The 144,179-nt window shown below is 39.9% G+C and overlaps 1 protein-coding gene and 1 non-coding gene across 3 annotated transcripts; one reads left to right on the top strand and one right to left on the bottom strand.

The window, feature by feature from the left end:
- The first annotated feature begins 38,868 nt into the window (after window positions 1–38,868).
- On the top strand, window positions 38,869–38,975 carry LOC148865492 (small nucleolar RNA R71). Its single transcript, XR_016112081.1, has one exon. It is a non-coding gene; the product is annotated as a small nucleolar RNA R71 (small nucleolar RNA).
- A 46,223-nt stretch (window positions 38,976–85,198) lies between these two features.
- On the bottom strand, window positions 85,199–127,489 carry LOC148865491 (protein CYTOSOLIC ABA RECEPTOR KINASE 5-like). Of its 2 annotated transcripts, none has more exons than XM_088976724.1 (8): window positions 127,317–127,489; window positions 126,316–126,493; window positions 113,139–113,392; window positions 112,883–113,009; window positions 104,501–104,774; window positions 86,576–86,708; window positions 86,389–86,475; window positions 85,199–85,531 (listed from the first exon to the last, which is right to left on the bottom strand). In XM_088976724.1, the coding sequence occupies exons 2-8, from the start codon at window positions 126,407–126,409 to the stop codon at window positions 85,400–85,402; spliced, it is 1,101 nt and encodes a 366-aa protein (XP_088832850.1). In that variant the 5' UTR covers window positions 126,410–126,493; window positions 127,317–127,489; the 3' UTR covers window positions 85,199–85,399. The 2 variants fall into 2 exon arrangements, with proteins under 2 accessions (XP_088832850.1, XP_088832849.1); XM_088976723.1 differs by lacking the exon at window positions 127,317–127,489 and adding an exon at window positions 126,919–127,314.
- Window positions 127,490–144,179: the final 16,690 nt, after the last annotated feature.

Genomic DNA, 144,179 nt, shown 5'->3' with positions numbered 1-144,179 from the left:
GTTATGTGTAACTTTCCATTTTTCCCATCAGTCTCCAAGGTCCAGAGCATAACTAGAAAACGTTTTAGGTTTAGTGCTTCAATCAAACACCCACTACATGTGCTTCAGGTCTAACCCTATTAGCTGAGACAAGCTGCTTCAACTTCTTTGACAGCACATCGGTGTCATCCTTGGTAGGATAAACTCCCCAAGTCTATCCAACAGCTGAGAACATTCTAAAATAACATGAGTCTCATAAGTGTCCCAGTTTAAGGGGTAAATTTTACATAATCATAACAATAAAAACATGAAACAATAATGTACTTTTATTCATCTACAACAAGTGTATTTGTACATTAAACTGATTGCAGTTATGGGCATACGCTGTTTAACTGCTCCCGCTTGCACTTAGGTCTAATCGGGTACACTTTCTACCAGTGGCTTAGTCAATGGGTCTGCCACATTCTCCACCGATGCTACCTTTTGAATTTGGATGTCCCCTTTACCAACAATTTCCTTGTAGGTCCAATGTTGTCACACAACAATGGAATGGATGATATGGTAGGATTTCAAATTCTAGGGTGATTTCTTCATCCATACTATATTAGGCAGCATCACTTATGGCTATGTGCTTGGCCTTGGTCATAGACTATTTTTCATACTACTTAGGGTCCCAAAGTATCCAGATATAGACTTTCTATCATCTGGGTCAAGTTGGAAGTCGGCATCAGTATGTCCGACCATCTGTAGTGAACTACCTTTGAAGACAATAGTCTTTAGTCCTCCGAGGTATTTAAGTATGTCTTTCACAACAGTCCAAAGCTCTCATCCTACGTTTGACTAGTATCTACTTACCACACTCACAGCCTGAGCAATATCTAGTCAAGTGCACAACATGGCATATATAATGCTCCCTACGACTGGGGCATAGGGAACCTCTCTCATCCCCTCAATCTCCTCAGGGTTCTTATGTGACATACCTTTGGAGAGAGTGACTTCACACCTAAAAGAAATGAATCCCTTCTTGGAGTTCTCCATGTTGAACCTGTTGACAATCTTGTCAATGTAAGTAGATTGGGATAATCCTATTATCCTTTTTGATCTATCTCTATAGAGTCGAAGTCCCAAGATATAGGAGGCTTCTCCAAGATCTTTCATATAAAATTGTTGTGAAAGCCATACATACCTTCACCATATCCAATATTCCTTCATTATTCCCAATAAGTAGAATGCCATCTACATACAAAATAAAAAATGAAACATTTTCTTCCACTGTCTCTTTATAAACACTGGATTCATCCAAATTTCGCTCAAAGTCAAACTATTTGACTGTAAAGTCAAATCAGAAGTTCTAACTTATGGAATCTTGCTTCAACCCATAAATGGACCTATCCAGTTTGCACACCATATGTTCCTGACCTAAGGTCTAGACACCTAGGTAGGTTGGGCAAAATTTCAAAAATTTCTCTTTCTCCCATCTGGGAATCGCATTCCCTATTTTAGAAAACTACATTTTCAAGGATCAATCTTGAACCAAAATTGGACCAGAACTAAAACCAAAAGAGAGGAGAGGGATATACCTGATACGAAGTAGAAAACCAAAACCTGCTTCCACTAAAGATGACATAGTGTGTAGTAAAACAGGATAAATAGGATGGCTCTTCAGCAAGAATCGAATTCATTAGCAAGAATGGAGTAGAGGGCTGGTGAGCACGACTCCAGATTGCTTCTTCTACCAAGAAGCAATATGAAGAACAATTCTTGATCACTCCCACAAGTGGAGATCGTACTAGGTAGGGGTGGCAAGAACAGGGAAGAACTCTGCAGATTGTTGTGGTGTGTATAACTGAGGAATTCGCCCCCTTTATTTATAGACTTCTCAGGATCACCCTCCTAATCCAATTAGGTGAGAGTTCCTTAATCCAAATCTAATATTTGGAACTAGACTCTTGAATGGACAAGACTTGTCTTATCCTTCAACTAATTCTAATCAGACTATAAATCCTATCTTACCTCCTTTTAATTAACTAACTTAAGTCTAGTTCAAATTGGGCTTTAGGCCCATTAAGGTTATGTGCTCCCTTAACCTCTTAACCTACTACCTAGTTGGCTCTCTTTGTATGGCGTGGGATCCAAACATTGATCTACACACACGGGTTCAGCCTAAACTTTGTTATAAGGCTTGGCTGAATTCACTGTAGGAGACAGTGAACCCATGAGTCCATCACTATGGACTCTTAATGGGCCCAACAATTACACTAAAAGATCATTGGATCCAACCACCTTATTAAAACAAAAAGATTGTGGGTAGATGCAAGATTAGCCCATCAGGTATTACCCTCAATGGTCTTACACTTAACATCTCAGCTCATAATGATCAAACACTGTCCGACAAGAGAGGACCTCTCCCTCGGCTACAAGGAACAGTTTTGCACTCTCTACTCACTTGGATCCCAGGAATTAAAACCATTTGCAAAACATTTTGAAACCATAATATATATATATATATATATATATATATGTGTGTGTGTGTGTATCTCTATATAAATATATTTTGCAAAATCAAATTTCAATGGTTGAAATCAACTGCCGGCAGTTTAGGTTTCCATCAAAAAGAGTGCATCCCCAATCATTCACTTTGTTCAATAAAGGGGCTAATCCTATCACTATGATCACCCTCTTAGATGAATTCTCAGACTATCCCAACATACCCAGGTTTTGACCCCCTCTAAGGATCTCATAGATTGGCACATTAAAGACATCCCAATCCGACACCTAGTGCAGTATCATAATCGAGTCTAGGGGTCAGGTGTAACAATCCAGTTTTGCCCGTCTATCTTCAAGGTCCAAGGCAATTTTGGAATTTTGGTCTGGTTCAAGGTTTCATGAAAACCCACACTGCATGCACCTTAAGTCTCACCCTGGCAACTAAGACAAGCCACTCCAACAAACTTGGTAGCACATCAGTCGGAGTTGCATAGGTGTCTAGTTTAAGTGTATTACATAGAAACACACCACAATAACATGAATCAAATATGTACTTTATTCATTTATAATAAATATCATAATGTACCACACGATGATTGGAGCTAAGGGCACACACTGTATAACAACTCCCACTTGCACTTAGGTCCAATCGGGTAGAAGTCGGAGTCCTAGACTTTCCATGTGTTTCTCAAATACTTTTTGTGTTAGTGGCTTAGTTAATGGATCTACAACATTTTCCACTCATGCTACCTTTTAATATCAATCTCTCATATATCCAGTGTCATCATACAACAATGAAATGGGTGATGTGCTGAATTCCAAATTCCAGAATGAACACCTTCATTCATTGGGTAGCCTCACTTACGGAAATGTGCTCAGTTTGGGTTGTGGACTATTTTTCTTACTACACAGGACACCATCGTAAAGATGTAACCAAATGTAGACATTCTACCATTTGGATCTGACTAGCGGTCGGTACTAGTATACTCGATGATCTATAGTGAACTACCATCGAATACCAGACAAAACTCTTTTTGTCCTTCGATGGCATTTTAGTATGTGTTTCACAGCGGTCCAATGCTCTTGTCCTGGGTTAGACTGGAATCTACTTACCACACTCACAGTTTGAGCAATGTTTGGTCGAGTGTACAGCATGGCGTACATGATGCTCCCTATGGCAGAGGCATAGAGAACTTCCTTCATGCCTTCAATCTCTTCAGGTGTCTTGGGAGACATACCCTTAGAGAGAGTGACTCCGTGTTTGAAAGAAACATTTCCTTTCTTGGAGTTCTCCATACTATATCTTTTGATAATCTTATCAATGTAAGAAGACTGAGATAATCCTATTATCCTCTTTGATCTATCTTTATAGAATCAAAGACCCAATATGTAGGAGGCTTTTCCAAGATCTTTCATGGAGAATTGCTGTGAAAGTCACACTTTCACCATAGTTAGCATTCCTACATCATTTCCAATGAATAGAATGTCATCTACATACAGAACCAAGAACTTAACCTTATCCCTATTGGTCTTCCTGTAAAAATAGGGTTCAACCGGATTTTGCTCAAAGTCAAACTATTTGATGGTAGAGTCAAATCGGATGTTCCAATTCATAGAAGCTTGCTTAGGTCCATATATGGATCGGTTGAGTTTACATACCATGTGTTCCTGACCTGCAGCTATGAAACCTTGCAGTTGCTGCATATAGATATCTTTAGTAAGATCTCCATTCAGGAATGTGATTTTGACATCCATTTGCCAAATCTCGTAGTCATGGTACACTGCTACAACTAGTAGGATCCTAATGGATTTAAGCATGGCCACAGGCAAAAAGCTTACCATCGAGGCCCTTCTTCCTCTTATAGATCCATTTGCAACCAATCGCCTTTACCCCAGGAGGCGGATCTACTAGAGTCTAGACTTCATTGGTCTCCATCGAGTCCATCTTAAATCTCATGGCACCTACCCACTTCAAGGAATCTATGTCCAACATAGCTTCTGAATAAGTCATAGGATCCTCCTCACTGGTCATGGCTTCCACCAAGTAAATTTCTTGGTCATAGTCGTAACGAGCTAGAGTCCTAGAGACATGGGTAGATCTTCTAGGATGGTTATTTTCTGGAGCTGGTGGGACATCTTCCACTACCCCTGGGCTCTCCTCATCAAGAGCAACTTTCTAATGATGATTATCCAAGATGTAATCTTCCTCTAGGAAGTGGACATTTCAACTGTAAAACACTTTTTGCTCTTTTGGATCATAGAACAAGTAACCTACAGAGCCTTTGGGGTAATCTACAAATAGGCAACGGTTGGTCTTAGATTCCAATTTGTCAACACTAATTCTTTTAACATGTGCTGGATAACCCTAAATCTTTAAGTGCCTTACACTTGGTTTCTTATCGGTTCATAGCTCATATGGAGTCTTAGGTTCAATACGTAAATCACAGTCTCTAATGTGAAACCCCAAAAGGATGTAGATAACTCTAGGTGGACGAGAAGTGATCGAACCTTATCTAATAGAGTCCAATTTCTCCTCTCTGACACACTGTTTAATTGTGGTGTAGCAGGAGGAGCCAGTAGTGATACAATCTCATTTTCCCTTAAGCAGTCCTTGAATTCGTAAGAGAGATACTCGCTACCTCGATCTGATCAAAGGGTCTTAATTTCTCTCCCTAACTTTTCTCGACTTCTTGTTTGAACTCTTTGAACTTTTTGAATGATTTAGACTTATGTCTCATTAGGTACACGTAACTATACTGAGAATAGTCATCGGAAAAAGTTATAAATATATGTGCCGGTTACGTGTCCAAACATTCAAGGGACCACATACATCAGTATGTATCAGGTCAAGTGTGCCTGTAGATCTTTCAGACTTTTCCATAAATGGTCACTTTGTCATCTTACCCTGAAGGCAAGGTTCACGGGTTGAAAGATCTTCTATAATTAGAAAATCCAAAGGACCCTCCTTCACCAACCTTGTGATACAGTCTATGTCCATTTAGCCAAGTCAATAATGCCACAGGCACATGGGATTAACCGTGTCACGTGTTCTCTTCTTGGGGATTATTTCTGACGTAGTTTCGGTAATGTTTGTTTCTAGAGAATGATGGAGAACATAGACACCATTCTTAAGTTCTCTGTATGCGAGGAATTTATTATTCCGTTTAATAATAATCACATTACTAAATAAGATTGAATAACCATCCATGCCCAATTTTGGGAATCTCTAAGATTCCCTCTAATCTCAGTGATGGAGATGGTTGTGTCTCTAGAAATGTGGCAAACCATATCGGGTGTATGGAGCCAACTATTTCAGCTGCAAAACCCCACTACCTTCTGTGAAGGATCTCATCCACCCATCTTATGAGCTTTCCCTTTGTCTTTTGTCAGACAAAGTTCATAGCCATTTTAGGTTAAACCTTTCTGTCCAGTAAGTGCTCACCCATCATGTTCGTGAACACCAAGGTACCGTGAGAGAGTCTTCCATTTTAGAATAGTGTTAGACAGTGTATGCCCGTAGCTCCAATCAAATTGATGTGCATTATGACATTTATTGTAAATGAATTAAATACATATTTGATTCATGTTATTGTGGTGTGTTTCCATGTAATACCCTTAAAGTAGACACTTATGAGAGTCATGTTAGTTTAGAATGTTCATAGCCGTTGGATAAGTCTGGGGAGATTTATGGGCTTAAAGCCTATTTTGAACTAGGCTGATTTGATCAGTTAAATAAAGGGTCGGATCTGAGATTAGATTAGCAGATAGGATAGGGTCTTAACCCTATCCACTCAGAGGGTCTACATCTAAATAATATTTAGATCTAGAGACCTCCTAATAAGATTAGGAGAGGGATGATCTAATTAGTAGATAAGATAAGGGTCTATCCTTATCACTTAAAAGGGAATTCAGATCCAAAAATGATTCGGAAGCAACTCCTAATGGGATTAGGAGCTGAACCCTTTAAGGTTATAAAAGGACGAGGGGGCGGCAACCTCTTTGATCATCACATCCTCACTCTCAGAGCAAGAGTTACAAAAGAGAGAACATAGCATCACTGCACTATTTTCTCTTTGCCACCTCCTTCCTTCCACCACTGCCACACTGCCAGTTCGATCTCCTCTTTCAAGCAGGAATGATCAAGATTGGATCTTGATCTCAGCCTTATGAGACTAAAAAGTACCCTATTTTTATCCCCAAATATTCACTCTTTTCCATTAATTTAGCACTTAACTGGACTCATTACTCTTGCATTTCGATTCAGGACAAGCAAGAAGGCAATTGTAAGAAAACAAGGCAATTCAGATGATTTTGCACAATTTTGGCACAATTCGGTAATCTGGGTATAACTCTCAATTCTGGACTCCGATTTGGATAATTCAAGTGGCATCAGAATTGTGAAAGAAAGTCCCACAACTTTTATGTTTTGGGTTTTGATAGACTCGGTCCGCATCGAAGACGAAACTGGGCCCTAAGTCGGAGCAAGTTCGCAGCAAAGCCCATTTCACAGTTGAAGCCCAATTCGCAAAAGAGCTTTGTAGCAGCCCAAGATATTAAAGCAGCCCAACTCGAATTCAAGAGCCTGGAGTCCCATTGTGAATGTAACCTCTAAGAAGAGAGTCTCATTAGATTTAAATTTTAAATGTAATTCTATAAAGATAAGAAGATTGGATTAGATCACTAAATAAGAGATAGGATAGGATTAGTTCAAAATAGATCAGGATTTGAAGTCAATCTCCTAGAAGGAGTTGGAGAGAGCCCTCCTCCTAAAGCTATATAAAGGGGGGGGACTAGCTTTAGGAATCACTCAATCAGTCCAACAATCAAGCACCAAACAACTCAAGCTACCAAGAAGATCAGTTCAGCTTATTGAGAAGCAAAGCCTAGAGGGTTCAAAAATCATGAGCAACTAAGCCTTTTCTTTTCTGGTTCAAGGGGGAGGTTCGATTGTGTCATCTTGAGGTTCTGTATTTAACTCAAGTTTCCTGCTTTTTAATTCAAGTATTCATTGGTTCTTGTGCATATTTTCATTGGATGTTAATGTTAATTAGTCTGACACATTAACTAATATTGATTTTCCTACTACTATCCATGGTTCGGTGATCCGTAATTGTCACGAATAGTGGTACATGTAGCAATTAGGTTAATATCTTTCTAGGTCAATTGTTTGTGATAGCCTTTGACCAATGTATTGACATGTTTTAACCTAAAGGGAATCAATGGAACAAGATTTGATAATTGCAGCTATATCAATTATTGTTATTTTGGTTTAACTGTTTTTACAAAGCTTAATGCTATCACTAATTGATATGGAATGCTATCGTACCCAGTCGATTAGTGATAAGTGTTGACCGAATGCTGGGTTTGGTCATATGATTTAGGAAAACACAAGGTTTTTTATGGCTATCCTAATAAATCTAAGGTTAAATGCTTGAATTGCAAGACTGCCGAAGTCTACCTATGATTAATGACCAATTGACAAACCCAAACCCTTGAATCAGAATTCGGTAAGACTGATTTTTCTTGTTTGATATTGCTATTGCTTTCTTGTTCTTTTAGAATTTTTAATTATTTAATTTTTCCCCTCTATTATATTGCGCATTCAGATATGAAATTATTCCCTAGCTTCAACCTAGTACCACTATTAGTACAAAAATTTTATTGTGGAACTAGCATTAATTTTGAGGGCTTTGACAACCCGTCAAAATTTTGGCGCTATTGCTGGGGAGCTATTTTAATTTATTAGCTTGTTACCTTCTATTGTGTTAACCTCTTCTATTTTATGACTCGTGCTTCTCAACGAGGTGAAGTGGAGTACAACCCCAAAATTGAGAAGACTACCCGTCGTTTAAGGAAGGAGGCGAAGCAAAGGAAGAACCGTTCACCTAAAAGGGTGAATTCTGAATTCGACCTATCAACTTGTGCTCAACCCATCTTCGAAGAGGAAGAAAGGATGGCTGATAGAGAGAGAACACTAAGGGAGTTGACTGCACCGATCATGAACCAACAGCCCCTATGCATAATATATCCCACTCTTGAGGTAGCCTTCGAACTAAAATCTGTTTTGATTCAATTACTTCCTATTTTTCATGGCTTTCCAGGTGAGGACCCTCATAAACATCTCAAGGAATTCCATGTTGTCTGTTCAAGCATGAAACCATAGGGTATGACCGAGGACTAGGTAAAATTAATAGCTTTTCCATTTACTTTACGAGATAAAGCAAAGGATTGGTTATACATTCTTCCTCCCGGTTCGATATGTACATGGGATGAGATGAATAGAATGTTTTTAGATAAATATTTTCCTGCATCCTAAGCTGCAAATATTAGGAAAAAAATCTGTGGAGTTCAGCAATTTGGTGGTGAGACACTATACAAATATTGGGAAAGATTTAAACAACTTGTTGCTAGCTGTCCACACCACCAAATACCCGAATAGCTCTTGATCCAATACTTCTATGAAGGACTCCAACCTATGGATAGAAGTATGGTAGATGCAGCTAGTGGAGGAGCCTTGATAAATAAAACACCCGAAGCGGCTAGGGAATTGATTTCCAACATGGCCGAAAATTCACAATAGTTTGGAGCAAGAACAGATGGCACTACTAGGCGTGTTAATGAGGTAAGTCATGTTAACTTAGAAAATCAAATTTCTGATCTTACTTCTTTGGTTAGACAATTGGTTGCAAGGAAATTGCAAACAGCTAGGGTATGTGGTGTTTGTTCGATTCCTGGGCATCCTACGGATATGTGTCCATCATTGCAGGATGGCTCGATGCAACAAGTTAGTGCCGTAAGAGGATTTCCGGGCCAGCCTCAACGCAAGTATAATCCCTACTCTAATTACTACAATCTGGGGTGGAGGGATCATCCAAATCCAAGCAACGGAAACCAAGGAGGACCACAGAGATATCAGCCCCAAGCTTTCAATAGACAGGCCCCAATTTCAGCACCTATCACAGTGCAAGGCCAACCCTCAAGTTCAAGTATGTCATTAGATGAAAACGTTTAGGCTCTAGCTACTAACACTCAACAATTTCAACAGGAAACAAGAGCCAACATCCAGAACTTGGGGAACCAAATCAGCCAACTTGCTACTTCCATTAGCAAGTTGGAGGAACAAAATTCTAGGAAATTACCATCACAGACGGTAGTTAATCCCAGGGAAAGTGCAAGTGCAGTGGTGCTGAGAAGCGGGAAGGAGTTGCAACCCCAACCTACCTCACCAACCAAGGCAGATAAAGGAGATAAGGAAGAGGAGAGACAAGATTCAAATGAAGGCCCCATTAATGTAATACCCGACCCCCCTCTCCCTAAGATTACTAATGCCATTGTACTACCTTTTCCTAGTAGGTTGGAAAAATCCAAGAAGGAGGAATATGAGCAGGAAGTCTTAGAAACCTTCAGAAAGGTGAAAATCAATATCCCCTTGTTAGATGCTATAAAACAGATCCCAAAGTATGCTAAGTTTCTAAAAGATTTGTGCACTAACAAGAGGAGGCTGTGAATCGATGAGAAGGTAAGAGTTGGAGAAACATGTTGATCCAAGTATGTTCACTTTACCTTGTGTGATTGGAAATAAACAAGTCAAGCATGCCATGCTAGATTTAGGTGCATCCATCAATGCCATGCCATACTTGATTTACTATGCTTTGAGATTAGGTCCCTTAAAGGAAACTAGGGTTGTCATTCAGCTAGCTGATCGTTCTAATGCTTATCCGGAAGGGATTGTTGAGAATGTGTTGGTGCAAGTTAATGATTTAATTTTTCTAGCCGATTTTTACATCCTGAAGATGGAGGAGGACATAGTCACAAGTTCAGCCCCACTTCTATTAGGCAGGCCATTCATGAAAACTTCCAAAACCAAAATAGATGTGGATGAGGGTACCCTCTCCGTTGAGTTCGATGGAGAGATTATTAAATTTAATATCTTTGAAGCTATGAAATATCCAAATGAATGCCATTCTATCTGCTCTATTGACACTGTCTATTCAATTGTATAGGAAGTTTTTGGAGAAGAGGACATGGATGAAGAACTTGAATTCAGTGCACAATTGGACAGGGAGGAGGAGTTCGAGACATCCTATGACACTCCAGAACCGATCCTGGGATAAAAGGTAATCAATTCTAATCTTCCATCATCATTTTCTCACAAAAAATTGTTGCCTTCTATTTTGCAGGCTTCAGAGTTGGGACTAAAGACCTTACCTGATCACCTTAAGTATGCATACATGGGCGAAAAAGAAACACTACCCATGATCATTGCGAAAGGGTTGACTGAAGAACAAGAGGAGTGGCTCATCAAAGTCCTAAAGGAAAATAAGGCGGCAATTGGTTGGACCTTAGCCAACATAAAGGGGGTCAGCCCCTCGATTTGCATACATAGGATCCTTTTAGAAGATGGCACTAAACCAGTTAGAGAACCACAAAGAAAACTCAACCTGGTAATGAAAGAAGTAGTGATGAAAGAAGTACTTAATTTGTTATTGAAGGGATAATCTACCCAATTTCATATAGTAAATGGGTAAGTCCTATACATGTTGTACCCAAGAAAACTAGGATAACCATGGTAAAAAATCAAAATAATGAACTAATCTCAAAGAGGGTACAAAGTAGCTGGCGTATGGTAATTGATTTTTAAAAACTTAATTTGGCCACTCGAAAGGACCACTTTCCCTAACCATTCATCGATCAGATGTTAGAAAAATTAGCAGGTAAGGCCTTCTTTTGTTTTCTCAATGGATTCTTAGGATATTATCAGATAGTTATTGCCTAGGAGGACCAAGAGAAAACAACTTTCACTTGCCCATTTGGTACCTTTGCTTACAGATGGATGCCTTTCGGTCTGTGTAACGCTCCAGGCACTTTTCAAAGATGCATGATAAGTATATTATCTGATTTTATTGAGAAGTGCATTGAAGTGTTCATGGACGATTTTATTGTTTATGGTGATTCATTTGATGACTGCTAAAGTAATTTAAGTAAAATTCTGAATCGATGTGTAGAGACAAATCTTGTTTTGAATTATGAAAAATGCCACTTTATGGTAAAGGAAGGCATTGTGTTGGGACATGTTATTTCGGCTAGAGAAATAGAGGTCGGCAAGGCCAAGATTGATTTAATTGTGAGCTTACCTTACCCTACAAATGTTAGGGAAGTTCGTTCCTTTCTTGGACATGCAAGTTTTTATTGCAAGTTTATCAGAGACTTTTCAAAAATCGCCCTGCCATTGTCCAATGCGTGAATTGCAAGACTGCCGAAGTCTACCTAAGATCGATGGCCAATTGACAAAGTCGAACCCTTGAATCAGAATTCGGTAAGACTGATTTCTCTTGTTTGATATTGCTATTGCTTTCTTGTTCTTTTAGAATTTTTAATTATTTAATTTTCCCACTCTATTATATTGCACATTCGGCTAAGAAATTATTCCCTATCTCCCTGTGGGATTCGACCTAGTACCACTATTACTACAAAAATTTTATTGTGGGACTAGCATTAATTTTGAGGGCTTCGACAACCCATCACAGCCTTTGGAGAAAGGCTGATATGAAGTTATGCTCACAGCCTCCAGCGAATTCTTGAGATGGGTTTGGTTCATTGGACGAACACTGCTGATTTTGCTCCAACATTCACTGTGTCATCTTCAGTGGGACCGGACTTTGGAGTCTTTCTTTGGGCATGAACACCTTTGTTGGGAGATATTTTTTCTCCGTATCAGGTATATCTCTCTCCTGCTTCTGGTTTCAGATCTGGTTCGATTTAGGGTTCAAGATTGATCCTTGAAAATGCAGATTTTCTAAAATAGGGAATGTGATTCCCAGATGAGGGGAGAGTAAATTTTTAAAATTTTTCCCAACCTTCCTATAGAGTCGGCCATCCATATGATGGATCTCTCATTCCTTTAGTGGTATCAGAGCCAGGTTCAAGTCTTGAACCGAATTAAACCAGTTTTGAACCTGCGCAAATGAGTAGAAGGCGTTCTACTCAATTTGCACAGATTAAGGTTTTTTTTTGGAAAAATGTTTCCCAGGTAAAGAACAACTGGTCTGAAATTATTTCTTATAAATCTGAAATTTCATTTAGAATTGTTCTTTATAATTTCTTGATTTATGGGTTGTTCGTACAAGTGGAAATTGAAATCTTTTTTCGGCTCGTGACAATCTATGATTTGCGGTTTCTTGATTTATTTATTACATTTGGTCTATAAATATTTTTTTAGACTAAATGTATAGGATTCGATCTGATATAATATTAATAGAAAATTTTAGGATTTCTATTTTATTATTTTTTTGGATCGAAGATGGTGGCGCAGGAAGGAGATTTCGCAGATGGGAAAATCGCTATCTGCAATTTACAGTTCGTGAAACTACATACTATGATCTAACCTCTGTTTTGTAGGATGGAATGTGCGAACAGCCCTCTTTGAATGATTCTTGTTTTTCTTTAGTCAGTCTTTAATTTTAGATCAGATTCTTGGATTAAATCTTTAATTAAAGATCAAACCCTAGACCCATTCAAACCAGATTGGTCCAAACTGGTTGGACCGAATCTAGGGATCGATCAAGGCTAATGTCAGTCCTAATTTCCCACTGATGGGCCTAAGGATTGATATTTAATTAATAGTTTAATTTGGCCCATCCTGTAAGGCCCAATTTTAAATTGTTAAAACTGCTAAAAGCCCACAATTGCAGACAAGCTATATGGGCTGAACTACTTAACCCTAATTCGGCCCATATACCTAGATAATATAAATTGTTAATGTTATGGACTAAAATTGGCTTTAATTATGGGCTATACAGATATTTAATTGATTAGATCAATTTATTCCTACATGTGATGTATGAATGTGTGATGTGTAATGTTCATGGACAATAAGAATTTGGCCCATGCAGATACGATAGTGGCTCTTGCGCACACCATGGTTGAATGCACATCATTGCCATGGTGCCCCTAAAGATCATTGGTTGATCCCCCTGAGTGGTGGGCCCCACACCTCCTGAAGAGGATACGTGTGGAACCCTAGCCGATTAGGACCCACCGAAATCTAGCTTTATGAAAGTCAGTGGGAGCCACTCTAGTTTGACCTAAACGCTAGGGCGTAAATTTTTGTTCCCTCCAGCAATATGATTGCATGTGATAGGGAGATTCATATGATGAACTCTCTAAAGGCCTTCCATCATTAGCATGAAGATGGGTCCTTTAGTAATGAGGAAACGCACCAAAAAATGGGCTATCCATTTGCTGCTGGATTTGTCTGAGTGTTTCATAAGATGATAGGGGCGTCATAGACCGATGTGGGAGGGCCTTCACCAGAAAATGGAAACTCTCTCACGTACCTTGGCATTCACGAATATGATGGGGGAGCACTCACTTGACAGGAAGGTTTAACCTAAAATGGCTCTGAACCTTGTCTAACAGAGGCCAAAGGGAAAACTCATATGATGAGTGGATATGATCCTTCACAGAAAGGTGGTGGGGTTTGCAGCTAAAATAGTTGGCTCCATGCACCCTATGTGATTTCCCACATTTCTAGAGACAAGTCATTGTCTCCATCACTGAGATAGGAGGGAAATTTCAGAGATGAACAAATGGGAATGGAACATAGATTAAAAGCCTTATCTATGTAGATAACATGAATCAAATTAGGTTGTGGACTGATGTTTGCTCTTTTATCAGAAAATGGAAAATGGACAATTTGCAAAGCTTCTTGATGACAATAAGCTTAAGGGTCCAAACTATGCCGACTGGTACAGTAACCTTATGCTGGTCTTAACCTCTAAAAAATTGGGAGGAGAAAAACTCCCTCACCCGGTGTTACATCATTGCCTCCCTAGACAATTTGATATAGAGGTAGTTCGATCAGATCGAACTAGCCAAGGACATATTGGATAGTTTAAAGACAATGTATGAAGAGCAGAATCATTCTACTTGATAGAAGGTCTTGAAACAGTTCATGACCACACAGATGTCCAAGGGGCAACAAGTCCATGACCATTGTCTTCGGATGATGGGTTACATCAATGAGCTTGAGGCTCTTGGATCCGGGTTGGATCACATGACCCAGATAGACGCCATTTTCAACTCTTTGCCTCCGTCCTTCAATCTGTTCATAATGAACTACAATATGAATTAGTTGAATGTCAGCATTCAGGAACTCAGCAATATGTTCCAGAGAGCCGAAGAACTAATTAAGAAGGATGAGTCCCTAGCCATGCTTGTTGAACCTGGCAAGAAGGGCAAGAAGAGAAGGGCAAAGATAAAGCCCCAGAAAAAGGCCACCAGACCCAAGAAGCAGAGGAAAGACAAGGCATCAGATGCCTTTCATTTTTGTCATTAGGTCGGCCACTGAAAGAGGAACTGTCCTCAATAGTAATTTCGAATCTTGTGTCAAAGAAACCAATTTGTTGGTAGCTTCTACATCCTGGTGTATCGACTCCGAGGCTTCAACTCATGCGTGTAACAAACTGCAGGGTTCAAGGTAAGTAGAAGGCTGAGTGAAGGAGAAGTAACTCTTTACTTGGGGACTTCTACAAGTGTTGCAGCTACGGCCATAGGAACCGTAGATTTAATTTTTAGAGAAAGATCTATTGTACTCAAAGATTGTCTTTTTGTAGAAATTAAGAAGAATTTCGATTTTTGTCTCAAAATTGTGTGTGAATGGTTATTCTGTCTACTTTAGTAATACGATTACTATTAAAATAAACAATAGATTCATCGCATACGAGGAAATGGAGAATGGTCTCTGTGTTTTACATCCTTCTCTAGAAACTAATATAGCCAAAACTATGTCGGATAATATCCCCAAGAAAAGGATCTGTGATAAAATTAATTCCACGTTCCTGTGGCATTATTGACTTGGCCATATTAGTTTTGATCATATCACAAGGTTGGTAAAGGATGGTCATTTGGATTTTCTAACTATAGAAGATCTTCCAACTTGTGAGCATCGCCTTTAGGGTAAGATGATGAAATGGCCATTTAACGGTAGGTCTGAAAGATGGATGGGCAAGCTTGACCTAATCCATATTGATGTATGTGGTCCCCTGAGTGTTAGGACTCATAACCAACACGTGTATTTCATCACATTTACCGATGATTATTCTCGGTATGTTACATGTACCTAATGAGACACAAGTTCGAATCCTTTGAAAAGTTCAAAGAGTTCAGCCAAGAGGTCGAGAAACAATTTGAGAGAGAAATTAAAACCCTTCAATCGGATCGAAGTGGTGAGTATCTCTCTGACGAATTCAGGGACTACTTGAAGGTCAATGGGATAGTATCACAGTTGGCTCCTCTTGCTACACCACAGCTTAAGGGTGTTTCAGAGAGGAGGAATAGGACCTTATTGGATATGGTCCGGTCACTTCTCGTACACTTAGAGTTACCCACATCCTTTTGGTGTTACGCATTAGAAACTATGATATACGTGCTGAATCAGGTTCCAACCAAATCGGTTCCAAATACTCCATATGAACTTTGGACCAGAAAGAAACCAAGTGTCAGACACTTGAAGATTTGGGGTTGTCCTGCGCACGTTAAAAGAACAAGTGCAGACAAATTGGAATCCAAGACCAATCATTGCCTATTTGTAGGCAATCACAAGGGCTATGTCGGTTACCTATTTTATGACCCACGTGAGCAAAAGATCTTCTGTAGTCGAAATGCACAATTCATGGAAAATGATTATATCCTGAACAACCATCGTCAGGAAATAGTTCTTGATGAAGAGAGCTCAGGGTCAATGGGAGGTGTCCCACAGGTTCCAAGTATTGACCAACCTAGAAAATCTACCTGGGTATTCAGGCCACCAATCCACTTTGGCTATGACCAGGATAGTTACCTAGTGGAATCCTAGACTAGTGAGGAGGATCCCGTGACTTATGCCGAAGCTATGTTGGACATAGATTCCCTGAAGTGGGTAGATGCCATGAGAGTTGACATGGACTCGATGGAGACCAACAGAGTCTGGACTCTACTAGATCTGCTCCCCGAGGTAAAAGCAATTGGTTGCAAATGGATCTATAAGAGGAAGAAGGGCCCTGATGGTAAGGTCAATACCTACAAACCTCGTCTGGTGGCAAAAAATTATACTCAGAAAGAAGGCATCGATTATGAGGAAACATTTTTACTCGTGGCCATGCTTAAACCCATTCAGATCCTGCTAGTTGTAGCAGCATACCATGACTACGAGATTTGGCAAATGGATTGAAGGGATAGGATATCCAACACATGGACGCCCAAAGAATGCTGAATAAGGGGGTGAATTTCAAAAATTTCTCCCATCTTTGTAAGGAATCGAATTCCCTATTTTAGAAAAACATATTTTTCAAGGATTAATCTTGAACCATTAACCAAACCAGATCTGAACCCAAAGGAGTAAGAGATGAGATGTACCTGATATAGAGAAATAGTATCTCCCCACGGAGGTGTTCACGCCTAAGAAAGGATCCAAAGTCTGCTCCCACTGAAGATGGCACAGTGCAGGATGGAGTAGAATCAGTAGTGTTCTTCGAAAAGAACTTGACCCTTCACAAGAATCAACAGGATGGCTTGTGAATACAACTCCAATCAATCTTTTCCCCAAAAGATTGGTATCAAGACCAAATCTTGATTACTCCTGTAGAGAGTAGGAGCTCGAAATGCTAGAGGCGGTGGGTGCGGGAAGGAGGCGGCAAGAGACTATTCGCAGGGTGCAGAATTCTCTCTTCTTGTGATTTCAGCTCTGAAGACAAGAATGTGTTGGTTGCATATCAAAAGGCGGCAGCCCCCTCCTCCTTTTATAAATTTAAAAGGGATTAGCTCCTAATCCCATTAGGAGTTACTGATCCAAATCATATTTGTATTAGAAGTCCCTTTAAGTGATAAGGGATAACCCTTATCTTATCTGTGGATCAGGTTAGCCATCTCCTAATCTAATTAGGAGGCTTCCAGATCTAAATCTTATTTAGATCTTGGACTCTCTAAATGGATAGGGTCTAGGCCCAATCCTATCAGCTGATCCATCTCTGAATTCGCCCTTTTTAATTGACTGTTCAAATCAACCTAGTTCGAAATGGGCTTAAGGCACATTTAAGGCTATGTACTCACCAAGCCTTCCAAACTGCTGCCGAGTTGGGCTTCCTTGTATGGCCTGGGATGCAAACATTAATCTACACATCATCCACATGGATTCAGCCCAGCCTTTGTTACAAGGCCTGGCCGAATACATGGTTATGGACAGTGCACCCCCAAAAACCCATCTTATGGGCTCTATGGGCCCAACACTTACCCTAAGTGGTCCCTGGGCCAAGCCACCTTGTAACACCCAGGCACTGTAGGCAGATGCAAGATTAGCCCATCAAGTATTATCCTTAATGGTCTTACACTTAACCTCTCAGCCCATAATGATCACACACTGCCTGACAAGAGAGGACCTCTCCCTCGGCTGCAAGGAACAGTGTTGCACTCTCTGCTTATTGTCAGACAGTTTTGTATGCCCTTAGCTTCAATCAAGATAATGTACTTTATGAGTTTATTGTAAATAAATAAAAGTGCATATTTGATTCATGTTCCCTTGGAATGTTTCTGTGTAATACCCTTAAACTGGACACTTAATGAGATTCGTGTTAGTTTAGAATGTTCACAGCCAGAGGGTCGGTTTGGGGAGACCTATCCTAACAAGGCTGAGACTGTGGTGCCACCAAGTCGGTTGGGGTGGCCTGTCTCAACTGCCAGGGTGAGACCTTAGGCACATATAGTGTGGGATTAATTGAAACTTTGAACTGGACCAGATTTCCAGTTTTGCCCTGGACCTTGAAGATTGATGGGCAAAATTGGAAAGTTACACCTGACCCCTAGACTCGATTATGATACTGCACTAGGTGCCAAATAGGGTTGTCTTTGATATACCAACCAGTGAGATGCTTAGCGGGGGTCAAAACCTGGGTATGTTGGGACAATCTTAGAATTCATCTGAGTGGGTGATCATAGTGACAAGATCAGCCCCTTTGTCAGACAAAGGTAATAATCGGGGGTGCACTCTCACTAGTGAAAACCAAGACTGCCGGTACTCGATTTCAATCGTTGAGATTTGTTTTTGCAAAATATATTTTATATGAGATATGAAAGTATATATATTATGGTTTCAAAATGATTTGCAAAAGGTTTTAATTCCTAGGATAAGCAGAGAGTGCAACACTGTTCCTTGTAGCCGAGGGAGAGGTCCTCTCTTGTCGGGCAGTTTATGATCATTATGGGCTGAGAGGTTAAGTGTAAGACCATTAAGGATAATACCTGATGAGTTAATCTTGCATCTGCCCACAGTCCCTGGGTGTTACAAGGTGGCTTGGCCTAGGGACCACTTAGGGTAAGTGTTGGGCCCATAGAGACCATGAGATGGTTTTCACGGGGTGCACTGTCCATAACAGTGTATTCGGCCAGGCCTTGTAACAAAGGCTCGGCTGAACCCATGTGGCTGATGTGTAGATCAATGTTTGGGTCCCACGCCATACAAGGAAGCCCAACTGGGCAGCAGTTTGGAAGGCTAAGTGAATACATAACCTTGAATGGGCCTTAAGCCCTTTCGAACTGGGCTAATTTGATTAGTCAATTAAAGGGGCGAATTCTGAGATGGATCAGCTGATAGGATTGGGCCCAGACCCTATCCACTTAGAGAGTCCAAGATCTAAATAAGATTTAGATCTGGAAGCCTCCTAATTAGATTAGGAGATAGTTGATCTGATCTGCAGATAAGATAAGAGTTATCCATTATCACTTAAAGGGATTAGCAACTCTTAATGGGATTAGGAGCTGATCCCTTTAAGATTATAAAAGGAAGAGGGGGCGGCAGCCTTTAGACATGCAACCAACACACTCTTGTCTTCAGAGCTGAAATCACAAGAAGAGAGAATTCTGCACCCTGTGAATACTCTCTTGCCGCCTCCTTCCTACAGCTGCCACCTCCAGCAGTTTGATCTCCAGTTCTTGGGAGAAATCAAGATTCGATCTTGACACCAATCTTTTGGAGAAAAGATGGGTTGGAGTTGTATTCACAGACCATCCAGTTGATTCTTGTGAAGGGTCAAGTTCTTTTAGAAGAACACTGTTGATTCTGCTCCACCCTACACTGCGCCATCTTCAGTGGGAGCAGATTTTGGATCCTTCCTTGGGCATGAACACCTTCATTGGGAGATACTGCTTCTCCGTATCAGGTATTATCCCTTCCTACTCCTTTTGGTTCTGATCTGGTTCAGTTTATGGTTCAAGAATGATCCTTGGAAATATGATTTTCTAAATAGGGAATTCGATTCCCAGTTGAAGGGAGAGAAAAATTTTTGAAAATTTCCCCTTATTCCGCAATCTTTGGGCATCCATGTGATGGATATCCTATCCCTTCAGTGGTATCAGAGCCATGGTTCAAATCTTGAACCATTTTATTTCAGATCTGAACCTACGCAAATGGGCAGAAGGCGTTCTACCCAATTTGCGCAGATATGGGTTTTGGGAAATTTGTTCCCAAAATTAATGGGAAAATAATCTGAAATTAATTTTATATAAATCTATTTATTGTTTAGAATATTTCTTTATGATTTTTTTGATTTATGGGCTGTTCGTACAAGAGGAGATCGAATTCTTGGTTTGTGCAGGGAAAACTGCAAGATTTGATCTGATGTAAATAATTTTTCTTTTTAGACTTAATGTATAGGTATTCGATCTGATGTAATCATTAATAGAAATAGGATTTCTATCTATTTTTATTTTGGATCAAAGATGGCGGCGCAAAAAGGGAGATTTCGTAGATGGGACATTCGCTATCTGCGATTTGCAGTTTATGAAATTGCATATTGTGATCTAACCTCTGTTTTGCAGGATGGGTTGTCGAACAGCCCTATTTAACTGATTCTTGATTTTCTTTTATTAGTTCTTTAATTAAATGGTTAATTCGACCCAACCTGTAAAGGCCCAGTTTTAAATAGTTAAAACTGCCAAAATCCCACTTCAAAGTGTAAAGCTATATGGGCCGAACTGGGCAACCCCACTTCAGCCCATATACCTAGATATTGTTAATGGTTAATATTATGGATTTATAATGGGATTCCAATGGGCCTTACAGATAATTAATTGATTAGATCAATTTATTCCTACATGAGATGTATGGTTGTGTGATGTGCTACGTACATGGGCCATAAGTACTTGGCCCATGCTTAATCGACAGTAGCTCTTGCGCACACCATGGCTGAATGCACATCATTGCTATTGTATCCCTTTTGGTCATTGGATGACCTCCCTCAGTGGTGGGCCCCACACCTCATCAAGAGGTTACGTGCGGAACCCTAGCCGATTTAAGGCCCACCAAAATCTGACTTTATGAAAGTCAGTGGGAGCAACTTTGGTTTGACCTAAATCAAACCAGGGCATAATAATTGTTCCCTCCAGCTAATATGAGTGCAAGTGATAGGGAGATTCATACAATGAACTCTCTAAAGGCCTTCCATCATTAGCATGAGGATGTGTCCTTTAGTAATGAGGAAATGCACCAGAAGATGGGCTATCCATTTGCTGTTCGGCTTGTCTAAATGTTTCATAAGATGATAGGGGCGTCATAGACTGATGTGGGAGGGGCTTCACCAGAAAATGGGAACTCTCTCAAGGTACCTTGGCATTCACGAATATGATGCGTAAGCACTCACTGGACAGAAAGATTTACCTGAAAATGGCTTTGAACCTTGTCTGAAAGAGGCCAAAGGGAAAACTCATATGATAAGTGGATAAGATCCTTCACAGAAAGGTGATGGGGTTATGCAGCTAAAACAATTAGCTCCAAGCACCCTATGTGATTTCCCACATTTCTATAGTTAACCCGTAGTCTCCATTCCTGAGAAAGGAGGGAAATCTCAGAGATGAATAAATGGAAATGGATCATAGATTAAAATCCATATCTATGAAATGAATATGAATCAAATTAGGTTGTGGACTGATGTTTGCTCTTTTATCAAAAAATGGCAAATGGATCATTTGCAAAGCTTCTTGATGACAACAAGCTTAAGGGCCCAAACTATGCCGACTGGTACAGGAACCTTATGTTGGTCTTAACCTTTGAAAAGTTGGATAAGGAAGCCAAGAATCCTATCCCGGATTGTCTAAGAGATAGAGCTTTTGAGGCCCGTAGAAGAGAATACCAAGAATGGGACGAGAAAAACCCCCTTGCCCACTGCTATATCATTGCCTCCTTGGACAATCAAATTCAGAAGTAGTTCGATCAGATCAAACTTGCCAAGGACGTATTGGATAGTCTCAAGACAATGTACGAAGAGCAGAATCATTCTACTCGGCAAAAGGTCTTGAAACAGTTCATGACCGCGCAGATATCCGAGAGCCAACAAGTTCACGACCATTGTCTTCGGATGATGGGTTATATCAACGAACTGGAGGCTCTTGGATCTGGGTTGGATCTGGTAACACAGATCGATGCTATTCATAACTCTGCCTCCATCCTTTAATCCATTCATTATGAACTACAACATGAACAAGCTGAATGTCATCTTACAGGAACTCAACAATATGTTGCAGAGGGACAAAGAATTGATTAAAAAAGGATGAGCCCATTGCCATGCTTGTTGAAACTGGCAAATCGGGCAAGAAAAGGAAGGCAAAGAGAAAGCCCCAAAAGAAGGCTGCCAAACCCAAGAAGTAGAAGAAAGACAAAGCATCGGATGCCTGTCACTTCTGCAAGAAGACCGGCCACTGGAAAAGGAACTGTCCTACCTACCTGGAATCCAAGAAAGGTAATTTTGAAACATGTGTTATAGAAACCAATTTATTGGTAGCTTTTGCCTCCTGGTGTATTGACTCCGGGGCTTCAACTCATGCGTGTAACTCACTGCAGGGGTTCAAGGTATGTAGAGGGCTGAGTGAAGAAGTCACACTCTACTTGGGGACTATTGCAACTGTTGCAGTCGCGACCATAGGAACCATGGAGTTAATTTTTAGAGAAAGAATAATTGTACTGAAAGATTGTCTTTATGTACAAAATTTAAGGAGAAATTTGATTTCTGTCTCAAAACTGTGTGCAGATGGTTATTGTATCTTCTTTAGTAATACGATTACTATTAAAAGAAATAACAGATTCATCGCATACAGGAAACTGGAGAATGGTCTCTATGTTCTACATCCTTCTCTAGAAACTAACATAACCAAAACTACGTCGACCGAAATCCCCAAGAAGAGAGCCCATGATACAGTTAATCCCATGTGTCTGTGGCATTACCAACTTGGTCACATCAGTGTTGACCGAATCACAAGGTTGGTAAAGGATGGTCCTTTGGATTGTCTAATTGTGGAAGATCTTCCCACCTGTGAGCCTTGCCTACAAGGCAAGATGACGAAACGGCCATTTAATGGTAAGCCTGAAAGATGTACAGGCACACTTGACCTAATGCATACTGATGTATGTGGTCCCCTGAGTGTTAGGACACGAAATCAACACATGTATTTCATCACCTTCACAGATGATTTCTCACGACATGGTTACGTGTACCTAATGAGAAACAAGCCTGAATCCTTTGAAAAGTTCAAAGAGTTTAGAAAAGAGGTCGAGAAACAATTAGGGAGAGAAATTAAGGCCCTTCGATCAGATCGAGGTGGCGAGTATCTCTCTGACGAATTCAATGACTACTTAAAGGACAATGGGATAGTATCACAATTAGCTCCGCCTGCTACACCACAACTTAACGGTGTTTCAGAGAGGAGGAATAGGAGCTTATTGGATATGTTCCGGTCGCTTCTCATACACTCAGAGTTACCCACATCCTTTTGGGGTTATGCATTAGAGATTGCGATTTACATGCTGAATCGGGTTCCAACCAAATCGGTTTCGAACACTCCATATGAACTTTGGACCAGAAAGAAACCAAGTGTCAGACACTTGAAGATTTGGGGTTTTCTATCATATGTTAAAAGAATGAGTGCAGACAGGTTGGAATTCAAGACTAGTCGTTGTCTATTTGTAGGCCACTCAAAAGGCTCTGTAGGTTACCTATTCTATGACCCATGTGAGCAGAAAGTGTTCTGTAGTCGAAATGCACAATTCTTGGAAACCGATTACATCCTAGACACTCATCATCAGGAAGTTGTTCTTGATGAGGAGAGCTCAGGAGCAATGGGAGATGTCCCACAAGTTCCAGGTAGTGACCAACCCAGAAGATCCACTCGGGTATCCAAGCCATCAGTTCGTTATGGTTATGACCAGAATAGTTACCTGGTGGAAACCTTGACTAGTGAGGAGGATCACGTAACTTACGCGAAAGCTATGTTGGACATAGATTCCCAGAAGTGGGTGGAGGCCATGAGAGTAGAGATGGATGGAATGGAGACCAATGGAGGGCAACGATGGTAGGGTTGAGACCTTCAAAGCTCATCTGGTGGCGAAAGGGAACACTCAGAAAGAGGGCATCGATTATGAGGAAAACTTTTCGCCTATGGCCAAGCTTAAATCCATTAGGATCCTGCTAGTTTTAGCAGCATACCATGATTATGAGATTTGGCAGATGGATGTCAAAACTGCATTCCTAATTGGAGATCTTATTAAAGATATCTATATGTAGCAACCGCAAGGCTTCATTGCTGCAGGTCAGGAAAACATGGTATATAAACTTAATAGATCCATTTATGGTCTTAAGCAAGCTTCTATAAGTTGGAACATCCGTTTTTACTCTGTTGTCAAATTGTTTGACTTTGAGCAGAATCCGGATGAACCCTGTGTCTACAGGAAGTACAGTGGAGATAAGGTTACCTTCTTGGTTCTGTATGTAGATGACATTCAACTCATTGTGAATGATGTAGGAATGTTAACTACTGTGAAAGTATGGCTTTCACAGCCATTCTCCATGAAAGATCTTGGAGAAGCCTCCTATATATTGGGTCTTCGACTCTATAGAGATAGATCAAAGTGGATAATAGGATTATCCAATCTGCTTACATTGACAAAATAGTCAAAAGATATAGCATAGAGAACTCCAAGAAAGGAAATGTTCCTTTCAGGCACGGAGTCACACTCTCCAAGAAGATGTCTCCCAAGACTTCTGAGGAGATTGATGGCATGAAAGATGCTCCCTATGCCTCTATCGTAGGGAGCATCATGTATGACATGCTGTGCACTCATCCTGACATTGCTCAGGCTGGGAGTATGGTAAGTAGATTTCAAGCCAACCCAGGGCAGGAGCACTAGACTGCTGTGAAAAACATACTTAAGTAACTTTGAAGGACAAAAGAGTTTTTTCTAATATTCAATGGTAACTCACTACATATCCAAGGGTATACAGATGTCGATTTTCAGTCAGATCTAGATGATAGAAAGTCTACATCTGGATAAGTTTTCACGATAGGATCATGTGTTGTTTGTTGGAAAAGCAGCAAATAGGGGTTCACTGCAGACTCCACGGTCGAGGCCGAGTACATTGCCGCAAATGAGGCTGCCAAAGAAGACGTGTGGATGATGAAGTTCATTCACATGTTGGGAGTAGTTCCGTCCAGCACATCACCCATCCCATTGTTGTGTGACAACAATGGAGCTATGGCTCAGGCTAAGGAGCCACGATCCCACTTGAAGTCAAAGTACATCAAGAGGAAGTACCATTTACTCTAGGAGATTGTTGGTAGAGGGGACGTCCTAATTCAGAAGGTAGCGTCAGCGAAAAATGTAGCAAACCCATTGACAAAGCCACTATCACAGAAAGTGTTTGAGAAACACGTGGAAAGCATGAGACTCCGGCTAGTACCTGATTGGATCTAAGTGCAAGTGGGAGCTGTTAGACAGTTTTGAATGTCCTTAGCTTCAATCAAGATGATGTACTTTATGAGTTTATAGTAAATGAATAAAAGTGCATATTTGATTCATGTTCCCTTGGTATGTTTCTGTGTAATACCCTTAAACTAGACACTTAATGAGACTCATGTTAGTTTAGAATGTTCACAGCTAGTGGGTCAGTCTGGGGAGACCTATCCTGACAAGGCTGACACTTGGTGCCACCAAGTAGGTTGGGTGGCCTGTCTCAGCTACCAGGGTGAGACCCTAGGCACATACAGTGTAGGATTAATTGAATCTTTGAACTGGATCAGATTTCCAGTATTGCCTTGGACCTTGGAGATTGATGGGCAAAATTGGAAAGTTACACACGACCCCTAGACTCGATTATGATACTGCACTATGTGTCAGATTGGGCTGTCTTTGATATACCAATCAGTGAAATCCTTCGCGGGGGTCAAAACATAGGTATGTTCGGACAGTCTAAGAATTCATCTGAGTGGGTGATCATAGTGACAGGGTCAGCCCCTTTGTCGAACAAAGGTAATGATCGGGGATGCACTCTCACTAGTGGAAACCACGACTGTCGACAACCAATTTCAATCGTTGAGATATAAAAGTTATATTATGGTTTCAAAATGATTTGCAAAAGGTTTTAATTCTCTGGATCCATATATGAAGAGTGCAACACTGTTCCTTGCAGCAGAGGGATAGGTCCTCTCTTGTCGGGTAGTGTATGATCATTATGGGCTGAGAGGTTAAGTGTAAGACCATTGAGGATAATACCTGATGGGTTAATCTTGCATTTGCCCACAGTCCCTGGGAGTTACAAGGTGGCTTGGCCTAGGGACCACTTAGGGTAAGTGTTGGGCCCATAGAGACCATGAGATGGTTTTCAGGGGGTGCACTGTCCGTAACAGTGTATTCGGCCAGGCCTTGTAACAAAGGTTGTGTTGAACCCATATGGCTGATGTGTAGATCAATGTTTGGGTCCCATGCCATACAAGGAAGCCCAACTGGGCAGCAGTTTGGAAGGCTAAGTGAATACATAACCTTAAATGGGCCTTAAGCCCATTCAAACTAGGCTAATTTGATTAGTCAATTAAAGGGGCGAATTCTGAGATGGATCAGCTGATAGGATTGGGCCCAAACCCTATCCACTTAGAGAATCCAAGATCTAAATAAGATTTAGATATGGAAGCCTCCTAATTAGATTAGGAGATGGTCGATCTGATCTGCAGATAAGATAAGGGTTATCCCTTGTCACTTAAAGGGATTAGCAACTCCTAATGGGATTAGGAGCTGATCCCTTTAAGATTATAAAAGGAGGAGGGGGCAGCAGCCTTTAGACATGCAACCAACACACTCTTGTCTTCAGAGCTGAAATCACAAGAAGAGAGAATTCTGCACCCTGCGAATACTCTCTTGCCGCCTCCTTCCTACAGCCGCCGCCTCCAGCAGTTCGATCTCCAGTTCTTGGTAGAAATCAAGATTCGATCTTGATACCAATCTTTTGGAGAAAAGATTGGTTGGAGTTGTATTCACAGACCATCCAGTTGATTCTTGCGAAGGGTCAAGTTCTATTGGAGGAACACTATTGATTTTGCTCCACCCTGCACTACGCCATCTTTAGTGGGAGCAGATTTTGGATCCTTCCTTGGGCGTGAACACCTCCACTGGGAGATACTGCTTCTTTGTATCAGGTATTATCCCTCCCTACTTCTTTTGGTTCTGATCTGGTTCAGTTTATGGTTCAAGAATGATCCTTGAAAGTATGATTTTCTAAATAGGGAATTCGACTCCCAGTTTTAGAGAGAGAAAAAATTATGAAATTCGCCCTCTTATTCCACAATCTTTGGGCGTCCATGTGATGGATATCCTATCACTTCACTTATATGGATCCCGAGAATTAAAACCTTATGCAAATCATTTCGGAACCATAATATATATACTTTTATATCTCAAATAAAGGGGCTGATCCTGTCACTATGATCACCCACTCAGGTGAATTCTCAGACTGTTACAACATACCTAGGTTTTGACCCCCACTAAGGATCTCACTGAATAGTATATCAAAGACAACACAATCTGACACCTAGTGCAGTATCATAATCGAGTCTAGGGGTCGGTGTAACTTTTCAGTTTTGCCCATCAATGTCCAAGGTCCAGGGCAATACTAGAAATCTGGTCCAGTTCAAAGATTCAATTAATCCTACATTGTATATGCCTGGGGTCTCACCTTGGCAGCTGAGACAAGCCACCCCAACTGATTTGGTGGCACCACAGTGTTAGCCTTGTCAGGATAGGTCTCCCCAGACTGACCCACTGGCTATGAACATTCTAAACTAACACGAGTCTCGTTAAGTGTCCAGTTTAAGGGTATTACATACCAAGGAAACATGAATCAAATATGCACTTTTATTCATTTACAATAAACTGATAAAGTACATTATCTTGATTGAAGATAAGGGCACACAAAACTGTCTAACAACTCCCACTTGCACTTAGGTCCAATCAGGTACAAGCTAGAGTCCCATGCTTTCCACGTGTTTCTCAAACACTTTCTGTGATAGTGGCTACGTCAATGAGTCTGATACATTTTCCGTTGATGCTACCTTCCGAATCAGGGCGTCCCCTCTACCAACAATCTCCTGCAGTACATAGTACTTCCTCTTGATGTGCTTCGACTTTGAGTGGGCTCGTGGCTCCTTAGCCTGAGCAATGGCTCCATTGTCGTCCACAACAATGGGATGGGTGATGTGCTGGATGTAACTACTCCCAACTGGTGAACGAACTTCTTCATCCTCACTTGCGACAATGCACTTCTAGCAAACAGCACACGATTCTATCGTGAAAACATATCCAGATGTAGACTTTCTATCATCTGGATCTGAATGGAAATCGGCATCTGTATACCCTTGGATCTATAGTGAGCTACCATTGAATACTAGACAAAACTCTTTTGTCCATTGAAGGTACTTAAGTATGTTTTTCACAGTAGTCCAGTGCTCCTGCCCTGGGTTGGCCTGAAATCTGCTTACTACACTCACTGCTTGAGCAATGTCAGGACGAGTGCACAACATGGCATACATGATGCTTCCTACGACAGAGGCATAGGGAATGTCTTTCATGCCATCAATCTCCTCAGAAGTCTTGGGAGACATCTTCCTGGAGAGAGTGACTCTGTGCCGGAAAATAACATTTCCTTTCCTGGAGTTCTCCATGCTGTATCTTTTGACTATTTTGTCAATGTAAGTAGATTGGGTTAATCCTATTATCCGCTTTGATCTATCTCTATAGAGTCGAAAACCCAGTATATAGGAAGCTTCTCCAAGATCTTTCATGGAGAATTGTTGTAAAAGTCATACTTTCATCATAGTTAACATTCCTACATCATTCCCAATGAGTAGAATATCATCTACATACAGTACCAAGAAGGTAACCTTATCTCCACTGTACTTCCTGTAGACACAGGGTTCATCCGGATTCTGCTCAAAGTCAAACGATTTGACAATAGTCAAAACGGATGTTCCAACTTCTAGAAGCTTTCTTAAATCCATAAATGGATCTATTAAGTTTACATACCATGTTTTCCGGACCTGCAACAATAAAGCCTTGCGGTTGCTGCATATAGATATCTTCAATAAGATCTCCATTCAGGAATGCAATTTTGACATCCATCTGCCAAATCTCATAATCGTGGTATGTTGTTACAGCTAGTAGGATCCTAATGGATTTAAGCATGGCCACTGGTGAAAAGGTTTCCTCATAATCGATGCCCTCTTTCTGAGTGTACCCTTTCGCCACCAGATGAGCTTTGAAGGTCTCAACCCTACCATCGAGGTCCTTCTTGCTCTTGTAAATCCATTTGCAACCGATTGCATTTACCCTAGAGGGTGGATCTACTAGAGTTCAGACTTCATTGATCTCCATTGAGTCCATCTCTGCTCTAATGGCCTCCACCCACTTCTGGGAATCTATGTCCAACATAGCTTCCATGTAAGTCACGGGATCCTCCTCACTAGTCAAGGTTTCCACCAGGAAACTATCCTGGTCATAACCATAATGGGCTGGGGGCCTGGATATCCGAGTGCATCCTCTAGGTTGGTCACTACTTGGAATTTGTGGGACATCTCCCTGCAGTGAGTTACACGCATGAGTTGAAGCCCAGGAGTCAATACACCAATACACAGAAGCTACCAATAAATTGGTTTCTATAACACAAGTTTTGAAATTACCTTTCTTGGATTCCACGTAGGTAGGACAGTTCCTTTTCCAGTGGCGGGTTTTCTTGTAGAAATTACAGACATCCAATTCTTTGTCTTTTTACTACTTCTTATCCTTAGTGGCTTTCTTCTGAGGCTTCTTTGCCTTCCTCTTTCTCTTTCCTGTCTTGCTAGCTTCAACAAGCATAGCTACAGGCTCATCCTTTCTAATCGGTTCTTCGGCTCTTTACAACATATTGTTGAGCTCTTGCAAGTTGACATTCGCCTTATTCACATTATAGTTCATAATGAATGGATTAAAGGAATGAGGCAAAGAATTAATGATAGCATCTATCTGGGTCGCAAGGTCTAGCCCGGATCCAAGAGCCTCCAGTTCGTTGATGTATCCCATCATTCGAAGACAATGGTCGTGAACTTTTTGGCCCTTGGTCATTTGTGTGGTCATGAACTATTTCAAGACATTTTGTCAAGTAGAACGATTCTGCTCTTCATACATAATCCTGAGACTGTCCAATATGTCCTTGGCAAGTTTGATCTAATCAAACTACCTCTATATTGGGTTGTCCAAGGAGGCAATGATGTAACACCGAGCAAGGGAGTTTTTCTCCTCCCATTCCTGATAGTCTCTCCTTCGGGCCTCATAAGCGCTGTCATCCAGACGCTCTGGGGCAGGATTCTTTGCCACTTTGTCTAGCTTTTCATAAGCTAGGACCAGCATAAGGCTCCTGTACCAGTCGATATAGTTTGGGCCCTTAAGCTTGTTGTCATCAAGAAGCTTTGCAAATGATCCGTTTGTCATTTTCTGATAAAAGAGCAAACATCAGTCCATAACCTTATTTGATTCATGTTCATTACATAGCTATGGATTTTAATCTATGTTCCATTTTCATTTATTCATCTTTGAGATTTCCCTCCTTTCTCAGTGACGAAGACTACGGGTTATCTCTGGAAATGTGGGAAATCACATAGGGTGCATGGAGCCAACTGTTTTAGTAGCATAACCCCACCACCTTTCTATGAAGGATCATATCCACTCATCATATGAGTTTTCCCTTTGGCCTCTGTCAGACAAGGTTCAAAGCCGTTATTAAGTAAACCTTTCTGTCCAGTGAGTGCTTACCCATCATATTCATGAACGCCAAGGTACTGTAAGAGAGTTCCCATTTTCTGGTGAAGCCCCTCCCACATTGGTCTATGATGCCCCTATCATCTTATGAAACACTTAGACAAGCCCAACAGCAAATGGATAGCCCATTTTCTGGTGCGTTTCCTCATTATTGAAGGACCCATCCTCATGCTAATGATGGAAGGCCTTTAGAGAGTTCATCATATGAATCTCCCTATCACTTGCACTCATATCAGCTGGAGGGAACTGTTATTACGCCCTAGTTTGATTTTGGTCAAACCACACTGGTCCCACTGACTTTCATAAAGTCAGATTTCGGTGGGCCTTAATTGGCTAGGGTTTCGCATGTAACCTCGCGACGAGGCATGGGGCCCACCACAGAGGGAGGTCATCCAATGACCAAAAGGGACACCATGGCAATGATGTGCATTCAGCCATGGTGTGCGCAAGAGCCACTATCGAATGAGCATGGGCCAAGCACTTATGGCCCATGTACATAGCACATCACACATCCAAACATCTCATGCAGGGATAAATTGATCCAATCAATTAATTATCTGTAAAGCCCATTGGAACCCCGTTTTAAATCCATAATATTAACCATTAATATTATCTAGGTATATGGGCTGAATTAGGGTTACCTAGTTCGGCCCATATAGTTGTATCCTTTGAAGTGGGCTTTTGGCAATTTTAACTATTTAAAACTGGGCCTTTACAGGTTGGGCCGAATTAACCATTTAATTAAATATCAATCCTCAGGCCCATTAGTGAGAAAATTAGGGCTGACTTTCAGCCTTGACTGAACCCTAGATCTGATCCAAACAGTTTGAACCAATCTTGGTTCGAATGGGTCTAGGGTTTGATCTTTAATTAAATCTTTAATTCAAGAAAATAATCTGAAATTAAATAACTGATAAAAGAAAAACAAGAATCAGTTAAACAAGATTGTTCGCATAATCCATCCTACAAAACAGAGGTTAGATCACATATTGCAGTTTCATAAACTGCAAATCGCAGGTAACGAATGTCCCATCTGCGAAATCTCCTTCCATGCGCCGCCATTTTCGATCCAAAAATAAATAGAAATAGAAAACCTAATTTTTATTATAATTATATTAGATCGAATGCCTAATACATTGAGTCTAAAAATAAAAAATTATATACAGACCAAATGTAATAAATAAATCAAGAAACTACAAATCTTGCAGGTTCCCTGCGCAAACCAAGAAATCGATCTCCTCTTGTACAAACAGCCCAAAAATTAAGAAAATCATAAAGAACAGTTCTAAATAATAATGAGATTTATATAAAATTAATTTCGGATTATTCGCCCATTAATTTTGGGAACAAGTTCCCAAAAACCCATATCTGCGCAAATTGGGTAGAACGCCTTCTACCCATTTGCACAAGTTCAGATTTGAAACAAAATGTTCAAGATTGGAACCTAGCTCTGATACCACTGAAGGGATGGGATATCCATCACATGAACGGCCGAAGAATGTAGAATAAGGGGAGGATGTACCTGATACAGAGAAACAGTATCTCCCAATGGAGATGTTCACGCCCAAGGAAGGATCCAAAATCTGCTCCCACTGCAGATGGCGCAGTGCAGGATGGAGCAGAATCAGCAGAGTTCTTTCAAAAGAACTTAACCCTTCGCAAGAATCAATAGAATGGCTTGTGAATACAGCTCCAATCAATCTTTTCCCCAAAAGATTGGTATCAAGATCAAATCCTGATTACTCCTGTAGAGAGTAGGAGATCGAACTGCTGGAGGCGGTGGGTGCAGGAAGGAGGCAGCAAGAGAGTATTCGCAGGGTGCAGAATTCTCTCTTCTTGTGATTTCAGCTCTGAAGACAGGAATATGTTGGTTGCATATCAAAAGGTTGTCGCCCCCTCCTCCTTTTATAAACTTAAAAGGGATCAGATCAACCATCTCCTAATCTAATTATGAGGCTTCCAGATCTAAATCTTATTTACATCTTGGACTCTCTAAGTGGATATGGTCTAGCCCAATCCTATCAGCTGATCCATCTCAGAATTTGCCTCTTTTAATTGACTGATCAAATCAGCCTAGTTCGGAATAGGCTTGAGGCCCATTTAAGGATATGTACTCACTTAGCCTTCCAAATTGCTGCCCAGTTGGGCTTCCTTGTATTGTGTGGGACCCAAACATTGATCTACACATCAGCCACATGGGTTCAGCCCAGCCTTTGTAACAATGCCTAGCCGAATACATGGTTATGGACAGTGCACCCCCAAAAACCCATCTTATGGGCTTTATGGGCCCAACACTTACCCTAAGTGGTCCTAGGGCCAAGCCACCTTGTAACACCCAGGGACTATGGGCAGATGCAAGATTAGCCCATCAGGTATTATCTTCAATGGTCTTACACTTAACCTCTCAGCCCATAATGATCACACACTGCCCGACAAGAGAGGACCTCTCCCTCGGGTGCAAGGAATAGTGTTGCACTCTTTGCTTCTATGGATCCCGGGAATTAAAACCTTATGCAAATCATTTCAAAACTATAATATATATACTTTTATATCTCATATAAAATATATTTTGCAAAACAAATTTCAACGATTGAAATCGGCTGCCGGTAGTCTTGGTTTCCATCAGTGAGAGTGCATCCCTGACCATTATCTTTGTCCGACAAAGGGGCTGATCCTATCACTATGATCACCCACTCAGATGAATTCTCAAACTGTCCCAACATACCCAGGTTTTGACCCTACTAAGGATCTCACTGAATGGTATGACAGCCTAATCCGATACCTAGTGCAGTATCATAATCGAGTCTAGGGGTCGGGTGTAACTTTCTAGTTTTGCCCATCAATCTCTAAGGTCCAGGGCAATACTGGAAATCTGGTCCAGTTCAAAGATTCAATTAATCCTACACTGTATGTGCCTAGGGTCTCACCCTGGCAGCTGAGATAGGCCACCCCAACGGACTTTGTGGCACCACAGTGTCAGCCTTGTCGGGGTAGTCTCCCTAGACCGACCCAATGGCTGTGAACATTCTAAACTAACACAAGTCTCGTTAATTGTCCAGTTTAAGGGTATTACATAGAAACATACCAAGGGAACATGAATCAAATATGCACTTTTATTCATTTACAATAAACTCATAAAGTACATCATCTTGTCTAAAGCTAAGGGCATACAAAATTGTCTAACATAGATGTCTAAACTACGTTCCTGAATGGAGATCTTACTGAAAATATCTATATACAGTAACCGAAAGGTTTCATAGCTGTAGGCCAGGAACACATGGTATGTAAGTTAAATAGATCCATATATGGACTTAAGAAAGTTTCTAGGAATTGGAACATCCGGTTTGACTCTACCATCAAAAAGTTTGACTTTGAGCAGAATCTGGATGAGCCCAGTATTTATAAGAAGTCCAATGGGGATAAGGTTTTGTTCCTGGTTTTGTATATAGACGACATTCTACTCATTGGGAATGACGTAGGAATGTTGACAATGGTGAAAGTATGGCTTTCATAGCACTGGGTCCTTGATAGCTATAATTATAACCTTATCAAGTGCACTAGTTATCAAGTACTATAAAAATATCGTTCCCACTAGGATTTAACAAAATAAGTATTAGAACCACAGTCTTCCCTAATTATTTGGACAATCGAAACTCAGATTTGAGAGAGCAAGAACTATTGAAAATAAAAACTAGAAAAAGAAAATAGAAGCAAGGGTGACCACTAACCGAATATGCAATGGATGAAATAGCTAGGGCTTTTGGTCCACCTAATCCATGTAATGAATATTAATGGATTCGATTAACCAAGATTATTTGTCATTCTCATAAGCTGAGGTCTTTCCAATTTTATTTAATATTCTCTCTTGAGATAAACTAAAACTACGCCCATCAGGTAACCCTTCGATCTCTCGAGTAGAGCTCTCAAGATGGAAGTGCATTGAGTTCAAGGAAAACCATTATATTCAGATGAATCATGTATATATATATCTCTATATACCATTCAATTCACACTATGAACTATTCTGTCGATTATGTGAATTCCTCTCTCGATTCATTCACATAACCCAAATCAATTAAGAGGTGGCCAAGCTCTTAATTGCATTAAGCACAATAATTCATAGACTATATGGAAATCACAATCTTGGATAAATCATAAAGATAAAAATATATTCATTAACCTGGTTAGGCTTTCCATAGCCCTAGCAAGAAACAAATCAGTTCATGATAAAAGAATTAAAGCAAACAAAGGGAAAGAAAGAACTCCTGAATTCGCCCATGGTGCTGAGATCTCCTCTTCTTGTCGCCACCTTCTTCTTGAGGTTTCTTGAATTCTTGATCACCTTCCCCAAGTTTCTTGATTTGTTTTCTCCTCTCTTGATTGATTTCTCCTTTGCTTCTTGATTCAATCCAGAGATTGAGTGATGCCTAAAACTGGTCCGCCCCCCCCCCTTTGTATAGCTTAAAGGGGAGGGGGTGGTCTCCTACTTCCTCTTGAAGTTTATCTTGCAAGAATAGAAAGTCCTAGTCTAATCCTACTCTTATCTCTTTATCTAGTGAACTCAATCCCTTTATCTTTCTAAGATTACATCAAGAGTTTAGATCTGGAAGGACTCTTCTCAGTTTCTTGTTCTTGGATTCGTATTAGACCTCCTCTGCGAATTGGGTTGCTGCCAGGCTTTTCTGCAAGTTGGGCTTTAGCTGTGGATTGGGCCTTCCTATGAATTTTCCCTGACTTTGGTCCTGGATTTAACTTCAATTCAGGCTGAATCTATGAAATCCCAAACACTAAAGTTGTGGATTTTTCTCTAATCTTTTCAGTAAGTCTTGAATCATCCCAATCGGAGTTCGGATACGGGAGTTATGCCCAAATTACTGAACGGTGCTGGAACTGTGAAAAATCATCCGAATTGCCTTTCTTTGCTCCTTATGCCTTCTTTTCATGTCCTGAACCGAAATACAAGAAATATGAGTCTAATTAAGTACTAATTCAGTATAAAAGACATAATATTAGGGGATAAAATATGATAGATTTTATTCTCATCAAATCCCCCCACACTTAATCTCTTGCCTGTCCTCGGGCAAGACAAAACTGAAGCAAAACTAAAACAAGACAAGCTGACTAACTACTAAAATTTTTGGAGGTCATTCTTTGTAGGATGTTTGCCCTCTTGCATGTCTTGATCCAGTATTTAATGATCCTTCCATTCTTTCACTTCTTGTTCCTCTTTAACTTGTCAAAGAATCATCTTAAATCACCAATCCTCATGTTCCCCAGTCAAATCAGCAATCAAGGGGAGCAGGCATTTCGTCGCATGAACAATTTTAGGACTAAAGTAAGCACTCCTTGTTTTCATAATCAAAATGCGGCAAGACTCAAAGTATTCCCTCATAAAAAATATATATTTTTTTTTCAAATAAGTCAAAACAAGGAATGTTATTACTACAGGCTTGCTTATGTATCACATCTCCACCACTAACATGAGTTCATTGCATCAAAAGGTGACAAGGGGTTTGGGATCTAGGGATGAGTGCATTTTATGCTCCATGTCACCCTTTTCTTATGCTTCTAGTGTGAGTGCATTTTATGCACCATCTCACCATTTTCTCATGCTTTTAGTGTGAGTGCATTTTATGCTCCATCTCACACTAAACTTTATTTCTTCTCCTCTTCCCTTTCTCTCTTTTTTTTTCGAAAAAGGGTATCACCATTTTCATACCAATCCTTGAACTCATTACCGTGGTCTCAACATGTCTACTAAAGCAAGTTCTAGAATAATCAACTCATGTTTGATAGTCATAAATCAAATGCTCATAGGGGTCAAATTTGTATTGCATCTTGCTCGTTGATCATTCCAACTACTGAGGTACCTTCCATAGCCAAAAATTTCAACTAGATTTGCTTGCATCCTTTCTTGTATATCTCATCTAAGCACATGATTCATAGTGGTTTGCAATCATTCAAAAACAAGTCTCTAGGGAGCAGAAATTTTGAAAGGAAAGGTTAGAGAGTGATAATCGAAGCATGCTAGAGTCTGAAAAAATTTATCAATCCCTTTAATCCTCCCCCACACTTAAGATATGCATTGTCCTCAATGTATGGAATATGCATAACAAGAACAAGGAGAGAAAGATTTAAGAGGACTTCCCTGAATGCCTTGTTGAGATCCTATAGATGTGACATACGAGAAAAAAAAAACACACTCATAAGAGAGAAAAAACAAACAAACAACTAAACTTAATGGGTTGCCTCCCACAAGCGCTCTTTTTAAGTCATGAGCTTGACTTTCACCTTTCTTTCATGGAGGTTTCAAGGAGAGAATGGACCTATGGTGGATGGGTTGCTTTCCTCTAATGTAATGCTTCAACTACTACCCATTTACCTTGAATGTACTCCCATCATCATTATGCAGTTCAATTGCTCCATGAGCAAATACCCTAGCCACTTCAAAGGGTCCGCTCCACCTGGTTTTTAATTTCTGATGTTTACCCCTCTCATCCTTCATGGGTAGGTTTAAACCTAGAATAGGGGCCTACATAATAGATGTGAGGAGTTTTGTGTGAGATGAAGGTAAACTAATAAAAGATGCATTATGAGATGCAATTTCAAAAGAGTCTAACTCAGAAGTCAAATTTTGCAGTTCTGATTTCAGTACAAACTTCTGCTCCGTTTGTTGCAGTTAATTAAGACTATTGTTAAGTGCAACTTTTAGTGTCTTCTGATTTAGATGTATCTACTTCAGCTGCTCAAACATCAATGCAATCAATTGCATATATTTCATGTTCAATTGTATTGGGACATTTCATGATTTTAAATACATTAAACACCACTTCTTCACCATTGATTCTAAGAGTAAGTAGACCTTCTTTCACATCAATTAAAGCATTACCCGTAGCAAGAAAAGGTCTCCCAAAAATCAGAGGCATTGTCTTATCTTCCTCCATATCCAACACAATGAAATTAGCAAGAATAATAAAATTGCCCACTTTGACTAAAACATCTTCTACTATTCCCCTAGTATATTTAATGCCTCTATTAGCTAATTGTAGGGTAATAGTAGTAGGTGTTAGTTCTTGCAATCCATGTTTTTCAAAAATAGAATAAGGCATTAGATTTATACTTGCACCTAAATTACATAAAGCTTTTTCAAATTCAGTTTTCCCTATGGTGCAAGGTAGAGAAAAACTCCCTGGATCTTGAAGCTTTGGGGGCAATTTATTTTGGAGGATGGCTGAGCACTCTTCATTCAAATTTACCATCTCACATTCTATCCATTTTCTTTTATTTGACATCACCTCCTTCAAGAATTTGGCATATTTCGGCATCTGTGACAATACATCAAGAAGGGGAAAGTTAATATGTATTTTTTTGAAAACTTCTAAAAATTTCTCAAATTGTCTATCTAAGTTAGCTTTCAAAATTCTTCCAGGGTAAGGGATAGGGAGTTTAATTGCATCTAAGTTCAGTTTAGGTGTACTTCCCTCATCCTCCTTTTGCATATCGGCCACATCAGCTTTCTTGTCTTCTTTTTGGATTTTGCCAACCGTCTTCCCACTTCTTAAAGCTATGGCATTCACTTGCTCTCTAGGATTCTTCTCTGTGTTGTTGGGTAGCCATCCCTCTTTTCTTTCCGGCAGCATGCTTACAATCTGTTCCACTTAAACTTCTAAGTTCTTAATCGATGTTTCATGGCTTTGGAATTTTGCTTCAGCAGTATTGATGAACTTAGAAATCATCTCCTCCAAATTACTCTTTTTTTCTTGTAGGGGCAGCTGTGGTTGGAATCCCATGGGTGCCTTTTGCTGATTGTTGCTCCAGGAAAAGTTTGGATGATTCCTCCACCCTGGGTTGTATGTATTTGAGTAGCGATTGAAATTCGGCCTGCCAACATGAGAGATAAAATTAGCATTCTCATGGGAAATAAAAGGACTGCTGAATTGACAATCAGAATTTATTTGTCCTATTTGACCACATGAATTGTATGAGATGCTAGATGATGTATTAATGGTTGCAATATTAAAAGTATCAAGTTTCTTATTCAGATTAGCAATTTGCACAGATAAGGCTACAAAGGAATCGATGTGGTGTATTCCCCTCTGATTGGTTCGGTCATTGCCCCATTGGTAGTTGTTCGACACCATCTCCTCTACTAGGTCATAAGCTTCCTCCGGTGTTTTTCTCATGATTGTGCCACCTGCAGCTGCATAAATAATAGATTGATTAGAGAGAGTAATACCAATATAGAAAGTCTGAATTTGATGCCAAGTTGGTATCCATGGTGAGGACACTTCCTAAGCATCTCCTTGAATCGTTCCCATGCTTCATACAAGGATTCCCTCTCAAATTGAGCAAAAGTAGTAATATCATTAATTAATTTTTCTATTTTGGAGGGGGAAATATTTAGCCAAAAATTTCTAGGTTAGATCATTCCAAGTGGTGATACTTTCAGCAAGGAGTGAGTTAAGCCAATGTTTAGCTCTATCGTGCAACGAAAAAGGAAATAATCTAAGCCTAATAGCATCATCACTAACTCCATTATGTTTAAATGTATCACATATTTCTAAGAAGTTAACAATGTGTGCATTAGGGTCATCACTTGGTAACCCACTAAACTGAATACTTGTCTGAATCATTTGAATTATTGCAGACTTGATTTCAAAATTGTTGGCCTGAATTGTGGGCTAGCAAATGCTGGAAGTCACCCCATCAACGTTTGTAAAAGCGTAGTCCAAGAGTGTGTGATTTCCTTCTGCCATCTCTCCTTCAATCTCTATTGCTGGTTCACCAATAACAACCTCTTCTCTCGCTTTACCTTTGTTGGCCCTTTGCAACAAGCGAATGGTCCTCTCAATTTCTGGTTTGAATTCTGCTAGTCCCTCTCTTCTAGTGTGTGTCATGCACTAGTAAATCTGAACAAAGCAAGAATTTGAACCAACAAAAAAAAGGTAAACAAAATAAAATAATAAAAACAGAAATAAAAAAATCCAAATTAATCAAGGTTAACAAGTTCTAATATTACTTTAGGATTAAATCCCCGACAACGGCGTCAAAAACTTGATAACTATAATTATAACCCTAGCAAGTGCACTAGTTATCAAGTAGCATAAAAATATCATTCCCATGAGGATTTAACAAAATAAGTATTAGAACCACAGCCTTTCTTAATTATTTGAACAATCGAAATTCAGATTTGAGAGAGCAAGAACTACTAAAAATAAAAACTAGAAAAAAAAATAGAAGCAAGGGTGATCACTAACCGAATATGCAATGGATGAAATAGCTAGGGCTTTTGGTCCACCTAATCCATGTGATGAATATTAATGGATTCGATTAACCAAGATTATTTGTCATTCCCATAACCTGAGGTCTTTCCAATTTTATTTAATATTCTCTCTCTTGATATACTAAAACTACACCCATCAGGTAACCCTTCGATCTCTCGAGTAGAGCTCCAAAGATGGAAGTGCATTGAGTCCAAGGAAAACCATTCTATTCAGATGAATCATGTATATATATCTCTATATACCATTCAATTCACACTATGAACTATTCAGTCGATTGTGTGAATTCCTATCTTGATTCATTCACATAACCCAAATCAATTAAGAGGTTGCCAAGCTCTTGATTGCATTAAGCACAATAATTCATAGACCATATGAAAATCACAATCTTGGATAAATCATAAAGATAGAAATATATTCATTAACCTGGTTAGGTTTTCCACAGGCCTAGCAAGAAACAAATCAGTTCATGATAAAAGAATTAAAGCAAACAAAGGGAAAGAAAGAACTCTTGAATTCGCCCATGGTGTTGAGATTTCCTCTTCTTGTCGCCACCTTCTTCTTGAGGTTTATTGAATTCTTAATCACCTTCCCTAAGTTTCTTGATTTGTTTTCTCCTCTCTTGATTGATTGCTCCTTTGCTTCTTGATTCAATCCAGAGATTGAGTAAAGCTGGTCCCCCCCCCCCCTTTATATAGCTTAAAGGGGAGGGGGTCTCCTACTTTCTCTTGAAGTTTATCTTGCAAGAATAGAAAGTCCTAGTCTAGTGAACTCAATCCCTTTATCTTTCTAAGATTACATCAAGAATAGATATGGAAGGACTCTTCTTAGTTTCTTGTTCTTGGATTCGTATTAGACCTCCTCTGCGAATTGGGCTGCTGCCAGGCTTTTCTGCAAGTTGGGCTTCAGCTACGGATTGGGCCTTCTTGCGAATTTTCCATAACTTTGTTCCCAGATTTGACTTTGATTCAGGCCGAATATGTGAAAGCCCAAAGCATGAAAGTTGTGGCTTTTTCCCTTATCTTTCCAGAGGGTCTTGAATCAGCCCAATCAGTGTTCAGATACGCGAGTTAGGCTTAAATTACTGAATAGAGCCAGAACTGTGAAAAATCATCCGAATTGCCTTTCTTTGCTCTAGATGCCTTCTTTTCATGTCCTGAACCGAAAAACAAGAAATATGAGTCTAATTAAGTACTATGTCAGTATAAAAGACAGAATATTAGGGGATAAAATATGATAGATTTTATTCTCATTAGTCTTTGACTCTATAGAGATAGATCGAAGCGGGCAATAGGATTATCCCAATCTGCTTACATTGACAAAATTGTCAAGAGATACAACATGGAGATTGAGGGCATGAAGGACATTCCCTATGCCTCAACCATAAGAAGCATCATGTTTTCCATGCTGTGCACTCATCCTGACATTGCTCGGGCAGTGAGTGGGATAAGCATATTCTAGGCCAACCCAGGGCAGGAGCACTGGACAGTTGTAAAAAATATACTTAAGTACCTTCGAAGGACAAAAGAGTTTTGTCTAGTATTCGATGATATGCCAATCAGTGACATCCTTAGTGGGGGTCAAAACCTGGGTATGTTGGGATAGTTCGAGAATTCATCTGAGTGGGTGATCATAGTGGCAGGATCAGCCCCTTTGTCGGACAAAGGTAATGATCAGGGATGCACTCTTTTTGATGGAAACCAAGACTGCCGACAACCAATTTCAATCGTTGAAATTTATTTTGCAAAATATATTTTATATACGGATATAAATATATATTTATTATGGTTTCAAAATATTTGCAAAAGGTTTTAATTCCCGAGATACATGTGAGTAGAGAGTGCAGCACTGTTCCTTGCAGCCGAGGGAGAGGTCCTCTCTTGTCGGGCAGTGCATGATCATTATGGGCTGAGAGGTTAAGTGTAAGACCATTGAGGGTAATACCTGATGGGCTAATCTTGCAACTGCCCACAGTCCCTAGGCTTTTATAAGGTGGCTTGGCCCAAGGACTACTTAGTGTAAGTGTTGGGCGCATTAGGAGCCCATGTGATGGGCTCAGTGGGTGCATTATTCATAACAGTGTATTCAGCCAAGCCTTGTAATAGAGGCTGGGCTGAACCCTTGTGACTGATGTGTATATTAATGTTTGGGTCCCACGCCATACAAAGAAGCCCAACTAGGCAGCAGTTTGGAAGCATACTGAGCACTAAGACCTCATGGGCCTAAAGCTCATTTTGAGCTGGGCTGATTTGATCAGTTAAATAAAGAGGCGGATCTGAGATTAGATTAGCAGATAGGATAAGATCTTAACCCTATCCACTTAGAGGGTCTTAGATCTAGAAACCTACTAATATGATTAGGAGAAGGCTGATCTAATATGCAGATAAGATAAGGGTCTGATCTTATCACTTAAAGGGAATTAAGATCCAAATATGATTTGGATCAACAACTCCTAATGGGATTAGGAGCTGATCCCTTTAAGGTTATAAAAGGATGAGGGGGCGGCAGCCTCTTTGATTATCACATCCTCACTCTCAGAGCAAGAGTTACAGAAGAGAGAACATAGCATCACTGCGCTATTTTCACTTTGCCGCCTCCTTCCTGACGCTGCCGCCACACTACCAGTTTGATCTTCTCTTTCAAACAAGAATGATCAAGATTGGATCATGATATCAGCCTTTGGAGAAAGGCTGATCTGAAGTTGTGCTCACAGCCTCCAGCGAATTCTTGTGAAGGGTTCAGTTCGTTGGACGAACACTGCTAATTCTGCTCCAACATTCACTGTGTCATCTTCAATGGGAGCGGTCTTTGGAGTCTTTCTTTGGGCGTGAACACCTTTGTTGGGAGATATTGTTTCTCCATATTAGGTATATCTCTCTCCTGCTTCTAGTTTCAGATCTGGTTCGATTTAGGGTTCAAGATTGATCCTTGAAAATGCAGGTTTTCTAAAATAGGGAATGTGATTCCCAGATGAGGGGAGAGGAAATTTTTGAAATTTCACCCGACCTTCCTGTAGGGTTCGGCCATCCATATGATGGATCTCTCATTCCTTCAGACAGGCCCTTCCCACATCAATCTATGATGCCCCTATCATCTTATGAAGCAATCCAGCCAACTGCATTAGCAGATGAATAGCCCAATTTTATGGTGCATATCCACCCACCAATATAACCAACCTTCATACTAATGATGGAAGGCCTTTAGAGAATTTATCATATGAAATTCCCTATCATATGTACTTATATTTACTAGATGGAATAAAAAAGATAATTCCCTAGGTCTGATTTAGGTCAAACCAAAGTGGCTCCCACTGACTTTCAAAAAGCCAGATTCAAAGTGGGTGCAAAACGACTAAGGTTCTGGGGTGTTTCTCTTGCGGAGAAACTAAAGTGGGCACCATTGAGAAAGGGAGATCATCCAATGATCTTTAAGGGCACCATGGCAATGATGTGCATTCAGCCATGGTATTCAAAAGAGCCATTATTGAATCAGTATGGGCCAAGTGCTTATGGCCCATGTTTGTAGCACATCATACATCCATCCATCACATGCATGAAATCCATAATTGATCCAATCAAATAAATAACTATAAAACCCATAAATAAAGCCCATTTAATTTCTTAATATTACCAATTAATATTATCTAGGTATATGGGCTGAGCTGCAAAAGGCAGCTTGGCCCATATAGCATTTATGCTAAATTGGGCTAAAGCAGCCTTAACATATTAAAACTGGATTTTACAGATGTGGGCCAAATTGAATCTTGCAATTAACCATCAATCCCTTGACCCATATAGGAAAATTTAGGGTAGAGAATAGCCCCCATCGAACCATAGATTCGGTCCAATTAGTTTTGTCCAATCTGGTTCGAATGGGTCTAGGGTTTGATGTTCAATTCAAGATTCAATTCAAGAAGATGATCTGAAATTAAACAACTGATAGATGGAATTCAAGAATAAGTAATCAAACAAAAAGGGGGTTGTTCGCAAGGCTGCAACCCTGCAAAACAAAGAACAATTTGCAGTATGCAATTTCCAAAACTACAAATCATAGATCGTTGAACCTGAATCTGTGAAATTCTCTCCTTTGTGTTTTTAGCTTCATCTTCAAATTAAATAAAAATAGAAAACCTAATTTTTCTATTAATATTAAATCATATTTGAATTTCTACACATTCTGTCTAAAATTAAAAAAAATAAAACTAATTACAGACCAAAAATGAATAGAAGAAGTCACAGATTTCTTGCGCCAATAAAAGAATTCAATCTCCACCATACAAACAGCCCAAAATCCAACAAAAATATATAGAACAGTTCTAAATATAAATAGGTTTAATAAAGATTTAATTTTAGATCATTCGCCCAAAAATTGGGAACAGATTTCCTAGAAAAAATGTAAACTGTGCAAATCGGGTAGAACACATTCTGCCCATTTGCGTAGATCCAGATCTAGATTAATTCGGTTCAAGATTTCAGCCAAGCTCTAATACCACTGAAGGGATGAGATATCCATCATATGGGTGGCCGAACCCTGTAGGAAGGTTGGGCAAAATTTCAAAAATTTCTCTCTCCCATGTACTAATCGCATTACCTATTTTAGAAAACTGCATTTTCAATGATCAATCCTAAACCCTATGATTTATGTGCTGAATCAGGTTCCAACTATGCGATTTATGTGCTGAATTGGTTCCAATCAAATCGGTTCCGAATACTCCATATCAACTTTGGACCGGAAAGAAACCAAGTGTCAGACACTTGAAGATTTGGGGTTGTCCAGCACACGTTAAAAGAATGAGTGTAGACAAGTTGGAATCCAAGAACAGTCATTGCCTATTTATAGACTACCCAAAATGCTCTGTGGGTTATCTATTCTATGACCCAAGTGAGCAGAAAGTGTTTTGCAGTTGAAATGCACAATTCTAGGAAATAGATTACATCCTGAACACCCATCGTGAGGAAATAGTTCTTGATGAGGAGAGCTCAGGACCAGTGGGAGATGTCCCACAAGTTCCAGGTAGGAACCAACCTAGAAGATCCACTCGGGTATCCAGGCCACCAGTCCATTATGGTTATGACCAGGATCTTGACTAGTGAGGAGGATCCCAGGACTTACGCGGAAGCTATGTTGGACATAGATTCCCAGAAGTGGGTGAAGGCCATAAGAGCTGAGATAGACTCAATGGAGACCAATGGAGTCTGGACTCTAGTATATCCACCCTCCAGGCTTAAAGCAATCGGTTGCAAATGGATTTACAAGAGGAAAAAAGGCCTCGATGGTAGAGTTGAGACCTTCAAAGCTCGTCTGGTGGCGAAAGGATACAATCAGAAAGAGGGCATCGATTATGAGGAAACCTTTTTGCCTGTGGCCATGCTTAAATCCATTAGGATCCTACTATCTGTAGCAGCATACCAGGATTATGAGATTTGGCAAATGGATGTCAAAACTGCATTCCTGAATGGAGATCTTCTTGAAGATATCTACATGCAGCAGCCGCAAGGCTTCATTGCTGCTAGTCAGGAAAACATGGTATGTAAACTAAATAGATCCATTTATGGACTTAAGAAAGCTTCTAGAAGTTGGAACATCCGTTTTGACTCTGTTGTCAAATCGTTTGACTTCAAGCAGAATCCGGATGAACCCTGTGTTTACAGGAAGTACAATGGAGATAAGGTTACCTTCTTGTGTCTGTATATAAATGGCATTCTACTTATTGGGAATGATGTAGGAATATTGACTACGGTGAAAGTATAGCTTTCACAACAATTCTCCATGAAAGATCTTAGAGAAGCCTCCTATATGCTGGGTCTTCGACTCTATAGAGATAGATTGAAGCAGACAATAGGATAGTCTCAATCTGCTTACATTGACAAAATAGTCAAAAGATATAGCATGGAGAACTCCAAGAAAGAAAATGTTCCTTTCAGGCACGGAGTCACTCTCTCCAAGAAGATATCTCCCAAGAACTCTAAGGAGATTGAAGGCATGAAGGACATTCCCTATGCCTCTGCCGTAGGGAGCATCATGTATGCCATGCTGTGCACTCGCCCTAACATTGCTAAGGCAGTGAGTGTGGTATGCAGATCCAGGCCAACCCAGGGCAGGAGCATTGGATTGCTGTGAAAAACATACTTAAGTACCTTCAAAGGACAAAAGGGTTTTGTCTGGTATTCGATGGTAATTCGCTATAGATCCAAGGGTATACTGATGTTGATTTTCAGTCAGATCCAGATGATAGAAAGTCTACATCTGGATATGTTTTCACGATATGATTGTGTGTTGTTTGCTGGAAAAGCAACAAACAGGGGTCCACTACAAACTCCATGATCGAGGCCGAGTACATTGCTGCAAGCAAGGCTGCCAAAGAAGCTGTGTGGATGAAGAAGTTCATTCACAAGTAGGAAGTAGTTCCATCCAGCACATCACCCATCCCATTGTTGTGTGACAACAATGGAGCCATTGCTCAGGTAAAGGAGCCACGAGCCCACTCGAAGTCAAAGCACATCGAGAGGAAGTATCACGTACTGTGGGAGATTGTTGGTAGAGGGGATGTCCTGATTCAGAAGGTAGCGTCAGTGGAAAATGTAGCAGACCTATTAACGAAGCCACTATCACAGAAAGTGTTTGAGAAACACGTGGAAAGCATTTGACTCCGGCTTGTACCTGATTGGACCTAAGTGCAAGTGGGAGCTGTTAGACAAATTTGTATGCCTTTAGCTTCAATTAGAATGATGTACATTATGAGTTTATTGTAAATGAATAAAAGTACATATTTGGTTCATGTTCCCTTGGTATGTTTCTGTGTAATACCCTTGAACTGGACACATAATGAGACTCGTGTTAGTTTAGAATGTTCACAGCCAGTGGGTCGGTCTGGGGAAACCTATCCTGGTAAGGCTGACACTGATGTACCGCCAAGTTGGTTGGGGTGGTTTGTCTTAGCTGCCAGGGTGAGACCCTAGGCACATGTAGTGTAGGATCAATTGAATCTTTCAACTGGACCAGATTTCCAGTATTGCCCTGGGCCTTGGAGATTAATGGGCAAAACTAGAAAGTTACACCCGACCTCTAGACTCGATTATGATACTGCACTAGGTGTCAGATTGGGTTGTCTTTGATGTACCCATCAGTGAGATCCTTAGCAGGGGTCAAAACCTGGGTATGTTGGGACAGTCTGAGAATCCATCTAAGTGGGTGATCATAGTGACAGGATCAGCCCCTTTGTCGGACAAAGGTAATGATCGGGAATGCACTCTTTCTGATGGAAACCAAGATTGCCAGCAGTCGATTTCAATCATTGAGATTTGTCTTGCAAAATATATTTTATATGAGATATAAAAGTATATATATTATGGTTTCTTAAATATTTTCAAAAGGTTTTAATTCCCGGGATCCATATGAGTAGAGAGTGCAACACTATTCCTTGCAGCCAAGGGAGAGGTCATCTCTTGTCGGGCAGTGTTTGATCATTATGGGCTGAGAGGTTGAGTGTAAGACCACTGAGGGTAATACCTGATGGGCTAATCTTGCATCTGCTCACAGTCCCTGGGTGTTACAAGGTGGCTTAGCCCAGGGACCACTTAGGGTAAGTGTTGGGCCCATAGAGCCCATCTAATGGGTTTCAAGGGGTGCACTGTCCATAGCAGTGTATTCGGCCGAGCCTTGTAACAAAGGCTGGGCCGAACCCATGTGGCTGATGTGTAGATCAATGTTTGGGTCCCACTCCATACAAGGAAGCCCAACTGGGCAGCAGTTTGGATGGTTTAGTGAGCACACAACCTTAATGAGCATGAAGCCCATTTTGAACTGGGCTGATTTGATCAGTTTAAATGAGGGGTGGATCTGAGATTAAATTAGTTGATAGGATTGAGCCTTGACCCTATCCACTTAGATATTTCAAGATCTAAATCTTATTTAGATCCAGGAGCCTCCTAATAGGATTAGGAGAGGACTGATCTAATCCACAGATAAGATAAGGGTTTATCCTTATCACCTAAAGAGATGTCTGACCCAAATGTGATTTGGATCAGCAACTCCTAATTGAATTAGGAGTTGATCCTTTAGGGTTACAAGAAAAAGAAGGGGGTGGCAGCCTTTAGAAACAATAACAGAAAACACATCACCAAGTTTTTCTAGTCTTCAGAGTTCAAATCACAGAAGAAAGATTTCTGCAATCTCTGCGAAATTCTTTCTTGCCGCCTCCTTCCTACTGCCGCCAGAACTCTAGTTCGATCTCCAACTTTGTAGGAGAAATCAAGATTCGATCTTAATAGCAACCCTTTGGGAAAGGACTGATTGGAAGTAGTGCTCATGGGCATCCAGCGATTCTTACGAAGGATCAGGTTCTTGGAGAATGCTGTTGATTCTGCTCCATCCTACATTGCGTCATCTTCATTTGGAGCAGTCTTTGGATCCTTCCTTGGGTGTGAACACCTCCATTGAGAGATAATATTTCTCTGTATCGGGTATACCTCTCTCCTACTCTTTTTGGTTCAGATCTGGTTCAGTTTATGGTTCAAGATTGATCCTTGAAAATATGATTTTCTAAATAGGGAATGTGATTCCCAGTTGAAAGGGAGAGAAAAATTTTGTAATTCGCCCACCTTATTCCACAAGATTTGGGCGTCCATATGATAGATCTCTCATCCCTTCAGTGGTATCAGAGCCATGGTTCAAATCTTGAACCAATTTGTTTCAGATCTGAACCTGCGCAAATGGACAGAAGGCGTTCTACCCGATTTGCGCAAATAAGGGTTTTGAGAAATTTGTTTCCAAAATTTATGGGTGAATAATCTGAAATTATTTTTACATAAATCTGATAATTGTTTAGAATTGTTCTTTATGATTTTCTTGATTTATGGGTTGTTCGTACAAGAGAAGATTGAATTCTTGATTTGCGTAGGGAACCTGCGATTTTGTAGTTTATGGATTATTTGGTCTGTAAAATAATTTTTTTTAATTTTAGACTGAATGCATAGGTATTCGATCTGATGTAATTATTAATAGAAATTAGGATTTCTATTTATTTTATTTTGGATCAAAGATGGTGGCGCAGAGAAGGAGATTTCACAGATGGGAGAGTCGCAATCTGCGATTTGTAGTTTATGAAACTGCAAACTGTGATCTAACCTCTATTTTGTAGGATGGATTGTGCGAACAACCCGGGTTGACTGATTATTGTTTTTCTTTTATCAGTTATTAATTTCAGATTATTTTCTTGAATTAAATATTTAATTAAAGATCAAACCCTAGACTCATTCGAACCAAGATTGGTTCAAATAGTTTGGACCGAATCTAGGGTTTGATCATGGCTGAATGTCAGCCCTAATTTTTCCCACTAATGGGCTAGAAGATTGATAATTAATTAAATACTTAATTCGGCCCAACCTGTAAAGGCCCAGTTTTAAGTTGTTAAAACCGCTAAAAGCCCACTCTACAGATAAAGTTATATGGGTCGAACCCATAAACCCTAATTCCGCCCATATACCTAGATAATAATAATGGTTAATATTATGGATTTAAAAATGGGCTTCAAATGGGCTTTACAAATAATTAATTGATTGGATCAATTTATCCTTGCATGTGATGTATGGATGTGCGATGTGCTACATACATGGGCCATAAGTACTTGGCCCATGCTCAATCGACAATGGCATTTGCGCACACCATGGCTGAGTGCACATCATTGCCGTGGTGTCCCTTTTGGTCATTGAATTACCTCCCTGTGTGGTGGGCCCCACACCTCATGGAGAGGTTACGTGCAGACCCTAGGCAATTTGGGCCCACTGAAATCTGACTTCATGAAAGTCAGTGAGAGCAACTTGGGTTCGACCTAGATCAAACTAGGGCGCAATTTATTGTTCCCTCCAACTAATATGAGTGCATGTGATAGGGAGATTCATATGATGAAGTCTCTAAAGGCCTTCCATCATTAGCATGAGGATGGGTCCTTCAGTAAAGAGGAAACGCACCAGAAAATGGGCTATTCATTTGCTATTGGGCTTGTCTAAGTGTTTCATAAGATGATAGGGGCGTCATAGACCGATATGGGAGGGGCTTCACTAGAAAATGGGAACTCTCTCACGGTACCATGGTGTTCATGAATGTGATGGGTAAGTACTCACTGGACAGAAAGGTTTACCTGAAAATGGCTCTGAACCTTGTTTGACAGAGGCCAAAGAGAATACTCATATGATGAGTGGATATGATCCTTCACAGAATGGTGAATGTGTTATGCAGCTGAAACATTTGGCTCCATGCACCCTATGTGATTTCCCACATTTCCAGAGACAACTTGCAGTCTCCGTCACTGAGAAAGGAGAGAAATCTCAGAGATGAATAAATGGGAATGGAACATAAATTAAAATCCATATCTATGTAATGAACATGAATCAACTTAGGTTGTGAACTGATATTTGCTCTTTTATCAGAAAATGGCAAACAGAGAATTTGCAAAGCTGCTTGATGACAACAAGCTAAAGGGCCCAAACTATGCCGACTGCTATAGGAAACTTATATTGGTCTTAACCTTTGAAAAGTTGGACAAGGTAACCAAGAATCCTACCCCAGATCATTCGGGAGATAGGGCTTCTGAGGCCCAGAGAAGAGAATACCAAGAATGGGAGGAGAAAAACTCCCTTGCCCGCTGCTACATCATTGCCTTCTTGGACAACCGAATACAGAGGCAGTTCGATCAAATCGAACTTGCCAATGACGTATTGGACAGTCTCAAAACAATGTACGAAGAGTAGAATCGTTCTACTTGGCAGAAGGTCTTGAAACAGTTCATGACTGCGCAGATGTCCAAGGGCCAACAAGTTCATGACCATTGTCTTCGGATGATGGGATATATCAATGAACTAGAGGCTCTTGGATCTAGGCTAGATCTGGTAACACAGATCAATGCTATTCTCAAATCCTTGCCTTCATCCTTTAATCCATTCATAATGAATTACAACATGAACAAGCTGAATGTCAGCTTGCAGGAACTCAACAATATGTTGTAGAGGGCCGAAGAATTGATTAAAAAGGATGAGCCCATTACCATGCTTGTTAAAATTGGCAAATCGGGCAAGAAAAGGAAGGCAAAGAGAAAGCCCCAGAAGAAGGCTACCAAACCCAAGAAGCAGAGGAAGGACAAGGCATCGGATGCCTATCACTACAACAAGAAGACCGACCACTGGAAAAGGAACTGTCCTGCCTACCTGGAATCCAAGAAAGGTAATTTTGAAACTTGTGTTATATAAACCAATTTATTGGTTGCTTTTGCATCATAGTGTATTGACTCCGGGGCTTCAACTAATGCATGTAACTCACTGTACCCAGATGTTTACTCTGTCATCTTTAGTAATACGATGACTATTAAAAGAAATAACAGATTCATCGCATACGGTGAACTGGAGAACAGTCTCTATGTTCTACATCCATCTCTACAAACTAACATAACCAAAACTACGTCGGTTGAAATCCCCAAGAAAAGAGCCCATGATACAGTTAATCCCACGTACCTATGGCATTACCGACTTGGCCACATCGGTATTGACTGAATCACAAGGTTGGTAAAGGATGGTCCTTTGGATTTTCTAACAGTAGAAGATCTTCCCACTTGTGAGCCTTGCCAATAAGGTAAAATGATGAAACAGTCATTTAATAGTAAGCCTGAAAGATGTACAAGCACACTTAACCTTATACATACTGATGTATGTGGTCCTCTGAGTGTTAGGACACGGAATTAACACATGTATTTCATCACCTTTATAGATGATTTCTCACGATATGGTTACGTGTACCTAATGAGACAAAAGTCTGAATCCTTTGAAAAGTTCAAAGAGTTTAGACAAGAAGTCGAGAAGCAGTTGGGTTGAGAAATTAAAGCCCTTCGATCAGATCGAGGTGGGGAGTATCTCTCTGACGAATTCAGGGACTACTTAAAGGACAATGGGAGAGTATCACAATTGACTCCTCCTACTACAACACAATTGGGCTTTATGCCCATTAAGTATATGCGCTCACTTAAACTCTTAACCTGCTGCCTAGTTGGCTTTCTTTGTATGGCATGGGACCCAAACATTGATCTACACATCAGCCACATGGGTTCAGCCTATCCTTTACAAGGCCTAGCCGAATTCATTGTAGGAGACAGCGAACCCCTGAGTCCATCACTATGGGCTCTTAATGGGCCCAACACTTACACTAAATGGCCCTTGGGTCCAGCCACCTTATGAAAACCCAAGGACTGTGGAAAGATGCAAGATTATCCCATCAGGTATTACCCTCAATGATCTTACACTTAACCTCTCATCCCATAATGATCAAATACTGCCCGACAAGAGAGGGCCTCTCCCTCGGTTGCAAGGAACAGTGTTGCACTCTCTACTCACATTGATCCCGAGAATTAAAACCTTTTGCAAAACATTTTGAAACCATAATATATATATATATATATATATATGTATATCTTTATATAAATATATTTTGCAAAAAAAATTCAACAGTTGAAATCAACTGCCGGCAATTTAGGTTTCCATCAGAGAGAGTGCATCCCCAATCATTCACTTTGTTTGACAAAAGGGTTGATCTTGTCACTATGATCACCCACTCAGATGAATTCTTATACTGTCCTAACATACCCAGGTTTTGACCCCCTCTAAGGATCTCACTAATTGGCACATCAATGACAGCCCAATCCGACACCTAGTGAAATATCATAATCGAGTCTAGGGGTCAGGTGTAACATTCTAGTTTTTCCCATCTATCTCCAAGGTCCAAGGCGATACTGGAATTTTGCTCTGGTTTAGGGTTTCAAGAAAAACCCACACTGCGCGTACCTCAGGTCTCACCCTGGTAGCTATGACATGACACCCTAACCAACTTGGTGATACATCTATGTCAGTCTTGGCTGGATAAATCTCCCCATATCTATCCAATGGCTGTGAAGATTCTAAACTAACACGAGTCTTATATGTGTCCAATTTTAGGGTATTACATAGAAACACACGATAATAACATAAATCAAATATGTACTTTATTCATTTATAATAAATGTCATAATATACCTCATGTTGAATGGATCTAAGGGCATACACTGCCTAACAAACACCTTTTGTTCTCTTGGGTGTTATCTAGAACCTGTGGTTTGTCTCCCACTACTCCTGAAAAATCTTTATCTAAAACAATTTCCTGACGATGATCGTTAAAGATATACTCTTCTTCCAAGAAATAGGCATTTCAACTAACAAACATCTTTTGTTCTCTTGAGTCATGGAAAAGATACCCTATAGAGTCCTTATACTACTCCTAAAAAATCTTTATCGAAAACAATTTCCAGATGATGATCGTTCAAGATATACTTTTCTTCCAAGAAGTAGACATTTCAACTAACAAACATCTTTTGTTCTCTTGGGTCGTAGAAAAGATACCCTATAGAGTCCTTATGGTAGCCTATAAATAGGCAACAACTACTTTTGGATTCAAATTTGTCTGCACTTGTTCTTTTAATGTGTGTTAGACAACCCAAAATTTTCAAGTGTCTTACACTTGGTTTCTTAGCGACCCATAACTCATAAAGAGTCTTAGGAATCGATTTGGTTGGAATCCAGTTCAGCACATATATTGTATTATCCAATGCATGTCCCTAAAAGGATATGGGTAGTTCTGAATAGACGATGAGTGATTGGACCACATCTAATAGAGTCTGATTTCTTCTCTCTGATACAACATTTAATTGGGGTGTTGTAGGAGGAGACAACTCTAATATAACCCTATTGTCCTTTAAGTAGTCTCCAAATTCATCAGAGATGCACCTCCTCAATCTGATCAAAGGGTTATGATGTGTCTTTCCAACTATTGCTCGACTGCTTGTCTAAACTCTTTGAACTTTTCAAATAACTCAAACTTGTCTCATTAGGTACGCGTAACCATACCAAGAATAATCATCGGTGAAATTTATGAAATAACAATGTTGGTTTCATGTCCTAACATTCATGGAACCACATACATTTGTATGTATCAGGTTAAGTGTGTCTGTAGATGTTTCAGGCTTACCTATAAATGGTTGTTTTGTCATCTAATAGCTATAAATATATAACCCTAGCAAGTGCACTAGTTATCAAATAGTATAAAAATATCGTTCCCATGGGGATTTAACAAAATAAGTATTAGAATCACAGTCTTCCCTAATTATTTGGATAGTTGAAATTTAGATTTGAGGAAACAAGAACTACTGAAATTAAAAACTAGAAAAAGAAAATAGAAGCAAGGGTGATCGCCAATCGAATTATGCAAATGATGGAATCGCTAGGACTTTAGGTCCACCTAACCAATGTAATGAATATTGATGGGTCCAATTATCCAAGATTAATTGTTATTCCCATAAGCTGAGATTTTCACAAATTTATTTAATATTCTCTCTCAAGATATACTAAACCTACTCCCATCAGGTGACCCTTCGATCTCTCGAGTAGAGCTCTCAAGATGGAAGTGCATTAAGTCCAAGAAAACCATTAAATTCAGATGAATCATGTATATATATCTCTATATACCATTCAATTCACACTATAAATTATTCTAACAATTATGTGAATTCCTCTCTCAATTCATTCACATAACCCAAATCAATTAAGAGGTGGCCAAGCTCTTAATTGCATTAAGCACAATAATTCATAGACTATATGAAAATCACAATCTTGAATTATTCTAACAATTATGTGAATTCCTCTCTCAATTCATTCACATAACCCAAATCAATTAAGAGGTGGCCAAGCTCTTAATTGCATTAAGCACAATAATTCATAGACTATATGAAAATCACAATCTTGGATAAATAAAAAAAATAAAAATATATTCATTAACATGGTTAGGCTTTCCATAGCCCTAGCAAGAAACAAATCAGTTCATAATGGAAGAATTAAAACAAACAAAGGGGATGAAAGAACTCTTGAATTCGCCCATGGTGCTGAGATCTCTTCTTGAAGTTTCTTGAATTCTTGAACCTTTCTTGAACCCTTCTTGACTAATTGCTCCTTGCTCCTTGATTCAAATCAGAAGTTGAATGATTGAATGATTCAGTGATCAAGTCCTCCCTAAAGCTGGTCCACCCCCTCCTTTATATTGGTTAAAGGAGAGGGGGTGGTCTCCTAATTTCTCTTGAAGTTGATCTTCACAAGAAATAAAAAGTCCTATCCTAATTCTAATCTTATCTCTTTATCTCTTGAACTCAATCCCTTTTTCACTCTAAGATTATATTAAGAATTTGGATCTAGAAGGATTCTTCTTAGTTTCTTGTTCTTGGATTCGTAATAGACCTCCTCTGCGAATTGGGCTTCAGCCAGGCTTTTTTACGAGTTGAGCTTCAGCTGCGGACTGGGCCTCCCTGTGAATTTTCTGCAACTTCGGGACCGGAATTGACTTCAATGTAGGCCGAATCTATGAAAGCCCAAAACATAAAAGTTGTGGATTTTTCTCTTATCTTTCCAGTGGATCTTAAATCAGCCCAATCTGAAATCGGATACGCGAGTTAGGCTCAGATTACTGAACGGTGTCGAAACTGTAAAAAACCATCCGATTTGTCTTTCTTTGCTCCAGATGCTTTCTTTCATGCCCTGAACAGAAATATGAGTCCAATTAGAAATATGATAAATTCTACTCTCATTATCATCTTTCTTTGGAGGCAAGGCTCACAAGTTGGTAGATCTTCTACAATTAGAAAATCTAGAGAACCATCATTCACCAATCTTGTGATATGTTCTATATTGATATGGCCAAGTCGATAATGCCACAAGCATATGGAATTAACTGTATCACGTGTTTTTTCTTAGGGATGAGTTCCAACATAGTTTCGATTATATTTTTTCCAAAGAAGGACAAGGGACATAGAGACCATTCACAAGTTCTCCATAAGTAAGGAATTTGTTATTCAATTTAATTGTAATCTTATCACTAAATAAAATAGAATAACCATCCTTACATAACTTAGAAACTGAAATCAAATTTTTTCTAAGTAATGATACATAAAGATAACCTTTTAATGTTATAATTCCTTCTTTGAAAATTAAATCTATTGTTCCTATAGCAATAGCTACAATTGTTACAGAAGTCCCCAAGTAAAGCACCGCCTCGCTGTCATTCAGCCTTCTGCTTTCCTTGAACCCCTACAATGTGTTACATGCATGAGTGGAAGCCCCAGAGTCAATACACCAGAATGCAAAAATGACCAACATATTGATCTCTATGACAAGAGATTCAAAATTAACTTCTTTGTTCTTATGGGATTCTAGATACTGGGGACAATTCCTCTTTCAGTTCCCAGTTTGCTTGTAGAAGTGACATTCATCTGATGATTTGTCCCTCTTTTGCTTTTCCAGATTTCCTGCCTTCTTATGAGACATCTTCTTACCCTTCCTCTTTTTCTTGATAGATTTGCCACCTTCAATAATCATGGTTACCAGCTTGTCCTTATTTATCAGTTCATTAGCCCTTTGCAATATATTGCTAAGCTCTTGCAAGCAAACCTTTAGCTTGGCAGGATAAACTCCCCAAGTCTATCCAATGGTTGAGAATATTCTAAACTAACATGAGTCTCATAAGCATCTAGTTTAAGGGGTAATTTCATAGAAACATAACAATGACAACATGAAATAATAATGTACTTTTATTCATTTATAATAAATGTATATGTACATCAAACTAATTAGAGCTAAGGGCATACAGTATCTAGCATCCCCAACCCCAAATGATGCTACGATTGATGTAGGGGCACGTGGCACGGCTGGTGCAGGTGGAAAGGTAGCAGGAGGCACCCCCGCTGATCTAGGTCTCTTCACTACCAGACAACTACCTTCCCTTTATTCAACCATGGGGTGCTTCCCCTTTCGAATCACACCCATGGACTCCTCTCACAGTGACCTGGGTTGGGGGCTGATTGGTTGCTGCTCTTCATTCTTTACATGACCCTATGGTGGAACCATGACGTGATGTGAGTGGGGGTCTGTTCCCATGAACATCTGTAAACCCCTGAACAAGGCATAGATATAGGCGAAATGGAGGGACTTGCAACTCTAGACAGGGAGCCGTGAACATCCTAAGAATGCCAAGTCATGGTGTCGGGTCCAAAAGACATCTTCTCCCGAAGACCACATGATCTGGGCCCCTATGTCGTCATAGCCAAATTGCTAGAGGACCCTGTATAGATGGTAAACAGCTAATTGGTCTTTACCGGTGCGATCAAGGTACACAATGATATCGGGCCAGAGTATAAGTTGCGCCATGCCCACAATGGGATGCTTGACTTCCATAGTGCACTGCTGGTCACCATCTTTCGAAACATTAATGCCAACACAAAATGGCATGGCATGCTGAACAAGGTGGATGCATGGTCTCCACATGAAACCCTCGATGGATGATAGCCTAAATTCAACTTCATTCACTCTGAAGTCCTTCTGCCTTGTCACACAAAGAAGTCGCTTTCCATGACAAACCCCAAATGTATGGTCTTCAGTCTCATCCCCGTTCAAAGTTGTGATGCTGACTCGCATTGGTGAAAAGGAACAGAGTGTCACGCTCAAGTCTAGATTCCCGCACATGAACATGAACAAGAAAGGACTAAAAACGTAGCTGATAAGACTCTTGAGGCTCGGACCCATTGTCCGATGAACGGTGTCATCTATTTGTCTGAACAAAGATCCCAGAAACATTGACACAAGTGGAAGTTGATGGCCTCTGACAGCCAATACAACTAGAGGAATCAGAATTGTATGTAGGCCATAATCAGGTAATCTAGGAAAAAGGGAAGCGAAATGCTATATATAAAATAAAGGCGGCGAGGTGACATTAGCTCTCACCCCTGTACAGCATTACATCCCCCGTACCATTAGACTCAAACCAGTAGGCAACCCATGCTTCGAAAGGCATCTTGTTAGACAGATTGATATGCCCTAAGTTCCAATCAGTTTTGATGTACTTTTAACTTTTTGTGTAAATAAATAAAGTACATGTTTGATTCATGTTGTGTGGTACATTTCTGTGTAAGACCCTTAAACTAGACACTTAGTGAGACTCGTCTTAGTTTAGAACATTCACAGCCATTGGATAAGTCTAGGGAGATTTATCCTGCCAAGGTTGACACTGGTGTACTACCAAGTGTTGGGGTGGCTTGTCTCAACCGCCAGGGTAAGACCCAAGGAACATGCAGTGTAGGATTATTTGAATCCTTGAACCGGACCAGATTTCCAGTTTGCCCTGGACCTTGGAGATTGATGGGAAAATTGGAAAGTTACACCTGACACCTAGACTCGATTATGATACTACACTAGGTGTAAGATTGGACTGTCTTTGATATGCCAATCAGCAAGATCTTTAGCGAGGGTCAAAACTTGGGTATGTTGGGATAATCTGAGAATTCATCTGAGTGGGTGATCATAGTGACAGGATCAGCCCCTTTGTTGGACAAAGGTAATGATCGGGGATGCACTCTCTCTGATGGAAACCAAACTGCTAGTAGTTTATTTCAATCGTTGGAATTTTCTTTTGTAAATTTTATATATATGATATATATACTTATACAAATTCAAAATGTTTGCAAATGGTTTTAATTCCTGGGATCCATGTGAGCAGAGAGTGCAGCACTGTTCCTTGCAGCCGAGGGAGAGGTTCTCTCTTGTCGGGCAGTGTTTGATCATTATGGGCTTAAAGGTTAAGTGTAAGGCCATTGAGGGTTGCACCTGGGCTAACCTTGCATCTGCGCACAGTCCTTGGGTTTTTATAAGATGGCTTGGCCTAGGGACCACTTACTGTAAGTTTTGGGCCCATAGAGTCCATGTTATGGGCTCAAGGGGTTCACTGGGCTTTCCATTGAATTTGGCTAGGCCTTGTAACAAAGGCTAGACCGAACCCGTGTGGTTGATGTGTAGATCAATGCTTGGGTCCCACGCCATACAAAGAAGCCCAACTAGGCAGCAATTTGGAAACTTATTGAGCACTGATTACTTATTGGGCCTAAAGACCATTTTGACCTAGGCTGATATGATCACCCACTTAAGGGGCGTATCTGGGATTAGGGTTAGCTAAAGGATTAGGGTTTTAACCCTATCCAATCTTGGAGACAAAATTCAAATGTGATTTGAATCTGGAAACCTCCTGATAAGATCAGGAGCGAGCTAACCTAATCTGTAAATAGGATTAAGATTATCCCCAATACAGATACTGATTTGGATTGGGATAACTCCTAATAGGATTAGGAGATTTCTTAATCACTAAGAAAGGAGGAAACCCAAATCTTGAATTACAAGAATTCGACCTAGGGTTTCGCAGTAACAGCTGCTGCAATCTGAGATAGGATCTCATCTTCCAAAGCTAAAATCTGAATCCACGCCACTTTCAACCATAGGAACTGAAGGGATGAGAGATCCATCCCATGGATGCCCAAAGATTGTGGAATAAGGGGTGAATTTCAAAAATTTTTATCTCCCTTCAACTGGGAATCACATTCCCTATTTAGAAAGTCATATTTTCAAGGATCATTCTTGAATATTAAACTAAACCAGATTTGAACCAAAAGGAATAGGAGAGAATTATACATGATACGAAGAAGTAATATCTCCCAACAAAGGTGTTCACGCCCAAGGAAGGATCCAAAGACTGCTCCCACTGAAAATGGCGCAGTGCAGGATGGAGCAGAATCAGCAGTGTTCTTCTCCAAGAACTCTGTCCTTCGCAAGAATCAGTAGAATGGTACATGAGCACAGCTTCCTTTCAATCATTTCTCAAAGAACTGATGTCAAAATCCAATCTTGACTTCTCCCACAACTGGAGATCGAACTGGAAAACAGGGCGGCAAAACAGGGAGGCGACAAGAGAGTATTCGCAGGGTGCAGAATTCTCTCTTCTTGATTTCAGCACTAAAGAAGATCTGATGTATATCTCCTAAAGGCTGCCGCCTCCTCCTTTTTGTTAACTTAAAAGATCAGCTCCTAATTCCATTAGGGGCTGCTTATCCAAATCAAATTTGGATCAGCCTTCTCTTCTAGTGATAAGGATAAACCCTTATCTTATCTGCAGATTAGATTAGCTTTCTCCTAATCCCATTAGGAGGTTTCTAGATCTGAATCACATTCAGATATAGACTCTTTGAGTGGATAGGATTAAGACACAATCCTATCTGTTAATCCATCTCAGAATTTGCCCCTTTAATTAACTAAATAAATAGCCCAGTTCGAAATGGGCTTTAGGCCCATTAAGCTTATGTGCTCACTTAACCTTCCTAACTGCTGCCCAGTTGGGCTTCCTTGTATGGCGTGGGACCCAAGCATTGATCTACACATCAGCCACACGGGTTTGGCCCAGCCTTTGTTACAAGCCCTGGTCAAATACATTGTTAAAGACAGTGCACCCCCTGAAACCCATCAAATGGGCTCTATGGGCCCAACACTTACCCTAAATGGTCCCTGGGCCAAGCCACCTTATAACACCCAGGGACTGTGGGCAGATGCAAGATTAGCCCATCAGGTATTATCCTCAATGGTCTTACACTTAACCTCGCAACCCTTAATGATCATACACTGCCTGACAAGAGAGGACCTCTCCCTCGACTGCAAGGAACAGTGTTGCACTCTCCACGTATATGGATCCCGGGAATTAAAACCTTTTTGCAAACATTTTAGAAACCATAATATATATACTTTTATATCTCATATAAAATATACTTTGCAAAACAAATCTCAACGGTTGAAATCGGTTGTCGGCAGTCTTGGTTTCCAACAGTGAGAGTGCATCCCCGATCATTACCTTTGTCCGACAAAGGGGCTGATCCTGTCACTATGATCACCCACTCAGATGAATTCTCGGATTGTCCCAACGTACCCAGGTTTTGACCCCCGCTAAGGATCTCACTGATTGGTACATCAAAGACAGCCCGAGTCGACACCTAGTGCAGTATCATAATCGAGTCTAGGGGTCAGATGTAACTTTCCAGTTTTTCCCATCAATCTCCAAGGTCCAGGGAAATACTGAAAATCTGGTCCAGTTCAAAGATTCAATTAGTCCCACACTATATGTGCCTAGGGTCTCACCCTGGTAGCTGAGACAAGCCACTCCAACCGACTTGGTGGCACCACAATGTCAGCCTTGTCAGGATAGGTCTCCCCAGACCGACCCACTGGCTGTGAACATTCTAAACTAACACGAGTCTCATTAAGTGTCCAATTTAAGGGTATTACACAGAAACATACCAAGGGAACATGAATCAAATATCCACTTTTATTCATTTACAATAAACTCATAAAGTACATCAATTTTGATTGAAACTAAGGGCATACAAAACTGTCTAACAACTCCCACTTGCACTTAGGTCCAATCAGGTACTATCTGGAGTCCCATGCTTTCCACGTGTTTCTCAAACACTTTCTGTGATAGTGGCTTTGTCAATGGGTCTGCTACATTTTCCGCTGACGCTACCTTCTGAATCAGGACGTCCCCTCTACCAACAATCTCCCACAGTACGTGGTACTTCCTCTCGATTTGCTTCGACTTCGAGTGGGCTCGTGGCTCCTTAGCCTGAGCAATGGCTCCATTATTGTCACACAACAATGGGATGGGTGATGTGTCGGATGGAACTACTCCCAACTCCTGAATGAACTTCTTCATCCACACGACTTCTTTGGCAGCCACACTTGCGGCAATGTACTCGGCCTCGGTCGTGGAGTCTGCAGTGGACCCTTGTTTGCTGCTTTTCCAGCAAACAACACACGATCCTATCATGAAAACATATCCAAATGTAGACTTTCTATCATCTGGGTCTGACTAGAAATCGGCATCTGTATACCCTTCGATCTATAGTGAGCTACCGTCGAATACTAGACAAAACTCTTTTGTCCTTCGAAGGTACTTAAGTATGTTTTTCACATCAGTCCAATGCTCCTGCCCTGGGTTGGCCTGAAATCTGCTTACTACACTCACTACCTGAGCTATGTCTTCTTGACCTGCAGCAATGAAACCTTGCAGCTACTGCAAATAGATATCTTCAGTAAGATCTCCATTCAGGAATGCAGTTTTGACATCCATTTGCCAAATCTCATAATCATGGTATGCTGCTACAGCTAGCAAGATCCTAATGGATTTAAGCATGGCCACAGGCGAAAAAGTTTCCTCATAATCGATGCCCTCTTTCTGAGTGTACCCTTTCGCCACAAAACGAGCCTTGAAGGTCTCAACCATACCATCGGGGCCCTTCTTCCTCTTGTAAATCCATTTGCAACTGATTGCTTTTACCCCGAAGGGCGGATCAACTAAAGTCCAGACTCCATTGGTCTCCATTGAGTCCATCTCTGCACTCATGGCCTCCACCCACTTCTGGGAATCTATGTCCAACATAGCTTCTGTGTAATTCACGCAATCCTCCTCACTAGTCAAGGTTTCCACCAAGTAACTATCCTGGTCATAACCATAATGGACTAGTGGCCTGGATACCCGAGCGGATCTTCTAGGTTGGTCACTACCTGGAACTTGTGGGACATCTCCCACTGCTCCTGAACTCTCCTCATCAAGAACAACTTCCTGACGATGGGTTTCCAAGATATAGTCGGTTTCCAAGAATTGCGCATTACGACTGCAGAACACTTTCTGCTCACTTGGGTCATAGAATAGGTAACCTATAGAGCCTTTTGGGTAGCCTACAAATAGGCAATGGCTGGTCTTGGATTCCAACTTGTCTGCACTCGTTCTTTTAACGTGTGCTAGACAACCCCAAATCTTCAAGTGTCTGACACTTGGTTTCTTTTCGGTCCAAAGTTCATATGGAGTATTCGGAACCGATTTGGTTGGAACCCGATTCAGTACATAAATCGCAGTCTCTAATGCGTAACCCCAAAAGGATGTGGGTAAATCTGAGTGAATGAGAAGCGACCGGACCATATCCAATAAGGTCCTATTCCTCCTCTCTGAAACACCGTTAAGTTGTGGGGTAGCAGGAGGAGCTAATTGTGACACTATCCCATTGTCCTTTAAGTAGTCCCTGAATTCATCAGAGAGATACTCGCCACCTCGATCTGATCGAAGGGCCTTAATTTCTCTCCCTAACTGTTTCTCGGCCTTTTGTCTAAACTCTTTGAACTTTTCAAAGGATTCAGACTTGTGTCTCATTAGGTACACATAACCGTATCGTGAAAAATCATCTGTGAAGGTGATGAAATACACGTGTTGATTTCGTGTCCTAACACTCAGGGGACCACATACATCAATATGTATTAGGTCAAATGTGCATGTACATCTTTCAGGCTTACCATTAAATGGTCGTTTCATCATCTTGCCTTGTAGGCAAGGCTCACAAGTGGAAAGATCTTCTATAGTTAGAAAATCCAAAGGACCATCCTTTACCAACCTTGTGATTCGGTCAACACCGATGTGGCCAAGTCGATAATGCCACAGACACATGGGATTAACTGTATCACGAGCTCTCTTCTTGGGGATTTCAACCGACGTAGTTTTGGTTATGTTAGTTTCTAGAGAAGGATGTAGAACATAGAGACCGTTCTCCAGTTCCTCGTATGCGATGAATCTGTTGTTTCTTTTAATAGTAATTGTATTACTAAAGTAGACAGAATAACCATCTGCACACAGTTTTGAGACAGAAATCAAATTTCTCCTTAAATTTTGCACATAAAGACAGTCTTTCAGTACAATTGTTCCTTCTCTAAAAATTAACTCCATGGTTCCTAAGGTCGCGGCTGCAACAGTTGCAGTAGTCCCCAAGTAGAATGTGACGTCTCCTTCACTCAGCCTTCTGCTAACCTTGAACCCCTGCAGTGAGTTACATGCATGAGTTGAAGCCCCAGAGTCAATACACCAGGACACCGAAGATACCAACAAATTGGTTTCTATAACACAAGTTTTGAAGTTACGTTTCTTGGATTCCAGGTAGGTAGGACAGCTCCTTTTCCAGTGGCCGGTCTTCTTGCAGAAGTGACAGGCATCCGATGCTTTGTCTTTCTTTTGCTTCTTGCTCTTAGTGGCTTTCTTCTGAGGCTTCTTTGCCTTCCGCTTTCTCTTGCCTGTCTTGCCAGCTTCAACAAGCATGGCTATAGGCTCATCCTTTCTAATCAGTTCTTCAGCTCTTTGCAACATATTGTTGAGCTCTTGTAAGCTGACATTCAGCTTGTTCATGTTGTAGTTCATGATGAACGGATTAAAGGAAGGAGGCAAAGAGTTAAGGATAGCATCTATCTGGGTTGCAAGGTCCAACCCGGATCCAAGAGCCTCCAGTTCGTTGATGTATCCCATCATTCGAAGACAATGGTCATGAACTTGTTGACCCTTGGACATTTGTGCGGTCATGAGCTGTTTCAAGACCTTTTGTCGAGTAGAACGATTCTACTCTTCATACATTGCCCTAAGACTGTCCAATATGTCTTTGGCAAGTTCGATCTGATCGAACTGCCTCTGTATTGGGTTGTCTGAGGAGGCAATGATGTAACACCGGGCAAGGGAGTTTTTCTCCTCCCATTCTTGATAGTCTCAACTTCAGACCTCAGAAGCCCTATCACCCGGACGCTCCGAGGCAGGATTCTTTACCACTTTGTCCAGCTTTTCAGAAGATAGGACCAGCATAAGGTTCCTGTACCAGTCAGCATAGTTTGGGCCCTTCAACTTGTTGTCATCAAGCAGTTTTGCAAAAGATTCGCTTGCCATTTTCTGATAAAAGAGCAAACATCAGTCCACAACCTAATTTGATTCATGTTCGTTTCATAGATATGGATTTTAATCTACGATCCATTTCCATTTATTCGTCTCTGAGATTTCCCTCCTTTCTCAGTGACGGAGACTACGGGTTGTCTCTGGAAATGTGGGAAATCACATAGGTTGCATGGAGCCAACTGTTTTAGTTGCATAACCCCACCACCTTTCTGTGAAAGATCATATCCACTCATCATATGAGTTTTCCCTTTGGCCTCTGTCAGACAAGGTTCAGAGCCGTTTTTAAGTAAACATTTCTGTCCAGTGAGTGCTTACCCATCATATTCGTGAACGCCAAGGTACCGTGAGAGAGTTCCCATTTTCTGGTGAAGCTCCTCCCACATCGGTCTATGACACCCTTATCATCTTATGAAACACTCAGACAAGCCCAACAGCAAATGGATAGCCCATTTTCTGGTGCGTTTCCTCATTACTGAAGGACCCATCCTCATGCTAATGATGGAAGGCCTTTAGAGAGTTCATCATATGAATCCCCCTATGACATGCACTCATATTAGCTATCGAAAACAAGTTTACGCCCTAGTTTGATTTAGGTCAAACCAAAGTGGCTCCCACTGACTTTCATAAAGCTAGATTTCGGTGGGCCTTGAATCGGCTAGGGTTCCGCACGTAACCTCTTGATGAGGTGTGGGGCCCACCACTGAGGTAAGTCATTTAATGACCAAAAGGGACACCATGGCAATGATGTGCATTCAGCCATGGTGTGCGCAAGAGCCACTGTTGAATGAGCATGGGCCAAGTACTTATGGCCCATGTACGCAGCACATCACACATCCATACATCTCATGCAGGGATAAATTGATCCAATCAATTAATTATCTGTAAGGCTCATTGGAAGCCCGTTAAAATTCCATAATATTAACCATTAATATTATCTAGGTATATGGGCTGAATTAGGGTTACGCAGTTCGGCCCATATAGCTTTATCCTTTAAAATGGGCTTTTGCAGTTTTAACTATTTAAAACTGGGCCTTTATAGGCTAGGCCAAATTAACCATTTAATTAAATATCAATCCTTAGGCCCATTAGTGGGAAATTTGGGCTGACTTTCAGCCTTGATTAAACCCTAGAATTGGTCCAAACAGTTTGAACCAATCTCGGTTCGAATGGGTCTAGGGTTTGATTTTTAATTAAATCCTTAGTTCAAGAAAATAATCTAAAATTAAATACTGATAAAAGAAAAAAAAACAAGAACCAGTCAATCAGGGCTGTTCGCACAATCCTTCCTGCAAAACAGAGGTTAGATCACAGAATGCAGTTTCACAAACTGCAAATCACAGATAGTGTTTCTCTCATCTGCGAAATCTCCTTTTCCGCGCCGCCATCTTCGATCCAAAATAAAAAAGAAATAGAAATCCTATTTCTATTAATAATTACATCAGATCGAATACCTATACATTCAGTCTAGAAAATTAAAAAAAAAAATTATCTACAGACCCAAAATAATTCAAGAACTGCAAAATCGCAGGTTCCCTGCGCAAACCAAGAATTCGATCTCCTCTTGTACGAACAGCCCATGAATCGAGAAAATTATAAAGAACAATTCTAAATAATAATCAAATTTATTTAAAATTAATTTCAGATTATTTGCCCATCTGTTTTGGGAACAAGTTTCCCAAAAACCATATCTGCGCAAATTGGGTAGAACGCCTTCTCCCTAATTGCGCAGGTTCAGATCTGAAACAGAATGGTTCAAGATTTGAACCTGGCTCTGATACCACTGAAGGGATGAGAGATCCATCCCATGGATTCCCAAAGATTGCGGAATAAGGGGCGAATTTCAAAAATTTTTCTCTCCCTTCAACTGGGAATCACATTCCCTATTTAGAAAATCATATTTTCAAGGATCATTCTTGAAACTTAAACTGAACCAGATCTGAACCAAAAGGAATAGGAGAGAATTATACCTGATACAGAGAAGTAATATCTCCCAACGAAGGTGTTCACGCCCAAGGAAGGATCCAAAGACTGCTCCCACTGAAGATGGCGCAGTGTAGGATGGAGCAGAGTGAGTAGTGTTCTTCCCCAAGAACTCTGTCCTTCGCAAGAATCAGTAGAATGGTATGTGAGCACAGCTTCCTTTCAATCCTTTCTCAAAGAACTGATGTTAAGATCCAATCTTGACTTCTCCCACAACTGGAGATCAAACTAGAAAACAGGGCGGCAAGAACAGGGAGGCAGCAAGAGAGTATTCGCAGGGTGCAGAATTCTCTCTTCTTGATTTCAGCACTAAAGAGGATCTGATGTACATCTCCTAAAGGCTGCCACCCCCTCCTTCTTTTTGTTAACTTAAAAGATCAGCTCCTAATTCCATTAGGAGCTGCTTATCCAAATCATATTTGGATCAGCCTTCTCTTCTAGTGATAAGGATAAACCCTTATCTTATCTGCAGATTAGATTAGCTTTCTCATAATCCCATTAGGAGGTTTCTAGATCTGAATCACATTCAGATCTGGACTCTCTGAGTGGATAGGATTAAGACCCTATCCTATCTGCAAATCCATCTCAGAATTCACCCCTTTAATTAACTAAATAAATAGCCCAGTTTGAAATGGGCTTTAGGCCCATTAAGCTTATGTGCTCACTTAACCTTCCTAACTGCTGCCCAATTGGGCTTCCTTGTATGGCATGGGACCCAAGCATTGATCTACACATCAGCCACATGGGTTCGGCCCAGCCTTTGTTACAAGGCCTGGTCGAATACACTGTTAAAGACAGTGCACCCCCTGAAACCCATCGAATGGGCTCTATGGGCCCAACACTTACCCTAAGTGGTCCCTGGGCCAAGCCACCTTGTAAGACCCAGGGACTATGGGCAGATGCAAGATTAGCCCATCAGGTATTATCCTCAATGGTCTTACACTTAACCTCTCAACCCTTAATGATCATACACTGCCCGACAAGAGAGGACCTCTCCCTCGACTGCAAGGAACAGTGTTGCACTCTCCACGTATATGGATCCCGGGAATTAAATCCTTTTTGCAAACATTTTAGAAACCATAATATATATACTTTTATATCTCATATAAAATATACTTTTCAAAACAAATCTCAACGGTTGAAATCGGTTGCCGGCAGTCTTGGTTTCCAACAGTGAGAGTGGATCCCCGATCATTAACTTTGTCCGATAACGGGGCAGATCCTGTCACTATGATCACCCACTCAGATGAATTCTCGGATTATCCCAACGTACCCAGGTTTTGACCCCCGCTAAGGATCTCACTGATTGGTACATCAAAGACAGCCCGATTCGACACCTAGTGCAGTATCATAATCGAGTCTAGCGGTCGGGTGTAACTTTCTAGTTTTGCCCATCAATCTCCAAGGTCCAGGGCAATACTGGAAATCTGGTCCAACGGATTCTTGTGAAGAGTTTGGTACGTAGGACGTACACTGCTAGTTCTGCCCCACCATCATTGTGTCATCTTCAGCAGGAGTAGATCTTGGATCTTTCTTTGGGCGTGAACACCAACGTTGGAAGATTTTGATTCTCCATATCAGTTATAACCCTTCCCTTGATCTTTGGTTCAGATCTGGTTTGGTATGGTTCGAGTAGGTCCTTGAATAATTGGTTCTAAAATAAGGGAATACGATTCCCAATTGATTAAAGGGAGAAGAATTTTTTAAATTCGCCCACCTATTCCGCAGCTCTCTTGGCATCCATACGATGGATTTCTGCCTCCTTTCAGTGGTATCAGAGCCATAGGTTTGAATCTTGAACCAAGAAATCAAATCTGAACCTACGCAATTCAGTAGAAGTTGTTCTATCCGGGTATTGCACAGACTGCATTTTTATTTCAAGAAATTGTTTCTTGTATGGGCGATTGATCTAAAATTAATTTTCATAAAATCTGAAATTTAATTTAGAATTGTTCTCATTTTATTTCTGATTTAATGGATTGTTCGTACATGGAGTTCGAAGATCAGATTTGGCGCAAAATGTCTGCGCATTTGTTATTTGCAGTTTCTTTTCATTTTGGCCTATAAAATAATTTTTTTTTTTATTTTTCTAGACTGAATGTATAGGATTCAATCAAGAATGTAATTAATTAATAGAAACAGGATTTCTATTTTTTTAATTTTCTTGATTGAGAAGACGACGGCACTAGAGGTTTGCAAATGAAGAGTTCGCTATCTGCGTTTTTGCAGTTTGGGAAACTGCAACCCTAATTACTGACCTCTGTTTTGCAGGTTGTACGAACAGTCCAGATCTATTTTTGATTGTCAAAATTTGGAATTTTAATTTCAGATCTTTCATTGAATTGTTTCTTGAATTAAAAATTGTTTTGGATTGTTTTGGACCAGATTGGACCAAAACTGTTTGGACAAAATCTAGGGTTCAAAAGGGGCTGTATTCAGTCCTGTTATTTCCCACATCCAAGTCTGAAATCAATTTTTAATTGGAAAAACCAATTCGGCCAACCTGTAAAGCCTAGTTTTAAGGCGTTAGAACTGCAAAAGCCCAGTTTTACATAAAAGCTATATGGGCCGAACTGCTAACAGCGATTCAGCCCATATACCTAGATGATATTAATGGTTAATATTATGGACATTAAATGGGCTGATTAATGGGCTTTACAGTGGTTAATGAAAGAATGGTAGGATTCATCTTATGGACGCCAAAAAGATTGCGGAATGGGTGGGCGAATTTTAAAAATTTTCCTACCATCTCCCAACTGGAAATCATATTCCCTAAATTTAGAATACAATATTCAAGGATCATACTTGAACCATAATCAAACCAGATCTGAACCAAAAAGAAAAGGGAGGATTATACCTGATTCGGAGAAATAGTATCTCCCAAAGTTGGTGTTCATGCCCAAAGAGAACACCAAGATCCGCTCTTGTTGAAGATGACACAACTGTAGGTGGAATGGAACCAGCAGAGTGCGTCCTACGCACTGGATCCTTCTCAAGAACCCTCTGGAAACTCTGAGCACCAAAACTTTTACAGTCTTTTCTGCAAGACTGATGTCAAGAATTGAATTCTTGATTTCTTTCTTCTGCAAAGATCAAATCTTGCAAGAAGGAATGGTGGCGGCTGGAGGAGAACTCCTAGGACGAAGATTGCTGAATTTTCTTCTCTTCTCTCCAGAGTGTGTATGAGATCTTGTCTCAATTCGCAGGATATTTTCTTGCTTGAACCCCTGGTTCGAAAATCTCTTTTTCTCTGTTTGGGTTTCTCCTCTTTTCTCTTGATTAAGAAACCTCGTAATTAGGAGTTATCTCAATCCAAATCAGTATTTGGATAGGGGATTATCTTAATCCTATATGCAGATTAAGTTAGCTTACTCCTGATCGTATCAGTAGGTTACCATATTCAAATCTGAATTGAATTTGGTCTCCCAAAGTGGATAAGGTTAAAGGCCCTATCCTTTTGCTAACATTAATCTCATATCCACCCCATAGATGGCTGATCATATCAGCCCAGCTCGAAATGGGCTTTTGGCCCATTCAGTGTTCAATGCTTAACTAGTTTCCGATCTACTGCCCAGTTGGGCTTCTTTGTATGGCATGGGACCCAAGCATTAATCTACACACTAGCCACATGGGTTCGGTCCAGCCTTTATTACAAGGCCCAACCGAATTTACTGAAAAGCTCAATGAACCCCTGAGCCTATCACATGGACCCTATGGGCCCAACACTTACATTAAGTGGTCCTTGGGCCAAGCCATCTTATAAAAACCTAGGGACTGTGGGTAGGTGCAAGATTAGCCCATCAGGTACTATCCTAAATGGTCTTACACTTAACCTATCAGCCCTTAATGATCAAGCACTGCCCGACAAGAGAGGACCTCTCCCTCGGCTGCAAGGAACAGTGTCGCACTCTCCACTCACATGGATCCCGGGAATTAAAACCATTTTAAAACATTTTGTAACCATACAAATATATATATGTATATATTAATTTTGCAAAACATAATTCCAATGATTGAAATCAACTGCCAGCAGTTTGGTTTCCATCAGAGAGAGTGCATTCCCAATCATTACCTTTGTCCAACAAAGGGGCTGATCCTGTCACTATGATCTCCCACTCAGATGAATTCTCAGACTGTCCCAACATACCCAGGTTTTGATCCCCGCTAAGGATCTCATTGTTTGGCATATCAAAGATAGCCCGATCCGACACCTAGTGAAGTGTCATAATCAAGTCTAGGTGTCAGGTATAACTTTCCAGTTTTGCACATCTGTCTCCAAGGTCCAGGGCAATACTAGAAATCTGGTCTAGTCCAAGGATTCGAGTAATCCCATACTGCATGTGCCTTGGGTCTTACCCTAGTGGCCGAGACAGGCCATCCCAACACTTGGTGGCACACCAGTATCAGCCTTGGCAGGATAAATCTCCCCAAACTTATCCAATGGCTGTGAACATTTAAAACTAACACGAGTCTCTATAAGTGTCCAGTTTTAGGGTTTTATACAGAATTATACCAAACAACATGAATCAAACATGCACTTTATTTATTTATACTAAATAACAAAAGTACACCAAATCGGATTGAAGCTAAGGGCATACAAAACTATCTAACAGCTTCCACTTGCACTTAGGTTCAATCTGGTACAAGTCGGAGTCCCATACATTCCACGTGTTTCTCAAACACCTTCTATGTCAGTGGCTTAGTCAATGGGTCTGCCACATTATCCGTTGATGCTACCTTCTAAATTAGGATGTCCCCTCTACCAACGATCTCTCGTAGTACGTGGTAGGTCTCAATCCTGCCATCGGAGCCCTTCTTTCTGAGTATAACCTTTTGCCACCAAACGAGCTTTGTAGGTCTCAATCCTGCCATCGGAGCCCTTCTTCCGCTTGTAGATCCATTTGCAACCAATTGCTTTTACCCTGGAGGGTGGATCTACTAGAGTCCAGACCCCATTGGTCTCCATCGAGTCCATTTCATCTCTCATGGCCCCCACCCACTTCGGGGAATCTATGTCTAACATAGCTTCTGCATAATTTATGGGATCCTCCTCACCAGTCAAGGCTTCCACCAGGTAACTATCCTGGCCATAACCATATCGGACTGGTGGCCTGGATACCCGAGTGGACCTTCTAGGTTGGTCACTCCCTAGAACTTGTGGGACATCTCCCACTGCTCCTGAGCTCTCCTCATCAAGAACTATTTCCTGATGATAGGTGTCCAGGATGTATTCGATTTCTAAGAATTGGGTGTTTCGACTGCAGAACACTTTCTGCTCACTTGGGTCATAGAATAGATAACCCACCGAATCTTTTGGGTAGCCTATAAATAGGCAACGACTGGTTTTGGATTCTAACTTGTCCACGCTTGTTCTTTGAACGTGTGTAGGACAACCCCAAATCTTCAAGTGTCTTACACTTGGCTTCCTTGCAGTCCATAGTTCATATGGAGTTTTCAGAACCGATTTGGTTGGAACCCGATTTAGTACGTAGATAGCAGTCTTTAATGCTTATCCCTAGAAGGATGTGGGTAATTCTGAGCATACGAGAAGTGACCAGACCTTGTCCAACAATGTCCTATTCCTCCTCTATGAAACACCGTTGAGTTGAGGTGTGGCAGGAGGAGCTAATTATGACACTATCCCGTTGTCCTTTAAGTAGTCCCATAATTCGTCAGAGAGATACTCGCTACCTCAATCTGATCGAAGAGCCTTAATTTCTCTCCCTAACTGTTTCTCTACTTCCTGTCTAAACTCTTTGAACTTTTCAAAGGATTCAGACTTGTGTCTCATTTGGTACACGTAACCATATCGTGAAAAATCATCTGTAAAGGTGATGAAATACACGTGTTGATTTCATGTCCTAACACTAAGGGAACCACATACATCAGTATGTATTAGGTCAAGTGTGCCTCAGATCTTTCAAGCTTACCGTCAAATGGCCGCTTAGTCATCTTACCTTGAAGGGAGGCTCACAAGTGGGAAGATTTTCTATGGTTAGAAAATCCAAAGGACCATCCTTTACTAGCCTTGTGATTCGGTCAACACCAATATGGCCAATGCAGTTTCACAAATTGCATATCGCAGAAATCGATTTCTCCATCTGCAAATCTCCAGCGCCGCCTTCTTCCTTCTTCTTTAATCAAGAAAATAAAAGAAACAGAAATCCTATTTTTATTAATTAATTAATTACATTCTTGATCAAATCCTATACATTCAGTCAAGAAAATAAAAAAAAAATTATTTACAGCCGAATTAAATAAAATAAAGAAAAAGGGTGCGCAGACCATCTGCGCCAAATCTGCACTGCATTCTCTAGGTTTGAACAGCCCATTAAAACAAAATAAACAAAGAATAGTTCTAAATAAATTTTGGATTTAACAAAAATTAATTTCAAATCTATCGCCCTTAACAAGAAACGATTTCTTGAAATAAAGAAAACAATATGCACAAATCTTGGCAGAACAACTTTTGTCCATCTGCGCAGGTTCAGATCTGATTTTCTTTTGGTTCATGATTTGAACCTATGGCTCTGATACCACTGAAAGAATGGTAGGATCCATCTTATGGATGCCAAAAAGATTGCAAAATGGGTGGGCAAATTTCAAAAATTTTCCTACCTTCTCACAATTGGGAATCGTATTCCCTAAATTTAGAATACAATATTCAAGGATCCTACTTGAACCATAATCGAACCAGATCTGAACCAAAAAGAAAAGGGAGGATTATACATGATCCAAAGAAACAGTATCTCCCAAAGTTGGTGTTCTTGCCCAAAAAGGACACCAAGATCCGCTCCAGCTAAAAATGACACAGCTGTAGGTGGAACGGAACCAGTAGAGTGCATCCTACGCACTGGGATCCATCTCAAGAACCCTCTGCAAACTCTGAGCACCAAAACTTTTACATTCTTTTCTACAAGACTGATGTCAAGAATTGATTTCTTGATTTCTTTCTTCTAAAAGATCAAATGTTGCAAGAAGGAATGGCGGCGGCTGGAGGAGAACTCCTAGGACGAAGATGGCTGAATTTTTTCCTCTTCTCTCTAGAGTGTGTATGAGATCTTATCTCAATTCGCAGGATGCTTTCTTGCTTGAACCCTTGGTTCAAAAATCTCTTTTTCTCTGTTTGGGTTTCTTCTGTTTCTCTTGCTTAAGAAACCTCCTAATTAGGAGTTATCCCAATCCAAATCTGTATTTGGATAGGGGATTATCTTAATCCTATCTGCATATTAAGTTAGCTTACTCTCGATCTTATCAATAGGTTACCAGATTCAAATCTGATTTGAATTTGGTCCCCAGAGTGGATAAGGTTAAAGGCCCAATCCTTTTGCTAACCTTAATCTCAGATCCGCCCCTTAGATGGGTGATCATATCAGCCCAACTCGAAATGGGCTTTTGGCCCATTTAGTGTTCAATGCTTAACTAGTTTCCAATCTGCTGCCCAGTTGGGCTTCTTTGTTTGGCATGGGACCCAAGCATTGATCTACACACCAGCCACAAGGGTTTGGCCCAGCCGTTATTACAAGGCCCAACCGAATTCACTGAAAAGCTCAGTGAGCCCCTAAGCCCATCACATGGACCATATGGGCCCAACACTTACATTAAGTGGTCCCTGGGCCAAGCCATCTTATAAAAACCTAGGGACTATGGGTAGGTGCAAGATTAGCCCATCAGGTACTATCCTAAATGGTCTTATACTTAACCTCTCAGCCCTTAATGATCAAGCACTGCCCGACAAGAGAGGACCTCTCTCTCGGCTGCAAGGAATAGTGCCGCACTCTCCACTCACATGGATCCCGAGAATTAAAACCATTTGCAAACATTTTGAAACCGTACAAATATATATAGATATGTATATATTAATTTTGCAAAACAAATTTCCAACGATTGAAATCAACTGTCGGCAATTTGGTTTCCATCATAGAGAGTGCATCCTCGATCATTACCTTTGTCCGACAAAGGGGCTGATCCTGTCACTTGATCACCCACTCAGATGAATTCTTAGACTGTCCCAACATACCCAGGTTTTGATCCCCGCTAAGGATCTCACTGATTGGCATATCAAGGACAGCCCGATCCGACACCTAGTGAAGTGTCATAGTCCAGTCTAGGGGTTAGGTGTAACTTTCTAGTTTTGCCCATCTATCTCCACGGTCCAGGGCAATACTGAAAATCTGGTCCAGTCCAAGGATTCGAGTTATCCCATACTACATGTGCCTTGGGTCTTACCCTGGTGGCCGAGACAGGCCATCCCAACACTTGGTGGCAAACCAGTATCTGCCTTGGCAGGATAAATCTCCCTAGACTAATCCAATGGCTGTGAACATTTAAAATTAACACGAGTCTCTCTATAACTGTCCAGTTTTAGGGTCTTATACAGAATTATACCAAACCACATGAATCAAACATGCACTTTATTTATTTACACTAAATAACAAAACTACATCAAATCGGATTGAAGCTAAGGGCATACAAAACTTTCTAACAGTTAATTGATTGGATCATTTCTTCAATTTCATGTGATGTGTGGATGTTTGATGTACTGCGACCATGGGCCATAAACACTTGGCCCGTGATGATACGTTAGTGGCTCTTGCACACGCCATGGCTGAATGCACATCATTGCCATGGTGTCCCATACGGTCATTGGATGACCCCTTCCTTTCATGGTGGGACCCATAACCCTGAAAAGGGACGCGTGCGGAAACCCTAGCTGAATTGGGCCACCTCAAATCTGACTTTATGAAAGTCAATGGGAGCCACTTTGGTTTGACCTAAATTAGCTAGGGCATAAAATTTTGTTCCCTCTAGCAAATATGTGTGCGTGTGATAGGGAGATTCATGTGATGAACTCTCTAAAGGCCTTCTGTCATTAGCACGATGATGGGTCCTTCAGTAATGAGGAAACGCACCATAAAATTGAGCTATCCATTTGTTGTTGGGTCTGTCAGAGTCTTTCATAAGATGATAGGGGCGTCATAGATCGATGTGGGAGGGGCTTCACCAGAAAATGGAAACTCTCTCATGGTACCATGGCGTAACCTGAATATGATGGGTGAGCACTCACTAGAAAAAAAGGTTTATCTGAAAATGGCTCTGAACCTTGTCTGGTAGAGGCCAAAGGGAAACTCATGCGATGAGTGGATATGAACCGTCACAGAAAGGTGGTGGGGTTATGCAGCTGAAACAGTTGGTTCCACGCACCCTATGTGATTTCCCACATTTCCAGAGACATTTTTTGTCATCTCCATCACTGAAATAGGAGGGAAATCTCAAAAATGAACAAATGGAAATGGAACATAGATTAAAAGCCATATCTATGTAGGTAACATGAATCAAACTAAGGTTGTGGACTAATGTTTTGTTGTTTTATGAGAAAATGGCAAATGGACAATTTTCTAAGTTGCATGATGATAACAAGCTTAAGGACCCAAACTATGCCGATAGGTATATAAACCTTATGCTGGTCTTAACTTCTGAGAAGTTGGATAAGGTAGTTAAAAAAGCCTACCCCGGAGCGTTCGGGTGATAGGGCTTCTGATGCCCGAAGGGAGGAATTCCAAGATTGGGAGGATAAAAACTCCCTAGCCCGTTGCTATGTCATTTCCTCCCTAGACAATCCAATATAGAGGCAGTTCGATCAGATCAAACTAGCCAAGGACATATTGGATAGTTTAAAGATGATGTACGAAGAGCACAATCCTTCTACTCGGTAGAAGGTCTTGAAGTTGTTCATGACCACATAGATGTCCAAGGGGCAGAAAGTTCATGAACATTGTCTTTGGATGATGGGCTACATCAACGAACTTGAAGCCCTTGGATCCGGGCTAGATCTTGCCACGCAAGTGGATACCATCTTTAATTCTCTGCCTCCTTCCTTTAATCCGTTCATAATGAACTACAATATGAACAAGCTGAATGTTAGCGTTCAGGAACTCATCAATATGTTGTAGAGGGCCGAGGATTTGATAAAAAAAGGATGAGCTTGTGGCTATGCTTGTTGAAGCTAGCAAATTGGGCAAGAAAAAAAGGAGGCAAAGAAGCCTCAGAAGAAAACTGTCAAACCTAAGAAGCTGAAGAAAGACAAGGCATCCGATGCCTGTCACTTCTGCAAGCAGGCAGGCCACTGGAAGATAAACTGTCCCGCCTACCTGGAATCTAAGAAAGGTAACTTCGAAACTTGTGTCATAGAAACTAATTTGTTAGTCACTTTTGTGTCCTAGTGTCCGGGGCTTCAACTCATGCGTGTAATTCACTATAGGGGTTCAAAGTTAGTAGAAGGCTAAGTGAAGGGGAAGTGACGCTCTTCTTGGGAACAACTGCAAGTTTTGTAGCTAGGGCAACAAGAAACATATAATTAGTTTTTAGAGAAGGAATTCTTGTACTTAAAGATTGTCTTTATGTACAAAACATAAGAAGAAATTTGATTTCTGTTTCTAAACTGTGTGCTTATGGATATACTGTTTATTTTAGTAATATGATTACTTGTTAGACAGTTTTGTATGCCCTTAGCTCCAATCATTTTTTATGTACTTTTGACTTTTTGTGTAATTAAACAAAGTACATGTTTGATTCATGTTGTGTGGTATATTTCTGTGTAAGACCCTTAAACTGGATACTTAATGAGACTCGTGTTAGTTTAGAACCTTCACAGTCGTTGGATAAGTTGGGGGAGATTTATCCTACCAAGGCTGACACTGGTGTGCTGCCAAGTGTTGGGGTGGCTTGTCTCTGCCGCCAGGGTGAGACCCAAGGCACATGTAGTGTAGGATTACTTGAATCCTTGAATCGGACCAGATTTCCAGTATTGTCCTGGACCTTGGAGATTGATGGGAAAAACTATAAAGTTACACTTGACCCCTAGACTTGATTATGATACTGCACTAGGTGTCAGATTAGGCTGTCTTTGATATGCCAATCAGTGAGATCCTTAGCGGGGGTCAGAACCTGGTATGTTGGGACAGTCTGAGAATTCATCTAAGTGGATGATCATAGTGACAGGATCAGTCCCTTTGTCAGACAAAGGTAATGATTGGGGATGCACTCTCTCTTATGGAAACCAAACTGCCAGTAGTTGATTTCAATCATTGGAATTTTGTTTTGCAAATTTTATACATATGATATATACTTATACGGTTTCAAAACGTTTGCAAATGGTTTTAATTCTTGGGATCCATGTGAGCAGAGAGTGCAAAACTGTTCCTTGCAGCCGAGGGAGAGTTCCTCTCTTGCCGGGCAGTGTTTGATAATTATGGGCTGAGAGGTTAAGTGTAAGGCCATTTTGGGTTGCACCTGATGAGCTAATCTTGCATCTGCCCACAGTCCCTGGGTTTTTATAAGATGGCTTGGCCCAGGGACCACTTAGTGTAAGTGTTGGGCCCATAGAGTCCATGTGATGGGCTCAAGGGGTTCACTGGGCTCTCTAGTGAATTCGGCTCGGCCTTGTAACAAAGGCTGGGCCGAACCCATGTGGCTGACGTGTAGATCAATGCTTGGGTCCCACGCCATACAAAGAAGCCCAACTGGGCAGTAGTTTGGAAACTTATTGAGCATTGATTACTTATTGGGCCTAAAGCCCATTTCAACCTGGGCTGATATGATCACCCACTTAAGGGGCATATATGGGATTAGGGTTAGCTAAAGGATTAGGGTTTTAACCCTATCCACTCTTGGAGACCAAATTCAAATGTGATTTCAATCCGGTAACCTCCTGATAAGATCAGGAGTGGGCTGAACTAATCTGTAGATAGGATTAAGATTATCCCTTATCCAGATACTGATTTGGATTGGGATAACTCCTAATAGGATTAGGAGATTTCTTAATCACTAAGATAGGGGGAAACCCTAATCTTGAATTACAAGAATTCAACCTAGGGTTTTGCAGTAACAGCTTCTACAATCTAAGATAGGATCCCATCTTCCTAAGGTTGAAACCCCCACCAATGTGTAATGCAGATAAGGCAACAATGTCCTCAATGGCGATCATGAACTCACCGAACACACCCATGAATGTGTAGGTATGGCAGCACCAATGCTCCAAAAGGGGTTTCACATATTTTACCCCCTCTTTACTAGGAAGGTCCATGAAGCAATCTGCAAAATGCCAAAATCTGGAATCCCACAAAAGACAACAGTACATGGGGTTTTCTAAGATGTAACGTGCCTAACTAGAATAGCTATTAGGTGATTTCGAGCTAATAGGCAAGGGGCTGAGAAGAACCCAAATGAATTATCCTTCACACTCGTAAGACTTAATCAAAATGAAAGTGATTACGGGACCCAACACACAAAAATCAATACACACCACTAACCTCTTCTTACATCGATTCCCTACAAACCTCAAGGTAGGTCTATGGGCAGAATGCTTATCAGTAAGTTCCCACTTACCAATAAACAGGGGGGCTAATGTAGGTACATTGTGATCAATCAAGCCGTCAAAAGCAAAAGACACCAAACCGATGCCACTTGAATGTTTGCAATGAGTTCATCACTCATCGGTTACTTGTGATGAGCTTATAACTCATCGAACGCCTGCAATGAACATATGACTTATCGCACAATCGTGATAAACTTGTACTTGACACAAGTCAAGATAAACTTTAGCTAATGTAAGCCCATGATAAAGTTTAGATGCGCACAGTTCTACAATAAACTTTGAATGTGCATGGTTCTGCAATGAACTTCGAATACGCGTGGTTTTGCGATGAACTCGAGACCATTACAGAACTGCAAGTTACTGTGAACCAGAGTTAAATAATTGTTACACGTACTAAAGGGATGAGAGATTCATTATATGGATGGCTGAACCCTGCAGGTAGGTTGGGCAAATTTTCAAAAATTTCTCTCTCCCATATGGGAATCACATTCCCTGTTTTAGAAAACTACATTTTCAATGATCAATCTTAAACCCTAAATCAGACCAGATATAAAACCAAAAGGTAGGAGAGGGATATACCTGATACAGAGTAGCAGTAACTCCCAACAAAGGTGTTCACACCCAAGGAAAACGCCAAAGACTGCTCCCACTGAAGATGACACAGGGTAGGGTGGAGCAGAATCAGTAGGTGGTTCTTCAGCAAGAACCATACTCTTCAGCAAGAATTCAATAGAGGGTGAGTTAGCATGACTTCATATCAGTTTTTCTCCAAAAACAGATATTAAGAACGTTTCTTGATCGCTCCTACAAGTAGAGATTGAACAGGCTATGGTGGCAGCAATAGGAGAAGGCAAGAGCAGAAGATGGTGTCAATCCAATTGGAGTTGTCTTCTCTCTTGAATGTGTAATCTGATTGGGGTGAATTGGGGTTTGCCCTCCTCCTCTATTTATAGCCTTAAAGAGAGGTTCTCCTAATCCCATTAGGAGTTTCCTCATCCAAATCTTGTATTTGGATCTATACTCTCTTTAAGAGATAAGGATAAACCCTTATCTTATCTGCAGATAAAGATCAGCCCTCCTAATCTAATTAAGAGTTTCCTGATCCAAATCTCTATTTGGATCTAGACTCTCTGAGTGGATAGGTATAACTCCTTATCCTATCTGCTGATTTAAATCCCAGAACCGCCCCTCTTTAATTAATCAAATTAAACCAATTCGAATTGGGCTTTAGGCCCATTAAATCCATGTTCTCACTTATCCTCCAAACTACTGCCTAGTTGGGTATCCTTGTATGGTGTGGGACTCAAACATTGATCTACACATCAGCCACATGGGTTCAGCCCAGCCTCTGTTACAAGGCCTGGCTGAATTCACTATAGGAGATAGTGAACCCCTGAGTCCATCACCATGGGCTCTTAATGGGCCCAACATTTACACTAAATGGTCCTTGGGTCAAGCCACCTTATAAAAACCCAAGGACTGTGGGTAGATGCAAGATTAGCCCATCAGGTATTACCCTCAATGGTCTTTACACTTAACCTCTCAGCCCATAATGATCAAACACTGCCTGACAAGAGAGGACCTCTCCCTCGACTGCAAGGAACAGTGTTGCACTCTCTACTCACATGGATCCCGGGAATTAAAACCTTTTTGCAAACATTTTGAAAACATAAATATATATATATATATATATATGTATACCCTTATATAAATATATTTTGCAAAACAAATTTCAACGGCTTAAATCAATTGCCGACAGTTTTGGTTTCCATCAGAGAAAATGCATCCCCGATCATTCACTTTGTCCAACAAAGGAGCTGATTCTGTCACTATGATCACCCACTTAGATGAATTTTTGGACTGTCCCAACATACCCAGGTTTTGACCCCCTCTAAGGATCTCACTGATCGGCATATCAAAGATAGCCCAATCTCACACCTAGTGCAGTATCATAATCGAGTCTAGGGGTCAGGTGTAATATTCCAGTTTTGCCCATCTATCTCCAAGGTCCAGGGCATTACTGAAATTTTGGTCTTGTTCAGGGTTTCAAGAAAACCCACACTGCATGTACCTCAGGTCTCACCATAGCAACTGAGACAAGCCACCCCAACTAACTTAGCGGCACATCAGTGTCAGCCTTGGCAGGATAAATCACTCCAGATCTATCCAACAGCTGTGAAGATTCTAAATTAATCTCATATGTGTCTAGTTTAAGGGTATTACACAGAAACACACCACAATAACATTAATCAAATATGTACTTTATTAATTTACAATAAATGTCATAATGTACATCATTCTGATTGGAGCTAAGGGCATACACTATCTAACACGTACAACTTTAGGATTACGCGAGTGACAATGTGCCATGTAGGTTTAGTAAAATACAACTATTGGATGATGATGTCACCAGTGCCACGTCGATTAAGTGGGTCACAAGAGGTAGCGCACGCGGATTTTGAGAATCCTCAAATGAAACGAAAGTCAGCCATTGAGAGATCTCGTAAGACATGTGGCGAAACCCTAGCAGTGCCCCTTAATGACCGACAACGGAACTAATATTCCCTTTCCTAATGAGAGTCAAATTCTTTTAACGCCTTCCTTTTGGGACCTTAGGATCCCACCTTATAAATGGAAGCCCTCCTCACAACGATTCATTCAATCATCGATTCATCTAATCATTGGATCATCCGATCATTTTACTCAGCTATCTCATCACTCCCATTTGCCCTAGTTTTCTAGTTGATTCCTTACCTCTGGTCTTCCTTTGTCTTTCAAGGAGACCACTGCCACATAGCCTAACCACAACACTTACAAAAGGTAGATAGGCTTTTTATAGCTGAGCAAAGAATCCCAATCTAAGTTACTTAGAGGTGTTCTTACATCAAATCCTTCCAATTTTAGGGTTTCAAAATCGACTAACCTCTCCTCCTGTATGTCATAGGTTGAGAAGGTATCTTGATATTTTGATTCTCCTTCTCTATATATAAATAAAAACCCTCTTTGATCATATCTTCTGCAGGGATGATCACCCAAGCTTCTTCACTTCTTTTACCCCTCTTTGTCTTGCTTGATTGTTTCCAAGCAGTCGACTAAAATGACTTGGCAGTCGATTGATAAGCATCTTCTAGTCGACTATCTTGCTCTGGTTAGTCGACTATAGGTATTAACCAAGTATTCTTGGTGTTTCCCAACGATTTTTTTCTTATGTAGGTCACTTGAGTTTCCTTTAGGATCCATTTAACTATAGCCTTATCTGGGTTCCTTTTAAAATAATAAAAATGAGCACTATGATTCTTTCTAAAACAGTAGGAACGTATTGCCTTGGTTAAGGTTAAGGCTCTTACCATCTTATTATCTTGACGACAAAAGTAACCTAAGCTTCTCAGCAGTAGATCCGCAAGTAATTTTTCTTGTACTTGGACACTAATTATAGTCATGACTTAGATCCTTGACTTACTTTGTCTAGGTTTTTGTTGGAGAGACTAGACCCATGGTTCACTATATCGTCTGATTGGTTTATCATATGTGAGGGACATTGACAATAGTTTTCTTAGGCCTTCTACTCTTTTCTTGACATAAACCCATTTGACTAGTAAGGAATTCCAATTCTTTTCTGTTGACTTTATGCTTAACAATTTTCTAATCTTTGCTCTTCTAGAAACAATCTTATCAATATCCATTAAAGGGATTTTTCCATTCTTAAAAATAATTCAAATTTTCTTCAACATGCTAGAAAGCTTACCAAAGATAGCAATAGTTATTTAAGCCTTTAAATGGTCAAATTTCTTTAAAGTAGTCGACTACTAAATTTTTTATAGTTGTCTATTAGATGAAGGAATCTTTTTTTTCTCCCATTAACTAGTTCCTCCTATTGATATCAACTTAAACTCTGTCTATCCAAGTTAGTCAACTATGCATTTTTGGATAGTTGACTACTTCTCTTAAACAAGGCATTTTTATGCCCTGATTGTTACAAGTAGTCAACTATGCCTTTTGGGGTAATTGACTATGTCTCTCTGTCTTCTCTTTCACAATTAGTTGACTATATATGTTTTGGTAGTTGATATGTCTTATAGTTCGGCGTATCATGTTTCAGTTGACACAGTAGAGCCTGGGCAATCATGATTACAAATAACCAAACACTTAAACCTTAGAAATTGTTAGACAGGTGACTCCAATAGTGTCTCGTCCAGCAGAGGTTGTTGCTAAATCTATTCTTTAACCACTACTTTTCTTGGCGGCATCTTCTTCTCAAGACGAAATTTCAACTGGAGATTCTTCATGTAAAGTAGTGGTGGTCGTGTTCTTGGCTCTGAAGTTGAGAAGGAGACTAAAGATTATGGTTCGGTCAAGAAAACATGGGGCAGAAGATTGATCCCTTTTCCCATAAAAATGAACTCTATTTATAAAAGGGGAGAAGGGCTTATAAGTGAATGGAATGAGGGATTCCGAGATATTCCTAAGGTGGTTAATGGCTCAAATGCCTAGGTTAATTCGATGGATAGGCACCAGATCATAGGGTGGGGACCAGTTATTAGCCTGTGCAGACTACAATTACCACTTCCTCTACAATCTTACGTGTTGTGTGTAGGGCATTTATGTAGATCTCACATGCATGTACAACATCTCTATCTTTTGTAGGCTTTACTTTTATATCACAGCTTTGCCTTGGTCGAGGACCATGGTTTATTATATATGAGGATGATGATCATGATTAGCTTTCATTGTGTGACCGCGATTATCCTATGATAGATTAATTGCAATAGCATAACCATGGTTATTATCCTGTGATAATATAATCATGATGGTGACCGTGGTGATTCCGTGATGGTATGATTGCGATATATACGTCCCTCCCACACTCGGAGAAATTCTTTCTTCAAAACTCCAACTAAGTACACTACCACCCACCCCTAAGAGAGCTTCTCTATGCTTTTTTCTTTTCTTCTTTTACCCATTCAACGCCTCAAATCCCCCCTATTCAAAGAGTGGGGAAGTCTAAAACTTTCCAATTGAGAATAATTTTGAATCTAAACCATTCTTTATAAAGGTCCAAGCTAAATTCAAACCCTAAACACATTTCACTTGAATTTGCAACTTTTAGTTCTAAACCCTTGAAATTTTGTGTAGTGCAATTGTAACTACTTTTGAACCATTTTAGAACATTACACGTTTCTAGTGAGTTCAAATCAACCCCCCCCCCCCCCCACAGTACATCCCCACCGTGTATTAAAAACATCTCTTGATGATGACATCATCATTTCTGGTATTACCATTGGGAGATGTTCCCAATACACAGCAGGGATGTGCTGTGAGATGTTGTGGGGGACAATCTTGTACAGGCTGATTTGATCTCGTTTCTAGTGTGCTAAATTTTGAATCTCTATCAATAATGGTCGAGGATCCTGAAATTTTGGAGAAGAATAACAAATGTGCAAGTCTCACTCCTAATTCATGTTCACGTTATTTTCTCCACGGGCAATGCCAACAGAAGCAAAGCGTGAGAATCTAAAAGCTCAAGGTTGGCATTTGTCAAAAATGAAAGTTCAAGGAACGAAGTATCATTACCATAATACCATCAAAATATAGTGACAATTGTAATTTATCCAATTAAGAATAGATCATTAAAATCAATATTTTAAAAATACTAATCAAATAATGATATATCAAATCCATTTGCAACATTTATACCAAATTTGATTTTTAACTTTTTATTAATTTATAAAAATAAGAATAAGTCTTCTATAATCTCATGCATCTAATTTTACTTTAAATTAATTTATATTTTTATAACTATTAATTAATAATTTAATTTAAATATATAAAAACATATTAATGGCTTTTATGCGTGTAATAATTTGTAAAATTCTATATAACGTTTTTGACTCTTGATTGATACATTATATCCAAGTGCTGAAGTGCATATGAGAGGCAAGGTTCAAAATATTGATACGTCGGTAGGGGTGTATCGGGCAATAGATACTCATTTTTATTGCTTTTTTTTTTCACAACCAGTTAAGGTGAGGGAGGGGGTGGTTTAGGGCTCCTCTACCCCCTGAACCAGTCAGACCTCCAATACACCCACTGTAGGGGGCATATGAGAGGGTCCCGACGTGTCGATACTTTGAATCTTGATGAGATGCTGATATATTAAGCGCTAAGCAGTTAAAGTGGTTAGCCCATATAGTCGTCAATCGTGACGAACCAATCACATAAAGCAGAGAGCGATAAAAAAGAAAGAAGAATATTGACAACCCTCCCATACAGGCTGGCAACCAAACATATTGGCAATCTGCAAGAACCCACCCGATCTTTACCCATTCATCTTCGAGCAAACAAATAAAATAATAGTATTAGTAATACATACAAAGGCAACCTTGGCTAATAGGCCAGAGAATAACGAAACCACACTACACAATGACACAAGACGCAGAATTTCAACATGCGCAATAGAAAACAACCCGATGCCAGCTTCCCTGAATCTTAATTCTCAGGTGCTGGTGCTGGTGCAGGAGACTTTTGTGTGAGAAGTGGCTGGAGAGCCTTGACGACTATACTCATGTTTGGTCGGAACTCGGCCTCATACTGCACACACAAGGCTGCCACAGCAGCAAGCTGGATCAACAAAAATAACCATCACATGTCAGTTATTTCGAATTGTAAAGACTCCTAATAGTACTTAAATCATACATAAATGCATGCCTTGCCAGCTTCTATCAACGCTTCACATGTGTGGAAGATCATTATGTTGCACATTCCAAGGGGCATCACAGCCAGTGGGATGACATTAAACATCCAACCAAGAGTACACGTGCAGTTTTAAATGACTAAGGAGGTGTTCGACAACATGATTGATTTTGTTTTGAAAACAAAACTGCCACATTAGTAAAATTATATTGTTTTTGTTGATGTGGCAGTTACTTTTGTTTTCAAAAATAAAACCAAGGTTGTCAAAAAACACTACTCTAAATGTGTTCATTTTGGAAGGAATGATGTCACAAACACTCCACAATCTCCGCTCAACAATTGGAAGCAGGAAGATACTCCTCGATTTCATATCTCTAATGTGGACCATATCATTTAATGACCAAATCCCAGAGTTAACAAATAAGTTACTTCTCCAACTCAATGGTGGTACACAGTTTACGAAACTCGATGCCTTGGGGTCAATTGGTCAAATATATAATTGGACATGAAAATTCTATCCACTGGAATGAGGTAAAGATCTTGCTCTGTCTGAATGTAATATATACATTCAGACATTGAAACAGATTAATCGACACTTCTAAGAGGAGATCCTTGGTTGCACGGAATTCCCTGTATATCTGTGTCATTAGCTATGCAATGGAATTATTCCAGAGATATTGATTAGTTGATTTTAAAGTCTACCAACGTCTACCTATTGGTTACAACATTATTGTAGTAGTTTCTGTACATGTCAGAAATACAAACTATGAGAGAGAGAGAGAGACCTTAGCAACCCCTTTTGGAGGATATTCACCCTTTAACTTTGGATCCACACATTGTTTAACCTTGTCCTCACTTAGTCTTGGAGTTGCCTGGTCAAAAAAGTTCTATTCAGTTCAACATTAAATGGTTCTAATTTCAAAAATATTTTATTCATGCATAGTAATGTTTTGACAAAATTAGAGTACTCACCCAGGTGACAAGAGATTGCTGCCCACGAGGCATTGTATGATCAACAGGTTTTCTACCAGTAAGAAGTTCCAGAAGGACGACACCAAAGCTATATACATCACTCTTCTGTGTCAACTGACCCGTCATTGCATATCTGCATTAGGAATCAGGGTTTGCACATCTTGTCATCAGCAAAGGTTTTCTAAATAAGCAAAAGTAATTTTTTATGAAAAATAAACAAAAGCAATTTATATTAAAGAAATTGAGAGATAGACCAGAGGAGGCCACTGCTTAGTGTGATGGTAAAAGCTCAAGCAGCCAAGAATGAGAATTGCTTGTTTGAGACTCAACACGCAAAATACCAGAGGTTAGGTCTTATATTAAAGAAATTAAGAGATAGACCAGAGCAGGCCACTGCTTAGTGTGATGGTAAAAGCTCAAGCAGCCAAGAATGAAAATTGCATGTTTGAGACTCAACACACAAAATACCAGAGGTTAGGTCTTTTATCTAGTCCACCTCCCAAGACTCCAGATAACTGGGGCCAAATTTTGGCAGCCTTTTAAATTAAAAGGCAGATTAGAAGACTGAGAAACACCGCCAGTATAAGCTTGTCTTCCATCATCAATCCCAAGCGCAGATAAAGGAGGGTTACATCAGGTTGGTAGCCGGCACTAAAACTTTTGCCAAACTTTCTTGATCATGGATCCTGAAGTGTATTTTTTGTGCTCAAGTTAGAGCGTTCTCTGAAAATGACGGGTCGGTTTAAACATGAATCCTGTTTAACCATTCTTTTGTTTAGTGCCACATCCATTAGCTTCTTTACCCACCCCCACCTAGAAGGATGTGGGAACCCTTGCCTACTTAACACCACTACTTGGTGTTGTGGCAAGTTGCTTCCAGGGACCATTTAACCGATTATACTATCATTAGAACCAAAGATAGATCTCCAAAGGAGCTACTTGTGAAATCCATAAACAGGATAGATGATACAAGATTGGGGGGGGGGGGGGGGGGGGGTTGATAAAATGAAGTAATTTTATTAGAAAGTGGATAAAATCAGGTACAACTGTGCAAGTCTCATGGAGAGGTGCGACCTCCAACATCATCAACCAGCATCTTTTCGATCTAGTTTTTCAAGAAACACATGGCAGAATAAAAGCTTACTCATTTTACAATAAAGGAAGATATAATCTCAAGGAGACTAGGTAAAATTTTCTAGTAGGAGGCCATATTTGTAAATTGTGATATAAATTGAGTCTGAACTTCCGTTTCCATTATTGGATCAGGATAATAGGACACCACATGATATTTTTTATAACAGACACTTACATCTATGAGTCTGAACTTCCATTTCCATTATGGAATCAGAACAATCCTGCCAGCACGCATAAATAGACCCAACAATTACATATTTATCTATAAGATACCACATAGTAGTTTTATATTTTTTTATTTTATGATAATAATAGTATTACAATAAATTATTCATTTTGTGGGTTTATTATACTAGTTTCTTTTATTATTTTTTATTTGTTTGGGTTCAATTGACACACAATTTAGTGACAATCTTGAACACTTTTAAAACCTAAACCAATAAGAAAGGAAGAGATTGAAGATTTTATCCAATTGACAAATAAAAGCACACATAAAATATCATGTTTTAATGAGGTTCATGGTTGTTTCATGAGGACCATTGTAATTATTGCTTAAAGATTAATGCTTATTGGTATGAAGCATAGGAAACTACCCTAGGATTTATATTTTTTTATTTTAAAAAATCAACACCTAGGTGACAAGGCAACAAGTCGCCCTCTGTTGCCCAACTTCAACTTGCCACCTCGAAAACTACAATTGTACGTATGCTACAGGGCTGTCAATGGAGTCTGTAAATCTGTAACTCAATTCAATTCCAACTCCATTATTCAGATTCCAGTGGGATTTTTATATAATTGGAATCATATGGAGCAAACGAAGCCCAATTATTACTGCACTTCAATCTAATAACAATCCAAATCCAATTAAATTATATATACTCATGGTTCCCAAACCATCTTTGACTCAGACAGCCAGACCATTTGGCCTGGAAACCATCCAGGCAACCGATTACATTTCACCCCTGAACCATTCCTTTGCCAAAAACTGTTGACTTGGTCAGTGACCCACAGACCCAACTGGTCGAACTGTCAACCCATTCAGCCTAGGCAACGTCTTTTCTGTTTTATTTAATTATTTTTATTTTTTTTCACATTGCTACAGGTTGTCTGTTCAGACTGGATGGTCGAATTGCTGGCCCGAAAACCGGTGGCAAAACAGTTCCAGTTCTGGGTTGGTTTTTAAAACCATGTATGTTTATTATTTATAACTAAATAATATATGCTTATTATTTATAATTAAAACAGGTAAAAGGGTACACTTTCCCATTACATCGTTACCATGTGTCCCTGTTAGAAAGATTAGAATGTCCAACTGCCTAAACCCTAAACCCTTTTCATTGTTCTGCCTTTTACCTCAGCGCCTCTGCCGACTACTGCTCTGCATATCAAAATTGAAGATTCAAAGTTCTAAAGCTGACAGCTCAAGTGCTCAACAGCCAAGCCTCAACCTATTGCCATGGGGATAAAGTTGGTTCACAAAGAGCTCATTCATGGAATGTGTGCCTTGTAGGAATTCTGGTAGGATATACTTTCTGGAGGAATAACAGTATGAAGTAAAATTATGTTGCAGTAAAATTTATTAGGAATAACAATATTAAATGATAGCAAATCCAGATGGAGATATTAGAGTGACTCAGGCTCCTGGATCATAGTCTGGTTGGTCGTTTATTTAACTCCGATCCAGACGTGGAGAAGATTGAAGATTGGGCTGCTGCTGCTGAGTGGCAACATGGGAAGCCTTTTTAGGTCAGACGTCTGAATACTGGCTTCTTTTTGTTCACTTTCATAAGCGTGGAGGCAAACAATGTCCTAAGGAGTGAACAAAATAAGTTTCGCTATCCTGACCTCAGAATTGGAAGGTCAAATCCTTTAGTTGGAGTAATCAGGGATATGGGTCCTTTAAACATGGTGTGGATTACTGTCTGGGATCCCTTTGAATGTGTGGAGTCTTCAAACCTTCAAGGCTATAGGAGATGCTTGGGGAAGATTTAGATTTGTTGATCCTAGAACAATCTCATGGAGGAATTTGATTGTTGCTCATATTTTAATCAAAACTGATGAAATCCACCTTGTCCCAACACCCCTGTCCCTTTGATTCGCTGGTGAAAGTTTCAACTTAAGACTGGTCATAGAAGGTTCATACCCAGTAAGATGGACTGAAAATATGAAGAGGTGGAGTGTGGAGGCTAAGGTCTGTCTGCTATCTGGTGGTTTTGGAGGGAAGACACAGTCAGGTCAAAGGGGAAGGGTGCGAGGTTGGAGACAAGGGCATTTTTGGAAGTAAAAACTTTAATGGTTTGGTTGGGGATGTTACCTTTGGGTACATCGAGATTAATGATCGAAGAGTCCCAAAAAGTGTTGAAAGTGGAAGGGCCCGTGTGAATTCAAGTGATGAGGCATTTACGAAGACAAATGGGGCTATTAAGGGTTGCCCTTTATTAGAAGGCAACAGTGATAGGGGGAAGGATAGTCCTCTGGGACACGAGGAAGATGAAAAAAGGGAGAGGGTTGGGGCGGTTAAAGAAAAGGTGGGTTTTGGAACTTCAGAAGACGAGGAGGCGTCTTGGACTGGAGGTAGTGATGGAAGGCCGAACGTAGTTCATGTCTGGAGAGTCAGGCTCCTTGACAGAGACAAAGTGATATCTAAGAAGCATTATTGCAGGTTAAGGGTTTTGAACAAGAGAAAACTCAAACATAGTTGAAGATCTGGGCTTACAGTTCAATTTCAGAATACTGGTAAGTGGATCTTGAATATAATTGCTAAGGCTGCTTGTGAAGATTTCAAGAACAGAGCTCAATATGGTAGTTACAAGAATAATTTCGATCCAAAGGAATTTAGTGGTGGAAGAAAGGAGACAAGATGGTCAGTAGACAGGTAAATTTATTTCTTTCGGTGATTTCGTTGTCAAGCTATCTCCTAATTCATCTCAACCATGGAGAATGGATATGGAGGATCAAAACGCTGGCTGTTTAGAAGGCCAGAAGAAGGGAAGGGAGGGGGGCTTGGAGGAAGCAGTAATGGAGTTTGACATAAAAAAAAAAGCAGTAATGGAGTCAGAAAGGTGGGAAGGAGAGGGCAAGGAAGTAATGTTAGGAAAGAATGGTTAGGAAGGAGGCAACAACAAGAGACCAAATGCAAATTGTTGTGCTGACTGCTGAGGATTCAAAAGAGACTTTGAACAAGGACGGGGAAACTGTTTCATTAGCAGAGTGCAAGGAGTTCCAAAAGCTTGAAGTTGCAATTGGGAGGATTGGGGTCGATCTAGGTCAGAGAAGAAACGAGAACAAGGAAGGAGGCATTTAACCTCTAGAAGAGATGAAGAAAGCCAGAGAGACAAACAAGCTTCATTTTGTCCACGTAATGAAGGATTTTCAAGGCTAAAAAACAGGTTTATTGAGGCAGGTCCTTCCAATAAATATAAGAGAGTCTACAAGAGGAAGAGACTAAAAGATGTAGATTAAAAAAAGAAAAAGGGTGATGAAAGGAGGGGGGAAGAGTTTCAAGCTACAGCAGGGGAGAAAACACCGACTCCAGCAAAGGGAAGGTCTGGAGTTTAGGCTAGGGTCAGGGAATAAGGAGGGGGGTAGAGTTAGTGAGAGTTGTTTCACTTTGTGTCAACTAGCTGGAGAGGAGAAGAGAGATAAAGTGGAGATTAAGAGCTGGTTGACAGGGAGGTTAAAATTGGCAAGAGCTTAGGTTTATTTTTCAGGGGAGGTGAGGAGCTCGCTACAGAGCTTTTGAAGTACTTGAAAAGAGCAAAAGGGAAGAGAGAATGAAGAAGTTGGTAAGGAAGGAGGAAAGGTCTGGGATGAGAACGACGACGACAGATATGATGAGACATTTAAAGCCGAAGACTAGATGTTTTTGCAGTGGGGGGTCTTTGTTTTCATCGTGTTTGATTGTGTCTTTGTTGTCCCTTCTGTAGCTGGTTTTGAGTGTTATCTTAGCACTCATGTCTGGTTGTAATCAGTTTTCATTTCTTTCAATAAAATTTTATTTTTAATCTTCAAAAAAACTAGTGAAGCTGCCACCGTTCCCATTCTGCATTTCAATGCCTGCTGATGCTGACTGCTGAAGAATTTACAAGAGAAGTCATTAGAGAAGTGAGTAAAATATTGGGGATTTGTTTCATAGGGGGTGAGGAGTTTGCAAGAAAAGTCTTGAGAAGTTGAAGAAAATGACTGCCACTTTTGAAGGAAGAAAGTTTCAGAGGTAGGAGACAAGGTGGTCAGGTGGTGGGAACTGAAGACTTTACCTTTTGTTCTTCTGTGGGCATAGGAAGAACTGTAATCGAGTGGAGTGAGTTCTAATTTCAGAAAGTAGGGGAGGGGGATTTGTGTTTTTGTTCTATGAGGTTGCATTTGGGGTTTCTTTTCTTTTCTCTTTGGGGTGATTTCTTATCACCTTCCTTTGTAATCCTTCTTTCTTTCTAATGAATTTTCTTTTTCATTTATTTTCAAAAAATTTATCTGTTATGTTTTCTTATTAGGTTTCTATGTTCGTATATAGTATTGATGTATGTTGTCTTTTGTTTTTCTGTTTGATTTGAAACAGTACAAATCCAGATTCTGGATTAGCATGGCAATCTAATAATGTTTATTTTGAAGGGTGACAATTGGCATGAATTTCTTATCTTAAAATGAGCAACTGTTCCTTAGAATTGGCCATTATATATTGATTTGGGCCATAAAATTAACTAAGGAAGTCTTCTGACTTCCTGAGTTTTATAATCTATTTCCTTGTAGTAGATCAAAGCCTATCCAAGCCAAACCATCAATAGGAGATGAATTAAATCCGATAGCACAGTGGATCCAACAGATTTGAATTCAAATCTACATGTCACAAATTTGATTGGATTTTTGAATCGGATTCGGATGTTCAATGTGTATATCAAATAGAACTTGGATTTCGTAAATCCAATCCAATTACAGCTTATTCCTCATTATGTCTGTCTATTGTTTCTTGCCCCTGGCAAGGTTGTATTTTCTTCAGACCATCAAATAATGCTTGGAATGATTGGTGTTAAAATATTGGGGTTAAAAATGCAAAAACTTGGGATTGTGCTTTTTGTAGAATGCCAAGTAAAATGCCAAAACATGATTCGTGTAGCCAACCAAAACAGTTGGGATTCTGCTTTTTGTTCAATAGAGAAGAACTGCCATAACAGACATTTTCCTCCATATATGGCCTAACTTCACTGCCTTACTAAGATCATTCTTCTGGTGCATAGTGGCATTAAAGAGAGGATTGGGGAAAATGCAATGAGTTTGGTTATTAGTTAGGGATCAAGTAACTCAACAGCCTAACAAACAATATGACCATTGTTAGAACATTTATGGGAACTGGGAACATCAGATTTTATAGTTAAGATGGGTCTTCATCAGGTTGAGAAGGTCCCATGGTGCATGTTATGTTTTAAATGATGGTTTATGAAGCATTTAATAGAAAATTAAGTTAAAAAAATGCATTAAAATCAAAAGCTTTCAAAATAAGTGTAACTAATAAATATATGATATGTAAATTTAATAATAATAGGAATGCAAATCAGGGTACACTTAGGATTGGAGACCAAGAGATAACTTAATGTAACCTTTTTCCAGTACCTTGGTTCAATAATTCATAGCATGGACGAGATTGAGGAGAATTCTGGACATAAAATTAGAGTAGGAAGGACAAAATAGAGGGATGCATCCAGAGTTTTATGTGATAGGTGAATACCACTTGGATTAAAAGGAAAATCTATAAAACAGTATTGGGCAGTCAAGAAACATTGCAAAAATGGGTGACGAATAAATGCATATGCTGATGGAAAAACTAGAAGGATAAAATAAAAAAATCAAGTCATTTGAAAGAACCTAATAGTATCTCCAATAGGTGATAAAATGAGAGAAAATAGACTAAGATGGTTTGGTCATGTGCGTAGAAGACCATCAACAGCACTTGTAGGAAGAAGTGATTTGTTGAAAGTAGAAGGGGGCAGAACGGCTAGCGGTAAACCAAAAAGGACATTGGTAGAACTATAGTCAGAAATTATTCGAGTGCCAAACAATTTAACAATGGATATGGAATTAAACAGAACGGATTGGTGAAGAGGATTCATGTATTGGCCCCATATAGTTGGGATAAGGCTTGGAGGATGAAGATGTAGCCAACCCCAGACAGTTGGAATAATTCTTTGTTGAGTAGAGAGAAAAGCTGTCGTAACAGGTATTTTCCACCATATATGGCTCTGCTTCACTGCCTTACTAAGATCATTTTTTGGGTACATATGGAATTAAAGAGAACAAAAATTTGTAAAACAAATGAAAAACAAAAAAGAAAAATGCACATGCCTATCCCCAAAACTTTTTTTTTTGGTAGACTCTATCCCCAAAACCTCTTATTGTCCTGGTTCATTCATGAATTTCAGATTGGTTATAAAAACTGTGTGGAGGTGCCTAGCAAACACCCATATGATGAAAAATTGTATGATTAAATTAACTTGTAATTAAATAGAATAATAAAAATGGTTCCCCTTATAAAATACAAAATACATATCAATCTTCTCAAATATGGGATATATTATTTGATAGGTTTCTCAGAGAAAGGATATTAGTAAGTTCATTTACCAATATTTGTTTAATCACCAAAGCATATGTGAAAGGGACAGACTTCAAACATACCACAGCCAATAATAACCACCATTTGTCAGGAACTATATTTCCACCAAGCATACAATACATGATTAAAGAATGCTATCTGATTAGGATTGGAGGAGCACTAGTCCACTTTTCACAGAGTCAGCAGAAAGGCTTACGAGTGGATATTCCTAAAGAAGGTTTCCAAGGGAAACCCACTGAAAGGTTTCTTCTAAGTTGAGAAAAAGAGGTAGTTGATGAGACTAGAAAATGCCAGTAAAACAAAATGGAAATGGGTTATGTAGAAGTCAATAAAACTCAAATCCCCCAAGGGTCTTCATAGAAACAGAGAGATTAGGATAACCTAATCATTTGCTAGTACTCCAGTAGTTCCCTAGCTGTTCATGTGACTCATCTACTTCTTGTCCTAGAGAACTAAAGTTCTAGTTTACGACATTCTGTCAATTTAAAGTCTTCTTAGATTAAACAATGGATATGGATAAAATACGAAGTAGGTAAGTACCTTTAGAGGTGAAAGCATTGGCTTAATTTCATGATTTGATAATACAAGAGAAAATGGCTGTCTATACATTCAGAAGTAACAAGCCAGAGGCTCCCAAGTACATAACAATCTCTAGCAGTTGCTTAGCTGCTTCAACATACTCCTTGACCAATAATCCAAAGCAAAAAAACATGATTAACTTCCTTTGTAATCTGAAGCCTTCATAAACTACAGAATCATCATCATTCGCCAATCTATTCTATTTAAAAGCCATATCCACTGTTAAATGATTAGTGCTTAAATCATTTCTTACTACTTCTACCCACATCTTTTTTAGTCTACCCTGAGCTCTTCTAGCCCCTTGATGTGTAACAAATCTCTTCTTCTAACCGATGCAGTTGGTGGTCTTCTATGCACACTCCCAAACCATCTTAGTCTACTCTCTCTCGTTTTATCACCCATTGGAGCTACTCCTAGGTTCTTATGGATAACTTCATTCCTAATCCTATCATTTCTAGTTTTTCCACTCATCCATCTTAGCATTCACATTTCTGCCACATTCATTTTCTGGACATATTGTTTCTTGACTGCCCAACACTCTGCTCCATACTGATGAGAATAAGATTTTCTATTTTGTCATCGATGAGAATAAGAATAAGAATAATAGAATTGCTTTTGGAATAGGTTCAAGTTCCTTTTCTTTTTGCCTTATTCTTTATTTTCTACTTGATATGTTGATAAATTTCAAAATTTCAACTTTGCAAGTGTCAAGACAGAATGCTGACTTGGGAATGGTTCTCTTTTGTTGATTTGTATCTTGTAGTCAAGGTGACGCCTAGGCGAGCACCTAGGCATGTAGCTGCTTTTTGGGTCTTGCCTCGCCCAAACGCCATATTATGTATCTATAACATGTTGTAATTTTTTCATATTTAATATTTTTTATATTTTAAGTCTATAATATAAATATAGACATGATGCACCGAATCAATATTTTTATTTCTTTCATATTATAATAATTTTTTTATTAATTTCTTATCTTTTTAAGATTTATGATAGATAAAATATTCGAAGATGAGTTCTAAGAGATATAGATATGGTATTCAAAAACGAGTTCAAGAGATATCCTCGTCAAGTTCCAAGTTGTATGTCTTTGAAGAAGGCAAATCAATCACAGAAAGTATACTTTTCGTTCTTCTTCTTCTGGAACAAAAAACAGGGGCTTCGCCCCTTCTTTTTTCTTGTTTTGAAACAAAAACAAGGGCTCCGTCCCTTCTTTTTTCCTCCTCCTCTCCTTCTTCTTCTGCTGCTGCTGCTGCTAGAACAAAAAACAGGGGTTCCACCCCTTTTTTTTCTTTTTTTGGAGCAAAAACAGGGGCTCAGCCCCTTCTTCTTTCCTCCTCCTCCTCCTCCTCCTCCTCTCTTCTTCTTCTGGAACAAAAAATACGGGTCTGTTTCTTTTTCTGGAAGAAAGATAAGGGCTCTGCTCTTCTGTATTTCCATTTCAACGGCAAAAATTGGGGTTCATCCCATTTTTATTTTATTTTTCTTTTAGACATTAAGCAATGCCTAGGCGACCAGGCAACTAAGCGCTCCCCTGTCGCCTAGGATCGCCTTGGTGCCTTGAAAACTATGGATGCAGGTTGAAACTTCCTCAAGATGTGGTAAGCCTTTTTAATGCTAACTTCCAAAGACAGCCAAGAAAGGGGAATGATCATGCAAGCCACATGAGCAACCATAGTATGGAGTTTGTGACATCTACAACACTAGACCCACCATCCAAGAGGATTGGACTCCACCAGCTCACAACAGAGTCAAGCTAAACTTTGGTGGAAGCTGAAGTCATAATCCTGGACTTCGGGAATTGGAGGGGCACTTAGGAATTATGGTGGAGGAATATTGGCACTACATTCAAGCCCAATTAGTATAGGTAACCCCTTGAGGGCAGAAATTTGGCCCTCTTGTAAGGTTTGAGACATGCAGCAACTCGATATCAGGCAATTTTTGCTGGAAGGAGACTCTAAACTGGTTGTAGGCTGAAGGCATACAAACAGTCTGGGATTGTGGAGCTACAGATAAGCTAAGGGAGGTGAGATGTTTAGCAAGGGAGATGGAAGTCATTGTAAGATGGGCTAGAAGAAGCAAATAGTTTGGCAGATACCTTAGCCAAACATGGGGCTAACAGGGAGCAATTGTTTTCGGCAGTGCTGTAATAATATTGATATAAAACTTGAGGTATTTATACCCCTATGCATAGGATGCTTGGATATGTGTAATTGCCTTCATTTATCTTATTAGTACAATTCACTGTTTCTAATTATTAAAAAAAAAAAGAAAAACACAAAATGTTGACTTCATGATTTTCTAAGACTTGCCAAAACTGCATTTTTTTGATAAATGAGAGTAGCTTTATTAATTCAAATAAAGAAAATACAATCAGCCTAGGAAGAGGCACGAGATGTTACCTCCCCCGAGGACTGAATCATATACACTTGCAAAGAGACCGGGCCGAATGGGCCCTAGTATCTTTTCTTGTAGTATGTTTTTTATTTATCTGTTAGCTAATGGGCCTATCTTAATGGGCCAGTTATTTCTTTTTTTCTAGTCCTCTTTATGTTACTGCCTAGCTGGTCGCCCACTTAAGGGTATACTTGTAATTATGCTAAGGTTGAAGTTTAGTAAAAGGATTAGAGAAGGAGGGAGGAAGAGATATTCGAACTCTTCTTCTTCCTCTTCTTTTCTCCATCTTCTTTCTTTTGTGCTGCTGTTCTCTTCTTTTCTTACATCAGTTTTAGAGGACTGATTTACATCTTAGTATCAGAGCAGGTTTCTTTCTTCCTTCTTTTCTTTCTATTTTCCCATACACCCTTCGATTAAGAGAGTGTATGGAGAGATAGCTTCTCTATAGTTCAGAGGATCTTTTGCCTAGTTGGTAGAGGATTTGGAGAGTTTAAATCTGGCTGGAAATTGCCAAGAAGTGGTGTTGTACTGTTTCTGCCCAAAACCCTAGCCGATTAGGGATTTTCGAAGTTACAGGTAAAAGTGAAGCTTTGGGTGTGGCGCTCTGTGCTTGGGAGGTGCCTCCTGACTTCTAAAAGAGGGTGGTTCAGTTTTGGAAGAGGTTGGGAAGCTCTGGTAGGAGCGGCTGCATCTTCTCTCTTCCTCCCCAACAACCGGACGTAGTGAAACCCTAGTTTTCAAGTATCTGGGTACTAGTTTCACTTCAAGTAAGTTTATAAAGACCAAATTTCTGTTTTTTTATTTTCATTTGATTAATGGAGCAATACGGAAGTGAGTTCAAGCAGGTGCTAGTTTCCGGGCTTGGCTCGGTAGATTCCGTTTTGACTAGTGTTACCACAGTTAAGCTAGATGGGGCAAATTATCTTGCTTGGGCACAGTCTATAAGGATTTATGTCTATAGTAGAGGAAAATTAGGGTATCTCACAGGCAGGGAGCAATTGTTTTCAGCTGCATTGTAATAATATTGATATAAAACCTAAGGTATTTATACCCCTATGCATAGGATGCTCGGATGTGTAATTGCCTTCATTTATTTTATTAGTACAATTCACTATTTCTAATTATTAAAAGAAAAGAAAAACACAAAATGTTGACTTGATTTTCTAAGACTTTCCAAAACTGCATTTTTTTATAAATGAGAGTAGTTTTACTAATTCAAATAAAGAAAATACAATCAGCCTACGAAGAGGCACGAGATGTTACCTCCCCCGAGGACTGAATCATATACACTAAACATGCCCAAGCCTGAAACACAAATTACAAAGTAGCCCAAAACAGATCTCCCCTTGACACCCCTTGCTTGGCCAGAGAATCAGCCATTGCATTTGCTGATCTGCTGACCCACTGAAACCTGGCAGTCATATTTCTTGTCATCCATTTAACTTTCTTTAACAGGTCCCCATAGCCCCAGCAAGTTGTATCTGGGCTATTCAGCCAGCCCACTACTACCTTGGAATCCCCTTCTACTAACGTTCACTCCAATTTGACTAGCCATTTGTATACCTTGTACGCTGCTGGTAACTCTGTCCTTATAGAATCACCTTCACCCACTGCTCTCAAACCTAGAGGGTCGAGGTCCTTACCTAAAGGGCTCCTGTCCTAGGCCAATGGGGCAATGGTCAAATATGACTCTAGTTAGAGCCCTTGTTATCAAGTCTGCCCACTTATTTTCCCAGCTTTCATTGAAAAGGAACCTATCTAATTTGGAGCAGGTTTGTGTCTCCTGAAAGTTGGACCAAGTATAGAGAGCTTGCAGCAATGGGAGTTCCTTTAACTCATAGTTATTAATAAAGTTGTTGAATCTCCGTATGCTGGTTGTAATGACCTGTTGGGGGTTATTTGATTCATTCGTAAATCGAATTACATTGAAATCTCCCCCCAAGCACCACGGATCATCCCAAAGCCCTTGAATCCCATAAAGTTCTTTCCAAAATTCATTCTTTTCTCTGTAATTGCTTGGTCCATACACATTAGTTAGAGCCCAAGTAAATCCATCCTCTACCATCTTGAATTTTAACAACACTGAAAAATTACTTACTAGCTCCTCCAAAACCTCCACCACATCCTCTCTCCAAAAGGTAGCAATTCCCCCCGAAGCCCCCCAAGAAGGTGCTGAAACACAACTTATTCCTCTAGCTTTCCAGATGCTTCTTGCCCATCTTCTATCAATATCAGCTAATTTGGTCTCCTATAGCATCACTATATCCGGCCTTTCCCTTCTAAGGAGGTCCTTAATCAGCCTTCTTTTCCTAGACTCCCCAACCCCCTCACATTCCAACTGATGGCTTTCATGGAGATAAGAGATTTGGCATCCCCTTCTGAGATCAGGCATCTACTTAGAGGCTTTCCTTCTCTCCCCTCTTCCACTGAATTCCAAATTTTCTTCTATATCTGATAATCAACATTTCCACTTCTGATCTCTTCTTCCTCCTTTGGTTATTAATTGTTCCAGATCTGCTTAAGGCTGCTTTTGTTTTATTTTGCCTTTCCGGAATTCCTTGGTTTTCCTCCAAAGATTCCTCTGCTTGAGAGCACAAATCTGTCCCCAAATCCTCTCTAAATCCTCCTACATCTTTCCCATAATTGATTCATCCCCTGCTTTTTTCCTTCTTTGAACCCCTACTTTTACTAAACCTTCTTGAACCTCATACTTCCCTACCTCTTCCTCTTTTCTCATTATACTCCTCCAAAAACATACAAATCCGATCCTAGATTTTCTCTAACTCCTCTTCGTGTGATTCTCTTACCCTTCCCACTTCCTCTTGTTCTTTGCCCTCCTTGTCCCCAAGTACTTTCCATCCATCGTTGCTGCATCAAGTTGAGCTGCAAAAGTACCTGTTCCAGGCAGGAAACCCACACCAGTACCAGAAAACAAATTGACAATATTACCTGAATGGTTGTGGAAAGAGTTCAACGACTCTTGAGGAGCAACACGAAGGGGCAAGGTCGTGGCTAATCCTTCCAAAAGAGATGACTGTGTTGATGTGGGTTTAGATGTCTGCATTTAGATGTTGTCCCCTGGTTGATGGCTCTGTGATCGGTGACAAAGGTAAGTCCTGCTCTTCTATCAGTGTCGTGCCGCTCTAGCGAACTGGGAGCAAATTTAAGAACTGGTGTCCCCTGCCTCTCCTCTATAATAGCTGCGGTAAACCCCAATTCCTTAGGTAATGGGGGAAATTGAGAGTGCTTTTTCTGGACTGAATCTGATAAATCCAAAATATCGTTTTGCAAAAAAAGCAGCTCTGTGTGAAGGCTCTCATCGGCACTGGGCGATTTGGCTTTTTCAGTTCCACACTTCCAATACTTGAAGAGCATTCAGACTCTGATTTTGAGCTACTTTCTTCCTCCGTCGCACAGACCTCAAGTGTGTCCATAATATTCTAGTTTACTGTCGCCGGAATGAGGGAACACCCTGTCTCCACTGTCAACAGGTGCTTCTTGAACCTTGGATTGCGCCATTCCAGGGAGTAGCCTTTTTTCTTCTTGCTCAAAACCCATGCCCAGTTCAGATTACTACGGCTAACTTTCTCTCCTGCGGGCGGTGGATGAGATTTACTCGAGGGGGACGATGATAGACCATCTTTTTGGTCCACCATCTCCCTATTCCCTTTGGTCATGTGTCTACTTAAGTTGGTGCGTGGCTCTTTAAAGCCTGGGCCCACACTATTTAACACAGCAGGCCCATTCACAAGAATAGACCCATTACTTATTGATGGGCCTGGGCCCAGCCCCCCAACCTCTTTACCAGTCACGTGTTACTTAAAACAACATGTGACTGGCCTTGGTTCAATGGACCAGAATGAACCGGCTCACAAAACCGGCTTCACACCTGAACCCTTGCCGACCTTTGTTCAATTTCTTTTGAAATTTGAACTTCTGGCGCAAGTCTGCCTCGAATTAATCCTCCTGTCACCGACTGAACATAGGACCTGCCATCCCTCAGCCCACTCTGCCATGCAGACTTTCCCCAAGTGGTTAAATTATTCTCTTTTTTCTCTTTTTTCCTGGTTACCTCAGATGACTTAGCCTCTTTTGTAGTGACTATTCTGCCTTGCAAACCAAGCAACCAGGCCTGTTCTGCCCCTTCATCTTCCTCCCTTCTTCCCTCCTTCCATAGCTGGGGTTCAATGGAGGTAGCAAGCCAAACGGGGTATACTAAACCCCCTAAAACAACCTCTATCTTCCTTGGAATGTCACTGGGTTTAACACCACCTAACATCACTGGCAACTGAATGGAGATCACAATCAAAAACACCTTCTAGTTTTGCATCACAGGTTACAGCTATTGACTGTAATACTTCCTCCTTCCAGAGATTGAAAGGGTAACCCAAGCAATCTGACTATTACATTGTCTTCAATCTCAAGACATTTGGTATTAGAGAGAGGACACCTGTTCGAGACTGTGGCAATACCAGCCTCTGAGTGAATGCTTAAAGCTGAAATCTCTACTTCGTCTTCACCCAGATCTATCAAGGCTTTACAAGATTCATAAGGAGTAATCACCATCGGCTTTTGCAGGTTTAATTCTTTGAGTATCACCTGAGCAATACCTCTCCAATCCTTTGGTGGACCTGAAGTTTCCACCACAAATTTCTTCCCCCAATCCACTTTTTCTACTGTTGTTACCAGTTTACTTTTTTTTTCCTTTTTCTGCAATCATCCATTTCCTATCAATGGGTTTTTCCTCTCTCTTTTGTTTACCCCCTTTCTTTTCCTTTGCTATACAGCCTCTACTTGTTTTGTTTTCAGCTGCCGAGTAAAGTCACTCAGTACCTATGCCACTACCTTCCATCCGTTACCCTTCTACTTTCTGGGAAGCAAACCAACTGCTTCTTTCTTCCTCCAAAGAATTCCTGCAGAGTTATGTAGCATCCTTTTGCATTCTTTTTGCATTCCAACTCATACCTCTCCAATCCTTTGGTGGACCCGAAGTTTCCACCACAAATTTCTTCCCCCAATCCACTTTTTCTACTGTTGTTACCAGTTTACTTTTTTTTTCCTTTTTCTGCAATCATCCATTTCCTATCAATGGGTTTTTCCTCTCTCTTTTGTTTACCCCCTTTCTTTTCCTTTGCTATACAGCCTCTACTTGTTTTGTTTTCAGCTGCCGAGTAAAGTCACTCAGTACCTATGCCACTACCTTCCATCCGTTACCCTTCTACTTTCTGGGAAGCAAACCAACTGCTTCTTTCTTCCTCCAAAGAATTCCTGCAGAGTTATGTAGCATCCTTTTGCATTCTTTTTGCATTCCAACTCATAACTCTTTCTTCCATCAAGGTTGAACTCGTAAAGTTCATTTGTTTACCTTTAGAACTTGCTTCTGAAACAAAACTTCTGCATCCATTCGATCACTTCAAGACCTTCCAACAGTATTGTAGCTTTCTTTGCCTCCCTAACCTTCAAACTCTGCTGGCCTCTGATCCTTTTCTCTTCAAATATGGGATCTTTTGCTTCAATCTTCATCACTTTCCTCCATCTTGCAACTTCTTTTTGCATTCTTTTTGCATTCCAACTCATAACTCTTTCTTCCATCAAGGTTGAACTCGTAAAGTTCGTTTGTTTACCTTTAGAACTTGCTTCTGAAACAAAACTTCTGCATCCATTCGATCACTTCAAGACCTTCCAACAGTATTGTAGCTTTCTTTGCCTCCCTAACCTTCAAACTCTGCTGGCCTCTGATCCTTCTCTCTTCAAATATGGGATCTTTTGCTTCAATCTACATCACTTTCCTCCATCTTGCAACTTCTACAAACCTATTCTCCATCTTCTCTTTGCCAAAACTGCATTGACCAATCAAGAGTATCAAATAGAAGGCCCCAAGAAATCCTAACATAACACAGCTAGAAGATCTGCACTTTTCCATCATCTTCTGGCTAATCCAAAAACATTGGACTACCAATTTTCATCAATTACACAACCCAAAGTCTTGACAAAAAGGCCATTACCCAATGTTGGTCCCAGCTATCTGGGGCCTAGGGAGGAGTGGACTGGATATGGACTTAAACTTAGGTATTTTTCACACAAAGTGGCCAACTATAGTTGAATTCACGTTCTCATGCTTGTCAACCCAACATTTTACCATTACACCAAGCAATGGCCCTGACCCAAAGTCTTGATGAACAGTATAAATCATTTCTAAAAACTAAGATGATAAAAATTGAAAGCTAGTCAAGTCATCAATCAAGGCTAGACAATATATCAAGCACAGACCATTCTGAAACCTAAAGGTAGGACAAGCTTCAGAAAGCAATGCAGTTGGAAAATTATGTTTGGAAGTGGGAAAGCTAGGAGTCATTAGAACAAGCTTTTGTGCTTTTCCTACCACAATCAAAATAGACAGTATCAAACAGACTTGCTTTCTGAAGGGCATTCCTGAAAACAGAAAGGATAGCTAAACAACAAAAGCTGCTTTTTCTGCAAAGGAGCTTTTATGCTACATAAACATAGTCTACTACCTAGTGATGTCTTACAAACCGAGAAATTTTCACTTTCTCCTTCCTACCCACAGAATAAAAGTTCTTCCTAATAAGCTTACCTTTTCCCTAACAAGGAGAAAAACAGAATAAGTAAACCCTACTACTATAATTCATACCAATGGATGAAAAAGGATTGACTACTTTTATAAAGAAAAAAACATTTTTCTGCTTCAAAGCAAAAGCCTACCAATTGCCCCTACATAACTGCATATCAAGTTAAATATAGTACTTGTAACAGAAACATTTCTTCATTAAGTTATATTTTGGACTCTTTCCTCAGAACCATGATTCTTGAACATGGAATCTTCATTTTTCTAAAACTTACAACAGAGCAGGTACTAGGCAAATTTCAAAAAAAAAAAAACACTTATTTCACCTAATAGGCATTGATGATTTAGGCCATATAATAGGTTAAACATGGTCAATTAATTGCTGGCCACTAAATTTGGTATACTTAGGTTGCAAGCATCAGCTAAAATATCCAGTGGTTTCATCAAAGTGATATTGTATTAACATACCCCAATAGCATTAACAGGGGAACCCGTCTTATTGTGTCAAACATAAAAGCAAAAACACATAACCATGAAATCTACGGAATTGGACCATGAAAAATAGCCAACTTATTCACCAAGTTTAGCAAAATATGAAATGAAGGTAAACAAATTTTAGCAGCATTACTCTGGTGCATGATAACCAAAGGTCCCCAAAACTCGAGTAGAATGAAGACGAGCAGCCATATCAGGAGCCTGATTTGAAAGGTTAAAGTCAGCAATTTTGGCCTTGAAGTCTTCAAATAGGAGCACATTGCTTGATCTGATATCCCGGTGTATAATAGAGGGTTGACCTTTCTCATGTAAATACTCTAGTCCCCTAGCTGCATCAACAGCAATTCTAACTCGCTGCATCCAATCAAGCACAGGACCTGGCTGTGCACCTTGAACTCCTTTTCTACCTATAGTTTCAAAGAAATTTTTTAATGGTAATGAAAAAGAAATTTTTCAACCAGGTAGCATCAAGAAAATAAAAATAAGCTTTCAATTTTCTATTCAATCAATTAGGAATAAACTCGCCCTCAGAATATGGTACTGTTAAAATAATGTCTTCATAGGGTTATTTTGGTCTTTTTCCCTCTCTTTCTTAGTTCCATTTTATCTTTGTTCTCATATTACAGTTTCAGGGGTATTACTGTAATTTGTCATCTTATTATGAATACAACATATAGGGGTGGCAGTTGGGTCGAGAGAGAGACTGTTTTCCCTATTCTCTTAGTCTCCCTCTTTATTCTTTGTCTTCTCTATCACTTCTCATTCTAGAATCATACCAGAAGGTTTTCCCTTCATTTATCTAACTAAATACAGGACTAATAACATGGTATCAGAGCCTGGTTGATCGAGTTTCCTGATTTCATCAGTAAAGGACGCCTGGAACTGGTTCGGCTCAGGTTTTCTACTAATAAGAGAAGAAAGGAGGGGGTAAACCTAAAACTGATTACCCAGAAGGTTAGAAGGCTTCCATGCCTCAAGTTGCATGGTTGGTTGGTTGTTTGATAGTGTTTTAGACTCCCTCTATTCGGCACTTCGAAGAGCGACTGTGAATGTGAAGTTTGGTTGATCATTGTTTGTGTTTGGTGGGTTGTTTTCTGTGAACCGTGAGGTTGGTTGACTCGTAGAAGTTCTTGTGCTGATGTTCCAGTTTTAGGGGTTGTGGCTATGCTGTTGAAGTTTCTGAACCTGTAGTTAAGTTGGTTGAGTACTGTTGTTAAGTCTGAAAGGTGTTTGTCTTGGGAGAGTGTTGCAGAAATAACTGATGACAACTTCTAGTAGTGAAACCAAAACAAGTGTGACAGTACAACCTGATTTCATGGCTGTACAGATGACATCAGTCAAACTCAATGGTACAAACTATGTACCATGGGCGAAGTAGGCTGAGGTAAATTTGACAGCCAGAGGAAAGTTTAAACATATTAAAGAAAATAAACCAGACCCAGGAGCTGAAGGGTATAATTATTGGATCCAGAAGAATGCGCAGATTATGACATGTCTTTGGAACAGTATGGAACCTCATATCAGTGTGAACCTGATACTGCGAAAGAAATTTGGGAACATGCTAAGCAGTTTTATTCAGGACAGACAATGTAACTAGAATCTATCAATTGTATCAGGAGCATTTTCAGCTACGGCAAGGTCATAGGAGTGTGGAAGAGTACCATGCCTCCTTGAAGAGTCTACGTCCGATTGATCTCAAAGTGTAGAAACACCAGAGAGATCAGTTGGATGTGGTGCATTTTCTTTTTAGATTGAGGTCTGAATTTGAATCAGTGTGTGCCCAAATTTTAGGTAGCAATGATCAATGATTTAAAAGGCACGCCTAGGCCCATAGGCAAGGCGCATTTTTGGGTATGCACCTAGCCCAGGTCCTAGGCACACCCCTTTCAAAAGGCGCCCAATGCACCTTGCACCTCAGCCCAGGCGTGCGCCTTTTTAAAATATTGTGCTTTTTGCTTTTTTTTAGCCTAACGGCTGGGCCAAGGGCTCCGCCCACACCCCTCAAGGCAAGCCCGAACAAATCCATGTTAGGGTCTTAAATTCTTATTTCTCACAAAAAATAATGATTTTATAATTTTAATTGCCTTAAAGATATTTTATTGGAATGAATGAATGAACAACATTAGCAAATAGGGGGTTCTACTCCGCTCCGGTTCCTCGCTCACCGAAGCTCTGATTGCTAGTGTTGTCCAATCATTCATTCCAATAAAATATCTTCTTAAAAGGCAATTAAAGTTATAAAATCACTATTTTTATGTGAGAAGTAAGAATTTAAGACCCTAACATGGACTTGTTCAGGCTTGCCTCGATGGGGCATGGTACAAAGACAACTCATAGAATCAAGAATGCAATATGTTTTACATCACATTAGCTACTTCAAGTAATGCAATTGAGGAAAAAAAAAGAGATTGTGGATTTTACATGCTTAAAAATGCTTTATATGTTTGCTTTTATTTTTAAATTTTTATTTGAATACGCTTTACATATGTATTTTAATTTTAGAAAATAAGTTTTTTAAAACATTTATTTTAAAATTTAAGTTTATATTTTATATTAACATTATATTTAATACTTTTGAATTTTTTGCATTTTTTAATTTTCTAACATTTTTTTTATTTTTTAGCATTTTTTGTAATTTTGTGCCTTGCTTCAAAAAGGCACGCACCTCACCTTGCGCCTTGTGCTTTTAAAACACTAGCAATGATGCACCTACACTATCAGAAGTTTTTTTTCCAAAGTAAGAATGGTTACAAGTCCACATACAAATAGTTCTTCAACATTAGAGAAGTCTGCCCTAGATACAACCAAAGGCAGTAGGGTTGGCTCATGGTATAAGTAGTTATCCTAGAGGTGGTAAACATGGTATGAGAGGAGGTCACAGTGGTGGTAGAGATGGGCATTTTAGAGGTCATGGTGTCGGTGTTGGTGGTCAAGGTATGATCAAAGAATGTAGCTATTGTGGACGAGAAGGACATACTGTGAACTTTTGTTATGATCTCTACATGGCCCACCATCTACTTGGGTTAATTATGTTGTTGTAGGAGATAGTGATACTACAAGCGATGACCATATTGTTTTAGGGACTGAGAAGGAGAAGAAAATGGTTTCTATCACTCGTGAACAGTATGAAAAACTCAGTTTGTCTTCTTCTTCTTCATCTGGTAATACTGCAACTCTCGCAAAGTCAAGTACAACATGTCTTGTTTCCTCTTCTAAACCATATATTATTGATTCTGGGGCCTCAGATCACATGACCGGGTCCTCAAAATTATTTGTATCTTTATCCCCTCCCTCTACTACCCAATCGATTACCCTGTTGATGGTACTACCTCTCTTGTTTCTGGTACCCGTGAGGCCGTGACGTTACTTTATATTCTGATTTCTCTTTGTCGTTGGTTCTATATGTTCCTAAATTTCCCTTTAGTCTTATGCCAATTAGTAAGTTGACAAAATCCTTCAATTGCCCCATATCATTCTTTCCATCTTAATGCATTTTTCGGGATCTCAAGACGAGAAAGATGATTGGTGGCAGGCATGAAGTTGGAGGATTGTATTATTTAGATGGTGGTGGATCACATCATCACAAACAGCTCTTCATTCTTCCATTACACCATTGCAATGGCACTGTCAAATGGGTATCCCTCTCTTCCAACTCTCAAGAGTCTTATTCCAAATGTCATGTCTATTCATGAGTTACAATGTGAATTTTGTCAGCTAAGTAAACATCATCATGTCTCTTTTATTCCAAGGGAATCTTCTAGAGTCTCAAGTCCTTTTGAACTTGTTCATTCAGATGTTTGGGGTCCTTGACCAATTGAGTCTTACAATTGTTTTAAATACTTTATTTCCTTTGTTGATGATTTTTCAAGGATGACTTGGATTTATTTAATTAAATCTCGCATTGAAGTGTTTGATACATTTCTCTCCTTTTATGATGAAATTAAGAATCAATTTGGTATCTCCATTAAATATTTTCAATCTGCTAATGCAAAAGAATATTTCCAACTCCCATTTCGTATGTTCTTTGAATCTCATGGCATAATACATCAATCGTCCTACTCCTCTACTCCACAACAAAATAGAGTAGTTGAGAGGAATAATAGACATTTACTTGACACTACTTGGGCACTTTTGATTAAAATGTTAGTTCCAAAAACATATTGGACTGATGTTCTTCTTGCTTTCTCATTAATTGTATGCCACCATCTTCCATGTTACGTGGTTCCTCTCCCTTCTCTATTGTCTTTCCTTCTCAATCTCTATTCTCTTTACCCCCTACGTCTTTGGGTGTATTTGTTTTGTTCATCGCCCGGGTCTGGGTTTGGATAAGTTAGATGACTTGTCCCCTTAAATGTGTCTTTTTGGGGTACTCTCGGACCTAGAAAGGGTACAAGTGCTACAATCCTCTTCATCGCTCCTTTGTTCTTCCTAATGTGACCTTTGAAAATGTCCCTTTCTTCTCATCAACAGAGTCTACTTCTCTTGACCCCTTATCTCCACCTGCTCTTCCCTTACCAATGGAGGTGTCTGTGATATATCCTGTTGTTCAAGAGTCAATGTTGAAAGGGATGAGAGATCCATCACATGGACGCCCAAAAATTGCGGAATAAGGGGCGAATTTCAAAAATTTTTCTCTCCCTTCAACTGGGAATCACATTCCCTATTTAGAAAATCATATTTTCAAGGATAAATCTTGAACCTTAAACTGAACCAGATCTGAACCAAAAGGAATGGGAGAGAATAATACCTGATACAGAGAAGTAATATCTCCCAACGAAGGTGTTCACACCCAAGGAAGGATCCAAAGACTACTCCCACTGAAAATGGCGCAGTGCAGGATGGAGCAGAATCAGCAGTGTTCTTCCCCAAAAACTTTGTCCTTCGCAAGAAACAATAGAATGAAACGTGAGCACAGCTTCCTTTTCAATCCTTTCTCAAAAAACTGATGTCAAGATTCAATTTTGACTTCTCCGACAACTGGAGATCGAACTGGCAAAACAGGGCGACAAGAGTAGGGAGGCGGCAAGAGAGTATTCGCAGGCTGCAGAATTCTCTCTTCTTGATTTCAGCACTAAAGAGGATCTGATGTGTTTCTTGTTGGTTTCTCTCAAGGCTGCCGCCCCCTCCTTTTTTTTGTTAACTTAAAAGATCAGCTCCTAATCCCATTAGGAGGTGCTTATCCAAATCATATTTGGATCAGCCTTCTCTTCTAGTGATAAGGATAAACCCTTATCTTATTTGCAGATTAGATTAGCTTTATCCTAATCCCATTAGGAGGTTTCTAGATCTAAATCACATTCAGATCTGGACTCTCTGAGTGGATAGGATTAAGACCCTATCCTATCTGCTAATCCATCTCAGAATTCGCCCCTTTAATTAACTAAATTAATAGCCCAGTTCGAAATGGGCTTTAGGCCCATTAAGCTTATGTGCTCACTCAACCTTCCTAATTGCTGCCCAGTTGGGCTTCCTTGTATGGCGTGGGACCCAAGCATTAATCTACACATCAGCCACATGGGTTCGGCCCAGCCTTTGTTACAAGGCCTGGTCGAATACACTGTTAAAGACAGTGCACCCCCTGAAACCCATCAAATGGGCTCTATGGGCCCAACACTTACCCTAAGTGGTCCCTGGGCCAAGCCACCTTGTAACACCCAGGGATTGTGGGCAGATGCAAGATTAGCCCATCAGATATTATCCTCAATGGTCTTACACTTAACCTCTCAGCCCTTAATGATCATACACTGCCCGACAAGAGAGGACCTCTCCCTCGGCTGCAAGGAACAGTGTTGCACTCTCCACTTATATGGATCCCGGGAATTAAAACCTTTTGCAAACATTTTAGAAACCATAATATATATACTTTTATATCTCATATAAAATATACTTTGCAAAACAAATCTCAACGGTTGAAATCGGCTGCCAGCAATCTTGGTTTCCAACAGTGAGAGTGCATCCCCGATCATTACCTTTGTCCGACAAAGGGGCTGATCCTGTCACTATGATCACCCACTCAGATGAATTCTCGGATTGTCCCAACATACCCAGGTTTTGACCCCCGCTAAGGATCTCACTGATTGGTACATCAAAGACACCCCGATCCGACACCTAGTGCAATATTATAATCGAGTCTAGGGGTCGGGTGTAACTTTCCAGTTTTGCCCATCAATCTCCAAGGTCCAGGGCAATACTGGAAATCAGGTTCAGTTCAAAGATTCAATTAATCCCACACTGTATGTGCCTGGGGTCTCACCCCGGTAGTTGAGACAAGCCACCTCCACTGACTTGATGGCACCACAGTGTCAGCCTTGTCAGGATAGGTCTCCCCAGACCGATCCACTGGCTGTGAACTTTCTAAACTAACACGAGTCTCAATAAGTGTCCAGTTTAAGGGTATTACACGGAAACATACCAAGGGAACATGAATCAAATATGCACTTTTATTCATTTACAATAAACTCATAAAGTACATCAATTTTGATTGAAGCTAAGGGCATACAAAACTGTCTAACAAATGTGACCATTGATCCATCAGGTGTATGCACACAATCCTCGTAGTATTGTGTTTCAACCTTCTCTAGCTCAGCCTCAACAATCATCGTCTCCTCCGCCAACGGATCCGTCTCATTTAGAGCCATTGCGCTTTGCAAAGGGAAGCATGCTTGTACTAAACATCCTATCTCTCATTATGTTTCATTTTCCCATTTATCTCCATCCTATCAGAATTTTGTATCTCTTCTCTCCTCTGTGTTTGTTCTTAGATCCCTTCATGATGTTCTCCTCTCTCCAGAATGGAAGAGGGCCACGGATGAGAAATTTCATGCTCTTCAATTTAATCATACTTGGGACCTTACACTGCTAAACATCTTGTAGATGATAGTGTGGGGAGATACAAAACACGATTAGTAGACAAGTATACACAGACCTATGTAGTTGATTACACTGATACTTTTTCACATGTGGCTAAAATGGGTTTAGTTTGTATGCTTATTTCTTTGGTTACACACGTTGATTGGCCATTATTTCAATTGGATATTAAAAATGCATTCCTCCAAGATGACCTAGAAGAGGAAGTGTATATGGAGCAACCTCCGGGGTATGTTGCTCAGGGGAGGAATGAAAGTTGTGCCGGTTGAAGAAAGCAAGTTATGGGTTGAAGCAATCTCCGAGGGCTTGGTTTGGGAGATTCAGTACTACGGTTCAGCAATTTGGAATGACACAATGTATAGTTGATCATTCAGTGTCCAATAGAGATACTACCTCTAGGAAGATTGTGTTGGCAGTCTATGTTGATGACATCATTATTAAGGAAGCGATGAGTATGGCATTAAAAAGCTCAAATAGTTCTTACAAAGTCAGTCCAAACTAAGGACTTGGGGCACTTGAAATATTTTCTGGGCATAGAAGTAGTACGGTCATAGTAGGGAATCTCTCCCTCACAAAGAAAGTGTGTGCTTGACTTGTCGGAGGAAACTGGTCTATAAAGGGGCAAAGCCAGTGGATACCCCTATAGATCCAAATGTGAAGATGTCCAAAAGTGAGAGAGAAACCCTAGTTGATCCTGGACGGTACAATGGAGTAATTGGAAAACTCATTTATTAAACCATCACAAGACCAGACATTTCCTTCAGTGTTGGATTATTGAGCCAACTAAATCCATTGGGAATGTATTGTTAGAGTTCTACGCTATTTGAAGGGTGCTCCACGTAAAGGGTTGTTGTATAAGAAAGGGAGAGAACTTTGCTTGGTAGGATACACAGATGTTAATTGAGTAGGGTTAGTTACTAACAAGAAATGAACCGATTACTGCACGTTTTTGGCAGGGAATTTGATTACTTGGAAAAGCAAGAAGAAAAATGTGGTAGCCATGAGTAGTGCTGAGGCTGAGTACAGAGCCATGGCCCACACTACATGGGAGTTGGTGTGGTTGAAACAACTGTTATAGAAAATGGGAATATCAGTCACAACTCCCATTAAACTATTTTGTAACAACCAGGCAGCCATTCATATATCCTCTAATCCAATGTATCATGAGTGAACTAAACATATAGAGGTGGATTGTCACTTTGTAAGAGAGAAGGTGGTTAGTGGGGAAAGTATTACCCCATATGTGAAGTCTAACGATCAACTAGCTAACCTATTTACCAAAGGCTTGAGTGGTGCTCGGATGAAATACATTTGTAACAAGTTGGAGCTATATGATATATATGCTCCAACTAGAGGGGGAGTGTTAAAATATAGTGTCTTCGTAAGCTTGTTTTGGTCTTTTTCCCTCTCTTTCTCAGTTCTGTATTATCTTTGTTCTCATATTACAGTTTCAGGGGTATTACTGTAATTTTTCATCTTATTATGAATATAACATATAGGGGCGGCAGTTGGGTCTCTTGAGAGAGACTGTTTTCCCTATTCTCTTTGTCTCCCTCTTCTCTTCTTCTCTATCACTTCTCATTCTAGAATCATACCAGAAGGTTTTCCCTTTACTTATCTAACTAAATACAGGACTGATAACATGTACCATGCAGAATGTCATGTAAAGAACCCATGGTTGCAAACTCATACGCTAAAACACGTTGATTCCCTTCCACACAGTAACCCAGTAACTCAATGAGATTGTCATGCTTCAGTCTTGACACCATTGAAACCTACATTTGGGATGACAAATATAGTCAGACATGATAGAAAAAGAAAAAATGGGAAAAATAAAGGCAAAACTTATTTTGTTCATTAAAGAGATAGAGAACATACGTTGTTCTCTACAAATCCATACGCACCTGTGTCAGAAAATCAACATTGGATTCAGGTTCAGATGAAACATCAAGTTTCTTTACAGCCACAGTTTGTCCACTGTTTAAAGTTGCATAATATACTCTACCATACGATCCTTCACCAATCAAAGATTTTGATCCAAAATTGTCAGTCTTTTCTTTTAGATCATCCAAAGATAATGCAGGAACCTCAATAGGTGGTGGTGCTTTTTGCACTTCAGTCTTGGATGGAGCAGACACCTTTGAGCTTTTATGGTTACCTGAAATGCAATACAAGTATTGATTTCATATAGTAACAAGAATACAAGTATAAAACATGATCTCAATTGAGCAACTAGGAAGATATATGGAATCCAGGTAAAAACAACCATCGCATTGTAGATCTGACAATTAAATGTTTCCATTTAAATTTATATGTCAACTAAGAACATGAGTTTCTATCTGTTGGAGGATCTGTTCAACATAAATAAATATTTCAAATTCCTAAGCTAAATGTTGAAACTCCAAACTTTCTAATTATTGGTAATTCTCAACATAAGAAATTACTATATTTCTGCCCATCTAGATATTCTCCATGCCTTCAAACCACATGAAAGAAACTAAAGAGCTTAAAATCTGCATTGCCAAAACCTTCCAATTATGCATTAACCTCAAGAAAACTCTAATAAATACATACTTACATACATACATATATATATATATAGATAGATAGATAGATAGATAGATAGATAGATAGTATATCTATGTTTAATTTTTGGATAAGTTTGTAAAAAATCATAAATGATCTCAGGATTTACCATATGATTCACGACTCAATTTGGTTCAACTTTCTCTACAACTTACAATACAATTACAATTTTTAGAACATTGTACCTAAGACAATGTCATTGGTACCTAGAATGGGAAGATACCATATCAAAATGGAAAAGGTTAGAAAACAACACTAATGCTCAATAGATTAGATACATGGAAACCATGGAGAAAAGGAAGAAACAAGACCCAAATCTCCATCATGAAAAGATGTTCTTCATATTGACCTCCCAAGGAATGATAGGGTAGAGTAGCTCAAGCCAAGCCAAGCTCAAGTAGCTCGTTAGTATTGATGCAAGTTCAAGAAGGAAACTTGAAACTTGATCAAGCTCAAGAAAAGTTTTGAGCTCTGACTTTTTGAGTCAAGTTGAGCTCAAGTAGCCAATACTCAACTAGGCTCTGCTCAATTACACACTTAGACAGACAGACAGACAAAGGGAGGGAGGGAGAGAGGGAGAGAAAGAGAGAGAGAGAGAGAGAGAGAGAGAGAGAGAGAGAGAGAGATTTACACCACTTAAAGGAAGGCCTAGAATCACTTTAGGGTTTACGGAAATCACTCGCCATAAGCACAATACCAAAAAATACTCTAATGTCATTCACCAAGCTTTCTAAGGAAAACAAAACTCACAATACAAAATTACCACTAGGGAGAGAGAGAAAGAGAGAGAGAGAGAGAGAGAGATTTACACCATTTAAAGGAAGGCCTAGAATCACTTTAGGGTTTATGGAAATCACTCGTCATAAGCACAATACCAAAAAAATATTCTAATGTCATTCACCAAGCTTTTGAACCAAGGAAAACAAAACTCACAATACAAAATTACCACTGTCATACTTTGGTACAAAGCAATATCAATACAACTAAACTACATAGCTAATTACTATAAAATTTTAAACACAACTAAACTATAATTATAACTATATAACTATATAAGAAGAAGAAGAAGAAGAAGAAGAAGAAGAAGCTTTATTAGACAAACCAATACAACAGATTATAGATAAATTGTGATATAACCAAAAGATATTGGACAGCCCGGTAGAAATGTTATCAAGGTCTTTCAACGGGAGTGGTCATCCAGAGGCATTGCACTTACCAAAGCCAATCTCAATCTTTTCCACATAGAAGTCAATGTTAAGAATGTGGAAGAGAGAACCCATCTCTTGCAATTGTGTTTGCTTGGGTGCTTCAATTGGAAAGAAAGGGTGGAGGGTTTGCAAGAATGGGCTAACAAAGTTTAGTTACGCCCTTAAGGAGTTGGGGTGAGGTGCATCAATTTGGTGAAATGGTTGTTCATCTTACTTTGTTAAGAATGTGGAAGAGAGAACCCATCTCTTGCAATTGTGTTTGCTTGGGTGCTTCAATTGGAAAGAAAGGGTGGAGGGTTTGCAAGAATGGGGTAACAAAGTTTAGTTATGCCCTCAAGGAGTTGGGGTGAGGTGCATCAATTTGGTGAAATGGTTGTTCATCTTACTTTGTTAAGAATGTGGAAGAGAGAACCCATCTCTTGCAATTGTGTTTGCTTGGGTGCTTCAATTGGAAAGAAAGGGTGGAGGGTTTGCAAGAATGGGTTAACAAAGTTTAGTACGCCCTCAAGGAGTTGGGTGAGGTGCATCAATTTGGCGAAATGGTTGTTCATCTTACCTTCTAAAGAAGGCATACAAAGAGTCTTGAACACTAGATCCCAAAGCTTTAAAAGGGCTTTATTACATTTGGAACCTTGGTCTGCATTCTCTGGGGTGTGACAAAAATCCTATGATATCCTTTGTATTTGTCTAGATTATTATTTATGGGCTCCCATAGCATCTAAATAATATCAGGCTCACACGAAGAATTTGAGACCTCTGTGAGGGTTACCTAGAGATAAACAGCTCAAAGGAATACACTCCATGAAGTGCATCCAATGAGTTGGTGCTCCCCCTTTCGGTGAACATTGTGGTTGGGGATGAGATGTTCATGGTTACCGTGTGAACAAAATTAAAGCCAAAGAGGATGAAGGTCCGGGCAGATTTCCAAGAAACCATAAAGGTTGACTAGAGGTAGGGATGTTCATTATACAGTCCAGACTACCAACCAAACCAAACTGAAAGTGGGGGCTCAAGTCTGAACTTAGAAACAGTTTGGTTCAGTTTGGAATAATTTCATATTTCAGTTTACAGTTCCAATTCGATTTCTGACTTTTAAAAATCAAACCAAACCGTAAACCAAAATATATATAATAATAATAATAAAATATAGGGCAAAAGACTTAAAGCTCCCTTCACATTTCCAGTAAATTTTGGAACCCCCTGTTTCTTTTGAAAATAGACTACAACCTCTCTTATTGGGTGACGTCATCAGACAGAGACCTCCCCTTCATTAACAATCCATTTGCAAGTGAAATCATGGGCAGGTAAAATTTTATAAAAACATAATTTTGCCCCTACCCAACACCGAAACCACAATCGTGATTCAGCAAGCTCATATGGTATTTGTGTTGTCTTTTTTTCTCAATTATATGAGTGATATCTGATTTTAGTTTTCAGCAAAAACCCAAGAATGTTTCTTGCGAGTCAAGATATGCAAGTAAAACAACAACTTTAGCAGCTTTAACAAAAGGATATTTTCAATAAGTATGGCTTCGAAAGAAAGATTGATCAAGATGCATTGATGTCTCTGCAAGACAAAAGAGAACCACCCCAAGTGGTGCCAATCCACTTCATAACTGATGAATTTTTTTGAAGAAGAAGAAGAAGAAGAATCAAGAGAAAAAAAATATTGATAGAAAAGGAAAAAGTACAGCAATAGGTGATAAGATATCACCAAAGCTAACTGAGCAACCCCACAAAAGCCTAAAACAACCATAGAAAACTCCCATGAAAAGCCCAAACAATACTTAGAGAAAGATCACAAAATACAACCCAGCCTGAAAATGGAAAACACCCGACACACAACCAAAGCTACAATCCTTTCCTGAGGTATACCTCAGTCTTCGTCTGTAAGTGTCCCAAAACTTGCTCCCCTGAGTATTAGCATTGTTTTTCCCTTTCTCTTCCCTTTTCCTTCTTTCAAAATTCTCAAAAGCCTTCCTGGCAAATTCCTTGCCACCCCAGAAAAACAGGCCCAAGCTTGTCCCCACCATTACCTCTCTGTCGACTAATTTTTTGATAGTCACATCACTTGAGTCTTTTCCATCACCATCATTCTCCTGTCTCCTGCGACAGCTGGGTTCCATTAGTATCAGAATCAATCACTCATCTTGGTTCTCAGGAAAATTTTCCTGCTCCGTGGGAGCCTGTGACTGGTTTTGCACCTTCTCCCCCCTCTGCTCATTATTGGGAACTCCATTACTTCATAACTGATGAGTTATGGGAAGTAGTTTGCAACGATTTACCTCTCTCCAGTTTTAAAAATCTGATGGTCTTTCTTTGGATGACTCAAGAGCTTCCTCCATTAAACCAATAGGTAGGAACTGAAACCTAGAAGTTGAAGAATCAAGAATTTTGTGTTGTTTGTTCTTAAGTAGAAATTACAACTTTATTTCTTTTCAGGTGAAGTGCCTTCAAGATGATATATTTTGGAAATCAAGCATGACTTGAAGTAAACCATAGATAGCTTGATTCAATGAAGGGAGAATTTCACAAGCCATATTGTCCCATTTCTTACCTGACTTTTAGTTTCAGCAGTTTTATTTGAAAATTTGAAGAGTGATGAAGGGCAAAAACATCTTTTGAAGGATCCTGTCAAATATAATGGCATATTGTTCTAACAAAGGACGTTTAAGTCCTATAAAAAAAGATTAGAGGGGGTATATCTATCACATACTTAAAGGGAGATTAAGTCTTTTACCCTAATATATATATATAACCCCCTCTGACTCTTAACTCTCAAAACAATCTCCTGACCAAACTTCCAAACTCTCAAATAAGAACCCTAGACTCTCAAGCTCGAACCCTAAAGGCATTTAGGATTTCTCACCTCTTCGGACTTCAACTCTCGCTCCATCAACCCAACACCACCGTTGACTCACCAACTCTCCCTCTTTCTCTCCAATTCTCCCTCCAGCATCATTGAACCCAGGCATAGACTCCAGCTCAATTTGAGGTAATGACTAACAAGCTACTTGCTTTTCTTTCATCTCTAATTGCTCTTCTTTTACTTTTTTTCTCACTGTTTTCCTCTCAGATCTATCTTATTTTGCACCTTGTTTAATTTTTCCTCTTTGTTTTCTTGGAGCATTCTCAGAAGTCTCCACCTAGTCATTTTATTTTCCCCATTTTTCTTCGTTGTTTTTTGGCCTTTTTTGGAGGGTTAAGATTTCATGGAGTTAAGCACCAATATATACCAAACCTACCAGCCACAGATTTCAAAAACAGAACCCTCCCTAAATTACATTTATATACCTGGATTTATGCAGATCCATTTGGTAAGACATTGTATTCTGAAGCTTGCATATTGGGTTAATGAGTTGCCATTTCTGTGTTCTAAAGCTTGAAATTCTGACATGCTTAATTTTTTTTTGTTGGTAGTTCCTGACTATCGTCCAAATCTCTATTGAAATTGTGCTTCTTGAGAATATTTTTGTTCTAGGAGAAGGTTGGAGTTCTAGTATAGTATTAAAATTCTACACTAGATATCATCTGAGTACTGAGTTCTAAGTTCTAGTGTAGTATTGAAATTGTGCTTTTGAGTTCTAAATTCTTTGTTTTTAGAACTTGTAGCATCACCACAATTGAATAAAATTTCCTTGACGCATTCCTTACCAAAACCTTTCTTCTTCCTTCTCTCAAACCCCTAACATTCCAAGATAAAGTCTCATTTTCATTTTCAACTACTTCCACCACCCATCCTCTCTTTTCTTCCAACAACCGCATCACTCTTCAACCAAATCCTCATCCCTCCCTTCCCCTTCCTCCCATACCTCGGCCCCCTCCATTTTCAACTTCCACCACACATTCCTCAGGGAATTTTCTCTTCCACCTATTCCCCTGCCTCTTCTTCTGCTCTGATTCCCCTCTCCTCCCGTTATTGGTGTCTTCCACCATCGCTGAAGGAACTAAAAGATTCAAACCCACCTCAGTGTTCAATCGAGCAACTATCTCCATAGTTCTTGAACCAGAAGATGCTCACCGTTCTTCGCTTTGCCGCTACAAAGGCCTCTTGGTTATCTCTTCCTCGCTCCATAACCATGACTTCTTCACTCAGGTCACTTCTTCCATTGTCAATCAGAGATTCCAGAATCTGGAAAACAAGTGGTGAACAGTTCTGAATTAGTGAAACATCTTCTCATCCTTGGTTAGACTTATGCGGATGAATGACCACTTCCTCTTCAAGCTCCTGCATTCCTACCAGCTGCCAGACTTCTTTACGCAAGCAAGTATTCCCGGATTCTTTGGTTTCTCCTCCCTTGAATGCTACAATCTTTCTTCCACCTTCATATCTCGTTAACCGCCAATCCATTCATCCTTCAAAATTCCTACGGACCCCAACCTTGCTTTTCCAAAAATACCCTTTAAAACCTGTAACCTCTCGTGACAGTTCCTTCTTCTGTATCCCTTACTTAGTATCTTAAAAATGATTGGCCCCACTCCATACTTTACTCTCAGAGTTGAACATTGCCACCTATACTTTATCTCCTCCACCTACCCTTCTGACTTATGAGCTTCTACCTCCTTGCTGCACACTCCTAACACCTGTTCTCCCACCCGTCCAATTGATCTTGTACCCTCCATGTGTCCCTCTATTACTTTCAAGCTTGCCACCTCACCTTCTCCTTCCTCCTCCCTCTTCTCTCAACTTTTCAACTTCCTATCAAGGATTAAGTATTGGTACCAGGTATTGTATCGAAACAGTTCAGATATGGATACTGATACATTTTGGAAATGCATGGATACGCACATAAGATATCAAAACACTTGGATACGCTAGGAAATTCATACAAATCACATGAATACATTAATGGCACTAAATCTAAAGCTGAATTGCCTGTGAATAAAGTATAAACAAATGGGAAATGCACGCTTTAATAGGTTATATGAAGCAAGGTCGAAAGTATCAAAACACCCCAATACAGCGCAAGGGGTGTATCAGTACTTCGAACCTTGTGCCCATCTTTTATTTTTTTTTTTTCAAAAATAAGTCAAGGGTAGGTTTTAGGCTCCTCTACCCCCTAAAATAGGTCAAATCCTAAAAACCCCCTTATTTAGCGTATTAGTGGGTCATCGATATGATAATATGATATGTATCAGCTAATACAAGCCAACAAATAACGAAATTTTGAACCCTGATATGATGATATGTACTTTTATATAAATAATAACTCTTTTTTAAATAATAAATATGTTTTCATTGTTAACATATAATTGTTTTATTTTACATATAATTGTAAAATAAACATATAAATCATTTAAGGTAGATAAAATAAAATATTTTTATAATTCTCATTTTTTATTAAATTTTTTGGGGAAAATAAATCATTATTTCAGTTTTATAATTATAATTTTCAATTTTTATTAATTTTGTTGGGAAAACTTATATGTTTAGTATTTTTATATAAATAATAACTCTACTTTTTCAAATAATAAATTTGTTTTCATTTTTAACATATAGTTTATATGTAAAATAAAACAAATAAATCATTTAAGATAGATAAAACATAAGAAACCTCCCAGCCATAAGCAGCTTATCATCTCCTTCAAAAACATCATCCTGCCCGTACCCTTCCTCATCCCACTCCTTTCCATCTCTTCCTGCTATGATCTTCTTCAAACCCTCTTCCATCTTACTCCTTTCAAATGCTTCAAAAGCCCATCTAGAAAACTCCTCTCCTCCCCAAAAAAACAAACCTAAGTCCTTGCCAACCCTAACATCTCTTTTGGCCAACTTTTCAATCTCCACTCCCCCCCCCCCTCTCCTTCACACTAATTGGCTGAACCTCAGTTATGTTCTTATCCAAGTCCTTACCACCTTCGTCCATCTTTTCCTCTGACCCTAATCCTACCTCCACTCCTTCCTCATCAGAAGATAACCATTGCGTCTTCCCCTCCTTTAACACTTGTTGTTTGACCCCTCCACCCATTCCTTTTCAACCCTCTTCTCCAAACCTTTGAACTCCACCCCATTCTTCTTGTATACTATCTTAAATCTGTTTGTAGGGCCAACACCAATCAGGCCATCCTGTAATCATGAAAAGACTTTAGAAACATGAAAAATATGGGCCTTACCTGAGTCTCTAACTTTCTTCAACACCTCTAATGAATCATCAACCCCTTCTTTGTTCACAGCAATCCTTCTTCGTCCTGTTTCAACTCTAAGCCTACCAACAAGAATTTCCAACTTCAGAAACTCCTCATGAAGTGCTAGTAAATCTCTCTCTCCTTTTTCGCTCACAGCCTCTACTAGTAAGTTCTCTTCCAAACTCTTGTTTCCACACCTCTTAAAAATCTCTCCTCCTATCCTTCCTTCCTTCACATTACCTACCTCCTTTCAACTCCCTCCTCTTGTTCCCCCAAGCATACCTCCTTTCTCTCTCACTTTCTTCTACTAACCAATCAACCCAGAGCAAGCAAAGCCAACCTCCCCTCTTGAGAACCAAAAGAAATTAACTTACCTACCTACCAGAAGCAATAAGTCCTTTCGTTTCCAACCTCTTGTCTTCTTTTCCCTTGAAGTAGACTGAACCTTGCAAATATCAGAGTTCCAATGGGCTTCAAAGTAGCTCAAGTAGTCTCATCCTTCAAGCAAACGATCTTCAAAACCACAGACTCCCTCAAATTCTTCTAAACTTTCCCAAAGGCTCCCCTCCCCTTTTTCACTCTTAAAAAACTGCTCCAACCCCTTAGTTTCTTGTCCCTTTTCTTAGGATAGTGGACCCCACATAATTTCCTCTCAACATTAGAAGACTTAAGCTCTTCACCAACCCCTTTCAAAGAAGAGTGGACTCCACTTCTAATTGCAATAGAGACTGAGCTTCCATCTTCAAGAAATAAACTGGCTCGATCCCCCATGCTCGACATCCCAAACTCTTTCCTAAGGAGCTCTCCCTCCACTTGTTAGTTGCCCTCTGTACCACCTTAAGAACCTCAACCACTTATAACCCTTTTGTCCCCACTCTCCCCCTCCTATCCTTTTATCTTCTCTACCTCTTGTGACACAACCATTGTTGACTTTACCAAATTGCCCCCATCTCCTTCCTCAAACTAACCTTTCAACTTCTCCATCCCCTCAACCATCATTCCGCTAACCACCCCTGCCATGGGAACCACCTGCTCGACCACAGGTCAAAGTACCTCTTTGTTCACTCTCCACCTTCAACACCCACTCAGCTGCCTCTCTGCTCTGAAACATAAACAACAGAAGTCCCCTGACTAGCTTTTGAATAGCCAAAATCTTCTCCTTCCCCTATTCGATTTCTGCCAACACCAGACCTTTTCAACCTCTAGTTCTGCTCCAACAAATCTCCCAATCAGACAAGCTTCCAACTTTCCCAATCTTTCAAATGTCTTTCCATCATCAGCCCCAGATACTAAAACATGGTTCTCGGACTGCATTCTCATTTCAGTAATTACAGAAATCACTCACCATAATTAGCATAAGCTCAAGAAAATTCAATAACTTTTGTAAACTATATGTTGACAAAGATGAATTTTGGTTCCAAGTGAGGAGTTGGATGAAGGTTTGTGCCACTACCCCTAGATCCTCTATCTTAATTAATGGGATAGCCAAAGGACAACTCAAGAATTCAAGAGGACTAAGGCAGGTCAACCCACTATCACTTTTACTTATCCTTATTGTTATGGAAGGCTTTAGTAAAATGGCAGCTAGAGATTCAGAAATAGGCTGCATAGAAGGTTTTGAGGTTAGAAGCAATGGCACAAAGATTGCTCTTCTGCAATTTGCAGATGATACACTCTACTTCTGCAATGCATCCTTGGAGAAGGTGAGCAATTTGAAATTCTTACCCTACTGGTTTGAGGTGGTCTTGGATTTGAGAGTTAAATCTGTCCAAGAGTGAAATGATGGCAACTGGGGATATCACAAATATGTAGGAATTGGCTTATGTTTTGGGATGTAAGGTGTGAAGCCTCCCGCCAAGTATGGGTCTCTGCCTCTTGGTGCAAAGTGCACATCAAAATCCATTTGCAACCCCATTCTAGAAAGAATGGATTTGAAGCTAGCTTCTTGAAAGGCACACTACCTCTCTAAAGGAGGCAAGGTTACTGTAATTAAGAGTGTCTTGGCTAGTCTCCCAGCATAATTGCATGTCAATTTTCTCAGTTCCTTCTAAAGTAGCATGTAAAATTGAGCAGAAAATGAGAAATTTTGGAAGGAATGCAAAGATTCAGCCAATTATCATCTGGTCAACTGGGATCAGATTTGCAAACCAATATCCCAAGGAAGTTTGGGAGTAAGGATTAAGGAATGTTAAGCAGTTTAATGTCGCTCTACTGGGCAGGTGTTTTGGAGGTTCTCTACGGAACCCAATAATCTGTGTAGAAAAATTATAGCAGAACAGTATGTTTTAGGAAGCAATGGGTGGGATGCAGAGTAATCTCAAATGTCTTATGGTTGTGGCATCTGAAAAGGGATCTCTAGACTTCTCAACAAGTTCAGTGAAGGAATTAATTTCAAGGTTGGAGATGGGAGAAGGCTGTACTTCTGGATGGACCCATGGTGTGGGGACGGAATATTAAAACATATGCTCTCCGCTTTGTTTAATTCAGCTGAAAACATAATGGCCAAAGTAGCTGATTCTTTTTGGTAGAGAACAACAGGATTATATGGACTCCCTCGTTCAAAAGCAGTTTTAATGACTGGGAAGCGGGTATGGTGGCTGAGCTTCTTGCTGTCCTCCATAATCAGCAATTAAGCCTGCAAAACCAATATTCTAGATTCTGGAAGTGGATGGGGAGTTTACAGTGAAATCTTTCTACAAAGGCCTGGTGGGGAAGACAGAAAATTATTTCCCAAGCAAAGCTATTTGGGGACAGCTGCTCCTTCAAAAAGTAAAGTTCTTTCTTTGGGTGGTAACTTCAGAAAAATGCCTTACTGCTGTTTGCTTTAATGTCAGTGAAAGAGAGGTTGAGACTTCAATGTCCCAGATGGGCCCTGTGTGCTTTGTAACAGAGAGATTGAGACTTCAAATAACCTGCTCCTTCACTGCTGTTTCAGTGCTTCTGTATGGAATCTTCATAGCTTTAAAGCTCCAGGTGCTGTCCCAGGTCAATGAAAGAGTTGTTAGAAACTTGGCAGGTCTTGGGTAGTCCAGGAAAGGCAAAGTTGTTCAGCAACTGTTCCAGTAGCAATTATATGGGCTTTATGACATGAGAAAAATAGAAGAATCTTTGAACAGAAGTCAATTTCTAAGGCAAGGGTGATCAATGTGGTAGTAGAGGAATTGAAGAATTGGATTTCTATACACAATGTATTTAAGAATAATATACTTCTTTTTTGAGGGTGGACTTTTTTGGGAATCCCCAGTAAGCTATACATGTGCAGCATCTCATTGAACAGAGGACCATGCTTCGGTTTTAGTACAATACATTACACTTTACCATTCTCATTCTTTTAAACGCCCTTCCTATCTAAGTTCACAAAAATACACAAAGTTCAAAACATTTCAGTTTTGACTTGTTTGCACCCATCTCCCGGGGCTGGGGAAAAAACTTATTCTCAAGGATCTAACCTAACTGTCTCAAGTAGTAAAACAAACCACAGTCAAAGAAATTCCTAAAGTTGCTTCAACACATTTCAACCATAGACTAGGATACCTTACACATAAGCCATAAGGGATTCAAGCTGATCTCGTCTTCAAATTACAGACACCTCCTTCTTTTCAAGCCTAAAACATCATCCTCCATAATTTTTCAACTAAATGATTAGTAACATCAAACTCTTGCCCACTTAAATTGTGGATGCACTTTTTTTTCTGTCTAACATTTTGCTAACTTATTTGCTAGCCTTATACTATTTTATGAAATTTTTTGTAGCCTAAGTGGCTCTCCCATCACATAGGTAATTAGGTAATATGGATGCACCTCTTCATTTCGCCCATTCCACTCTAACTCTAGAGGCAATATCGTCCATTCGTCCTCAATTTCTTGTTATGGATTACCAAACCAAGGTACCCTGATTTAACAAAAGAGATTGCATTGAGATATCTCACGGAGTATAATCCTAATTGCATTGCACCCTGATTTATACACCGTTTTTATTAAATATATACATTACATATTCTATTTTAGTCCTATTTATTTAAAACCTCTTCTTTCTAAGGTATTTATCCATAAATCTAATTTTTTCATTTAATGATTCCTTAATTTCATCAATTGATACTAATGTTATCAGCAAACAATTGAACCTCCTCCTAAATAAGCTTAGTTAGTCAATTCATCCATGACTGCCGAAAACAAACAAGGGCTAAACGATGAGCCTTAGGCAGATTCTCATAATTGATTTTAATCTTATGTGTTCCAACTTCCAAAGCACCAAAAGGAAGGAGACTGCCAAGTTAACCAGCCAGGTCCATTTTCTAAAACTTCTTTTAACATTTAAAAAACACTGGTCATTCCCAACTCAATTTTCAGGAAACATACCATTCCAAATACAAGGGAATAATGCATCATCAATTATATTATAAAAAATGTTACCATTATATTCAAAAGAAAAAGTAGAATAAAAATTGACAAGCAATATTACTTAAATAAAGTAATAAACCAAATGTGATGACAGTACATAAAAGCCTAAAAAGAATTGAACATAATAAATTTACCATGTATAAACTACAAGCCCAAGGGGAAACAAAGAGCTTTTAACATAGATACGGGACAGCTGCAGTCTATGGCAGTATATAACATTAATTGAGAAAAGGACCAAAAAAAGCAAGGCTACATTTGTTTGTGGTGTAAAACTCTATCGATGTAAAAGTACATCAATGGAGTTCAACACCGATCAGTTTAAAAGTTGTGAAATGTTGTACTTTGAAAATTGTGATTATCAATGTAAATATTACATCAATTTTTTCGATGTTGTGTTTACACTGATTATCGATGTAAAACTCTATGATGAGTGGAGTTTTACATTGATTTACAATGCAAAACTACACTCCATCCAAACACCAACAAATATGGACCGAGAGTGGTGTTTTACACCAATCCTTATTTACACCACTAACAAACGCTGACAAATACAGACGGCAGTGGAGTTTTACACCGCAAACAAACGCAGCCTAACTGAATCAGAAAACAACAGAGTTTTTTTCCCCATTTAACAAACTAACAAAAAAAATTAAGATGATTCTAGGCCACTCAGTAAATAACACTACTTTAAGTTTGACTTTGAAAATAATAAATAAGAAGCAACAGACCAAGAGAGTTTATTCATGGACCAATAGCCTACCATCGGTATGATTCCTCGGGCTTTTCAGGAGCTCAGTTTCATTTGATTGATAAGTTTCCTCCACGTGACAAGTACAACAAAGCCAACGACGCATCCTTCCTTTCCTTCTCAGATCAATATTCTGCTTGTTACACTGACTCTCCAGACATTCAGGGAAAGAAGAAGAAGGCACCTGTGCCTGCATAACCAAAGCGAAGTTCATAATTTAACTCATTAATGGTATGTCAAACACTACTTCTACATAATCTCATATTTTTTAGCTTCAGTTGGCAACTAAAAACATATTAAGAAGAACTTTTGACAACTGGTATTAAAATGCTTTAAATAACATACAAAAACATTAACATGTCAAAAACTTCTATGAAATCGCCTAACAGAGAAAAAAAAATCGATTGTGCAGAGGTTATCAAAAACTTGCGGTAGTAGTGCAAATGCAAGAAAATAAAAAATAAAAAATATGTTGTCTTATAAATTTGATATAAAACCAACAGTTTCTAAATCCCAACTGGATTATGAAATGTCCATGAAATGTAATTAACAGACGCTTTAACCATTTAGAAACCCATAAATTTTGGGAAAGTATTATAATCCTTCAAATCTCACCAACATATTGCGCCCCTGAACCCCGTTTTCCATCGCAAGACAGAAGCAGTCGGAAAAGTTACAAGGAAAGAACAAAAGATGAATATAAATCAACACCAAAAACACCAGATGTGTTCAGAATTGCCAGTTGCAACTGATTAATTGAAAGAATCAAATTTAATTAAGAATTCCCAAAATATAGACCCAAAAGGGTTTGAAAGAATAATTGGATTCTAATGGGTTTCTGAAGAAATGGGCAATCAGGGAATCACAAGAGATGAAATGATTCCCTCTAAAACAACGCCAAAGTGGAACAAATAACAAAGCAAAATAAGATGGAATCAAACTGAAAATAACTTTAAAATCAAACAACAAAGCGAGGGAATTAAAAAAAGGGAGAAAAAGGAGGAAGAGCCTACCTGTTTTTGTCGGGTGGGTTTCTGTTGAGACGTTTCTTGGTGGGATCCAAAATAGGGAAAAACAGGTAAGTATAAAAGGATAAGGAGACAGAAAGGCAACGAGAGGAAGGTGGGTGGGCGTGGGTCGAACGGTGCCTCTTAGGAATCGGGATCTGCTCCTCACTTAGCACCTCACAGCCTCATCCACCAGTATAAAATAAATAATAATAATAATACCAAAAAATAACAAAATTAAAATAATAATAATAATAATAACAATAATAATAGTATTAATAATGTAGGTATATAGTGTAAAAGATACTAAATTGGTATCACATGGACGCTCGTGATGAGTTCATAACTCACACATCACCGGTTTGCAATGAGCTTATAATTCATCAAGGGTTCACGATGAACTTGCACTTGACACAAGTTGGGACAAACTTTGGCCAATGTGAATCTGCGATGAAGGTTAGACGCACATGATTCTACGATAAACTTCGGACACGTGCGGTTCTGCAATAAACCTCAGATGTGCATAAGTTTTGCGATAAACCTCAGGTGTGCATGAGTTATGCAATGAACTTCAGTCATGCGTGGTTTTACAATGAACCCAAGACCCTCTGCAAAACCACGGATCACCATAAACCGGGCTTAACCATCGATCACCCATGCAACATAAGTCACATCCGCGGTAAGGAGCCATGTAGCCTTAGTGAGAATGCCCCTACCAGATAATGATGTCACCAACACCACGCCGGTTAAGTAGGTCAAGAAAGGAAGTGGCACACGTGGATTATGGGAATTCTCGGACGAAATGAAAGTTAGTCCTTGAGAGATCTCATAAGACACATGGTGAAACACTAGCAGTGCTCCTTAATGGCTGACAACGGATCTAATATTCCCTTTCCTAATAGGAATCAAACTCTTTCAACACCTTCCTTTCGGGGACCTCGGGGTCTCTCCTTATATATGAGAGTCCATCCCATGACGAGATCATCATTAGAATCACTTGATCTTCCTACCCTATTCTCTCATTAGTTCTGTTTACCCTAATCTCTAATTCTTCAACCTACCTCTGGTCTTCCTTCATCCTTCAAAGAGACCCTTGTACGTAGCCATACCACCCACCTACATTAGAATCTCTAGTTAGTCATTGATCATGAAGGATGGTGGCCCGCATAATCAACCTTTCACCAATCCTTGAAGGGCATAGCAACATCCTGGAGGATACCAACACAGAGGTTCGAAAACCAGTATGAGACAAAAAAAGCCGACCAGATTGACATTGAAATCCTCTCGAATAAGGTGTACGAGTTTGTGACTTGGTTTGAGGCCCGATTCGATAGAATCGAACATATACAAAATGAGACAAGGGTTGCCCTACAGATCCTTCTCCAACAGTTGGCCCGGATCGAACAATCTCTCTTCACCCCAGTCACTGCTCCCACAACCATTCCCACTAGCCATCACGCCTCCAACCCTAATCCCACCATGTCAGAGCAGCCTACTAGGGCTAATCTGGTACCTACACAAGCGGGGAAACCCATCACCAGACAATCCAGAGTCCTCCAAGCGGAGCCAGTAATAGAAGTCCCACTCAACTGGGACGAGTTAAGAGAATATGTTCAAGGGCTGGTGGTGGAGAGCCGTAACCATGCTCAAGCTTCAGTCGTCCTACAAAAACCTTACTATGACTGAATCTTGTACAAACCATATCCCACCGGCTACACTCTTCCCCAACAATGGCTGTTGTGGGTATATAATGCTCGCTCAGTCCTTTAGAGTCCAGAAGACACTAAATTGATACCATATGGATGCCTACAATTAGTCTTTAGCTCACTAGTCACCTACGATGAACTCGTAGCGCATCGCACATTTACGATAAACACATGATTCATCGCATGTTCGCGATGGACTCATGCTTAACCCGAGCCTAAAATAAGTTCTAGGTAAACCCATGATGAACTTTATATGAATTCAATTTTGCGATAAACCTTGAACGCGCACGACCTTGCAATAAACCTACGATACGTAGTTTTGCGATGAACTTTGGAAATACACAACCCTGTGGTGAACCCGAGACCATTACAGAAGTGTGAATCACCACGAGTCGGAATTGAATATTATTCAAATGTGCGACTTTAAATTACGCACATGGTAATACCACGTAAGTTTAGTAAAGATGCGTTCACCAAGCGATAATGTCACTAGTGCCACGTCGGCCAAATAGGGTGCAAGAGGAAGTAGTATGCATGGATTATGAGAGTCCTTGGGTAAAAGGTAAATCAACCTTGAGAGATCTCATAAGACACATGGTGAAACCCTAGTAGTGTCCCCTAACGAATGACAACAAATTTAATGCTCCCTTTCCTAATAGGAATCAATCACTCTTTTTTCCTTCTTTTTGGGATCTCGAGATCTCTCCCTATAAATAAGAACTCTCCTTGTAGCGAAGGGATTCATTCGATTTCTGATACACTCAATCATTGGACTCCCTGTTGAGACGCCTCACCATTCCCTTTCACCCTAACCCCCTGGTTGATCCCCTGTTTTGGCCTTCCTTTGTCATTTAAGGAGACCACCCCCACATAGCTTAACCACACCCTACCTACATTAGAATCTCTGGTTCGTTCCTTGATCACAGAGGATGCCCGCCCGCAGAATCAACCTTTCACCGATTCTAGAGGAAAACAACACCATCCCTTAAGATGACAACCCAAAGGTTGAAAACCAGTACGAAGCAGAGGCGATGGAACAAGTCAACATAGAGATCTTATTAAACAAGGTTTATGAATTTGAAGCTTAGTTTGGGGCTCGGTTCGACCACATCGAGCAAATGCAAAATGAAACGAGGGCCACCCTGCAATTCCTCCTCCAACAGATGGGTCGAACCGAGCAGGCTCCCTTCACCTCGATCGTCGCTCCCACAAATGTCTTTGCCAGCCACCATGCCTCCAACCCTAAACCTGCTGCACTAGAATGGCTTATCAGGGCCAATCTCGTGCCCGTGCAAATGGAACAACGCACTGCCGAATAGTCTAGAATTCCTCTCCAAGCAAATCCAGCAAAAGAAGCTCCACACAGCCGGGATGAGCTGAGAGAATATGTCTAGGGGCTAGTAGTAGAGAACCGTAACCATGCACATGATTTAGTCGTCCTATAGAAGCTATAGTCCGATCAAATCTTGTACAAGTGTTACCCAACTGGTTACATCCCTCCACAGCAATGGCCATAGTATGATGGATAGAAGGGGAGCCCGCAAGAGCATAAGCATGTTTGGAGATGTCTTGGGATCCTTCACTCTCAATGGGGATATAAAAGTTCATGAATTCTCAAAATCCTTGACTAGCCTGATGTACACTTGGTTCATTAACCTTACTGTTGGAAGTATCGACTCATGGGTTGAATTGGCCAAAAGGTTCTTGTCAAAATGGTTCACTTTGGAAAGGAAGTTGACGATGGCCGACTTTAGGAGCACAGAGCTGCGTTCGGGGGAAGACCTTTTGGCGTATGTCATGAGGTTCTAGAAGTTGATTCACTCTACCTTCGATGAGCATGCCACGAAGAAGGGCTTCACCGCGCAATGCGTGCAAGGGATGCAGCTTGCCTATAAAATAGGCATTGAGAACGTAGGGGTGGAATTCAGTTAGTTATGGAGGTGCACTGAGAGGACAGCGGGCACGGCAAAAAATACCACAACCCAATCCTCACCGGCACTAGGACAATGTGGGAGAAATGAGCCCTATGTAGTCAACTGGAAGCCCTACAACAACCAAGGGCCTAGGTAGGGGTCCTATTATCAGAGCAATGCCTAAGAAAAAAGGAACAACCTACCGATCCTTCCTCCTTTTTCCTGTACAAAAGAGGAAGTGATAATGATAATGAATAAGCCGGTTGAAGATAGGGTGATTAATCTGCCACCACCACTAGAAGAGTAGACCTAGAGAAAGATAGGCACGGTAGAAGGTGGTGCAACTATCACCACTTGCCACATCATGACCTAATGGATTGCTTTTCTTTGAGTAGATTGTTTGTATAGAAGGTAAAGCTAGATGAGTTCGTGAAGAGGGACCTCGCGTAGGTAGAAATCGATCCCTTGCCAACTCATGTCCAAGGGGGAAGCATCAGCGTAATAGGGGCATCGAGCCAATATCAGTCCAACATGCTGATAGAGAGACTTGAACAAAGCTGGAAGTTCCAACACTTCTTTAGCAAGCAAGGAGCGAGCACCTCAACGAGGAAACTAGCCATCAGAGAACTAGTGGAAGTCTTCAGGAGACCATTGGAACCTTACCGATCCAATCAAACCAGTGTAGAATTCACGTTGGAATACATGTTGGTTGCAGACCCCCACCATAATCGACCCTTGTATGTTTCAGCGAGGGTGGGGGGTTTTGAGATGAGAAAGTCCTTGGCCAACCTTGGGAGTTTTGTCAACTTGATCTCTATCCACACATTGAAACTAATGAACATACAATAGGAGACAATTAAAGTCTTACCTAAGGAGGTAACCAACTTTAATAGGAATGCGTCCGTCACAGAAGGACCATCAAATTACTAGTAGTGATCAGACCGTTTTCCATTGCAAAGAAGTTCCAGGTCATCTCAGGGAGGACCTCCTACCACATCCTCCTAGGATGACCTCTGATACACAGCCTAGCCTTGGTCCTGTCAACATATCATCAATGCATAAAGGCTAAGCACAAAGGATGTGTGATAAGAATCCTGGCCACTAAAGTCCCTTTCAATAGATCGGAGGCTCACCTACAAGATGCGATCTACTACATGGAGCTGGAAGACGAAGGGGAAACGAGGAAAACCAAGGTAGAAGGGTTGCAACTACCAGACCTTGTGCATGAGGTGAGCCTTCAGCAGCAATGGAAAAGAATAAGAGGACTAGGTGTGTATGGGTGACTGCTAATGACGGGAAGAGTTACTACACCATTGTCGCAAAATGTGAAGACGACAGACCATCGACAGCCAAGAAAGTCATTCCTGAGGTATGAGTCTACGGTAATTCTAAGTTATGATTTACTTTATGCTATTCCAAAACATGATATGTGTAACTTTATCGCAAATGTTGTCATTAAGTTGCTTCCAAAGCATATATACATACTGTTCTATGGACAAGCTATCTTCAGATAACATGAGTAAGGCAATCATAAATTTCTCCTAACAAAACTTTAAGTAATGCTTTGACTAGATTTACTTCACTGAGCCATTCCCACAAAAGGACATTGCTGTAGTTTCATTGCAAAATGATGCATCAGAATCCGAAAAAGTATCACAAACACTAGAGGTATGACAATGAAATGCACTAAATTCATGATTAATGATGAAAACAAAAAAAAATGTTAAGTGACACTCACAATGACAGGAATAAAGGGAGGGGACCTTAGAATATTGCGATGAAGTTCAAGCACCTCCCAAGTGCATGGCAGATTCTATCGATACGATGGAAGAACCCTTAGAGGAGATAGATATGGCCGCAAAAGGAACAGAGAAAAGGCCATTATACATATTGGCCAAACTAGAACCCAAGGAAAAGGAGAAGTTGATTGCATTACTTAAAGGTATGAACCTTTCCATATCGTAAGATACTAAAACATGTTTTGAAGAATGGACTGATCTGTGTGTATTTTCACAGAATTCCAAGACGTCTTTGCTTGGCTGTATGACTAGATGCCAAGCCTAGACTTGTCCCTTACCAGGCACTCTTTATGTATAGATCCAAAGTTCAAGCTTGTGAAGCAGCCATAGAGGGTCTTTAAACCAAAAATAGCACTGAAGATTAAAGAGGAAGTTGAGCGACTCCTAAAAGTAGGGTTCATCAAACCCATAGCAAATCCTTAGTGGCTAGCTTACATAGTGCCAGTCAAGAAGAAAACTGGACAACTTAAGTTAACGCCTTACATTTAGTTGTTTAATCGAAGACTTAGGATACAACCTAAAACTAACCTCCTACGGCCTCATTGCAGGTGTTGTGTCGACTTTAGCGAGCTGAATAGAACTTGTCCCAAGGATGAATTTCCCTTGCTAAATATGGAGGTCCTAATAGATTCAACGATGGGTAATCAGCTTTTCTCCTTCTTAGACACCTACAGTGGGTACAATCAAATTTTCATGGACCCCATGGGCGTGCCCCATGCAGCCTTTAAAACACCGATTAGGAACTTCTATTACAAGATGATGCCATTCGGCTTGAAGAATGCTGGGGCCACATATTAGAGGTCAATGACAAGTGTCTTCCACGACATGATGCACAAGGAGATTGAGTGTTACGTGGACGACATAGTGGTTAAGGTGAATAAACAAGATCATCCTACTATATTAAGAAAAGTGTTCAGTCGGTGTAGAGCTTTCAATTTGAGACTAAACCCCTTGAAGTGTGCATTTGGAGTACAGTCAAGGAAGTTTCTAGGATGCAAGGTGGACCATACTGGAATTCATCTAGACAAAAGAAAAATAAAAGCAGTCCTAGGCCTCCCGACTCCGGGTAACGAATCCTAGTTGAATTCATTTTTAGGGAAAGTCTCATACCTTAGGAGGTTTATCCCCGGTCTTGCACATGCGACGACTCCATTAATGAAGTTGGTTAAAAAGTCTATAGAGTTCAAATGGACAGAGGAGCACCAAAGAGTTTTTGAATAGTTGAAAAGTACCCTGGCTGAGGCCTAACCATGTCACCACCCAAAGATTGTCGGGAATTCAAAATATGCATCGCATCGAATTCAGAGGCAGTACGATGTTTGATGAGCACATAATTTACCTATAATTTATGAGGTTTTTGCATGGAGTTTTATGCCATTTTAATTGAATTTTACCTTATTTTAGCTTGATTGTAAGAAATATTTCAGCGGCAACCAACTTAAGAAAAAGAAGGCAAAAAGCAAGAAAAGAAAGCCCATTTTTAATCAAATTTTGCCCAACCCAGCCATAAGAGCAAAGAATTATCATTCGACCCAAGTAGTGCAAGCTACACTCTTTGGGAAAACCCAAAGAAAGAGCCTAGCAAGAAAAAAAATTCGACCTAGCAAAGAAGAGGCCCATTTCAGCCCAAGAACAACTTAGAGTGCAGCCCAAAATATGCTCAAAACTAAACTAAGTTGTAGCCCAAATAGCAGCCCAAAGGGAGCTAGAGGTGACAACTTCTAGAGAATTCTTGAAGAGAAGGAGGGAGCACTCTAGAATGTTCAAGAGGGGTGTAATGCACCCAATTATAGAAGCTTCAAGAAGAGGCTAGAGCTTCCTTGAAAGCCTATATAAGAAGGTCTCTAGAGGGGGGAGAGGTGTTCATTTGCCCAAGTTAAAGGCTCTCCATTCCTTTGGGATTTGAATTCCTTGAAGAGAAGAAGAGAGAAGAAGGAGATAGGCGCAAGAAGGAGAAGGGCTGAAGAGATTCAAGCAAGGAAGAATAGAAGAAGGTGAGTTCGAATTTGGGAAAATTTTGATTGAGAGATCATTTGTTCTATTTTTACTTAGTTTTTATTTTCTTGAGATCGAATTCAGCTTCTATCTATGTAATTTTCTCTTTTTCTCTTTCATTCTTTCTTGTTGTAATCAATGCTGTAAAATTTTAGATTGTGTAATCAAAATTCTTTATCATTCGAGTAGACTAGATCTCTTCTTATTGTTTGTTGAATAGATGTGAATTCTAAATCAGATTGGTCGATTTTATCTCTCACAAACTCAGATATGAAATCTCAGATCTGAGATTTGTAAGATATGAATTGCTTGAGAAATGATTCAGACCTTCAATTCTCAGATTGGTCGATTTGATCTAATACTTGGAATTTCTAGAATGCTTGAGAGAGACTCTAGGATTTTAGATCCTAGTGGACTGAGTTTCATAAATCCTCGCGGGAGCGATGCTCTATTCACCTCTTTACTACTTGAATGGCTAGTGCACTTGCTAGTGTCACAATGAGCCACATCAGGTTTTTGCAATTACTTAATATATGAGCTACACAAATATGGGTTGATATGGACTAATATGGACTGATATGGACTGATATGAGATCTGATACAGAGTATGATCTGAAATATCTGTGGATTGAGTTTTGTTCTGTAAAACTGCTAACATCAGATATGAATTGTAGTTGCTAACAATATCAAACATTGTAGACCTGATTTCAGGTCTTAGAAATTATTTGATATATATGAATATACAGGTTTGGACTTCAATTGTAGAGCTTAAAACCCTTAAACCAAGCCTAACTCAGGTCTGGTTACAGTTTATTTCAGGTCCTCTTCATATATTTTAAGATTTCAAATCAGATCTAATATCAACCCTACAGTATAACAGATCTGATCCTAGCCCTAATTGATGTATCCTTGAGTGCAACATTTTTTTTTAGATCCACTGACCTAGCATCTGGTAGTTGCTGTATATGATTGAATAAATAGTTGTGTATTTGATTTCAACTGCTATAAAAGTTCACAATGACCACTGATTTTAGTATCAGTGGCTACTATAATTTCATATCTAAACTCAGATCCAAAGGTGGCTGTTCTCAGTAGGTAAGTTTGTAAATATGATTTCAAGTCTCTACAATTAATTGAGGCATACAAGACATATAAGTTGGGACTTGAAAGAGAAGTCTTAAGCTCTTGGGATCAGACTTATTTCAGACCTAATTGCAACAGATTTTGGACATACTTATTGATATTAGGCTTGAAATTTTTGTAAGTGACTGTTCTCAAAAGCTAAGATTTCAGATATGATTTTATAAGGTTAGAACCTGAAGAGCAGCCTAAAGATCCTAAATTCAGCACTGATTTGAGACCTGTTTACAGTAAAGTTTAGATATATTTACTTCTGTTCATTTTAGTTCAGAGCAGTGTGTAATAAACTCCATTGCTGATCTAGCTAGCTCTCTTTTCCATTAATGATCTACTTCACACTTGAATGTTGGTCTAGTTTCAGTAATGGAGCTATGTTTTTCTAGTTTTCAAATTTATAAGAAAATTAGTGTAGATCAGATCTGCAAACATTCACTTACATTGCTGAAGCTCTCCAAGGGAGAACCCAAGGAGAGAGCCCAACCGAAGCTCTCTAAGGGAGACCTTTCAGCTCACCAAGTGGGAGGCCCAATTGTAGCCCAAGGGGTCCTAAAGGTGGCTACCTTTTAGAGTTGAGAGGGCTGAAGAGAAAAGTATAAAAGGAGAAGAGAAAGGGGAGAAAAGGGTTCGAACCCCCAAAAGGAGAAAGGAGAGAAGAGAGGCGCGAGAAAGGAGAAAAGAGAAGATCTAGAGGAAGAAGAAGGTTGCTGAATATGAATTGGAGGAGAATCACATCCAAGAAATCGAAGATTGAAGCAAGAATTCTAGGTTGTCTTCTTCTTTGGTTCTACGCAATTGGTAATTGAATTCAGCTAGGGTTTCATGCAATTTTATCAATTAATTTCTCTTTGTTGCTAGAATTCGAACCATGTTTGATATTGTTTTAGATCTGTAATTAGTTCTCTAGGGTTATTCGATTGATTGGATTCATTCTTGATGTTTCTTGGTTAGGGTTTTAATTGCTAGAATAATCTTGGCTGAATTGTTCTTGATTCTTGGATTGTCTAAATTGCTTGAGAAAGAATTTAGGTAATCTGATATGCTAATAAAAAATCGAATTCAATACATCTTAGAGATAATTTGTATGATTCAGTTGGTGTTCATTCAAATCTGAATTGATGCCCTTGGAATTTATTGTTCTTAATGCATCGATGGGGATTAAATTCTTGCTAGAGATATAAGAATTGTCACCCATGGATAGGATCAGCTATGCACGAGAGAGGCTGCTCATGCCATTAGGGTTTCACCAAACCATGGCTGAATTCCAACTCAATTGAATACCTTAGTGAATTGATTGTTGGACCGAATCAGTTAGTGTTCACATACAACTTGTCTTCTCTATACATGAATGTGGTTTGATCCGAACTGATTAGGATAGTTTACTAGTTTGGATTTAAGATTTTGATTAGGTTAGTAATTCAGTTTATCTGATAACAATTGACTAATTTATTACTAGTAATTGTTGGATAAATCCTTGTGGGAACGATACTCTATTCATCACTTTATTACTTGATCGGCTAGTGGATTTGCTAGTGTAAACAATACGCATCAATAAGTCTTATCCACTTAGAGAGTCCAAATCCAAATAAAGATTAGAGAAGTACGGATAGACCCAGTGCAGATTTCTGATTTTCATTGCAGAGCTTTAAACATTCAAAATGGCAACAACCCACACTCTATGCACCAACGCTTGCCCATGAATTGGCATCAATTCCAAGTTGGCACCTACCCCAATAGTACTTTGTGCCTATAAATTCTAACCCTGGGTTGGACCGTCTTTCTCCCAATAAAGATTTGGATTAGGAACATCTTAATCAGATTAGGAGTGGTGCTGCTTAAGGTTTATAAATAGGGAGGAGGTGAAATGCTCCACTTCTTGGACTGGTCAGTTCCCTCTCTGATTTTTGCAAGAAAAGTACAGAAAAAATACGTGCTCACCTCCCTTGATTGATCCAAGGTGTTGGATTATAGTTTTGCTGAAAACTGTGTGGTTGAACTAGATTCAATTCAAACTACACTATCTTCAGTGGAAGCTAGTTTTGGAACTCTCTTTGGGTGTGAACTACCACTTTGGGAGCTACATTGTGGATTATGTATCAAGTATATGTTAAACAGTGTATGCCCTCAGCTCCAATTAGAATGATGTACCTTATGACATTTAATGTAAATTAATAAAGTACATATTTGATTCATGTTATTATGGTGTGTTTCTGTGTAATACCCTTAAACTGGACACATATGAGACTCGTGTTAGTTTAGAATCTTCACAGCCATTGGATAGATCTAGGGAGATTTATCCTGCTAAGGCTGACACTGATGTGCCGCCAAGTTTGTTGGGGTGGCTTGTCTCAGTTGCCAGGGTGAGACCTGAGGTACATGCAGTGTGAGTTTTCTTGAAACCTTGAACCAGACCAGAATTCTAGTATTGCCCTGGACCTTAGAGATAGATGGGCATAACTGGAATGTTACACCTGACCCCTAGACTCAACTATGATATTGCACTAGGTGTCAGATTGGGTTGTCTTTGATATGCCAATCAGTGAAATCCTTAGAGGGGGTCGAAACCTGGGTATGTTGGGACAATCTGAGAATTCATCTGAGTCGGTGATCATAGTGACAGGATCAGCCCCTTTTTTGGACAAAGTGAATGATCGGGGATGCACTCTCTCTGATAGAAACCAAAACTGTCGATAGTTGATTTCAACCGTTGAAATTTGTTTTGCAAAATATATTTATATAACGATACACACACACACACACACACACACACACACACATATATATATATAATGGTTTCAAAATGTTTGCAAAATGTTTTAATTCCCGGGATCCATGTGAGAAGAGAGTGCAACACTGTTCTTTGCAGTCGAGGGAGATGTCTTCTCTTGTTGGGTCGTGTTTGATCATTATGGGCTGAGAGGTTAAGTGTAAGACCATTGAGGGTAATACCTGATGGGCTAATTTTGCATCTGCTCACAGTCCTTGGGTTTTTTATAAGGTGGCTTGACCCAATGACCATTTAGTGTAAATGTTGGGCCCATTAAGAGCCCATGGTGATGGACTCAGGGGTTCACTGTTACCTATAGTAAATTCGGCCAGACCTTGTAACAGAGGCTGGGCTGAACCCATGTGGTCGATGTGTAGATTAATGTTTGGGTCCCACACCATACAAGGATACCCAACTGAGCAGCAATTTGGAGGATAATTGAGCACATGGACTTAATGGGCCTAAAGCCCAATTTGAATTGGTTTAATATGATTAATTAAAGAGGGGTGGTTGTAGGATTTAGATCAGCAGATAGGATAAGGGATTATCCCTATCCACTTAGACAGTCCAGATCCAAATAGAGATTTCGATTTGGAAACTCCTAATTAGATTAGGAGGGTTGATCTTTATCTGCAGATAAGATAAGTGATTATCTTTCTCTCTTAAAGAGAGACAAGATCCAAATACAAGATTTGGATTAGGAAACTCGTAATGGGATTATGAGAACCTCTTTTTAAGGCTATAAATAGAGGAGGAGGGTGAACCTAATTCATCCATCAGATTACTGATACAAGAGAGAAGACAACATAAAGTTAGACTGATGCCATCTTCTACTCTTGCCTTCTCCTTCTATTGCCGCCATTGGCAGTTCGATCTCCACTTGTAGAAGCGATCAAGAAAGGTTATTGATATCAGTTTTTGGGAGAAAAATTGATCTGAAGTCGTGCTCACTTGCCCTCCATCAGATTCTTGGTAAAGAATTAGGTTTTTGCCGAAGAACCACCCTAATGATTCTGCTTCACCCTACGTTGTGTCATCTTCAGTGGGAGCAGTCTTTGGTGATCTCCTTGGGCGTGAACACCTTCATTGGGAGTTACTACTACTCTGTATCAGGTATATCCCTCTCCTACCTTTTGATTTCAGATCTGGTCTGGTTTAGGGGTTCAAGATTGATCTTTGAAAATGCTATTTTCTAAAACAGGAAATATGATTCCCATATGGGAGAGAGAGAAATTTTTAAAATTTCGTCCAACCTACCTGTAGGGTTCAACCATTCATATGATGGATCTCTCATCCCTTCAGTATACTTTTTCCTTTCTTTTGGTTTCAAATCTGGTCTAGTTTCGGTGCAAGAACAATCCTAGAAAAATGCAAATTTTCTAAAACTAGGAATACGATTCTCGAAATGGTAAAACGAAAATTTTTGAAAATTTTCCCAGCCATGCAACATGGTTTGGCCATCCATATGATGGATTTTCCCTTCCTTCACCTATTTGTTCAAATTCTAGTTCCCATGTTCCTGTAACATAGATGAATACGATGCCTTGGTCCTGGGTTTGATCAAGGTGAGAGACTCAAGTGCTAAGAAGATCAGGGTGACAAGGGATTCTAAATTGGTAATCGGTTAGCTCGATGGGAGCATGACAATCAAAGAATTAACGATCTTTCCATATAGGACCTTGATCTAGAGACTAATTTGTTACCTGGAAGTGGATTTTGAACACCAAAACAAGGCATAAATAGGTTTGCTGACGCATTAACTACCTTGGGATTGAAAATCCAATCCAGCAAAGACCTGATCAAAATTACCATCCAAACATTTTGTAAACCATCAACTAACAGGTTAAGGCATAGGGTCGAGAAGGATGACGAAATTATGACAGATGATTGGAGGCACAACATAATACAAAAAGTAAGTAACCCAAAGGTGGCAACGCAAGACAACAAAGTAGTTTTGAGGTTCCAACTGGTAAACGAGGTACTGTACCATCGGCTTGTAGACGGGGTTAGAATGAGGTGTTTAGGGTTGAAGGAAGCAGAGCTAGTCCTGAATGAAACCCACAAAACTTACTATAGAGACATGACCAACACTCTATACAGAAGGCTACAAAGATTGGGGTACTATTGGCCAACGATGAAGACAGATGCTGCCAAGGTACAACGCGATTGTGAAAAGTGCATCCCAGGGGTGGATGGAAGAGTGTGCCTCGCGGTAGGAGAGGTAGATTGTAGGAGTATGTATATAAACTACTTAGAAGACAATACACTACCAATAGACCTAGCAATGAGGATGAGACTTTTATCTAGAGCCAAGAGGTTCTACCTTCAGGAAGGAGTGTTGTACAAGAAGTCTCACACTGGAAAACCTCTACGATTCTTGGCTAGTGAGGAGATAGAGGAGGCATTAGAAGTGGCCCATAGTTCTGAACCCGCCCCACACCAAGGACAGGTGGCTCTGTACAATCACATCTTGCGTTTAGGTTTCTACTAGCCCACCATGGTGGAAGACACCTAGAAACATGTTTGCAAATGCCATGAGTGCCGAATACATGCTAAAAGGATACACCGACCTTCCAATGACCTCTATCCCATCATCACACCCTAGCCTTTCCATACACGGGGAGTAGATTTCATAGGCAAAATCCACTCTCCTTCCAAAGGATACCACTTTATCATAGTGGCCGTGGATTATTTACCAAGTGGGTAGAGGCTATACCTTTACGGAGGATCTGTGCAGAAAACATAGCAAAATTCCTCAAGCAAGACGTAATTCATTAGTTCGGGGATCTGATGAGGATTCTAAAGGGATAAGAGATCCATCATATGGATGGCCGAACCCTATAGGAAGGTTGGGCGAAATTTAAAAAATTTCTCTCTCCCACGAGGGAATCACATTCCCTATTTTAGAAAACTGCATTTTCAATGATCAATTTTGAAACTAAACCGGATCAGATCTAAAACCAAAAGGGAGTAGAGGGATATACCTGATACGAAGTAATAATAAACCCCCAATGGCAGTGTTCATGTCCAAGGAGAAGACCAAAGACTGCTTCCACTAAAGATGACAAGGTGCGAGGTGAAGCAGAATCAGCAGGACAATTCTTTAGCAAGAACCAAATTCTTTAGCAAGAATATGATGGGGGCTGGTGAGCACAACTTCATATTGCCTTTTCTAGAAAAGGCAATATTAAGAACTATTCTTGATCACTCCAACAGGTGGATATCAAACTCGGTAGGGAGGCAAGAGCAGGAAAGAATAATAGTAGAAGATAGTGCAGTCAAACTGTGTTGTCTTTCTTTGTAGTTCAGCAAATTGTTGGATGATTTGGAGGTTCGCCATGCTCTTCTATTTATAGCCTTAAAGAGAGGTTCTCTTAATCCCATTAGGAGTTTCTTAATCCAAATCTTATATTTGAATTTGGATTCTCTTTTAAGTGATAAGGATAATCCCTTATCTTATCTGCAGATAAAGATCAACCTTCCTAATCTAATTAGGAGTTTCCTGATCCAAATCTTTATTTGGATCTGGACTCTTTGAATGGATAGGGATAATCCCTTATCCTATTTGTTGATCCAAATCCTAGAACTGCCCTCTTTTAATTAATCTTATTAAACCAGTTTGAATTGGGCTTTTGGCCCATTAAGTCTATGTGCTCACCCCAGCCTCTGTTACAAGGCCTGGCTGAATTCACTGTAGGAGATAGTGAACCCCTAAGCCCATCACCATGGGCTCTTAATGGGCCTAACATTTACACAAAATGGTCCTTGGGTCAAGCCACCTTATAAAAACCCAAGGATTGTGATCAAATGCAAGATTAATCCCTTAGGTATTTCCCTCAATGGTTTTAAACTTAACCTCTCAGCCCATAATGATCAAGCACTGCCCAACAAGAGAGAACCTCTCCCTCAGCTGCAAGGTACAGTGCTGCACTCTCTACTCACATGGATCCAAGGAATTAAAACATTTTGCAAAATTTAAAACCATATATATGTATGTATGTATGTATGTATATCTCTTATATAAATATATTTTGCAAAAACAAATTTCAATGGTTGAAATTTGGTTTCCATCAGAGAGAATACATACCTAGGTTTTGACTCCCTCTAAGGATCTCACTGATTGGCATATCAAAGATAGCCTAATCCGACACCTAGTGTAGTATCATAATCGAGTCTAGGGGTCAGGTTTAACATTCTAATTTTGCCCATCTATCTCCAAGGTCCACTACAATTATGGAATTTTGGTCTGGTTCTGGGTTTCAAGAAAACCCACACTGCATGTACCTCATGTCTCACCCTGACAGCTTAGACAAGCCACCCCAACCAACTAGGTGGCACATCAGTGTCAGCCTTGGTAGGATAAATCTCCCCAATCTATACAACGGCTGTGAACATTCTAAACTAACACAAGTTTCATATGTATCCAGTTTAAGGGTATTATATAATAACATGAATCAAATATGTACTTTATTCATTTACAATAAATGTCATAATGTACATCATTCTGATTGAAGCTAAGGGCAGACACTATCTAACCGCTGATAGACAATGGCTTGTCCATTAAGAATCAGGAAGTCTGAGATCTTTTGGGACAGCATGAGGCAAGATTAGGCACGTCTGCAACATATTATCCACAAGGGAATAGGCTAGTAGAAGCCACTAACAAGACTTTGCTGAGAATAATGAGCAAGGTGGTGGCTAAAAATAAAAAGATTGGTTAGAAAAGTTATTTGAAACTCTCTGGCTTATCGCATAATGATAAAAAAATGTTCGCAGGCAACACCTTATTCCCTGGTATTTGGGGAAGAAGCAGTGCTACTGGTAGAGGTACAAATCGTCTCTGTCCGTGTAGCCTTTGCAATGGGGAAGAGATTCAAAACAAAAGACATGGATCAGCTCATCGATAAAAAACTAGGAGGTATTCATGAGGAAAGGGAAAATTCATTATAAAAACAAATCAAGTACAAACAAGCCTTAGCCGTGAACTTCAACAGACTAGTGAAGCCCAGGAAGTTTAGAGAAGGAGACAACATCCTTAAGACAGCACTTCATGTGAGACATGGCAAATCCTCTGGAAAATTTGCTCCTACTTGGGATGTGCCATACATGATCAAAGAAGCTCACCCCTCTGGTTGCTACATGTTAAAAATTGTAGACACCAGAAAGGAAGATGAAATGGTGAATGGCAACTAGTTGAAGCCCTACTTTGAATAAAATTGTGTGATTGTTGCATGCATTTGTTTTAAAGACGAAGTTAGACAGTTTTGTATGCCCTTAGCTTCAATCAAAATTGATGTACTTTATGAGTTTATTGTAAATGAATAAAAGTGCATATTAGATTCATGTTCCCTTGGTGTGTTTCTGTGTAATACCCTTAAATGAATTAAGGATTTAATTAAAAATCAAACCCTAGACCCATTCGAACTATGATTGGTTCAAAATTGTTTGGACCAATTCAAGGGTTTAATTAAGGCTGAAAGTCAGCCCTAATTTCCCACTAATGGGCCTAAGGATTGATATTTAATTAAATGGTTAATTCAGCCCAGCCTGTA

This window comes from Nelumbo lutea, chromosome 3 (assembly GCF_056320005.1).
Source record: "Nelumbo lutea isolate HS-2025 chromosome 3, American lotus-T2T, whole genome shotgun sequence".
Taxonomy (NCBI): Eukaryota; Viridiplantae; Streptophyta; class Magnoliopsida; order Proteales; family Nelumbonaceae; genus Nelumbo; species Nelumbo lutea.
Note: the sequence above shows the minus strand (reverse complement) of the source record. Positions and strands in the feature narration are given on the sequence as shown.

Coding starts and splice junctions, on each gene's coding strand:
- LOC148865491 (XM_088976723.1), bottom strand. CDS start 126,951: ATGGAAAACGGGGTTCAGGGGCGCAATATGTTG. Junction 113,010..113,138: donor ATGTTGATTTTCTGACACAG/GTGCGTATGGAT, acceptor TCCCAAATGTAG/GTTTCAATGGTGTCAAGACT. Junction 104,775..112,882: donor TTTACATGACATTCTGCATG/GTACATGTTATC, acceptor TTGAAACTATAG/GTAGAAAAGGAGTTCAAGGT.